The 144,179-nt window shown below is 42.7% G+C and overlaps 1 protein-coding gene across 1 annotated transcript; it reads left to right on the top strand.

The window, feature by feature from the left end:
• Nucleotides 1-37,163: 37,163 nt before the first annotated feature.
• On the top strand, nucleotides 37,164-107,108 carry LOC146785450 (uncharacterized). The gene is made up of 3 exons (XM_085633049.1): nucleotides 37,164-37,273; nucleotides 42,120-44,071; nucleotides 106,990-107,108. The coding sequence occupies exons 2-3, from the start codon at nucleotides 42,163-42,165 to the stop codon at nucleotides 107,106-107,108; spliced, it is 2,028 nt and encodes a 675-aa protein (XP_085489175.1). The 5' UTR covers nucleotides 37,164-37,273; nucleotides 42,120-42,162.
• The last annotated feature ends 37,071 nt before the right edge of the window (nucleotides 107,109-144,179 follow it).

The raw sequence follows: 144,179 nt of genomic DNA, 5'->3' as shown, positions 1-144,179 counted from the left end.
TCCAATGGGCTCTGGATTTGTGTCTGTCCAACTCGGTGTCTCCTGACCCGGATTATGATCGGCTAATGAGGCCCTTAGTGGCTCATGAGTTGGACTGTTCTGGTGTCGGGATTATGGCCTGTGCTGCAGCGCATGGAGTTCTTGGAAATTGGCACATCGGAACGGCCGCGATTGACTTCTTAGCAAGAAGTTATCTTGAAGAACCCGCCAGTTGTCCTCGTCTGGTGCTGGACGCTCCGGTAGTTGAGGAGCATGTATGTTCCTTCCCTGTGCTGAACTGGATGGCAGATAATTTTGCGGAACGTTCCAATGATTTCCTCTTGGAACTTATTGTGCCTATACATTGATGGATTGACTTTTGTACTTTCACTTCGTCCTACGAACTTCAATGATGTTTTTTTCTCCTCTACATGGTTTTTTTACTCCGTTTTAACTTTTTTCTTTCTTTTTTTTCTTCGAACTTTTTTCACTTCCCTTATATGGACTTATAGTTCATGCCCTTGGTTCCGTTCTATCATACTTGAACACTGCGTTCTTGCAAGTGCGCCCCTACTGGTTAGTGGTCCGATCAAGGAGGGGTGTAGTGAAGATCGTTATCTACATATGTACTATGCTAAGTTAGCATAACCGCGTTAGATGTTAGAAAGCCATCTTGCCGCTTTTGCTGCTTTTGCACATGACACTGTAGTCACATGTTATTAAATTGAGAAATGCTTACTCGACTTTGCTTCACATGAGAACTGTCTGTTGTTAACATCCCAAACAGTGAGCAGCGATCTTGGTCTGTACACCATGTAAAGAAACAGTCTGGGTCGCTAGACGGTACATGTTGTTGAGTTCAGGTTGATCGGCCCACTAGTTTAGCCATAACACGCACGCAGCTGCAAATACCTGAAAGTCGAGTGCTTTTAATATTGCAGTGTTACATGTTTTCATTACATTCGGAAGAAGAGCGTTCCTAGGAGCAGAGCATAGCTGATCCTGCGATATGAACTCTCTGAGCTGATCTTTATTGTATGGGGTTCCCCAATCAAGCCTAGAGACCTTCTATTAGTCTAATAATACTATTAGTGTGTTAGAGAAAGGAAGGTGGCTTAGATCCACTGTCATTTTAGTATGATTACTCCTTTCATTTTCGATGGTATTGTAACTATGCTGATGGTTTTGATTTTAATCGTTTGTCTGCTAATGTTAGCCAAACTGCTGCATCTTAGTACACGAGGTTTATAAAATAAACTCTTTAAACTTATAACCGTGTCTCTGTTTATTCTGTTGTGGACTGGTACGAGAATAATAACGAAAAGGTATTTCTGATTCCCACCATTCCTGAGAATTATACTAAGTCGCTTGTTCTGGGTTGTCTATACATTGGGACCGCCGAGCTAAACCTCGGATAACGAATGGGACACTGATGGTGGCCGGATAAGGGGTTCTGGGTTCTGAGGTGGGTTTTTGGTACACCGCAATTCACTGAGGGCATGGGTTCCTGCGCATAGTTCTGCGCATATGCAGAATCCCTGCAACATCCCCTCACATGTCTGGCGTTTGAACCACTCATCCCTCCTGTGCGTGCAGACCGGTTTGGAAGTGACATGTGAGTGTTAGTGTTATGGGCCCCACCAATGACTGCATGTGTGAATGAGTTTTGTTTGACTTTGGGTCTGTGGCGAAGGGAGGACACCGGTACGGGTTGTTTCACGTTGCTAGGGTTTTTGCGCTGCAACAGTTTTTCTGGTAGCAAGATGATGGTTTTTATTGGTTTGGTTTGGTGATTATTGCTTGTAAATTGCTTATTGATTATGGATTATCGACTGTGGATAAGTATTGGTTTATGTATTAACACTCTATGTTGAGTCGCGTCGAGTTCTATATTGTTTGACGGCTTCTGGGATGTAGTAAGTCGGAAGTTTGTAATGGTTCCGTAGTAGAGCAGAGGTAAGCTCTGCTCTCGGGAGAGACGGAATTGTTTTTGCCCTGTAGGTACACAGGGAAAATGTGTAATGATTGGAGTTGCCGGACACATTGTCAGGGTTTGATTTGGTAACATCATCGTGTGTTGCCATTAGGGACATTTTCTGTATGAGAGCAATGTATGGTAGCGAAGGTCACCTGTGAAATTTTGGTCTTAGGTACCAGGAGTCCAAAAGGCACTCTGATTAAGCTTATCACTGGAAAGGTAATAGGTGTTCCCTAAGCTTGCTAGAAGGATAAAGTAGAGACGTGCTACTTTATTTACATGTGTCATAATTCTGTAGTAGGACAGACTGTTTGCTGTTCTCGGGAAAGACAGAATTCTGTGTGAATGAACTACATTTTCCGTATGAGAGTGTGTGAATGAAATAGCATTCAAGTTAATTGTGAAACTCTGGTTTTATCTCTCAGGAGCATTGCGTCTCCCACTAGGTTTCTTAATTCTGGAGAAACGGTTTGCTGATGCTTGCTAGAAGGGTGAAGTAGAGGGATGTGGTAATTTATCAACAGAAGTAACGATTCCGTAGTAGGGCAGAGGTAAGCGCTGCTCTCGGGAAAGACGGAATTCTTGTAAGAAAGGTCATTAACTATTCTTTTGTTAGCGAAACAGATAATGGTGGCGTTTTCATGTCGTTACTAACATAATTTTTGTAAAAAGTGAATGTAAAGAGCTTACCAAAATCTTTTGTAGAGGAGGAGTCAGCAGAAACAGGAGTAGTGAGAAAAGCTGACGTCAGAAAGACCATGCTGGGATTGGTTAGTCAGTAAGAAACATAGACGTTCCTGATTGGTGCGTTAGTGTATGCAATGCTAGGAGTGGAGAATTACAGGGTGACTTAAATGCTGCTGATTGATGAATTAGTGTGAGTCGCGCTACGATTGGTTGAGACAACAGAATAGTCGTAGGGAAAAACTAGCGATACACGGAAGATAAAATTATGTATTACGATCCACCAGAAACAGAGAAAAAGTCCTGGTTTGGAAAGATCAAGAGTTTAGTTAAAAAGGACAAACCGATTAAGACTAGAGAGGGACAGTTTCTTCCTCCACCGAAATCGCCCGCATCCTTTATGGTTGCGAAATACGGATATCATACTTGTATTTGGTTGCACAATTGGGCAAAGTATTCAAAAGATGATGGAGTTTTGGCATTTCCAGAACATGGTTCATTTAATGTAGCGGTTTTAAGAAATTTGAGAGAGAGAATGATGAATCTAGAACCGAGACCTAGACCAACACAGTTCGAAGCTTTGACTGAATGGGAAGATGAGATGCATGACAGGGAATGACAGAGGAGTGGCAGAAGGTATAGATACATGTTTGGTATATCACACGGACAGGAGAATCATGATGACAGAATGAGGAGATGGCGAAGTACAAATATGACTGATAGTTTGTTTCCTGTGAGACATGCTGAAGAAGTTAGCGGGATAAAATGTAGAGAAAAGAGACATAATATAGAATCGGGAGGGTATGGAGTGCATGAATCGGAGGATGATGTTCTTGATGACATGTTTTATATAAATCCACCCCCGTATCAACCAGATTCTGATATGTTGACACCAAGTGCCCCAATGAGAGAGACTTTGCGAAACATTAAGATTGAACCAGTACCCCAAGATATAGGGAGAAATAATTCTTTTAGAGAGATAGAGAGGAAACAGGATGGTAAAATGAGCTATGAAAATTCAACAGAATTAGCGAAAACCACTTTAGAGTTAACTGAAAAGATTAGGGAATTGACTAAGAACTTAGAAGCTGTGACTGTTCTCATAACTATAGGTCCTGTAATGCCTATTTTCGATAAACAAAAGGATAATGAGCATTGTCTGACAGTCCCTTATAACAGTAATAAACAGACAGGGAGGCCAAGGATAAATTCAGACGAGAACCCATGGAGACAAACAGTAAGTACATCAGAACAGAGTATGCCTAAAAATTTGACAGTAAATCCAAGTTTAGAGGAAAGACTGATAAGGACTACAGATTTCGTATCAGAAACTCCAAGAGGCCCAGAACGAGGTAAGGAGGAGAAACCAGTAGGTCCTACTTCAGACTAATTAAGCGAATGGGTAAGAAGTTTACAGAGAAAAGACAGAGAATCTCAATCTATAGATGTGCCAAGCTAAGGATGATTTTGGAAGCTAAAAAATTATCAGGATGAAGAATTACTATTTCTATGTAAAAGCATAGGATGGAGAGCAAAGAGGCTACATGAAAGACTAGAAGAAGTGGCAAATGAAATGGGGATAGACATGGAAAGAGCAAAAGCCTTACAAAAGCCCTACAGAGTAGAATTTTCTGAAAAAGATATTGAAAATGTGAACACCACAGAAAGAATAACTCAGATTAAAGACATAATCATTTTGCTGAGAAAATGGGGAGATGTAGATAAATGGAAAAGTAGTTGGTTTAGAAAACAAGATGATGCCTCAGATAAAACAGTTGCAGCTTTCCCCGTAAGAGAAAAGGAAAAGGTAGTGACAGAATGTTCCACGAGAGAAACTCCAGGAGGAGGCTATGTACATGTTCCCTGGACTGGGCAAGATATTTTTTCATTTACAAATGATTTCCCTCGACTACGCGAAAAGCCAGTCGAGTGGTATAGGCAAGTGGAAAGATTTGTAAAATTATCAAAAGTTTTGTGGATTGATCTAAATAGTCTATTTGACATAATAGTACCAGCAGATCTATGGACAGAATGTAAGCTGATGATACATTGGCCTACACAGGAATACCCTAGGGATCCAAAAATAGGAGCCCCTGACCCAGAGGTTATGCAGAAATATGAACAAGTAATTGTTTTCCTAAAAAACAAGGTACCCCCTAAAGAGACTGATAGGGTAAAAATAGACCAAACTCATCAGGAAACTAAGAAGTCAGTGCATGCATATTACAAAAGGTTTATCTTTGCCTTTAAACAGTTTAGTGGTGACGAAAATTTGAGTGAAAAAGATCTGAGTCATTTTGTATACAGATTTGTATATGGTCTACGACTACGTCCTGAAATTAGTGAGAGGATAAAACAGCATTCAGTGGATTGGCAAAATAAGAAAATTGATGAAGTACTAAGACATGCAAATTATTTTAGTGATGAAATTGAGGCCAAGCAGCGAAAATTAAAAGAAAAGGCTATGTGGGCACAAGTAAAAGTGGCAGAAAGACAGGAAGCTCAGTTGATTGAACAAGCAAGTAGTGCAGGATCAAAACCTAAATTTAATGCTGGAAAAGGAAAGGGACAATTCAAAATAGAAGAAGCCAAAAAGAAATGGCCATGTCATAATTGCGGAAGAAAAAGGCACTGGAAATCCGAGTGTAAATTTCCCCCTAATACTAATAATGATAATGCATCATTGAATCCGCAGGTGCAGAAAGAGGTGAGTGGTCAACGGCGGCAACAGCAGCAGGTTGCTACCCAACACAATCAGGCGCCAAAACCGCCTTTTCCACAGAGCGTAAATTCACAGAAATACAGTAATGAGACAGGATTCTACAACAAAGAACAGGTAACTAAGCTGACGCGCGCTAGCGCTGTTTCGCAGTATTGGCTACAACGCGATGAGAGTGAATCAGAAGAAGGTTATTGACGGTGCCGAAGGGAGGAAGAAGAGTGCGTACTTGGCACAACTCTAGAAGTAGACCAGACAGGCCCTTTTGTGGATGGAAAGGTAAATGATGAAAATATTACTTTCCTAGTAGATACTGGTGCTACTCGATCAACTGTTAGGTCAGCTGATGTTAAGAATCTTCCTCTCTCGGACGAAACAATCCAAGTGGTTGGAGTATCCAACAGACAGATTAAATCGTATCTCACAGAACCATTAAAAGTCAATATAGGGAAATGTTCTGAAATGCACCGCTTTGTCGTGTGTGATTCAAGTCCGATACATTTGTTAGGTAGAGACTTACTGTGCAAGATGAATTGCACCATATTTGGTACCCCTGATGGTATAGCATTTGAGACCCCTGATGAAGACGTTCTGTATAAAATGACTATGGCTAATATGGAAACTGAGATTACTGAAGCCTTTGCTCTATTCAACCCTGACAAACTACCAATAGAATTGAAACAGACAGTAAAAGCAGAAGTCTGGGATTTCACAGGAGAAGATGTAGGATTAATGAAAAATGTGGATTCCGTCAAAATAACAGTGAAGGAAGGAATAGGCTACCCAAATGTTCCTCAATATAGATTGACACCTGAGAAAATTGAAGGAGTTACTCCCATAATCCAGAAAATGGTAAAGCAAGGTATCCTGAGAGAAATAATGATAGTCCGTGTAATTCACCAATTATGGGACTGAAAAAGCCTAATGGAAAGTTCAGGATAGTGCAAGGTTTGAGAAAGATAAACAAAATTGTCATGTTGTCCTATTGTACCAAATCCATCTGTGATTTTGTATTGGATTCCGCATGATGCAGAATGGTATACAGGGATTTATCTATGCCATGCTTTCTTTTCTATTCCGTTGCACCATGATAGCCAGCAAATTTTTGCGTTCCGTTTTGGTGAACGTATTTTGGCTTGGTGCCGAATCCCACAGGGTTATACAGAGAGCCCCTCGATATTCAATCAGATATTGAAAAAGACCTAGAAATGCCCGAGAATTCAGTATTAGTCCAATATATTGACGACCTACTTGTGGCGTCAAAGACTCGAGAAGCTTGTGTAATGGACACCATAGCATTGCTAAATCATTTGGCAGATGGAGGACTTAAAGTATCCCCAATCGAAATTGCAATTTTGTCAGAAAGAAGTACAATATTTAGGTCACAAAATTGAAAAAGGACTAAGAAAGGTAACTACCGACAGGATCAGGATAATAAAAGGAATGATGAGAGCTCCAATGACACAAAGAGAGGTGAGAATGTTTCTTGGGATGGTTGGTTATTGTCGTCAGTGGATAAGTAACTTTTCCCTGATTGCAAAACCTTTGGTACGCCTGATGAGAAGTGATGTAAAAGACCCCATTGACTTAAATAGGGAAGAACTTGCAGCTTTTAAAAAGTTGAGAGAAAGTTTGTGTGAAGCACCAGCACTAGGAATGCCTGATTATGAGAAAGAGTTCGAGCTGTACTGCAGTGAGAGGAATGGATGTGCACTCTCGGTACTAATACAGAAACATGAAAAATTGAGAAGACCAATTGCATATTTTTCAGCTATGTTAGACCCTGTAGCTGTAGCGTTGCCAGGTTGTTTGAAAGCAGTACTGGAACAGAGTGAAGGAATTGTGATGGGATATCCTGTGCGAGTGTTTGTACCTCATGATGTGGCAATCCATTTAACAAGGAGCCGTACTCAGTTCATGACACAGTCGGCTGACTAAATATGAGAAGGTCATATTAGGTGCAACAAATGTGAGCCTTGTGAGATGTTTGAATGTGAATCCTTCCACGTTACTGCCTGATGCTGAGAATGCAGAAGTCAGAGACGAAGTGGATCATGATTGTTTGGATGTACTCGATTTCTGTACCAAACCGCGTCCTGATATAAAAGATGTACCATTATCAGAAAGTGACTTTGTGATGTTTGTGGACGGGTCATGCTTGAGAACAGACGAAGGAATTCTAAGTGCAGCTTATGCAGTATGTACGGTTGCAGCAGTAATGAAAGCATCTTACCTGAAGGGAGTAAAATCAGCCCAGGTTGCTGAACTTATAGCCTTAACTAGAGCATGCAAGTTGGGAAAGAATGTGAGAGTGACTGTGATAACTGATAGTCAGTATGGCTTTGGTGTTGTGCATGATTTCGGCCAGATATGGCTGCAGAGAAGATTTCTGACTTCAAGTGAAACTCCTATAAAGAATGCTGAAGTGGTTGGGAAGTTGCATGAGGTGATACAGCTGCCTAAGCAATTGGCCGTTGTGAAGTGTGCTGCCCATGTTCAGACAGGAGATTATGTCACAGTTGGTAATAAATATGCCAACCATATGGCTCAATATTGTGCTCATAATCAAAACTCAATCAACAGGGCTAAAGAAAGAGAGATAAATTCTTGCCCCCTACTGTTTACTAACGTTGTGAGTACTTGGGAGGAAGTGAGGCAATTACAGGAAGAAGCAGGAGATGAGGAAATGAAACAGTGGGTAAAAGCAGGATGTGCACCAGGAGAAACAGATCATGTGTGGGTTTATCGAGATGGAAGACCAGTCATACCTGATAGCATGGTGTCTGCCATGGTACGGATGTATCATGGACAGGGACAGATGTGATGATTAGGTCCTTTAAGCAAACTTGGTACAATGCAAAATTCAGACTTGTAGCTGAGAGCCTTTGTCAAAGATGCCTTATATGTCAGCAGTTCAATCCTGGAAGGAAAACAGTGGTAAGTCTAGGAACGATAGGTTGAGAAGGAGGGCCTTTCACCAGAATGCAGATTGATTTCATTGAAATGCCTCCCTGTAACAGGTTGAGGTATGTTCTAGTAATGGTCTGTTTGTTTTCTAGATGGGTAGAAGCATATCCCACAAGAAGGAGTGATGGAATCACAGTAGCAAAACAGCTTTTGAGGGAATTCATCCCTAGATTCGGGTTCCCAGTCACAATTGAATTAGAGAGAGGAAAGCATTTCCATAATGAGATCATGAAATTGATTTGTGAAGCATTGAATGATAACAGAAACTACATTGTGCCTATCGCCCAGAGGCCTCTTGTGTGGTGGAACAAATGAATGGCACCATTAAAAACCGTTTGGGAAAAATGTGTTTAGCCACAGGTTTGAAATGGCCTGATGTCTTGCCTCTGGTACTCATGACTATTAGATCTATTCCAGATAGGAACACAGGTTTGAGCCCTCATGAAATTATCATGGGAAGAGCAATGCGTCATGTATTCATACCAGTCAACAAGCTGTTGCCTATAACTGATGACTTGGTGTTGGATTACTGTAAGGGGCTGGCTGACCCAGTTCATTATGTGTTTCATCAGGTTGGATCGGATGCCACCACCCTTGAAAAGAAGCAAGCTCATGATCTGAGCCCAGGAGACTGGGTGAGAATTAAAGTACACAGAAGAAGGAACTGTCTGGTCTCACGTTGGGGAAAACCACGACAAGTGATTTTGACTACAACAACAGCTGTGAAGTGTGCTGGGATCAAGAACTGGATTCATGCTAGTCACACACTGAGAATCCCAAATCCAGTGGATAACAAAGAAGGAGAATATTTTGAGGAGTCAGAAACTAGTTCTGAATCGGATGCTGAAGAAACAAGAACAGGAGAAAATCCTGAAAGGGGGGAGTCGGAACCAAGTTTGATCGTTGCTCCAGAAAATATTCCCTTGAGAAGAAAATTACAGATTTCAGATACCAGCTCAGACTCCGAGACCGAACAAGCACAGGTACATTGGAGAAAAGAGAAAAGCAGTGAAGAGACAATCAAAGAAACTGTTGATAAGGAAGTTCATGATGGAAAGCTGAGAGAAATTCCACCTGAAATAACAAAAGTAGATGAACGGGTGCAACATACAGAAAGAGAGGGAAAGATCCTTGCGGAAGACCCCCGAGGAGTTGTAGGGAATTAGAACATCCAGTTAGAGGAAGGGACAATTAGTCAGCAGGAAGATTGTGTGCAAGAATCACGAGGAGGGACAGAAGTAGGGAAAATAAAAGAAGTGGTGGAAAGAACAGCTGAAAGCAAAAAGCAAGTTGAACAGAATCAGAGGAAAGTGATGAAGCAATACCAGAAGGTCGAGTCTTGAGAAAAAGAGCATGGAAAGCTGAAAAGAATGATAAAGGAAATAAATCAAAAAGACCAGCAAGAGATGAAATCTGGCCAAACAAGATAAAGAGATTAAGATATCGACTGACACGAGTGAATTCACCAAGAGCAGAGCAGGTGAATGAAGTATCAAGTCAAGAAAAATCGAAAAATTTGAAAACAACTACAGCAGAGGAAAACAAAAGAACGAAAAAGCCTAATCAGAAGTATAAGTTGCCAGAATGGTCATATGTGGCCCTGACTGAAATAAAAGAAGAGGCGGATAGCCAAGGAAATCCACAGGTGACTGTACCGGAAGTGGTTGAGGAAGACAAAGAATCGGAAATCCTGAGAGTTATCTTGTCCGATATTGGAGAAGAAACGGATGCTCAGGAAGTTCTGTATCAAGATTACGAGAGAAAAGTAAAAGACGTTCAAATGCCAAACTGAATAAGACAAAAATGCTGCTAATGGAAAGAAAATAGAATACTGGAAAAGACATAAACGATAGAACCAAGTAGGTGCTTAGAGCCTTGGGTTAGATAAAACTAGTTGTGAAGTAGAAGAGGCTAAGTCAAAAGACACTGATCATTTTGCGAAAATGGAAAACACAGAAAGTAGAAAAGCTAAATGTGTATTTCTAAAGCGATGGTTTAAAATGTGTTGTTGTTGTACAGGATTACTAATGCTTCTGTGGAGTGTATTAGCTTTGATGATATCATTTAAAGTTACGCTAGAAACAATTGAAGGACATAGTGAGAATAAAACTAATATAGAAAAGATTCAGAAAGTATATCCGACTAAAATAGATAGGAATTATCTTCATAAAGACAGGTCTATAAATGATTTCTCTAACAATGTGTTTTCAAAACTATTGTATGAATATGTAAAGACAATGGATGTGAGAGACTGCTACATTTGCAAGCAGCTACCTGCATCTGTATCGGAGGGAGTGACCTACCATCACCTTCCAGTAACCTATGGAATAACATTTAGTGTAATAGCTAGTTTGTTTTATAAAATAGGGAAATTAGAATATTATTTTTCAGATGTAGATAACATATTTTCACAAGTACCTGCAGTTAACAAATTGAACAAAGTAAAGCCTGCAAGGGTGTTAGGTGAATTTTTCTTAGAAACTAAAGAATTAACATTAGAATATATATTTAGAAATAATTTGACTTGCAGTTTAAAGAAAGAGGAAAAGACGTTCTTGGATATGGTTGAAGAAAGGAAACTGAAAATGCAAAAGAAAGAATCTGAGGGCAAAGAAGAAAAGACAGTCTGGGATGTTGAAATGGAAAAACACTTGAAGGGAGAAGCTAGTCCAACTATGGTTTTAGATTGGCCTCAGAAAGGAAAGTTGTGCATTAGAAGGAATCAAACTGCATATTATAATTGCTTTTTAGGTAACAGTGAGTGCCATGATACATACCGAATCATGGGTGGAAGGGAATTTAAAGGAGGAAATGATCCAGTTTTTCCAAAATCCTAAATAAGCAAATCTTAGCTGCCGAACCAAAGCACCATCTAAAATATTGACGACACTTCCGCATCGTTCCCCACTTCCTCACACGTTAACAAAATTTGCAAATTTTGTAGAATACAAGCGTAATAGTAGAATGTAAACTTGAAGACTGCCCACCCCCCACACTTGCAAGGTAGTATCATATATTTCAATGCTCTAGAGGATTTGCCTTGCCCCCACAGAAACCTATCACATATTGATTGTAGTTTTTGCAGCTGCGCTAGTTCAAGTGGTACTGCTCTAAAGAAATATAAACCTTCGGATAGGACCTTTATTTTAAGAACATTACACCTCCCCAACAGTGAGAGCTAAAGACATTCCATACGTTCTAATTCATGCTTGATTCTGGCAAGAAAAGCCCCCCATTTGATCTCAACTAATTCCCACAGACAAATCCTGATTTTAATCCCCAAATATGTGGCTTCGTGAGTTACCATGGGGCGCCCGGACAGGCCTCCTTGGTGTAGATAATCTGTGTTTTAGTTGGATTGAGTTTATACCCTGATACCACACCAAACTTATTGGCGAGTTGTCTATCTCCGGGATGTCTACAGCTGGGTCTGGGGCACACTAAAGTGATGTCATCTGCATAAGCCTGTACCCGGAACTGGTGCCGCCCACATACTACAGAGCTAATCTTTTTACTTCCTTCCAGCATTGTTAAGAAGGGATTAATATACAGGGTGAATAGCAGCGGGGAGAACAGGCAGCCCTGCCTTGTCCCCCTAGTTTTACAAACTGGGTTAGATTCCTTGCCCATTATACTTATTCCTGGCAGTCGGAGATTCATACATAACTTGGATGACTTTAATAAATCCTGAGCCAAACCCCACCCTGCGTAATACTGCCCATAAAAATCTCCACGAAACACAGTTGAGCGCCTTTTCGGCATCTAGAAGTACCAGACCGAGCGTGGTATGTTGTACATTACCCAGGTCTAGCAGAGTCACTACCCTGTTTATATGATTGACTGTACCCCTGCCCGGATTAAAACCATGTTGGTGGATTGAGACCAAAGGGGTAATTACCCGTGCCAGTCGTGTTGCTGAAGTTTGGGCACGGATTTTCTCTTTGTAGTTTATTGAGGGAGATCAGTCTATAGGAACCCGGCAGGGCCGGGGGCTTATCTTTTTTTTTTTTAAACAATAATGTTGGCCTCATCCCTGGAAGGTAGAGCATTCCCACGCTGTGCATCTTGATAAGTAGCCAGCATATCACCCTTAAGCTTCTGAAATAAGGTTCTATAGATCTCAAGCGGAAGTTTATCTGAATCCGCCTGTAAGAAAGTGGCTCCGTATATACTGTTCCCAAATAGGTACAGTGTGCACAGAGTCCACAGTCCCCAGAGGTTTGGCAGAGGCTAAAGTTAGATATACCCTTACTCTCTAAAGTGGTAGCTTGGTGGAGCAGTAAGGCAGTATCAGAGGACAGTGTAAAGCATGTGTTGTACACACTCAGTCAGTAAATGGTCTCTCACACTCAAGAACTGAACTCTAGGCCAATGGTTTTGTATCAAATATATAGTTGTTTTATTTTGAAACCAACAATAGGTATCAAAACATACTTTCTTAGAATGAGATGCTTTAGATAAATACTTTCAATAGGCGATAGACTTTTGAATGCAATAGATACAGTTGTTGCAATAGGCAACACATTTTCAAACACAATTATACATTGAGCTCAAAGGGAATTTCTAGTTAGATGCAATTGATTACTTTTTGGATAACTTTTCTTACCACAGGACTGGCTCCTAGATTCAGTCCTGGGACATCTCCTGTTAACAGTTGAGTAAAAACGTTTTGGTTACAGTTGTGATTTTTAAGGAATATTATTGTATTTTAAAAGTTGACACAGAAACTTTTTCACATAGAATCACCAATGTTATCCTATGGGAAGAAATTCACATAGCAGGTAAGTAGGGTTATTGTTACTTTTTCTAACTCAGTGTTGGATCCTGGATCCAGCAATGGTGCATCTCCTGTAAACAGTTGAAAGAATGCGTTTTTGTTATACAGGCGATTTGTAACGAATACTTGTAAGTTTGCAAAATCGACACTTAGAAGAATTTCTGGCAAAAACCAGGCAATATTATCCTATGGAGGAAAATCAAGTTAGCGGTACCTATGGTTGTAATTTCTTTGCAGGGTCAGTGCTGGGCACCAAGATCCAGCACTGGGATCTCTCCTGATAGCAGGTGAGTAAATTTGTTTTCGTTATTCGGCTGATTTTAGATGAATATTTTAAAGTTTCAAAACTCGACACAGAAGAATTTCCAAGTGAAACCAGTCAATGTTACCCTATGGAAGAAAAGTAAGTTATCGGCTTTTGGGTAAGTACTCGACTGGCATAGTTAAGGTTCTGGGCATTGACTCAGGGGTCTCCCAGGGTCAGGTAGGTACAGTTGTTACACCCTCAGTGGCACAGGGGCAGCCGGGTGCAGAGGGAGTTAGGCCCAATGTTATCCTATGGGAGGCAGGGGGCATTTGGTTGGTGGCTGCTGGCTAGCAGGCCACGCGGCTGTGGGAGCTGGGCTCCTGGTCACTTGCTCAGGGCAAATGGGGAAGTAGATTAGGACAGAGATTGCACTGCCAGGGGAACTCGGGCGGCTGGGTGCAAGGTGCTTTTGAGCTGTTGGGCGCTCAATGGATTTCGAAGGAGAAGCCCAGTGACGAACAAAGGCTGCAAGCTCGGGGACAAAGATTCTTCAGGTGCGACCACCACTTCGAGAGGTAAGTTGGGTAGTTGGAGGATAGGTAGGCACCCAGGAGTTGGGCACAGGGGGCCGCAGGGTGCCGGGTGCAGGGGTGCCTTTTGGTTTCAGGATATCTTACCCTCTGCTGGTCGCGGTTGGAGGGGTCCCTGGTTCGGAGGCTGCAGGCGTCATCAGGAGCGTCAAGGTGGGTCCTTGGGTGCTGGATTCGGGGTCACAGTCGCCGGGGGGACATCCTCGTGGTCTTTGTCCACTCCAGCACAGGCCAGGCTTGGTGGGTGCAGAATGTGCAGGAGTCGCTGTTCCTGGCTGATGCCAGGGGCTTGTTACTTGCTTTGAGCAGTACCACTGCTCGTGGATGTCCCAGTTAGTTAGAGTCAGAAGGCAGTCAGGTCATCCGGGGTTTTTGAGGTTGCTGACCACTGGAGACGCCGGGGTTTAGCAGGATCAGGTTCAAGGATCGACAGGCCTGTAGGGCTGGGGCCAAATCAGTTGGTGTCTTCCTCTTGTTAGCGGCTGCACAGCAGGTCTTCTTGTTTCTTGATCTTCTTGCTTGTTTTCAGAATCTGGATCTGAGGAAGGAAAGTTCAGGGTACCCCTAAATACTAAATTTAGGGGCGTTACAGGTAGGTAAAGGGCAGGGACCAATGGGTCCCTTCCCTGGGGTGGGTACACCTCCTATCCTGGGTGGGGTTGGCAGAGACTGGCACACCCCCTTTCCTCCCTTGGGGTTTCCCCCCAGTTTTCCAACCAGAGTGGGGATCAGAACCAGTGGGGGCCAGTTGCTGAGTACAGCAAGTGGCTTGGAGAAGCTCACAAAGGCGGCCTACCTTTGAAGCTTCCCCTGCCCATCCTGGGGGAGGAGACCTAGCACCTCGCCCATGATGTGCATTGTTGCATGCCCAGGAGAGCAGATGGCTCTCTACCCAGGGGTCCAGCAACATGTCTGCTCTGTGGCAGCCAAGGCAGCCCCTCAGACAAGACGTGGATTGCAGATTAGGTTCAGGGGGCAACTCTAAGTTGCCCTCTGTCGTGCATTGTACATTAAATCCCACACTGGCATCAGTGCGGGTTTAATGTGCTGAGAAGTTTGATACCAAACTTCTCAGTCTTCAGTGTTGCCATCATGGTGCTGTGGAGTTTGTGTTTACGACCTCCCAGCACCATATACTCTTAATGGCAGCACTGCACTTACAGTGCCCAGGAACGGGACTGGGTACTGTAGGGGGACAGGGCTCATGCACCTGTACCCACACCACTGGCATAGGGCACCCAGCTAGAGGGGTGACTGAGGTATGCCAGGGCAGTGTGAGTTATGGGTATGGCACACAGGGATGTGTGCCATGTCGACTCTCTGTTTAGTTCTGCACCAAGACAGTCAGCCTGCAAAGGCAGTGTGTGTTTGTCAGGGTACAGGGCCTCTAAGGGTTGCACAATAAGTGCTGCAGCACTTAGGGGTCTTCTCTGGTCACAATGCCCTGGGTACCTAGTGTACCATTTACCAGGGGCTGACATGTGGCCAGAGATGCCAATTGGGTTTAGGCTTCAACCAAGTTTTAGGGAAGGAACATAGGCCCTGGGTATCTGATTGGCAGGAGCCCAGGGCACACTCAGTCAAAGTACATCAGCAATTCAGCAAAAAGTGGGGGCATACCATGCAAGAAAGATGGCACCTTCTCACACCTCCACCTTACCCGTAGCTTATGAGTGTTTTGCCTCTTCCAACTCATCCAAAGTAATCAGGGTATCCAGCATTATCTGTTCTTCCAGCCCTAGTGATGCTGTATCAAGTTTTTGCGAAAAAAGGCCTCGCCAGAGTGGCCATCACAATTACTCTCAGTATACAACACTTCATAAAATGCATGAAATACGTCTAGAATCCCCTCACTCGTTTCCACTATCCTCCCCCAAGAGTCAGTCATGGTGCCAATTCTTTGGTCCACTTCCTTAGATTGTAGCCTTTGTGCCAGACAACCTCCTGTAGCTTCCCCATATTCATAGATCTCTTCCCTATATAGCTTGTATTTACTAGCAATTCCCTTGCTCATCCCTAAATTAATCTTGGCCTTGCAGCAGGCTATCATAGTTTGAAATGGCTTGATAGCAGCACCAGCAGATATCCCTTGGATAAGCCTCTCCTCCGCAATTCTGAGATCATCCCGGAGACCCTACATAGTAGTTTTGAGTTGTTTCTGTCTTAAAAGTCCATAGCTGAGAACTTCCCCCCTTAGACCAGCCTTAAAGGCATCCCACACTATAGCCCTGGAGGTTGAATCCCTGTTGATATCCAGAAATTACACCAACCAATTGTTATTATGATTAAGAAATGAAGTATCCAATAGGAGATTCATATCAAAAGAAAAGGATCTTGCTGGAATAATTATACGAATGGTGGGGATATCCAACAGCAGCGGGCCTTGGTCCGCCGTAATCCTCGGTCACACCTGCATCTTAGCCCCAGATGTGAGTGCCCTTAACATAAAACATAATCTAGCCGGTCCAGTTTGCAGTGTGCATATGAATAAAAAGTATATCCTAGATCTGGATATTTCAGAGTATGCCACATGTTAACCAATCCATGATCAACCACTAGCTGCTGCAGTGCCCTAAATGTTTAATTGTTGTTATTTAACTCCGATTCCTGGCAACCCAGGTGAATGCTAAAATCCCCACATAAAATCAGGGGAGTAGGCCATAATGCCAGTTTGACATTCAGCCCTTCCAGTACTGTGCTCATCTAGATTCGAGCCATAGACCGTACACACTACAACCTTAGCTGCCCCACCACACATTCTGTGATAACCCATCTACCATGATTATCAGCCAATATCCTCACCGTCCCTTGAATCCCGTCTCGCCAAGATACCCACTTCCCTGTTTGTGGTAGCCTGTAATGACCAAGCAATCAGTGGATAGCTGAGCTCATTCAAAACCCTGCTTTTACCCCATGGAATGTGTGTTTCCTGTAAACATAGAATGTCAGGTTTCATTAACCGTACATCAGCCGCTACCCGCTGCTTTTTCACACTACTGTTCAGGCCAAACACATTGAATGAATATACATGTATCCCTAAAGGTGTCCTCCTACCCCCGTACAATACAATACAATACATTTGTAAAGCGCGCTACTCACCCATGGGGGTCTCAAGGCGCTGAAGGGAGGGGGTGGTGCTGCTACTGCTGATCGAAAAGCCAGGTCTTGAGATGTTTCCTGAAGGTGAGATGGTCCTGGGTCATTCATAGGTGGGTGGGTAGGGATTTCTACGTCTTGGCAGCCAGGTAAGAGAATGATCTTCCTCCGGTGGTGGTTCTGCGGATCCGTGGTACGCTGGTGAGGGTGAGGCTAGCGGAGCGGAGCGGAGCGGAGCTGGCGGGTTGGAGTGTGGAACGTGAGGCGGCTGTTGAGGTATTCGGGGCGTGTGTTCTTGAGCGCTTTGTGTGCGTGGGTGAGGAGCCTGAACGTGATTCTTTTGCTGACGGGAAGCCAGTGCAGGTCTCTCAGGTGGGCAGATATGTGGCTGTGGCGAGGGATGTCGAGGATGAGTCATGCGGATGCGTTCTGTATGCGCTGGAGCCTTTTTTGAAGTTTGGCTGTGGTTCCTGCGTAAAAGGCGTTCCTGTAGTCCAGTCGGCTGGTGACGAGGTCCTGGGTGACCGTCTTTCTGGTTTCGGTAGGGATCCACCGGAAGATCTTTCGGAGCATGCGCAGGGTGTTGAAACAGGAGGATGAGATGGCGTTGGCTTGCTTGGTTATCGTGAGGGAGGGGTCCAGGATGAATCCCAGGTTGCGTGCATGGTCCGTGGGTGTAGGTGCGGTGCCCAACGCTATGGGCACCTTACTGCAGCCTTTAAGGCATATGTCTCTTCTATTAATATTAACAAACCTAAAGCCGTCAAACTTTCTCATGCTATGGATTGATCTTTTCTCCGCAAAAGCACAACACACCCCATCACTATCACCACACTCTCTCACCCTGACCCAACCCGGTGTCCCCCCCCTAACCCTCTCAAACACTTCCCCCTCCGCCCACCTCCTCCCTTCCCCAAAAGCGAGGGAATAGGACCCAGGGTCCTGAGCGATGGGAAGCTCCCCTACTACCCGGTATACACCTCCCCACTTGCCTAATCTATCTACCAGAGAAAAAACAAAAAAAACACATCCATAAAGATCCCATCTCAGAATCTGCTGCATTTATTCGAGAAAAAAAACAAGCCTAATCATTAAATGTCAAACCTATAGGTAGGCATTTTAACACAGAGGTACAGAGTCCCATGTTTAGATACTGCCCTTACATTGAGTATAAATACTGCTTAACTTGCACCTCTGATATTAAAAAAAGTGTGTTTGCTCCTATACACTATTTTTAACGTAGCGGGTTCAATAGAAAGGCCTGCACACCCTTGTCTTGGAATGGTCTGATTAATTGGCAAAGTTGCCACAGTTTTTCCACCGTTTGGTGGCAAAAATCAGGTCTGAGAAAAAACTGGGAACCCTTCCCCGCCCGCTTCCTATACGGCTGTGCTAAATCATATACTGCCTGGTGAGCCGGAAATTATTTTGGCAGATCAGAATAGCCCTGGGGTTAGGAGCCGGTTGTCCCGCTGTGACAGGTGGTTGTTTAAACGGAAACTGATGTGCCCTTTGAATTTCCTGGTCCCAGTTCCACACTGAAAGTTCCGGAAAGGCCTCAATGAACAACTCCCCCTCAAATTTCTGAATGTCCTGCCCCTCAGTTCCTTCTGGAATGCCCAGGATTCTCAAGGTATTGCACCACAGGCAGTTCTCTAAGTCAACCAGTTTCCATTGGGTGTCATCCTTATGTGCACACATGTCCTCTGTCACAGATTTCTGGGCTGCCACTTCATCCTCAAGGGTGGATATGCGTGCCTCCGCTTCATTAATCCTTTCCATGAATTCAGTATAGGATTTAGCGATCCTCCTGACTGTGTTCTGAAGTTTCTGAAAGGCACCCTGAGTTTTCTGACTCTCCATTCGGGTCTCTGCTCTGTGATCCAATATGCTTTGGTATATCGCCGCCAAAGAGATCTCTTCATCTAGTTTTTCTGGTGGGGCTTCTGCTGTGTGACTGGAGGTTGCCCCCACATTGTGTGCCATCCCAGGCGAAAGAGAATAATCCCATAGCAGAGTGCCTGTATCCTCTGGTTGTATCACCTTCTCTGTGGGTGCCTGGTTTTTATGCACGGTCACCTGGGCCATATCGGTGTTCCCACGATCATCTTGCTCCAATGGCATGCTACCGAAGTCGCTGCTGCCCCTGCCGGATGACCCGTTTTATGATCGTATTCTAAGGCCCGCCTCCACTTCATCATCTGATGAGTCGGAGGGATCAAACAAAGAAAATATTTTTTCCCCATAGTCGCTTTCCTTCCCTAAATCTTTTATATTGCCAGAGAATCTCCCCCCTTATCCCCTAGCCTTCAATATTCCATCCACTGTGCATTTGTTATGGGGAAGTCCAGCTTGTGCCACCATGGTTGACTCTGTGGGCACAGTATGCTGTGCAGGATTGACCTTACCATCTCCAAGATGTGAGGATAAAGTCTTTTGATTTTCCACCAAACCCAGCTTACTACCTGCATCCCCCTTCCTTAGAATTCAAGTTGGCTCTGTTCTTATTTTTCTTTAACTGCTCCAGGGGTTCCGGAACCATGGGCAGCTTGTTCACCTCCGCAAGATCGGTGCTTTGCAAAACAGACTCTGAAGTTTTCCAATCAGCCAGCGGTGGATCTTGTGTCAATATGGATTTCCTGCTGTTGGCAGATAAGAATAATGCAGGAACCTTTTATTCCCCCCCCTGCTCACCTCCATGAAAAATATCCAGTTTTCCAGCTGCTCCTTCCTGTGCAACAGCTCCACTACGCTGTGCACCGATACCGGGACCTCCTCTGCCAGTCCAGGCTGTATCCGAGGCCGCCCGGCTCTTCCCTCCTCTGGCTGACTTGGGCGTCATGATGAGAGGAGGTTTGGCGGAAGCGGGAGCAGACACGCCTCCAGCCGGAGCCAGCACCAGCCACAGCCATGAAGGAAGAGTCTTCGAAAATCGAACTGAATTTCCCCACCAGCGACACCAACAGGAATGCGGGACTTCACAGGTATGTGGCAGCAAGAGGCAGCAAGAGTGAAAATCAAGACTTTTTTTCTTTCCAACGCGCTTAGAGCCGTGTTGCTAAGTACAGAGGGGGGGAGGGGGGGGGACCCGGAGCTTGTTGCTTACACGTCCGACCTGACAGACGCCATCTTGCCTCGGCCGAGACTGTGTTTTCCATTTGATCAAATCTATATTTCACATTAATGATGTCTTCCATGAAATGCTTTTAAAAAAAATTGATATGATACCCTCCGCTTGAGACAGGGTTTAACTTCACTACTTTTTGAGCGATTATTTGTGCCTGGAGTCTAATTCCACTTTTTTCGTGTTTTTATTAGGATGCTATGGTCTACCCTGACATATACCATCTATATTTCTGTAATGCATCTACTGCTACATGATGGTCTTTGTCTGGGGGTTTATTAAAGTCCTGTCAAATGTTGGCTACTTAATTTTTTGCTCCTCTCATGAGTTTCAATCCAGATTGGAAATTGTAAAGGAACTTTTGTTGTTCACTATGTTCCCGCAATTGTTTTTTTTCTATTTTATCCAGGGTTTTGCTTTAGCATCGAAGATTTGAAATAGACTTGTGATTAGCTAGTGATTTAGGGTCGAATGCTGATTTCTTTTCTAAAGATAGTACTGTGTCCTCTATTCTGGGACATTATCTCTTCCATCACACCAGATGTCATCTTCCTCACACAAACTTGCCTAAACCCCACCGTGGCTCCAGACATTGCCATCACCATCCCCAACGGCTACAAGATAACACACTGGGACCAAACCAACAAACACAGAGAGGGAATTGCCATCCTCTACAGGGATGCTATCTGCTGCACAGCATCCCCTGACGATCTGACACAGGTAATGGAACACCTGAACTTCAAACTCCACACAGACGGAAAAAGCACCATCATAGGCACCCTCTCCTACAGACCACAAGGACTATGCCCCAGCTTCTGCAATGCCATTCTGAGTCCTATCACCCCACTCACAATCGTCTCCAAGCACTACATCTTCCTAGGGGACCACAACTCCCACCTCAACGACCCCAGTGACACCAACACCACTCACATTCTGGCGAGCATGAGCAACATCAGCCTCAAGCAGCTAGTCACTCACCCCACCCACATCACAGGACACATGCTCGACCCCATCTTCACCTCCAGCAGCAGAGACAGGTACAACTACACCACACATCACCTGGACTGACCACCACAGCATACACTTCATCATCTTAGGTCCCACCTGCTCTGGCTCCACGCCCCTGAGATCCACATGAGGAGACTGGAAAAAGGTATCAGAAGACCAATGGAACAACATTCTATGCTCCTACCTTCCAGACTATACAAACAACCCAGAACAAGCAGCAACACACCTCTCCTGGATCCCAGAATGCGCCAATGCCATCACCCCCACCAAGACAGCCAAGATCAAAGGACCAAGCAAAAGAGCTAGCTGGTTCACTGAGGAACTGCACTCCCCCAAATGCAACAACTTGAAAAGAATTGGCTGGTCAGCAAAAAAATAAAAGACCACACCACTTTCAGGACAGCCCTCAACCAGTACCACCACCTCCTGAACGAAACGAAGAAGAATGCCCTAGCAGCCCGCATCAAAGCCAGCAAATGAACTCTTCGCTATCGTGAAGGTGTTCACCAATCCTGCAGAAACCAAGAATGACATCACACCCTCCCAGAAACTGTGTGACAAACTTACTGAGGGGCATATCAACAACTACCGGCGATAATTATCTCTAAGCGCACTTAGCGCTAGGATAATTATCGCCGGCTAGCGTGAATTTTTATCGCTGAGATAGCGTGCTATTAGCAACGCTTATCTCAATAGCGATAAAAATCCTCACGCTAACAGGCTAACCTGATTTTATCGCTGGAAACCCAGCGATAATCTCACGTTACCTTGTTGATAGCGACAGGCAAATTTAGCCATGATATCCTCCTTCCATAGGATATCATGGCTAAGTCAGAAAAATACCAGACGTAAAAAAGCAGCGGTAACCGCGGTTAGCGCTGCTTTTTTTGTCTCTAACAGGGTTAGCGACATTCTTGATAATAGGAGAAATGTCGCTTAGCAACATTTCTCCTATTATTTTACTCTGAAACGCCCCCTTTGCATCTCATTAGAGATGCAAGGGGAAGCGTAGAGTAAAAGGGTGCTAACATGCAAATTTGCATGTTAGCACCCTGTTGTTGATAGGGCGCTAGTTTTATCTCTCCTTTTTTGGCTTTTAAAGCCAAAAAAGCAGAGATAAAGCCCTTGTTGATATGCCCCTGAGTTCTTTCACAACCAGATCTAAATCATCTATGAGAACTTTGGACACCAACCCTCCGCCGCTGACAGCATCAACCAGCTCCCTCCCATGAACACAAACCCCAAACAACGTTTCACCCACTGGAACCACCTCATCACACAAGATATTATCTCCATCATGATCTCCGTGTACTTGGGACCATCCACCAATCAGTGAACCCATCACATCTACAACCTTGGAAGCAAGACAATCGGTGACGAACTCAAAAAGGTCCTGAACACCTCAATCACTGTGGCCTCCTTCCCTGAGAACTTCAAACAAGCTGAAGTGAGGTCCCCCCTGAAGAAACCCTCCCCCAACCCAGCCGACCTAAAGAACTACTAGCTCATCACTCTGCTCCCCTATCCAGCAAAGGTCCTCGAGAAAGCGATCAACCAGCAAATCACCCAACACCTAGAAGACCACAACCGCCTGGACCCCTCCCAATCCAGATTTTGAGCCAACCACAGGACCGAGACAGTCCTGACTGCTGACCACTGACGACATCAGAACCCTCTTGGACCTCAGGGAAAAGCACGCCTCATCCTCTTGGACCTGTCTGCTGCATGTGACACATTTTCCCACCACATCCTGATCAACAGACTCAATCACATCAGGATCCCCCATAAAAAACTCAAATGGATGGCCGCATACCTCAGTGGCAGATCCCAAAGGATACACGTCCCACCATTCACCTCAGAGCCCAGAGGATCATTTGCTAAGCACCCTCAGCCTGACCCTCTTCGACACCTACATGTCCTCCTTCGCCGATACTGTCAGATCACATGGATGCAACATCATCACCTATGCCGACGACATACAGTTCATCCTCCTAGTCTGAAAACCCCTCACCGCAAAAGTTTACTTTCACAAATGCATGGTGAACATTGCAAACTGGATGAAAGACACCTGTCTCAGGTTCAACATGGACAAGATAGAAGTCCTCATCTTTGGGAACAGCGCCTCGCCATGGAACGACACATGGTGGCCTGCGGAGCTGGACAACCCCCCCCCCTCCCAACAGACCACACCTGCAACCTCAGTATCATCCTGTATAGCAAGCTATCCATGAAGAAACAAGTCAACACAGTCTCATCTGCCAGTATCAACACCCTTCGCATGCTCCATGAGATTTTCAGATGGATACCGGTGAACCCCAGGAGAATCGTCACGCAGGCCCTCATCACCAGCAGACTGGACTATGGTAACATGCTCTACGTAGGAATCACTGCACACCTCTTGAAAAGACTACAAAAGATACCGAACTTGGTGGCAAGACTCATACTCGACCTCCCCAGGAGGACCCATATCGCACCCCATCTCAAGAAACTTTAATGGCTCCCGATTCAGAAGAGATGTCAGTTCAAGATGCCGACTCCTGCTTACAAGGCCTTGCACAACGAAGGACCAGCACACATCAACAAATGCCTGAACTTCTACCAACCAGACACCTTTGATCAGCCTCCCTTTCCCTCTCAGACACCCCAGGGATCTGTCGAGCCAACAGAAGAGGTTGCCCCTTCGTGCATCTGGCAGCCAAAACTTCAAACAACCCCTCCCTGCACCTCAGGACTGCTCCATCACTCCAGCAATTCAGAAGGGAACTAAAGACCTGGATGTTTGATTGATAAGACTTCCATGCAGCAACAAACAGCTCCAGTGACTGGGAGACCCTCACGGGTGATTTGCCATGCTCTATAAATGCATAATTGATTGATTGAGAAGGGTCTCTGCCATTAGCCCACCAGACTCGATGGATCAGGAATTGGATTTCATATTTTCCTACACCAGGTGTGCATCTGCTGCAAGGGCACCTTTCAAGAAAAACATGACTTTAGTTAGGTCCAGCCCCCTTTGTAGTCCAGGCACAGTATTTTAGGTCTTGATGAATTTCCAATCGATCCGTTAGGCACTATGAATGGGCAGGAAACATGCTGACCAGGATCAGATCCAAATGAACACTATCTCCTCAAGATCATACTTGTTTTTAACCTTAACAAATGCCTCTGCGAATGATTTTTTTTAAGAGGGTTCTTTAGTAAATTTTTGAAAACATCTTCACCTATGTCTGTAGCCTGTCTGCGTTATACACAGGATCTACTCATGCGGACTCATTGGTAAAAATGTAAAAGATCTCCGACAAAGAGCCCAATGAGGGGCCCATAGAACATTGCAGCGCCAGCCTTACTAACACCTTATGCTCAACGATGAAGCAAACTGGTGAGTGAGGGCTTTTGCTTCTAAACCTTAAAGCTGTTTCGGACACTAAATTGTTCCTCTTGTCATAAGAGACAGTCGGGTCTCTTCCCCCTCCCTTCGTTTCAGAACTGTAAACCTTATTTATAATTAAGAAATTAGAGCCTTCCTGTCAGAGTGAAAGTATCTTCATTTCAAAAGGTGTCGGTTCCAAAGAGTTGTTTTAACTTATACTTCCAAAGTAGTAAAATAATTGCCGCGCTGAATTAGGAGGACATATTTTGTCAAGGAATGAAAAAAAATTAGCAACTTATTTCATACCTAACCGAAGGGAAACTACGTAAGGGCGTCTGAGATTTGGCGCCTCTGCATCTAATCGAAATAAATCTACCGCAGCAACAGCCTGGATGTGCCTGGACTGTTTAAGGCATGCACATCAGCAGTGAAATGAAGCAAAAGACATGCTATTCATCACATTAGAGCTCTCACAAAACAATCTGTACCTGATAAACGACTGTGGACGAGAGCTGGAGCTACGGTGATATATTATTTAGATTTTCATACCTAAAACTTTACTGATTTTCTTTCAAATGGAGTAATAATGGCGACTGCAGTTAAATCTTACTCTTCATGATGTATTATGCCTAACTGCTCACAGCAACGTGATGTGGTGTAGCCGAGTGTAAGTCTCTAAAGCATATATTTTGTCCACTGCCTTAAATTTGAAAACACAAGGCCTTAAAAGCGATAGTACAGAACGCTCAATGTTAAAATGGGATTTCACTTCACTTATGTTTTTTCTAATTTGAGTTGACTTTATTTCATGTTCTGCAGAAGTTACTAATGAAACAATGTCAAATGTGACTCTCTGGCTCTCCTATCGGCAGTCATCTTCTGTGAGACAGGTACAAAAAGCTTCATACAGAACAACATTCCATCCGGAAACAGATTCATAGTTTTGTTGTGTCTACATCACATGTTTTGGGTTGATTCTAGATATCAGGCCTTGAAATTATTTCTTAGGATCTGCTTGGAGACTGCGATAATGATTTGTGTGGTAATCAGGTTCTACTGCTCCACTTCATTTTGGGAATGCCACCAGAAGATGCAGTTGTAATACTGAATGTTATCTCTATCATCGTCCACGGTGGGCATTGGACTATACACCAAATACACCCGTTCAGTCTAAGCCTCAATCAATCAATCAATCATACATTTGTAGAGTGCGCTACTTACCCGGGAGGGACTCAAGGCACGGGGGGGGGGGGGAGCTGCTACTGTTCGAACAGCCAGGTCTTGAGTAGTCTCCTGAAGGTCAGCAGGTCTTGGGTCTGTCGCAGGTGGATGGGGAGGGTGTTCAATGTCTTGGCGGCGAGGTGAGAGAAGGCTCTGCCACCGGTGGTTGTTCGGTGGATGCGTGGCATGGTGGCGAGGGCGAGGTCAGCGGAGCGAAGCTGGCTGTTGGGAGTGTAGAAGGTGAATCATTTGTTGAGGTATGCTGGTCCGGCGTTGTGGAGTGCTTTGTGAGTGTGGGTGAGGAGCTTGAAGGTGATCCCCTTGTTGACGGGGAGCCAGTGCAGGTCACTCAGGTGGGCAGTGATGTGGCTGTGGCTGTCGTGGATGAGGCTTGCGGAGGCATTCTGAATGCGTTGAAATCTCTTCTGGAGTTTAGCCGTGGTTCCCGCGTAGAGGGCGTTGCCGTAGTCCAGCCTGCTGGTGACGAGGGCCTGGGTGACCTTCCTGGGTTAGAGCCTCAACTCTAAATGTTGGCGCTGTGGGGTAGAAGTGGGGAATATTCACCATATTATCATTGAATGTCCTGACACAACAAGATTCTGGTAGGTGATAGACAGAGAGTTAAGCTTTTAGCCTGAATTCACCTTACATCACAAATTGTGCTACTTCACTGTTTCTCAAGAGTTACAGAAATAATGTCAGCTCGATTTGGATGTTAAGGGTGGCCACAATGAGTCCCCAGAGGCGATATAAATTTAAAGTGTCACCAGAGTAGATGAATGGTGTACGGATCTAGTAACCACGAGGGTAGAAGAAAGACTGATATACGAAATAAAAGATTTGAGGAAATATGGGGACACTTCTTCCCTGAAAAACCCGAACACAAATATAAATCCAAATAACTGGACAGCACCATAGTACTGTTGACGTTGTGCTGCATTGTAATAGTGTTATCCTACCATAACAAGGCCTCAAAGTACTCTCTGAATGATCGAGTGAACAGGTGCTCAGTTTGATGTGCATGGTTGTGTTTTATAGTGTGGTCTTCATTAAAAAAAAATTGACATTGTGCGTGAGGCTTCGAGTTGTGCCCCGCACATGATGGTGAACCTGTGCATGTGTTTATGCGTGACATGAAGCAGAAAGGTTTTGGAGAGATATAGTAACATTTGTCTATACCTAACATATTTGCCCTGTCACACTTGCCATCATTACTTTTTATGCTGTCTTTGAGCAAAGGTAACCTTGCTATTGTGCTTGATGGGTGGGTGTGGAAATGAAAAATAGTGGCTTTCCCCCTGCTAATAACAGACACTATTTCTGCATTGGCCGAAAAGGTCCACCCAGGAGCGGGGATGATATGATCCAGGAAGGAAGTACAATTCATATGTGGATCCATGGCATTTACAATGTGTGGAAATACTATAACCCAGAAAAAAGGAAATTTTGCATGCTGGAGTCCATGGGCTTCACCTTGGAGTGGAGTATTCACGACCCAAGAAAATCAATAAACACCATGTTCACAAGGGCAGCGGGATCTGCCCAGGAGTGGAGCTAGACTTTGTCAGAAGCGGAGATGCCATGATTTATGAAAATTATGGGCACCATTTATACATGGCCCAGTGCGGATCCCACCTCGAGAGAAAGTTCTATGACCCAGGAAAATCATTGACCTCATTTACACATGGGTCCAGGAGCTTCATGAATTAGAAAAATATCTATAGTAATATTATGAATGATCAGGATCAAATGGTCAATGCAGTCACTGCTGTGGATATTTGTTAGAAAGTGATGATTAATATGGGAACCGTGAGTACTTATCAACTTAATTATCACACACTGGTCTCAGTCTCAACACAACTCTAAGTGAAACCCTGCACAACCCCTGGTAGATATGGCATGCCAGCAGCCAATTTCCCAAAGAAATGCCTGTTAAGTTCAAACATCACCAACAGTTTCAAAATCAAGAAAACAACATATCGAAATTCCCAAACCAACGCTGACAAAGAGACAAATATTTAATAAGCAAGAAAGACGCCAAAGTAGTAGAAATCAGATAAAAGGATTCGGAGATTGAAATTTTTAATTTATTGAGTAAAAAAGCAAAGCAGCTCACAGTTGAATGGTACCTATGCACAATTTCAGGCTGACCTCGAGGTAGTGGAGGTCTGATTCGCAAAGCAGGACACTTCAGCCGGATGTATGTTGTTACAACGCATACTTTTGCAACGCATGCACTTACAACGCAACATCCACTACAACGCATTCCATTACATCGCATGACACTACAACGCATTTTTAAAAACTACCTTTACAACGCACTCCATTACAACGCATACTACCTTTACAACGCATACCATTACAACGCATAATATTACATTGCATTTAAGGTAAGTATTGGATAGTATAGGGGTAAAAATTACTATTCTTACTCCAGGGGGTGCAACAATAGGGTAAGTGTTGGATAGTATAGGGGTAAAAACTACTATTCTAACTCCAGGGGGTGCAACAGCAGGGTAAGTGTTGGATAGTATAGGGGTAAAAATTACTATTCTAACTCCAGGGGGTGCAACAGAAGGGTAAGTGTTGGATAGTATAGGGGTAAAAATTACTATTCTAACTCCAGGGGGTGCAACAGTAGGGTAAGTGTTGGATAGTATAGGGGTAAAAATTACTATTCTAACTCCAGGGGGTGCAACAGCAGGGTAAGTGTTGGATAGTATAGGGGTAAAAATTACTATTCTAACTCCAGGGGGTGCAACAGTAGGGTAAGTGTTGGATAGTGTAGTGTAATATTATGCGTTGTAATGGTATGCGTTGTAAAGGTAGTATGCGATGTAATGGAATGCGTTGTAAAGGTAGTTTTTAAAAATGCGTTGTAGTGTCATGCGATGTAATGGAATGCGTTGTAGTGGATGTTGCGTTGTAAAAATTGCGTTGTAAGTGTAGTGCGTTGTAAAAGTTGCGTTGTAAAGGTTGTTCCCCCTTCAGTCACCTTTCCTCTTTTGACTAAGTTTGCTGTTTGGAGGCCGAAGTTTCTCTCCAGGTAAGGTTTAAGGCCGAAGTTAACAACCGTCTCTTGAAGTAGGATATATCGACGCTGAACCCCGCTGAAACCCTTGGCTCCAAAAGCTCTGACCAAGAGAAAGTGGACTTAGTAGCGACCTATGCTGCTTCACCATATAAATATGAAGTCTCTCTGCCGTCCAAGGTTTTACCTTTGAACATAGCCACTTTTCTTGTCCTCAAGATCTACTAGTGGAACAAGGATGGAAACTGTAGATGTGCAGGGACCCACATGGCAGGCTATCTTTACTGCAAGGTCCTTCTGAATTCTCAACATGTTAAGAATCTTAGAACGAAACAAACCTAGGAGCAGATTTACCAAGGACTTGAGTCCTCCATGAGTGACCCGACTCGTTGCAAGGCAACACAAGTCCATATCTGGGATTTACTAAGCAATGCGAAGTCACTTTGCGTGACTTTGCATGGTTTAGCAAATACATAGTAACACAACACTGCACATAGTGCTGCCTTGCGTTACTTTGCATTAGGTAGGTGTTACATGGGTGGGGCATGGGCATCCCAATGCATCCAGTTGTGTCTTTTCATGCAAACCCAGATTTGCACAGACTTGTAAGCCTGGGTTTGCACCAAAACCGTGCGCCTCCCTGACAGAGGCATAACAAGAAGAAATATCTTTGTTTCTCCTTAATAATTCCTCTTTCTACATTTGGTGCATTCTGCAGCACACATAGACAGAGGAATATGCCTTTATGAATATTTTTGTGCAGGAAGGTGTCCCTTCCTGCACAAAAACAACTCAGCCTGTAACATAGGCCCCCTTGCACAATGTTGCAAGGGTGCCTGTGTTGGCCTAGGCAGCACATGGTGTGATAACCCAAGGAGAGAGCAGAAATGCTCCATATCTTTTTAAATATTGAGAATTTCTGCCTTCTCTCTTTCATGCAAAGAAGTGCAGCAAGTGGAGTTGTTGCACCGCATTGCAAAAAAGAATGGTAAATCTGTTCCCTGGTGTAAGAATTTGGGTTGTTGGTTGACTGGGGTGTGAGCCAAGGTCTATCAACAGCCTCAGTCCCTTGCAGGGTAAAGCACAAAAAGTTACTAAATTAACCTGTGCTTAACCCTGGGAAGCTTGGTACAAAAAAAACAATCAGGCTTAATAGAGCACATTTTAATAAATTATTTGCCACCAAAACAAACAAAAATCCAATCAGTAGAACCGGGTTTAAGAATTTTTAAAGTTGTTAGCAAAAACTAGCGCCTAAAAGATCAAAGCGCCAACCACGGACATCTAGTCATGCGAGATCGGGGCAAAAATATGATTGACCACTATGAAGCACAGCTCGAATACAAGAAATGGATTGGGTCTGGTCAGTGCTTACTTTCGGACATTTGAGAAAAATCTTCTGAGAGGGTAAAGTTCAGCGGGACAAAGATGCGGGCAGTGTCCGAGAAAGGAGCGTCATGATTGGAAAGCCTTCGGTCGAAGCCGCGGTGAAGATTTCTACATTCAGACTTATGGCCTATTTCACAAAGACAAATAGTTGGACCAAAAGTCTAACTTGGACCAAAAGTGTAACTTCACTACCTCTCGATATTCACAAAGGTAAATTGCCACTATTATCTTTACTACTAGTTATTTTACTAGTAGTAAGTTTATAACTAGTAACTTTATAACTAGAAAGTTTACTAGTAGTAGCACGCGTTTGTGAATACCGAAAAGTAGCAAAGTTAGACTTTTGCTCTAAGTTTGACTTTTGACATAAATTTGCCTGTGCAAATTGGGCACTAAGTTTAGACCTGAAGTCTAACTTCAGATCTGAAATCTAAAGTTAAACTTAGACTTCAGGTATAAAACTAGACTTCAGGTCTAAAGTTAGACTTTAGGTCTGAGCTTAGGTCTGGCTCTATGGAGCTTATTTACATGCCCCTTGCGCCACCGGGGTGTCCCTTTTAATATTAGAAAAGGTTGTGTACCGAAGGCGCGGGGGGATTGTAAATAAGCCCCTAAGTCTAAAGTTAGTCTTCAGGTCTAAGTTTACCTTTGTGAATCAGGCCCTGAGGCTCTTTCTTTAGAAGTTGAAAATCTCCAGCGGAATTAGGCAGAGAGCTGTAGCCGAAGACATTTCCATGAGCCCAGATACACCTTTGGCAAAGAACCGCTGAACAGGATTTTCTGCAGTGGAGTAGAGTGTAGGGGGTGAAGCTGCAAATTCAATCCAACCAGCGATGCACCTTGGGTGTATAGACAAGCAGGTTTGTCCCAGTCTTCTCCTGATTCTCAGTGCAGTATTTAGCCAAAACATTGTTAAGTCCTCAGTTTTGGGCTTTGGCCATCTAGGCACCTATAGGACAACAACAAAGGTACCAGAACTCAAGGAACACCAGTTTGGGATCAAAGCTCGCTCAAGCTGGTTCCAGGGGCCGGTTCAAAATCGTGGGAGCAGTCTGTGTCCTTGTGGCTTTCAACAGGAGGCCAGGAAAATAGCTCTTGGGGTCACTCTGGTTGTCCTGGTTCAGGTGAAGATTCAGGGCTCAACAGCAGGGCTGGCATTTGAGGGTTCAAGGCAGGCTCCAGGCAGCAAAGCAGTCCTTCCAGGTATGACAAAGAAGCCTTGCAGAGTAAACCGCAGGTCACTGCAGCAGGCAGTGCTCTGAGAGTCCTTCCGCAGGTCCAGGAGTAAACTGAAAAGTGGGTCTGAAGGACCTATTTTTATGCCCTGGGGCTTTTACTCTGGAAGGTGAGTGAAGCTACTATAAAGGTTATTTGAAGTACATGGTATTTATGGGCTCCCTTTCCTGGCTCTAAGCTGGCTGCAATGACAATGTGGAAATGATTGGTCCTTTGTGAGAAGGTAGAACACTCCCTATTTATTTGCAAGTGGGGCTGTGCTCAACTCTGCCCCATCCTGCTAGCAGTTGGCCCATTCGGACACACTTAATCCCTCGTTTGTGGTACTGTCTGAGAGGAATTTACAAAGTCTTTCAGTTACACCCAGTCATGTGACCCAAGACAGGCTGCAGGCACAAAAAGGATAAGGGCAGGAACATGCAAACTTTCTAAAAGTGTCATTTTCAAAAATTGTAATTCAAAATCTGACTTTACCATTAAAGAGGATTTGGCATTACAATTTCATAGATACCAAACATGAACTGGCTTCCACATCCCAATCAAAGCTTAGCACTTATTACATGTAAGGCAACCCAATGTTATCTTATGGGACAGGTAGGCCTCAGCGTAGTGAAAGCAAAGTTTTCTACTACCAGGACATGTAAAACTTATAAAGAACATATCCAATCTCCTAATTACAATGCACCCTGTCCTTTGGGCTACCTAGGGTGTACCTTAGGGGTGACTTATATGCAATAAAAGAGGAGTATACTGGACCTCTAACACCACCAACACAGAACACTTCTGAAACTGATGACATTCTACCAGGAAGAAGGACTGCTGTGCTGCTGGAAGGACTGCCACTCTGCTGAACTGCTTTGATGTGCTGGCCTGCTGTTCTCTTACCTGGGAGTGAGAAGGACTGGACCTGCAACTCTATATTCCAGAACCTAAGTATCGCCAAGGGCTTGTTAGCTTGCCTCAAGTTTTCTGAAGTCTAATGGATATCAAAGATTTCTCTCTTCAACCTGCAAGCAGCATCGGAACTCTGTCTGCTACGAGTTCTGCTCTGCCAAGTGGAGCAAATCTAGTCTTCGTCCTTGGAAGTGGGTTGAAAGTGCTGCAACTGTGAAAATCCATGCATCAACAATGTTGCGACACTCGGAACTGATGTATCTCCTTTGATGCCGACACAGTGCCGCTGCTGCATGGACCGAGGAAAAAGCATCACCGACTGCGTGAAGCATTACCTCTTGGTTCGGGTGCATCTCTGACTTTGAGCAGCTAGGTGCCTATGCACTGATTTGTGCGGCTCGCATTAACTTCAGCTCAGTGGTTTGACGGTGATGCATGTTGCTGGTCTTTTTTGCTCTTGACACATCATCTACATCTGCGACATAAACACCAATCCATTGCCTACCTTGCTCCCAGTATCTCCCGCAACACATCCAAGGTAATGTTCAGTGGACCAAGGCTGGTCAAGCACTACCAGATAGCTCTGGTTGGTGCTATTTGTTTCTAAGCACTAAAAAAGAAGTTATTTAAAAAAAATGTATATCCTGACTTCTTATTTGATTTTTGTTGTGCTGTCTTGTTTCACTGATAAAAATATTAGCTATTTTTTCTAAACTGGTTTGGAATCTTTTTGTGGTGTTTTCACATTGTTACTGTTTGAAGTATTGCACACATACTTTTTACATTGCCTCTTAAGTGAAAACTGACTGCTCTGTGCCAAACTACTAAAGAGTGAGCACAGAGTAGTTTAAAGTTTGTTTGTGACTTACCCTGACTACGTTTGTGGTTCCTGCTAGGACAGGGTGTATACAACTGGCAACCGGAAACCTAATTTCGAATAGTATAGCACTCTACAAGGGACTTATTAGTAAATTAAATATGCCAATCAGGTGTTAGCCAACCAAACCATGTTTACGGAAGTGAGCACAAGCACATTGGCACTGGTTAGCAGTGCTAAAGTGCACAGAGTCCTAAAGTCAACAAAAACAAATTTTGGTACAGGAATGGAGGTAAGTAGGCAAAAGGTTTGGGGGAAGTCCATCCTAACGCTGACAGGTCTAAAACAAGGTGTTATTTCCTACATTTGGTGATGATCCTCCCTGTGGATGACTCAGCACTTTGTCCCAGTCTTTCAGAGGTGAAAACAAATTATCATTTTCCCAGATGCTAGAAATATACTTTCCTGTCACCCCTGAAGCCTCTGGGCAGGCTTTAAGGCACCGGGTCTCTTCTCAACCAGGGCTTCTTTAGGGTCCAGTCCTCTTTGGTCATCTGGGCCCCTTTCGAGTCAGAGGTCTTCTGATTTTGATGTCCTTTCAGCAGACAAACAGGAGGTCAGCCACCTAATCTTTGGAAAGCAGTTCCAGTCCTCACCAGCCAGCAGGACTCAGGAGTCCATAAGCCTTCTTTCTCTCAATAGGGTGTTTTCTTCAGATGTAGTCCTTCCAGGTCCAGAAATGGTCTGAGGATTTTAAAGTGAGATAGTAGTCTTTTCCTTGCACTAAACAGCAGTTGAAGATTTATTTCTAGCCAATCTTGACTACATAATCACTTTTCTCCTAGCGCCTTTTCAGCACTGGCACTTTACAGCACAAATTAATCCTTAAAAGCCCTAAATCAAAAAGGGCAAACTCCTTCCTCTATCAGTAGTGACCCTGGTTCTCCCCAAACTCTTCCCTGTTCATATGAGGTCTCCTTTCTCTGTCACTGCCAAAAACTATTTTTCTCTCTGTTGGGTTTGAGGCCACAAAGTCTAGGAAGGCCCTGGAAAGGTGTACAGCCAAATAGCTTGTTCCCATCCTCATGGAGAGTAAAGTTCTTGTCCTCGGGAGAGCAGTTTTTTTTTATTCCAACCAGGAGTGTTTATTGGGCCTCTGACCAGAACTGAGTCACAATACTAGTTTAACTCAGTTTGGGCTCAGGGAACACAAAGTACATTTATATAAAGATACTTTTCCACTGAAGTTATCCACAATCCTATTTTGCCATTAAATTAGATTTTCAAACAAGGGTAGAACATATTTAATTCATTTTTCTATTAATTTCTCTAGTGAAGATAGAGTTTAAGGTTTTAGTATACCCATGCCAGTTCATGAAGAATATAGCTAACCACGACACTGAAAAGAGTTTTTGGACATTTAGGGTCACATGTAAGACATTTTTAGCAGTTGCAAAAAGCAAATCGGTCTTTTGCAACTGCAACTGTAGTATGTATCAACTCTATTTTGCAGGTTGGTAACCTGGTGATGGCTCACAAAACAGGGTTTGCGAATAGCTATTAGGAAGGGGTTTGACAAGGCTATCCCTTCCTAATAGCAAGCCGCAGGGGATGTATAATTGGTTTTGCGACTGGAATGCAGTTACAAAACAATTGGAGTTCACTTCCTACTTCAAGTAGGTGGTTAGCTAGTCACAAGCAGGAAGGAGTCCCCTTTCCCTTTGTGATTGGCAGCAAAAACATTTTTAAAGAGCAGGCAATGGTCCCACAGACCACTGCCTACTGTTAAAAAATGAAACAGAAACATTTCAATTTTCTTTTTTCAATGCATCTTGTTTTTGCTTTATTGAAAAAGCAGTCTCAGACATGGTGGTCTGCTGACCATAGCAGGCCACCATCCCTGTGAGAGCTGGCTATTCCCAATGGGTCACAAATTGCGACCTGCCTCAAGAATATTAATGAGGCAGGTCCCTTGCGACCCATTTGGGAATAACAAACAATGTCTGAGACATTGTTGTAAATTGAAATTTTTATGTGTATGTACATATATTGATATATTTCAATTTCTATGTAACTGTAAAAAAAAATATATATATATATATATATATATATATATATATATATATATATATATATATATATATATTACCTACTGGCGGTCGCCAGTAGGTAGTTATAGTTAGGACCACGTTTCCATAGGAAAACCTCAACATTCTATTTTGAATAACTTTGGCGCCGGTCGACGAATCCTCGCGAATTTCTCAAAATAGGTGGGGCGCTACGCTCCGCTCCTACCCTGAAAGTCTCGGGGGGATTCGTCAAGCGGGGGCTGAGATAAAAGGGGGGTCCCAAAACGCGTTTTTCCCATGCATTTTTCCATAGGACCTTTAGAACGAGCTACAGCCCGAACGGCTGAACAGAATTACTAGAAATTTGGCAGAGAGGTAGTCCGTAGGTCAAGGAAGTGCCTTTTGTAGGTTTGGTGTAAATCAGTTCAGTTGATTTTGAGAAAATAGCCTTTAAATCAATATATATATCTGAGCCAGCTTACGGTACGCTTACCGTACGCTTACGGTAAGCGTACGGTGGCGTGCGCGAGCGCGATTCTGATTGGCTCTTAGATCTTAGTAAACATTCGAATCGGCCGAAACCAGGAAGCGGCGGCCGCCATTTTGTGTATTTCACTCTGAAAAAAAAGAGTGAAAACAAGGAAAGGGGGCAATGAGGAGAGTTACAGACCCCCTAACAATTGTAAGGGGGTCAAAGAAGGACAGAAAAGTACAAAGAAAACATTTATTGATTTTAAAAAAAATCACGGGGTACGCGTACGGTAAGCTCACGGTAAGCGTACGGTAAAAAAAATAAAAATAAATAAATGAAAATCAGATTTAAGAGTTTAGAAATTAGGGAGCTCTAAAAAGAGCTGTTGTGTTTATGGAGTCATTTTTTTAGTGGTACCTACAAGTAAGTACCGATGCAGAGTCTAAGGTTCAAGAGGAAGACTCTGTTCCCTTCATCATTGAAGTGCACACCATCTCCTCTATAAATGTCTTGCATGTCGTAACGCAAGTTGTTGTGGTAAATGGCACCCATACCATAGTCACGGAGGAAAGCAGAAACAGATTTGTTGACGTGCTTTCTTGCTTTGTCAATCTGTGGACAGAAATGATTGGACCAGTTCCATTTTTGCCTTTGGCATATGTTGGAAAACACAAAGGCAGTTTTAGGGAAAAGTGAAAACAGTTGTGCAAAGGTGTCCTTCATAAGCATTTCCAGACCTACCCCAGTCAAAGTGCCTAGGTCATTGCCACCACAGTGCACTATTATGAGGTCAGGGTGTTGGATTTGCATGAAGGATTTCACCAATGGCATCAATTGGTGCCACTTTAACCCTCTCTGACCAATCCATTTAATGTCTACATTTGGCAAAGCAAGGTCTCTCACCATATCTGTTTTCTCTGCAAACTTTTCACTCCAGAAGACATAGCTGTGCCCTACAATCCACACTGTGAACATCTTCAAAGGAGAACTGGATGCACTCAGGAGGTGTCTTTCAGTAGAATGGCAATATGAAAAGAAAGACAGTTTGGAAATGGAGGCATACATATTTTTTACAAAACAAAAAGAACTGATTGGCTGTTTCATACCATTCTAGAAAAAAAACTAGGCTGTATGTGAAAATTAATAGAAGCATGTTTTGTATTGGTACAAAAAAATGTGTAACCAAAGAACAGTACTATGGATTTGCAGTTAGGTTTGAAAAGTCAAGCACTCTTGCTCTGTGGAATTGAAACATTGTGTGTCGAACTTCTGACCTAACTGCACACAGCAGTGTTCCATGAGCTGTTGCTATGGTAGCAGGCAGAAGTCAAGTTGGGGGAAGGGTACTAGGCAGAAGTCAAGTTGGGGGCAGGGTACTTTTGGAAAAGGGTTGGTTTTCAACCAATAGAAATGTGTCATTACATTTGAAAAAAAGGGGGAAGCACTGAGATTTGAAACTTACATGTATATGTGTGGAAAAATAGAGGGAAAGTTTGCCATTATCTGGTTCTGCTGAGAGGAGAGAGGTGTACAGAACAGAGATCCTGGCTCTGATAATCTGCTGTTTGAGTGACACATTTCTTTCACAACTAACTAATTTTAAAGGTGAGTTTACAGTTTGAGAGGGGATGTATGTGGTAACTTAAGAAATGAATAATAGAAATGGGAATTGTTTTTGTTGTAGTTACACATGGTGGATTCATAATGTGTCAGTCTGTAAAAGAGATTTTCACTTGGCCCGAAAAAAAAAGAGCAGTAAGTGTGCTTTCAAATTGGCAAAGAAATTTCGTTTTGGCACTAATGTGAAAACATGACTCTGTGTGCATAGAAGAATTATAGGCAGAAATGTATTGCGTCTTGCTCTGGTGATTTCACAGTTGCAGTAGATGGAAAAGAGGAGCGAATATTTGGGGGAAGAAGCAGAGGTTTAGCACACACCCATGTGCTTGCCATGTATAGTCATGCACAGTAATTAGAAGCGAGTGGGGTTTTCAGGTTTAAGTCTGTAATGCAAATACATTCAGCATCACTAAGGCTGGTTGCCCCTGCTGGAGTGTAGGCAGTCACAGAGAATACACACGGTGGTGGTCTGAAAAAAAAACAGCTTGGACATGTGCATTTAAATAAATTTAAAAAAAAGGTTTCAGAATGTGTCAGTCTGTAAAAGTGATTTCAAAGTGTAAAAAGAGATTTTCACTTGCCCCCGAAAAAAAAAGAGCAGTAAGTGTGCTTTCAAATTGGCAAAGAAATTTCGTTTTGGGACTAATGTGAAAACATGACTCTGTGTGCATAGAAGAATTATAGGCAGAAATGTATTGCGTCTTGCTCTGGTGATTTCACAGTTGCAGTAGATGGAAAAGAGGAGCGAATTTTTGGGGGAAGAAGCAGAGGTTTAGCACACACCCATGTGCTTGCCATGTATAGTCATGCACAGTAATTAGAAGCGAGTGGGGTTTTCAGGTTTAAGTCTGTAATGCAAATACATTCAGCATCACTAAGGCTGGTTGCCCCTGCTGGAGTGTAGGCAGTCACAGAGAATACACACGGTGGTGGTCTGAAAAAAAAACAGCTTGGACATGTGCATTTAAATAAATTTAAAAAAAAGGTTTCAGAATGTGTCAGTCTGTAAAAGTGATTTCAAAGTGTAAAAAGAGATTTTCACTTGCCCCCGAAAAAAAAAGAGCAGTAAGTGTGCTTTCAAATTGGCAAAGAAATTTCGTTTTGGGACTAATGTGAAAACATGACTCTGTGTGCATAGAAGAATTATAGGCAGAAATGTATTGCGTCTTGCTCTGGTGATTTCACAGTTGCAGTAGATGGAAAAGAGGAGCGAATTTTTGGGGGAAGAAGCAGAGGTTTAGCACACACCCATGTGCTTGCCATGTATAGTCATGCACAGTAATTAGAAGCGAGTGGGGTTTTCAGGTTTAAGTCTGTAATGCAAATACATTCAGCATCACTAAGGCTGGTTGCCCCTGCTGGAGTGTAGGCAGTCACAGAGAATACACACGGTGGTGGTCTGAAAAAAAAACAGCTTGGACATGTGCATTTAAATAAATTTAAAAAAAAGGTTTCAGAATGTGTCAGTCTGTAAAAGTGATTTCAAAGTGTAAAAAGAGATTTTCACTTGGCCCGAAAAAAAAAGAGCAGTAAGTGTGCTTTCAAATTGGCAAAGAAATTTCGTTTTGGCACTAATGTGAAAACATGACTCTGTGTGCATAGAAGAATTATAGGCAGAAATGTATTGCGTCTTGCTCTGGTGATTTCACAGTTGCAGTAGATGGAAAAGAGGAGCGAATTTTTGGGGGAAGAAGCAGAGGTTTAGCACACACCCATGTGCTTGCCATGTATAGTCATGCACAGTAATTAGAAGCGAGTGGGGTTTTCAGGTTTAAGTCTGTAATGCAAATACATTCAGCATCACTAAGGCTGGTTGCCCCTGCTGGAGTGTAGGCAGTCACAGAGAATGCACACGGTGGTGGTCTGAAAAAAAAACTGCTTGGACATGTGCATTTAAATAAATTTAAAAAAAAAGGTTTCAGAATGTGTCAGTCTGTAAAAGTGATTTCAAATTGAAAAAAGAGATATACACTTGCCCCCGAAAAAAAAAGAGCAGTAAGTGTGCTTTCAAATTGGCAAAGAAATTTCGTTTTGGCACTAATGTGAAAACATGACTCTGTGTGCATAGAAGAATTATAGGCAGAAATGTATTGCGTCTTGCTCTGGTGATTTCACAGTTGCAGTAGATGGAAAAGAGGAGCGAATTTTTGGGGGAAGAAGCAGAGGTTTAGCACACACCCATGTGCTTGCCATGTATAGTCATGCACAGTAATTAGAAGCGAGTGGGGTTTTCAGGTTTAAGTCTGTAATGCAAAAACATTCAGCATCACTAAGGCTGGTTGCCCCTGCTGGAGTGTAGGCAGTCACAGAGAATACACACGGTGGTGGTCTGAAAAAAAAACAGCTTGGACATGTGCATTTAAATAAATTTAAAAAAAAAGGTTTCAGAATGTGTCAGTCTGTAAAAGTGATTTCAAAGTGTAAAAAGAGATTTTCACTTGGCCCGAAAAAAAAAGAGCAGTAAGTGTGCTTTCAAATTGGCAAAGAAATTTCGTTTTGGCACTAATGTGAAAACATGACTGTGTGTGCATAGAAGAATTATAGGCAGAAATGTATTGCGTCTTGCTCTGGTGATTTCACAGTTGCAGTAGATGGAAAAGAGGAGCGAATTTTTGGGGGAAGAAGCAGAGGTTTAGCACACACCCATGTGCTTGCCATGTATAGTCATGCACAGTAATTAGAAGCGAGTGGGGTTTTCAGGTTTAAGTCTGTAATGCAAATACATTCAGCATCACTAAGGCTGGTTGCCCCTGCTGGAGTGTAGGCAGTCACAGAGAATACACACGGTGGTGGTCTGAAAAAAAAACAGCTTGGACATGTGCATTTAAATAAATTTAAAAAAAAGGTTTCAGAATGTGTCAGTCTGTAAAAGTGATTTCAAAGTGTAAAAAGAGATTTTCACTTGGCCCGAAAAAAAAAGAGCAGTAAGTGTGCTTTCAAATTGGCAAAGAAATTTCGTTTTGGCACTAATGTGAAAACATGACTCTGTGTGCATAGAAGAATTATAGGCAGAAATGTATTGCGTCTTGCTCTGGTGATTTCACAGTTGCAGTAGATGGAAAAGAGGAGCGAATTTTTGGGGGAAGAAGCAGAGGTTTAGCACACACCCATGTGCTTGCCATGTATAGTCATGCACAGTAATTAGAAGCGAGTGGGGTTTTCAGGTTTAAGTCTGTAATGCAAATACATTCAGCATCACTAAGGCTGGTTGCCCCTGCTGGAGTGTAGGCAGTCACAGAGAATACACACGGTGGTGGTCTGAAAAAAAAACAGCTTGGACATGTGCATTTAAATAAATTTAAAAAAAAAGGTTTCAGAATGTGTCAGTCTGTAAAAGTGATTTCAAAGTGTAAAAAGAGATTTTCACTTGGCCCGAAAAAAAAAGAGCAGTAAGTGTGCTTTCAAATTGGCAAAGAAATTTCGTTTTGGCACTAATGTGAAAACATGACTCTGTGTGCATAGAAGAATTATAGGCAGAAATGTATTGCGTCTTGCTCTGGTGATTTCACAGTTGCAGTAGATGGAAAAGAGGAGCGAATTTTTGGGGGAAGAAGCAGAGGTTTAGCACACACCCATGTGCTTGCCATGTATAGTCATGCACAGTAATTAGAAGCGAGTGGGGTTTTCAGGTTTAAGTCTGTAATGCAAATACATTCAGCATCACTAAGGCTGGTTGCCCCTGCTGGAGTGTAGGCAGTCACAGAGAATGCACACGGTGGTGGTCTGAAAAAAAAACTGCTTGGACATGTGCATTTAAATAAATTTAAAAAAAAAGGTTTCAGAATGTGTCAGTCTGTAAAAGTGATTTCAAATTGAAAAAAGAGATATACACTTGCCCCCGAAAAAAAAAGAGCAGTAAGTGTGCTTTCAAATTGGCAAAGAAATTTCGTTTTGGCACTAATGTGAAAACATGACTCTGTGTGCATAGAAGAATTATAGGCAGAAATGTATTGCGTCTTGCTCTGGTGATTTCACAGTTGCAGTAGATGGAAAAGAGGAGCGAATTTTTGGGGGAAGAAGCAGAGGTTTAGCACACACCCATGTGCTTGCCATGTATAGTCATGCACAGTAATTAGAAGCGAGTGGGGTTTTCAGGTTTAAGTCTGTAATGCAAATACATTCAGCATCACTAAGGCTGGTTGCCCCTGCTGGAGTGTAGGCAGTCACAGAGAATACACACGGTGGTGGTCTGAAAAAAAAACAGCTTGGACATGTGCATTTAAATAAATTTAAAAAAAAAGGTTTCAGAATGTGTCAGTCTGTAAAAGTGATTTCAAAGTGTAAAAAGAGATTTTCACTTGGCCCGAAAAAAAAAAGAGCAGTAAGTGTGCTTTCAAATTGGCAAAGAAATTTCGTTTTGGCACTAATGTGAAAACATGACTCTGTGTGCATAGAAGAATTATAGGCAGAAATGTATTGCGTCTTGCTCTGGTGATTTCACAGTTGCAGTAGATGGAAAAGAGGAGCGAATTTTTGGGGGAAGAAGCAGAGGTTTAGCACACACCCATGTGCTTGCCATGTATAGTCATGCACAGTAATTAGAAGCGAGTGGGGTTTTCAGGTTTAAGTCTGTAATGCAAATACATTCAGCATCACTAAGGCTGGTTGCCCCTGCTGGAGTGTAGGCAGTCACAGAGAATACACACGGTGGTGGTCTGAAAAAAAAACAGCTTGGTTTCATAATGTGACAGTTTGTTATACAGATTTTCACTTGCCCAAAAAAAAAGAGGAGTTTGTGTGCATTCAAATTGGCAAAGAAATTTCGTTTTGTGACTATTGTGAAAAGAAATGTAGTAATATATTTAAATACAATAAAGAATTTTTTTTTTAGTTTTTTTGCAGGTATTGCTGAAGAACAGTGAACAAAATTTAAGATGCCTACAAAATCTCGAGTTCAAAAAACGCTAAAAAAAAAACTATATTTGAGGACAACTGGAGGACCAAAGTTAGTAGAAGATGCTGATGTTGGGAAAAAGAAAAAATCTTCTGGTAAGCAAAAAAGACAATTCCTAAACAAAATATTGAAAACAAACAAAAATGTACAAAATGTCTGTTCTCGGAAAAATGTAACAAAACCTACAGAACAGCAAAAAATTGAGGATTTAGTTAATGCAAATATACCTTCTGCAATTGAAAAGTTTAACATAAACAGAAAAACAGCATTTAAAGAGATACGTAGAAAAATGTTTCAGAGAAGAGTTATGTCCAATTTGATAAAGGATATAAAGAAATATAAGCAAAAGGCTAAATATTATAAGAGAAAAAAAGAAATTGAAGCCATTGCAGCAAAGGCATTAGAATTAAAAAGGAAACTATTCATATTAATTTTGAATAGGATGCGTACATTAGATAAAATGGTTAATGTACTGAAATCACAAAGCAAAAGCAAAAGAGTAGTGAACAGAACAAATTTTTGTAAAGTGTTTTTAGGAAAGTGGATGCATAGCTCAAGTAGTGAACCTTTTTTTAATGAAGAGAGCTATTTTCAAAGTAATAGTTTGCTGCATGCAGTTGACACCAGAGGTCGTTCATACGAAGTAAAAAATGGTTGCATAATGGAGAAGGAGATAATGGTTCCAAGAGATGAGGTACAAGTGATGGCAGATGAGGCAATGGGGAGACGTCCTAAAGCCCCAGTGTACACTTGGAATTGTAGTAGTATTTGCACTGTGCGTCAGGAATCTATTGACAGATTTCGAGAGTTTCTAAGAGAATATAGTAAAAAAAGTGTAAAACAAAAGATTAAGGTGCTTCAAAGTCTGGATCCATGCAGAGTGAGAGAGAATACTGGTTTGCAGGGTCATTCTCTTGCTTGTCTATCTAGAAAAGTGTGCAATAGTGTTTTCCATCATTTTAGGATGCTGGCTGTTCATCATACTGAAATGAGAAAGTTTGTGAGACGGTTGTATTTTGCCAAAAGTCCAGCAATAAAGTTAAATGAATTGAATAGGGCTCTGTTCCGAGGAACGGTATCAGATGTAGAGAAGGTTGTTGATGAAATTCAGTTTTGTTACTTTGGTCCTGAACAAAACAGTGCAGAGAAGGACACAGTAAATGAGGCAGAAGTGGAAGAGAATGTAGAACCTTGTGTAAGTAAGACATTTAATGATCACATAACAAAATTTGCAATAGTCTCTAATGAAAGACCAAATGTTACTTGTATTTGTTGCCGCAGAACTCATTATAGAAAACAAACTAGGAATGTTGATCTCTACAGAAAGAGTGAAAATGAAGATAATTATAAGTGGATGGATTTTGCAACATATATATTTCTTGAAAATTGTTTTGAATTGGGTGAAGATCAGCGTATTTGTAAATACTGCTACAACAAGTTAGAGGAAAATAGAATGCCGACCAGAGCTGTACATAATAATTTAGAATTGGATGCTATTCCTGCTGAACTTTCTGAATTAAATACATATGAGTCTATACTCATTCAATGTGTTCATCCGTTCCAGACCATAGTACGTATGGAGCCCAAAACTGGTAAATTACCTCCTTCAGATTTAGTGAGAGGTTTAAAAGGTAGAGTGGTGTATTTGCCCTTGGATTTGAAAAAAAATATGGAAACTATTGATGCGGATACTTTGGAAACTGAACCATTAATTATTCTGGTTAATGGTGTACCTACAAAGAATAAGAAGATTTGGCAGGAGCTGGTAGATGTGCGGAAAGTACAAAGAGCAAATTTGTATTTGAAAAAAAATAACAAATGGTATGAATCAATTTATATAGTAGAAGAAGAAGAAGAAGAAGATTTACAAGGAGATACAGAAACACCAAGTGGACAAATTGAAAAAGTGGACAAGTCAAAGGAAGAAGAAATTTATGAACATTTTAGCATACATCCTCTCCATTCGAAAGAAGTTATGGGAGACAATATTGATCTCTTTCAGATGAAGAAAGCAAAAGGAAATCCCGTGAGTGTATGGGAGGAGAGCTTGGAAGCTCGATGTTTTCCCCAGCTGTTTCCTAAAGGAAAAGGAGGACGATACGATGAACGTCCGGAACAGATTCCAGCTTCTGAGTATCGGACTACAAGACTATATGCTGAAGATCCCAGATTTCGACAAAGTATCCCTTATTTGTTCCATCTTTTATTTGAAAGCGACTTGTCTGCACTGTCTTATGCAGTAAATCACATTTTAAAAAGTGGAGTACATTTACAAAATGTGTCTGCTAAGGATTTTATGGAGAAAGTGCAGCACCGAGATGATCATTTGGAAACACAACTGATCAATCTGATGGCTTGTCAGCGTGGGACAAATGAATATTGGTACCGACGCCATGGTGAACTAAAATGCATGTTACGCAATTTAGGAACACCAACATGGTTCCTTACCCTAAGCTGCGCCGAGTACGCTTGGGATGATTTACTGGATTTTCTACGAGAGGCCAATTCAAACATTGAAAACATCGAATACAAGACAGCAGGAGAACTGTGCTCATTGGATCCGGTTAATGTTTGCAGATATTTCAATCATAGATTTGAGGCTATGATGTCCTTCATCTGCAATAAAAAAAATCCACCCCTTGGAGAAGTAGTGGATTTCTTTTGGAGAAAAGAGTACCAGGCAAGAGGTGCTCCTCATATTCATATGCTGCTGTGGATCAAGGATGCCCCAAAGTTTGGATCAGATACTGATGAAGCAGTGTTATCTTACATTGAAGAATATGCAACATGTGCTATACCTAAAAGCACAGAAGAGTACAAGTTAAAGGAGCAAGTTCTACGTTTCCAAAGTCATCGGTGTGGAAAATACTGTCGACGGAAATACAAGAGCAAAGAAAAATACTACACTAAATGTCGATTTGGATTTCCTAGACCTGTTCTTACAAATGGAAGAGTCAACAGTTTTATGTCAGCTGTGAGACATACTATCACAAGAAAATCACCTAAGAATACCTACAACCTTAAAAGAAAAGAAGAATCAAAAAATATAAATGACTACAACCCAGTCATTTTATCCATGTGGAACGCTAACATGGATATACAGTATGTTGCTGACAATTCCATTGCTGTTGCTCGATATGTAACGTCTTACATTACGAAATCAGAAAAAACAGAATTGAAGGAAATGTGGGAAGAGATTTCTCACGAGAAGACTGTCAGTAAGAAGCTGTACAGTTTCAGTTTGAAGATGTTATCGCATCGAGAAATTGGATCCTACGAATGTTCAGATAGATTATCTTCTGCAAGTCTCTACTCGAAGTCAAGAAGAATAATTTGGGCAAGTTTAGGCCTTGCAGCAATGAGAAATCGGGTACTGAAATCTGTTGGAGAAATTGAATATTTGGCACAGTTCGAACCTGAAAGTACAGATATATTGAAAACAAACATGTTGGACACATATTATCCCAAGAGAAGTCATCATCTGGAGAACATGTGTCTCTATGAAGTGCTGCAGAACTACATTTATTCACGGAAAGCTGCAGAAGACATCAATAATGGAAAATATAAAGTCGTTGGTGAAGAAGGATGTTTGGTGAAGCAAACCAAAGGAAGTTTGATAAATCACCGGAAGCTGAGTTGCGACACTACCGACAAGAAAGAATTTTACTACTTGGCTCTTTTACAGTTGTTTAAACCATGGCGTTCAGAGGATGAACTACTGGGAGAATTCCAGAGCTATGAAGATTCTTTTAATGCTTGCAAAGACAGCATACAATGCAGTACATTCTCAACTTATCTGCAAATGTTAAATGAAGAAATTGAACAGGAAACTACAATTGCAGCAGAAATTGCTAGAGACAGTTCTCAGGACAGCCAAAGTTCAGGAACATACAGTCAAGATCCCCTAGGACAACCAATCGTTGAAAATGAAGCATCAATAGCCATGAATGAAGTGGAAACGGCTATGAATCAAGCTCAAGAAGCATTTATAGACTTAGAAAATTTGGAAAGACAACTGAATCAAGAGCAGCAACAAATTTATGAAGAGATCAAAAACAAAATTGATCACGGATTTCTACATGAAAAAAAAGAGTGCTCATGCACATCATTTCATCCAATCAGGATGTATGTAAGCGGACAAGCTGGCACTGGAAAAAGTTTCCTAATTAAAGTCATCAGAAGCTACCTAAAGCAAAAAACAGATTCTACTTTGTCTTGTGTGGTTACTGCTCCAACTGGGTTAGCAGCATATAACATAAAAGGAATCACCTTACATCGTTTGCTAATGTTACCAGTGGAGCATGAGAACAAAATACAATTCAACAAGCTAACTGGAGAAGCATGCTTGGAAGTTTCAAGAGTATTGAAGAAGATGCAAGTTCTCATTATTGATGAGGTGAGCATGGTATCAAACTTAATGCTTGCCTTTGTGCATTTAAGAATGCAGCAAATTTTGAAGACAGACTATGACGTGTTATTTGGTGGAAAACACGTCATCGTTTTTGGGGATCTTTTGCAACTTACTCCGGTTAAAGGACAACCAGTGTTTAATACTGTGACACATGAAGACACGAAGAAGTCATTGGGAAGCATCGGTAATACAAATATTTGGTCCTTCTTTGAGTACAAGGAACTTACAACTAATATGAGGCAAGCAAACGATGAAGAATATGGAAGTATTCTGAAAGATATCAGGATTGGACTACTCACAGAAGCTGGCAAAAAAGCATTACAGACTCGGCTGCTACATAATTTATTTCCAAAGGAAGAAATAGTTGCAGAGAAGATATACAAGAACATTGCAGAAAACAAAAGTGTCATCTGCTTAATGCCAACTCTACGTGAATGCTCAATATTCAATGAGGAGCTTTTGAAATTGGAAAAGGAAGAGATCATGAAATTGGAAGCAGTGGACAAAATTGAGGATGGAAGAATTACTGTCACAGTAACAGGCAAACTGAAAAATAAATTGGACTCACTAGAGAAGAACATCTCCAAAACAGCAGGATTAGAAAAAAATCTATATGTTTGCATGAACTGTAGAGTGTTTTTAAGGAGAAATTTGGATGTTGAAAAAGGCTTAGTAAATGGAGCGATGGGAAGAGTTGTGGGTTTTATTAATTATCAGAAAAAAGATGGAATTGAATGGTTAAAAATAAAATTTGATCAGATAGAGGAAGTTAAAGACATTTGTCGTTGTTCAGTTCGTTTCATGCTTGTGAAAGACTTATATGTACGTAGGAAGCAGTTTCCGTTTTCTCTAGCATATGCTGTAACTATTCACAAGTCTCAAGGATTGACTGTAGATTGTGCATTTGTGAACATTGGATCTAGTGTGTTCAAAGAAGGTATGGCATATGTTGCTTTGTCACGAGTCAAAACATTATCAGGTTTATTCATGATAGACTTCGATGACTCAAAAGTTAGTGCTGATACAAACTGTGTAAAGGAGTATAATAGATTAAGAAGAAGCTATGCTCCTCATTTAGGTCAGTATCCTGTGTTGGAGAAACGTGTAGTTTCTCGTAAAAGGAGAAATGAGAATATCTGTAATGAAGATGTAGAGAAGAGGAAAAAAAAGAGGAGTGATGTAATTGCAAGCAAAAAGAATAAGGAAAATGAAGAACAGGTTGTAGGATGTCATTTTGAAAATAGCTCTGGTGTCAACTGCTACGCAAATGTAGTGCTGAATGTTGCTTTTTATCTGGAAAGTTTGCAAGAGCAGATAATAATAAATCAGGGAAAAAGATTCTGTTCAGAGCTCAGTCTCCTTTTTCAAAAGCTGAGTAAAGATAAAACTCAAATAGAAAGTGCTACTGATATTAGAAAACTTTTAGATGTATGTTCAGGACGAACACAGTTTTCTCAAAATGAACAGCAAGATGCTCACGAATTTTTGATGTATTTTCTTCAGGTAGTGGAAGAAGAAGGAGTTCCCATTGACATTTTTTTTGGTCTCTCTTATAAATGGGAACATAGTTGTGATAATTGTTATAATATAAGTGGTTCTATTGTTGATAATGAAAGGTTTATTTATTTGACATTGCCAGAGAGTAAAACAGTCACTTTTGCAAACTTAGTTAAAGATGCTAATCATAGCATGAAATGTGGTGAGTGTAATTCTGACATGTTATCAACATTAATTTTAAGGGAATACGGACAGTATGTAATTTTAATGATGCAACGATGTAGAGCTGATGGATCAAAATTGGATACTTTAATAAAGAAGTTTACAGGACAGCAATTATCAATTTCAGGAAAAACTTTTGTAACTGTTGCAATAATTTTCCATGATGGACCTACTGTTACTTCTGGACATTACACAGTTTATCTAAAATGTGAAAAAGGATGGACACTGTGTAATGATTCCCAATTGATTTTCAAACAACGTTTGCCTTTTGATTTAGCAAATTCCTATCTAATCTTCCTGAAACCTAAATTTTAGAGAGACTTGGCAAGATCTGGACAAAATAATTTTACCATTTTACAGGATTACCATTGCAATTTTGTAGAAAAAAGATTTTTAAAATTATCATTTGGCCTAAAGGAAAGATAACCAATTGTAATGTGGACTTTTTAAATTTTTAATGCAATTTTGAAAAACCAATAATTTAGAGATTATCGGTAACTTCTGCACATTTTAAATTTTGGAATGTTATTGGACTGCCACTGGAAATTTTTTCAAAAATAATTTCAAAAATTACTATTTGGCCATGTGGAAAAGTAAGCAATTCTATTGTGGACTAAATAAATTATTCGAAAAATTTTCGTGAACCAAAATGTTACAGAGAATCGGTGAGATCTGGACAGATTAAACTTTAGAATTTTAATGGTTTTCCCTTGGAAATTTATTCCAGGGAAAGAATAAAAAATACTATTTGGCCTAAAGGAAATAAAATCAGATGTATTTTGGAGTTATTTGAGATATATTATTGTGAATGTACTTCTGAAACAAAAATATCAGACGGTATTTTAAAGAAAAAAGTATTGTTTTTAGATGACATTTTTTAAGAATAATATGCATTTCTGTAATGATAAGTTTAAGTGAGAAGAGATTCTGGGCTTTTTTAATACAATCTTTGAGATTGTTATTTTTTTTTGCCCGCTGTAAAATGATGAATGCAATTGCTTTCACAATTTATAGTGAAATGCAATATATTCTGAAAACAGCAAAAATAAGGCAAAAATATTTTTTGGGAAAAAATGTAAATATGTGTACTGTATTATAAAATGTTTTAAAAATATTAATACTTTTTTCTTTTTTTTCAGATCGATATAGAAAATTTTCGTAAACTACAACCATTTTAAAAACTATTTTTTAAAAAAACAAATGAATAAATATTTTTTCCAGTGAGTATGGTAAGTCAATAGTAATAATTGTAGTCTTTCAAGGACCTTGTAATGTGAAAAATGATTTTTAGTGTTTTTTTTAAAAAATAAAAAAAAGGTACGCTTACCGTACGCGTACGGTAAAAAAAAAAAAAAAAGTTTTTTAAAAAAAATGTAAAAAAAAGATGAAAGATAAGGTTGGCTCTTAAAAGAACCGTTGTGTTCATGCAGGGACAGAGGAAAGGAACCATGGGAAAATCATTCAAAGCTACAAATGTGCTGATCTATTTTGTTATTCACTAGGGAAACACTGGTCTCCCTATAACAAATTAGAGCTTTACAAAATGTGCAATGAATATCAACCTTCCGAAATCGAGGGTTCATTTCCAGAGGGCCAGCAAAAGGAGATTCTCCCCCCACAGATGAAGGGCTCACCTGACCTGCAGAAGAAGGAGTAAGCCCTGCAGGTGATGGTCCAGGCTGAGCTGCTGTGGATGTACTGGCTCGTCTTTCTGAAGAGTTACCTCCAAAAAGATGACCATGTGTCCTTCTGTGTACTTCCTGGAGGTGTCTCTTCATGGTGTGATTCCCAAAGGAATACTTCCTGTTAGGATTACCTCTAGAAAGTACACGCTGACACAGCTTGCAAGTAACTAAGGGTGCATTCACCTTTTGCTGGCCTTCTGGAAAAGTAAAATAATCCCAAACATAAGAAGGTTTTACTTTCCTCGCTCTCTGCCTCAAGACAGTGCTGCTGGTGCTAGCCTCACTCTCAGAAGAGCTCTGCTGTTCTGCCATCGTATCCCAAAGACAAACCAGCTCCTTCTCCCAAGGGATCACAAGCAGAAATGAGGGGAATGGGTGTGGTGTAGGAGAGTTCTAGAACTGAAAGTAGTTTCAACCAATCAAAAGTTGTGTTTCAAGATCACATGACCTACCGTACGCTTACGGTACGCTTACGGTGCGCTTACGGCAAAAAGTACGCGTGCGCGTAAAAAAGACACGCGCTTGCGCACATGCGCACAACAGTCATTTCCCGGCACTTCCGCGTAACGTGCGCGTGTTGCGTAAGCGCGCACGCGTCCCGCGCGCAGTACGCGCGGCTACGCAAAGTGCGTAACTATACGCAAGCAGCGTAGATAGATTACGGACGTTGCGTAAACCGTACGCTTACCGTGAGCTTACGGTACGCGTACTATAAAAAAAAAAAAAGAAAAATCAGGAAATAAATTTTACATGTTTATTTAAAAAAAATATATATAAAAAAAATATTTAAGGATTTTAAAAATTAAAGCATAGTCTTTATAAAAGATAAGAAAATTAAAATAAAAATATGTTTGAAAAAAATGAAGAATATAAAAAAAAAATAGCATTTAAAAAACCTTGCAAATTCACTGAAAAAACCATGGGTTTCACACACGTTATAGTTAGGAATTAGCATTTAAAAAACCTTGCAAATTCACTGAAAAAACCATGGGTTTCACACACGTTATAGTTAGGAATTAGCATTTAAAAAACCTTAGAAATTCACTGAAAAAACCATAGGTTTCACACACGTTATAGTTAGGAATTAGCATTTAAAAAACCTTAGAAATTCAGTGAAAAAACCATAGGTTTCACACATGTTATAGTTAGCTGGACATTTTACTCGTAAAAAACCAATGAAATTGCCCCGTTATAGTTAGTTCAGCTAACTATAACTCGCGCGCCCGCAATGCACTGCTGATGACGTCACATATTACATCACTCATGACATGGTCAGTGACATCACTCATGACATCACTGATGACATCTCAAATGACATCACTGATGACATCACTGATGACATCATCTAGTGAATGTGTGTTATTCTGAAAATTAAATATGTTTTATATATGTATATCTCATGGTCGATGGAAGAATAAATGGGTATATAAGTGTCTAAATGGATGATTTGTTTTTGAAAAAATGATTGTGTAACTGACTGATTAAGTGTATCATAGTGAATACATGGCTTAGTGAATAATGTTTAAATATGTAAATATCTGTATCAGTCTCTCACTTTGTGTATAAGTGGCTGCATGGGTTGGTGAGTAGCTACATGGGTGCCTATTTAGGTTATTAGTTGTTTTTTTGAGTATCAGTCTGAGTGTCTGCATGGTTCGGTGGGGGGTATTACGTAGTGCATCGGTGCATGAATGAGTGACTCACTGTTTGTATGTGTTGAACACAGCATGTGTGCAGGACTGTATGGGTGGATGAGTGTGTGTATGGGTGTGTTAGTGAGTGAATGACTGTCTCAATAGTGTCTTCAGGAGTAACTACATACGTTTTAAACTAGTATATGTGACTATTGGTGTATATATGTGAGTATATGTGAAAGTGAGAGATTGAAAGAGTTCCTGTATGAATAAGTATGTGTTTCTATAAGTGATTGTTTAAAAGACTAAGTATGTGTAAGTTTCCGTAGAAGTAAGTGTGGTGGTGTGTGTATAACTGTATATGCAAGTAAATGTATGTTTGATTCTTTATTAGCATGAGTGACTATGTGTGTGAGTAACTCTATGGATGAGTGGCATTGTGTAACAGGATGTATAGATGTATGAGTACATATGATGAGTGAGTACATGTATGAGTGACTGTATAGGACTGTTGGTGAATGAGTGGATGTGTATGTGGATCTTAGAATTACTGAAGAGGTTGTTGTAACTGGTATTGGTATGTCCATTGTTTTGAAATTTTTAGTCTCTATTTTTGAATGTGTGTATCAAAGCTTATATTAAGGTGAGAGGAGGTCTGCCACTCTATCACAAGGATGATGTCATCAGTGATGTCATCAGTGATGTCATTTGAGATGTCATCAGTGATGTCATGAGTGATGTCACTGACCATGTCATGAGTGATGTAATATGTGACGTCATCAGCAGTGCATTGCGGGCGCGCGAGTTATAGTTAGCTGAACTAACTATAACGGGGCAATTTCATTGGTTTTTTACGAGTAAAATGTCCAGCTAACTATAACATGTGTGAAACCTATGGTTTTTTCACTGAATTTCTAAGGTTTTTTAAATGCTAATTCCTAACTATAACGTGTGTGAAACCTATGGTTTTTTCAGTGAATATATATATATATATATATATATATATATATATATATATATATAATCTACTGGCGGCCGCCAGTAGATAGTTATAGTTACAACCTAGTTTCCATAGGAAATCTCAAAATTCTATTTTGAATAACTTTGGCGCCGGTTGACGAATCCTCGCAAAATTTTCAAAACTAATTGGGCGCTCCGTTCAGCTCCTACCCTGAAAGTCTCGGGGTGATTTGTCAAGCGGGGGCCGAGAAAAAGGGGGGGTCCCAAAACGCGTTTTCCCCATGCATTTTTCAATAGGACCTTTAGTCGCAGCTACAGCCCGAAAGGCTGAACAGAATTACGTGAAATTTGGCAGAGAGGTAGCCATAAGGTCAAGGAAGTGCCTTTTGCAGGTCTGGTGTAAATCTGTTCAGTATTTCCTGAGAAAATAGCATTTAAAAGCATATCAATATCTATACGCGCGCACCGTGCGCACACGGTGGGCGCACCCTGCCGTGCGCGAGCGTAATTCTGATTGGTTGTTAGATGTCGGTAAACATTCGAATCGGTCGAAACCAGGAAGTGTCGGCCGCCATTTTGTCTCTCGCAGTCTGAGGGGGTGAAAAAAAAGGTGGAGAACGTGAAAAGGGGGCAGAGTGGGCTGTTCCTGACCCCCTAGCCTTGGTCAGGGGGTCACAGAAGGACCCCCAAGGGCGAAAAAACCAATTTTTTTTTTTTTTTTTAAATCGCGAGGTGCGCGCACGGTGAAAAACCTGAAAAAAAATAAATTTATAAATACATAACTTAGCATTTAAAAAACCGTGCAAATTCACTGAAAAAAACCATAGGTTTCACACACGTTATAGTTACGAATTAGCATTTAAAAAACCTTGCAAATTCACTTAAAAAACCATAGGTTTCACACATGTTATAGTTAGCTGGACATTTCACTCGTAAAAAAACAATGAAATTCCCCCGTTATAGTTAGTGCAGGCAACTATAACTCACGCGACCACAATCCTCTGCTGATGACGTCAGATATTACCTGCTCAGGGGGTCCCACAAGGGCCCCCAAGGTCCCTATTTTTTATTTTATTTTGTAAATGGGAGCATGCGCGCTGGATGCGCGGATCCTCCCGATAAGGGGGCCAAATCCCGGGGGCAGAGTAAAAAAAAGTGTGGGGTCCCAATCCCACCCCACACTGCCCCAGGGACCGCCACCCCCTGGGGCTCGAACATTGTATATGCAGGGGCTCACGGCCCCCCGGGGCATTGTGAATATGGGTGGGGGGGACTCTCAGCCCCCCCAGCCCCGGGGACCACCACCCCCTGGGGCACGCACATGAAATAGGTGGGGGGGCTCACGGCCCCCCCGCAGCCTCGGGGACCACCATCCCCCAGGACACGTGCATAAAATAGGCGAGGGGCTCATGGCCCCCCGCAGCCCCCGGGGCTTCTTAACAATGGGTGGGGGGGCTCTCAGGCCCCCCCATCCCCAGGGACTGCCACCCTCGGGGCAATTTTAAAATAGGTGGGGGGCTCTCAGGCCCCCCCAGCCCTGGGGACAGCCACCCCTGGGGCAACTTTAACATGTGTGAGTGGGGCCGTGCAGCCCCCCTCCTGGAGCCTGGTACAGGCCCTGGGGACCGCCACCCCCCAGGGACGGCTCCTGCAGAGTCCCGGGGTGCCCACCCCCGAAACACTGCTGTTTGCAATGGCAGGGCGGGAGCCTCGCAGCTCCCACCCTGCCATTGCAAACTGCTTTGCTTCATTGAAGCGAGACCAGGGAAACCTGCTCTTGCTTCAATGAAGCAAAGCAGATTGCTTTTCCACATGGGGAGCAGCATGTTAGCTGCTCCCCATGTGGAAAAGCAATGCCGGCTCCCGCAGGAAGCGTGGAGCCGGCTGGGACCGTGGGGGGATTGGGACCCCCCACGGTCCCCAACAAGGTGGCCAGGCCCCGGGGGATGGGGTCCCCGGGGCCATAAGTGGCCCGGTAGGGGAGCCACGCGGCCCCCTCCCCATTTATTAAAAAAACATTTTTTTTTTTAAATCAATAGCCGGCCCCGGGGCCTTAAAGTGGCCAGAGGAGGCCCCCCCCCTTCCATAAAAAGCTAAGAAAAAGTTGGCCATGCCCTGGGGGAAGGGGTCCTGGGGCAAAATATGGCCACGGGAGTGGGGCCACATGACGCGGCCCCCTTCCGGATATAAAAAAACAAAAAAACAAAATTGGGGGCAGGCCCTGGGGGATGGGCTCCCCAGGGCCAATAAATTAGAAAAAGAAGGGGGGCTACATAGCCCCCTTAAAAAAAAAAAGAAATAGCTTCTTTAAAGTGTCGAGCAACCGGATAAGTCGAATCACTGTTAATGATTGCTCGTAGGTGTTGAAGTATTCTCACGTGCACCCGTAGATTAGTACTTCCCACGTATCTAAGCCCACAAATACACATGAGAACATATACTGCATGATCGGTCTGGCATATATTTATATATATTACCTACTGGCGGTCGCTAGTAGGTATATATAGTTAGGACCTACTTTCCATAGGAAATCCGCAACATTCTATTTGGAATAACGTTGGCGCCGATAGACGAAACTTCGCGAAATTTTCCAAACTTTTGGCCAGCTACGGTCCGCTCCTATCCTGAAAATTTCACAGTGATTCGTCAAGCGGGGGCCGAGAAAAAAGGGGGGTCCCAAAACACGTTTTCCCCATGCATTTTCCCATAGGACCTGTTGACGCAGCTACAGCCCGAACTGCTGAATGGAATTACACCAAATTTGGCAAAGAGGTAGTCCTCAGTACAGACTCGTGCCTTTTGCTTAAATGGTGTAAATCCGTTCAGTAGTTCCTGAGAAAATTAAAGTTAAAAAGATAGATATATCTATGGCCTCGGAGGATCCGCACACCATCCCCGCACCCAGCACGCACCCTGCCGTGCACGAGCTGTATTCTAATTGGCTGTCAACATTCCAGATCAGGAAGTGTTGGCAGCCATCTTGTGCCTCGGTAGAACCGAGGCACAAGAAACCTATAAAACAAACGCGAAAAATGCGACAAGGGGGCAGGGTAGAAACACCCTGACCCCCTAGGCCTGCTCAGGGGGTCCCACAAGGACCCCCAGAGCCCAAAAAAAATTGGCAAGATTCACGCACCCAGCGCGAATTTCGGCCGAAATTTAAAAAAAAGAAGTGCGGGGCTCCCGCGCTTCTTTGATAATTAGCCTCTGGGGGGACCAAATCCCGGGGGCAGTAATAAAAAAGTATTGGGGGGGTCCCAATGCCCCCACACTGCTCCGGGGACCGCCACCCCCCGGGGCTTAAAATTATTTGGGATGGGGGCTCTCAGGCCCCCCCAGCCCCAGGGACTGCCACCCCCGGGGCAACTTGTCCTTGTGGGAGGGGAACCACGCAGCCCCCCTCCTGGAGCCTTGAATAGGCCCTGGGGAACACCACCCCCCAGGGCCGGCTCTTGCAGTGTCCCGGGGTGCCCATCCCCGGGACACTGTAGTTTGCAATGACAGGGCGGGAGCCTCGCGGCTGATTGCTTTTCCACATGGGGAGCAGCATGTTAGCTGCTCCCCATGTGGAAAAGCAATGCCGGCTCCCGCAGGACGCAGGGAGCCGGCTGGGACCATGGGGGGGGATTGGGGCCAGGCTCCGGGGGATGGGGTCCACGGGGCCATAAGTGGCCTGGGAGGGGGGCTACGTAGCCCCCCTCCAATTATTTTTTTTTTTAAAAGGGCCATGCCCCGGGTGATGGGGTCTTTGGGGCAAATTATGACCTCGGGAGGGGGGGGCCACGTGCCCCCTTTCCCGATTTTTTTTGTTTATTTTTATTATCAAAAATTTTGGGCATGGGGTCCCAGGGTCAAAAAAATGGAAAAGGAAGGGTGGCTACACAGCCCCCCTTCTAAAAAAAAAGAAAAAAAAAAAAAAAAAGAAAAGACCGGTATCGGGTCAGAGGCCATGCCCCCTCCTTACACCACTCTGCAAACGCGCCCCCTGGCGCCTTTGCAGAGGGGGAACTAATTCCCCTTGAATACTAGGGGTCCCTGGGGGCCAACTAGCCCACCAGGAACCTCCAGTATGCGCCAGGGGGCTGCGTTGCAGAGACGTGTAATGAGGCCACACCCCTTTTTACACTTTTCTGCAATGCAGCTCTGTGGCGCTTACTGGAGGTACCTGGTGGCCTAGTTGGCTTCTAGGAGACCTCAGGATTCAAGGGGACTTAATCTCTCAACTTAAAACATGCCACGGGGCACGTTTGCACAGTGGTGAAGGTAGGGGGCGGGGCCTGAGGTGATACTGTGCAAACACACCCTGTGGCGCGTTTTAAGTTGGGGAATTCATTCCTCTTCAATCAAGAGGTCTCCTAGGGGACAACTAGCCCACCAGGTACATCCAGAAAGCGCCACAGAGCTGTGTTGCAGAGTGTTGTAAAAAGGGGCGTGGCCTCTGAACACCTCTCTGCAACGCAGCACCCTGGCGCATACTGGAGGCACCTGGTGGGCTAGTTGGCCCCAGGGGACCACAGGATTGAAGAGGAATTAATTCCCTAACTTAAAACACGCCACAGGGCGTGTTTGCACACGTCACCTCAGGCCCCACCCCCTTCCTTTACCATTGTACAAATATTCCTCCAAAATCAGCCGAACTACGAATTTCGATTTACTCACCTGTTATCAGGAGAGAACCCAGGGCTGCATCTTTTAGACCAGCACTGACCCTGAAAAGTAATTCTAAGCGTACTTACCAGTAACTTGTATTTCCTTCCATAGGAATCCATTGTGTGGTTTTCAGCAGAAAAGTTTCTAAGTGTCCATTTTTGAAACGTACAAATATTCCTCAAAAATCAGCCGAAGTACGAATTCCGATTTATTCACCTGTTATCAGGAGAGAACCCAGTGCTGCATCTTTTAGCCCAGCACTGACCCTGAAAAGTAATTCTAAGCATACTTACCAGTAACTTGTATTTCCTTCCATAGGAATCCATTGTGTGATTTTTACCAGAAAAGTTTCGAAGTGTCCGTTTTTGAAACGTACAAATATTCCTCAAAAATCAGCCGAACTACGAATTACTATTTACTCACCTGTTATCAGGAGAGAAGCCAGTGATGCATCTTTTAGCCCAGCACTGACACTGAAAAGTAATTGTAAGAGTACATACCAGTAACTTGTATTTCCTTCCATAGGAATCCATTGTGTGGTTTTCAGCAGAAAAGTTTGTAAGTGTCCAATTTTTTAAATGTAAAAATATTCCTCTAAAATCATCCGAAGTACGAATTCCGATTTATTCACTTGTTATCAGGAGAGAACCCAGTGCTGCATCTTTTAGCCCAGCACTGACCCTGAAAAGTAATTCTACGCATACTTACCAGTAACTTGTATTTCCTTCCATAGGAATCCATTGTGTGGCTTTTACCAGAAAAGTTTCTAAGTGTCCATTTTTGAAACGTACAAAAATTCCTCAAAAATCAGCCGAACTACGAATTTCCGATTTACTCACCTGTTATCAGGTGAGAACCCAGAGCTGCATCTTTTAGCCCAGCACTGACCCTGGAAAGTAATTCTAAGCGTACTGAGCAGTAACTTGTATCTCCTTCCATAGGAATCCATTGTGTGATTTTCAGCAGAAAAGTTTCTAAGTGTCCATTTTTGAAACGTACAAATATTCCTAAAAAATCAGCCGAACTACGAATTCCGATTTACTCACCTGTTATCAGGAGAGAACCCAGTGCTGCATCTTTTACCCCAGCACTGACCCTGGAAAGTAATTCTAAGCACACTTACCAGTAACTTGTATTTCCTTCCTTAGGAATCCATTGTGTGGTTTTCACCAGAAAAGTTTCGAAGTGTCCATTTTTGAAACGTACAAATATTCCTCTAAAATCAGCCGAACTACGAATTCCGATTTACTCACCTGTTATCAGGAGAGATCCCAGTGCCGCATCTTTTAGCCCAGCACTGACCCTGTAAAGTAATTCTAAGTGTACTTACCAGTAACTTTTATTTTCTTCCATAGGAATCCATTGTGTGGTTTTCACCAGAAAAGTTTCTAAGTGTCTATTTTCACAAACTAAAAATATTCCTAAAAAATCGCCTGTATGACTTAATCACAATCTTGCAACTATTTACAGGAGATTCACCAGTGCTGGATCCAGGATCCAACACTGAGTAAGAAAAAGTAACAATAACACTACTTACCTGCTAAGTGAATTTTCTGCCATAGAATAACATTGGTGATTCTAAGTGAAAACATTTCCAAGTGTCACCTTTTAAAATACAATAATATTCCTTAAAAATCACTACTGTAACCAAAATGCTTTTACTCAACTGTTTACAGGAGATGTCCAAGGACTGAATCTAGGATCCAGTCCTGTGGTTAGAAAAGTAATCCATAAAGTAACTAATTGCATTTGACTAGAAATTCACATTGAGCTCAATGTTGCATTGTGTTTGAAATTGTGTTGCCCATTGCAACAACTGTAACTACTGTACTTAAAAGTCTATTGCCTATTTGCAAAGTATTTAAACTAAAGTAATTCATTCTGATAAAGTATATTTTGTAATGTAATGTATAATGTAATTATAATGTAATTCAAAAAGAATATCTAAAAATAAACAGTTTAAAAAATATAGTAAATCAGTATAAAGAAAAATCAGTATAACAATTAAAATTGGTCATTTACAAAACCTTTGAAATTCACTGAAAAAACCATAGGTTTCAGGCCTGATATAGTTAGGAATTAGCATTTAAAAAACTTTGAAATTGACTGAAAAAAACATAGGTTTCAGGCCTGATATAGTTAGGAATTAGCATTTAAAAAACCTTTGAAATTCACAGAAAAACCATAGGTTTCAGGCCTGATATAGTTAGGAATCAGCATTTAAAAAACCTTAGAAATTCACTGAAAAAACAATAGGTTTTAAGGGTGTTATAGTTCGCTGGACATTTCACTCGAACAAAACCATTGAAATTCATCTGATATAGTTAGTTGTACTAACTACATCTCGCGCGCCCCCAATCCACTGCTGATGATGTCACATATTACATCATTCATGACATGGCCAGTGACATCACTGATGACATCTCAAATGACGGTGAAAATCTAAGGTTTTTTAAATGCTGATTCCGAACTATAACGTGCCTGAAACCTATGTTTTTTTCCGTGAATTTCAAAGGTTTTTTAAATGCTAATTTTTAACTATGCCTACAGAGATAGGACATGTGAAGAAAGAAGAAAAAACGCACAGAAAGAAAAAAATAAAATGCAGAAATAAACAACAGAAGTCCTCAAAGACGAAGAAAAGTGCAGGAAGAAGGATAACGCGCAGAAAGAACAAACAGGCGGATACTGGTGGTAACTGAGTCTGACTAACCAGTCCTAGAGCCAGTGCTATGTTAAAAGACACTCAGAATACAGTGAAAACACCTACATACACGAGGGAACACTATGCTTTGGGGTCCCCCTGTGATTAGCATGACCTCCTCTGTAATCCCCTATTATATAATAGGGCAGGGGATTAAAACTACCTCTTAAAATGCGCCACAGGGCGTGTTTGCACACGTCACCTCAGGCCCCGTCCCCTCCCTTCCCCACTGTAAACATGCCCTGTGGCCATTTTAAGTTGGGAGATTAAGTCCCCTTGAATCCTGAGGGTCCCTAGGGTCCAACTAGACCACTAGGTACCCCCAGTAAGCGCCACAGAGCTGCGTTGCAGAGAGATGTAAAAAGGGGCACGGCCTAGACCACCTCTCTGCAACGCAGCGCAGTGGAGCTTACTGGAAGCACCTGGTGGGCTAGATGGCCCCCAGGGTCCCTCAGGATTGAAGGAGAATTATTTCCCAAACTTAAAACGCGCCACAGGACGTGTTTGCACACGTTAACTCAGGCCCCGTCCCCTCCTTTCACCACTGTGTAAACACGCCCTGTGACCATTTTTAGTTGGGAGAATAAGTTCATTTGACTCCTGAGGGTCCCTAGGGTCCAACTAGCCCACTAGGTACCTCCAGTAAGCACCACAGAGCTGCGTTGCAGAGAGGTGTAAAAAGTGGCACGATCTGGACCACCTCTCCGCAACGCAGCTCAGTGGCGCTTACTGGAAGCACCTGGTGGGCTAGTTAGCTGCCATGGGCCCTCAGGATGAAGGGGAATTATTTCCCCAACTTAATACGCTCCATAGGGTGTGTTTGCACACGTCACCCCAGGCCCCGTCCCTTCCCTTCCCCACTGTGTAAACACACCCTGTGGCCGTTTTATGTTGGCAGATTAAGTCCCCTTGAATCCTGAGGGTCCCTAGGGGCAAAATAGCCCACTAGGTACGTCCAGTAGGCGCCATTGCAGAGAGGTGTAAAAAGGGGCACAGCCTGCACCACCTCTCTGCAACGCAGAGCAGTGGCGCTTACTGGAAGCACCTGGTGGGCTAATGGGCCCCGAGGGTCCCTCAGGATTGAAAAGGAATTATTTCCCCAACTTAAAATGCGCCACAGGGCGTGTTTGCACACGTCCCCTCAGGGGCCGTCCCCTCCCTTCACCACTGTGTAAACGCGCCCTGTGGCCGTTCTAAGTTGAGAGAGTCCCCTTGAATCCTAAGGGTCCCTAGGGTCAAAATAGCCCACTAGGTACCTCCAGTAAGTGCCACAGAGCTGCGTTGCATAGAGGTGCAAAAAGGGGCGTTGCCTCAGAACACCTGTCTGCAACGCAGCTCCCTGGCGCATACTGGAGATACCTGTTGGGCTAGTTGGCCCTCAGGGACCCTCAGTATTGAAGGGGAATAAATTCCCCAACTTACAACTGGCCAGGGGGTGCGTTTGCAGAGTGCTGCAAGGAGGGGGCGTGGCCTCCGGCACGATGCCGGCCTTTTATTTATTTTATTTTTTTAAGAAGGAGGGATGTGTGGCCTCCCTTCTTTTTCTAATGTATTGGCCCTTGGGACCCCATCCCCCAGGGCCTGCACCCTAATTTTTTTTGTTAAAAAAAATTTATTTGGAAGGGGGCCGCGTGGACCCCAACCCCCGGGTCATGGCCTTTTTTTTTAGCTCTTTAGGAGGGGGGCTGCATTGCCCACCTCCTCAGGCCACTTATGGCCCGAGGACCCCATCCCCCGGGGCTGGCCTTTGTTTTTTATTATTTTTTAAAAATATATATTTATAGAAACACCTAGGACATGCTGGACAAACCGTATGTACCTATCACCATGACGATTTGTGTGATATTCATTAAAAGGCAACTATGCATACAATGAATCCACGTGGAATGTATTTACACCGCTAGTGAATCTCTGACGTGTCTGACGCCCTATCGTGCGTAATCCCGGCACCCCCGCCGGTGGGTACTCTCCAAGTAGACACCCTTGTCGTTTATTAATACAAACATGGGTAGCTATTGATGGGCACATTTAATAAACACGCACACCAAGCCATTCAAAGATGATTCAACAAAAATTCGACCTAACTATGCAAGAAACCCCCCTCATGGTTAATAAAACACACATCCACCGCTGGATGTTTAATGCTTTTTATTTTACTCTCTGGAAAGGAGACAAACCTCGCTTGAGAGTCACAGCTTGCTTCTGGCTGAGCCCAATGCTGTGTTACACCCACCAGTGCCCACCGAGTGCCACATACCTCTGTGTTGTATTCCACCAGCTAGTGCGTATGATATGAGACTCTCTAGCCCATGTGCACTGTAACATCAACCCGTGAATATGTCATGCCACACTAGCCTTCGCAAAGGTTATATTGCCGCATCTAACGTGCCTTCCTCGATGCCTATGTTATAACGCACAGCGCTATGCCATACATATTACAATCTGGGATCCATATCTTTGTCACAGTGCATATGCAACATTACACTCCCCAGCACATATTTTATATTACAACTTTAGAGACTAGTTAGGTTACACAACACTGCCCTGTGCATATTACACTCCAAGGCGCATATCGCATAGCACGCGCTAGTGCCTGTGCTATCTCGTGCTCTCCAATGAATCTGTCAATGCGCACAATGTATTGCATATTATATTTCATGCCCCGGTTCATTTTATATGACACTTTTTGGTGCATAGTTTATACCATATACTATATCTAGTTTTCATTTTTAATCATGCTCTCAGGACTATGTTCTATATAACACTGTGTCCACCTACCCTTTTCACAGGCATTACATTTTGCGGTGGAGGGTCAAGGGGTGTTTCTGCCAAGTGAGCCCGGAGTCACAGTCACAAACTTCCTCTTCTTCCTGAATTAAAGTGAGATTATGCTGCATACTAGTTCATATTTTAAGTAGTTTGCACAGACACACATTTTAAAAATAATAAAGTTTCTAATATCCACCTTCTCTGAACAGTTAGTTTGCTGCCCCATCCACCGCCTCCCTATCCTCTGTTGTCTGAATCCATGGACTAGCTTCCTCCCTCATGCCATGCATGGTCTGATGTGCTGCCACTGCCCTCCATTTAGCATGATGTACCAGTCCACTCCTCCTGCCCTCCATTGCCCAATTCTATGGCCCATCATTGACCTCCTGCTTAGCCTCTGTGCTTAGCTTGCTGCCCCTATTCTCCTTCGCCCTGCCCTCCGATGTCTTTGTGCATGTTCTGTTGAGCTGCCACTCCCCTCCCACCTGCCTAGCATTGTCAGATGACTGTAACCTGTCCCTGCCACCTCCACCCTGCCTGTCCACATGCCATGCCCCTATCACCGTCCTCCTGTCCCCCATGGTTCATTTTACTGCCACACCCTTCTGCCCTCCCTGGTCTGTTGTGCTGCAACTGCTCCTCCTGCCTGCCCCACGTGGTCTGTTGTGAGGCCCCTTCCCCTGAACTCTCTTGTCTGTGCCCAGGTCCTGACCTTCCCTTCTATCCTCCATGGTCCTTTGTGCATGCCCCTGCACCCTCCTTCTTGCCCATCATAGCCATTATGCTGCAACTAACCCTCCCGCTTGCCATGCATGGTCTTCTGTGCTGCCATGGCCCCTCCCACCTTCCCTGTGTGGTCAGCTAGCTGCCCCGGACCCCCTCCCACCTTCCCTCCATGGTGTGTGTGTATGTTATCATAGTCTCACTGTTGCTCTCCATGGTGTGTCTTGTTTCTAGTGCCCATCCTGCCTGACCTCCATGGTCATCTTGCTGCTCCTGCCCTGCCCCCTTGCACCCAGCCCTCTGTTTCCATGTGCAGACCCCTATTCCCTCCCTCCTATCTTGTCTGTTCCATTGTAATGCCCCTGATCCGTCCCTCCTGCCCTTTATGGTATGTTATGCTGCAGCTTTCTCTCCTGTCTGTCCATTATGGTCAGCTATCTACTATTGCCTCTTTCCCCTGTGTTCTCTGTTGTCCATGTGCATGGTCCTGTCCCCTCCCTATTGCTTTCTATGGATTGTTGTGCTGCACTCCCGTCCCGCATGCCCTGTGTGGTGTATTGTGCTGCTGCAAACCCTGATGCCTGCCCTGTAGGGTCAGTTTGGTGCACCTCTCCATGTCCCTCCTGTCCTCTGTTATCCGAGTCCATGTCCCTACCCCAATTCCTCCTGCCTACCATGATCCAATGTACCATACTTGCGAACATTTTGAACTTGGTAAGAGGGAGATTTTGAAAAAAAACTGGGGTATTGATTTTCCCCTTTGAGTTACATTGAAAAAGAGGAGATTGTAGACAGGAGACAGATCAAATAAAGCCCATTTGAGCTTAAAAACATTGGACGTTTCCTGGCTGAAACGGGTCTGTTGGCATGTATGGTTGTACTACCACTGACTCTTCCTTCTGCCCACAATGGTCTATTATATTGCCACAGCCTCTCTTGCCAGTCCTGTATTGTTGGTTTGTTGCCCCTCCCCCCTTTCCACTGCCCTCCATAGTCTGTTGTGCTGCTACTGCCCTTCCTGCCTGCCCAGTGTGGTCAAATTGTTGCCTCTGCACTCTCCTACCTGCCTTCAATTTTCGGAGTCCGTGCCCCTGGCCTCTGCCTCTCAACAGTATCCCAATGAACAACTAGATTGCTAACATTCTATATTTATTACAAAAGTGTGGAACGCCTGACGTCATCTTGATGTAATCAAAACTGTAATACCTAGAGCATTTCTTTTAGAAATTACATATATGAGAGGGTCTTATTTGCATCAAAATTATGGTTAGTGCTCTAAAAAACTAAAATGAGGACACATTTTCTGAGTTTTCAAATAGCGACAAAGAACTTTTAAATTATTTGTAATCTTTATGTTTTTTTATCCAGTAGACCACTTGATTAAATGTTGCACTGAGGGGAGAGGATGTGGTGTTACTTCCAGAGCTGCAGACTTTGCAACTGGGGAACTAGGTTGGAGTTTCTGCTTCAGCTCAACATTCTGTGATTCTGGTCAAATGTCTGCAACCAAAATGAATTTGATCTTGTGTGATGTAACCAATGCTCTTGTAAAGCACTCCAATACCTGACAAGTCTGCACTATATAAAACTGTAAATACACAAAAAATATGTGTTTTGCACACTTCTGTCATTGGGCTACATGTAGGCTACATCTATGTGACATTTGTGCTGCATTTGGGCTCTTTTGTCTCTGGTGGCCATCTTGGGAGATTTATTTGTTATGAAGTTTCCTAATTTCCTCATTTACTGCAGTCTCCTCAGTAGGAAATGCTTTCAGTTTTTTACTCTGATTCCATCAAGAAGGCATTCAGATGTGTCACACATTTTCCATAAATTCTGAATTTTAGCACTCTAGTTGCTCATTAGATCACTGTAGTAAAGCTACTGCTCACCACGGAAGTCTGCTACTGGTATTAAAAGTGCATGTTTCAGTCTGCATATCTGAATTTGAGAAGTCACTCAAAATGTGCCCTCATTTTTCTTTCTTCAGCACTAATCATAATTTCTATGGCAAAATGAACCCCCTCACTGTGTTCCTTTTTAAATTAAATGTTTTAAGTGTTAACACTTTATTCCAATAAAGATGGCTTCAAGTGTGCCATACTTTTGTCATAAGTAAGATTGTTAGCGCTCTAGTTGTTCGTTAGAACACTGTGGGACATTCTGTCATTGGGCTATACTTGGGCTATATCTGGTTGATATTTGTGCTACATTTGGGCTCTTTTGTCTCTGGTGGCCATTCTGGGAGACTTATTTGTTAAAAAGTTTACTAATTACCTCATTTACTACAGTCTCCTCAGTAGGAAATACTTTCAGTTTTTTACTTTGATTCCATCAAGAAGGCATTCAGATATGTCACACATTTGCCATAAATTCAGAATGTTAGCACTCTAGTTGCTTATTGGATCACTGTAGTAAAGCTACTGCTCACCAGGGAAGTCTGCTGCTGGTATTGAAAGTGCATGTTTCAGTCTGCATGTCAGAATTTTTTAATGAAATAGAAGAGGATTTGAGAAGTCACTCAAAATGTGCAATAATTTTTCTTTCTGCAGCACTAATCATACTTTCTATGGCAAAATGAACCCCCTCATGTTGTTCCTTTTTAAATTAAATGTTTTAAGAGTTACCACTTTATTCCAATCAAGATGGCTTCAGATGTGCATTACGTTTGTCATATGTAGGACTGTTAGCGCTCTAGTTGTTCTTTGGAACACTCTGGGAAGCTGCAGTAGAACACAAAGGAATCAACTGACAGTCTCTGCCCTTGTTGGATGTACATGTTTTACTGAGAATGTCAGATTTCATTCTCACATGACTGAGAAAGATAATGTGAATTTACAGAAAATATGCTCTCAGTTTAGCTTATAACTCACCTTCCAAACCTCTGTGGGAAAAGCATGAGAACATAGTTTTCTCTCAAACATGATTCTTGATATCACAGCAGAAGGCTTTTTCACATGGTAAAATCACCTTAGAACACACTACAATTCCTAAAATGAGTATGGTACCATCAACAAATGATTTATATTGTAACTAAAGTCTTACAACCTTCTATTAACTGCAATGCTTTTTAATGAGGTGCTATCATGTATATTGGTCCCAAGATGGCTGCCAACACTTCTTGGATGAAGTACTGACAGCCAATCAGATGAGATGTGTGGTTAGGCTCCACCCAGATATATCTATCTTTTTAACTCTAATTTTCTCAGGAACTACTGAACGGATTTACACCACTTAAGCAAAAGGCACGAGTCTGAACTGGGGACTACCTCTTTGCCAAATTTGGTGTAATTCCGTTCAGCAGTTCAGGCTGTAGCTAAGTCAACAGGTCCTATGGAAAAATGCATGGGGAAAATGTGTTTTGGGTCCCCCCTTTTTTCTCGGCCCCCGCTTGATGAATCACCGTGAAATTTTCAGGATAGGAGCGGACCGGAGCTGGCCAAAAGTTTGGAAAAGTTCGCGAAGATTCATCAATCGGCGCCAACGTTATTCCAAAGAGAATGTTGCAGATTTCCTATGGAAAATAGGTCCTAACTATGACTACCTACTGGTGACTGCCAGTAGGTAATAGATATGCAGATTATATATATGTTTATATATGTATGTATTACCTACTAGTTAGGACCTATTTTCCATAGGAAATCCGCAACATTCTATTCTCAATAAGTCTGGCACCGGTCGACAAATCCTCGCGAAATTTTCCAAACTTTTGGCCAGCTCCGCTCCGCTCCTACCCTGAAAGTTTCGTGGTGATTCGTCAAGCGGGGGCTGAGAAAAAAGAGAGGTCCCAAAACGCGTTTTCCCCATGCAATTTCCCATAGGATCTGTTGTCGCAGCTACAGCCCGAACCGCTGAACGGAATGACACCAAATTTGGCAAAGAGGTAGTCCTCAGTTCAGACTCGTGCCTTTTGCATAAATGGTGTGAATCCGTTCAGTAGTTCCTGAGAAAATTAGAGTTAAAAGTACATAAATATCTATGGCCGGGGAGGATAAGATGACCCTACCCGCACCGTACGAGCACGATCCGAGCGCGCACCCTCCCGATCGCGTGCTGAATGCTAATTGGCTGTCGAGTGTCTGTCTACATTCGAAACCAGGAACTGTTGGTGGCCATTTTCTGCCTCGGTAGAAGCGAGGCTGAAGAAGTAAGGGGAGTAAGTGTGTAAAACATATAAAGGGGGCAGAGTGGAAATACTCTGACCCTCTAGAGGTGCTTAGGGGGTCCCAGAAGGACCCCCTGGGCCCCCCTTTTAAAAAAAAAGAAAAAACGGGGAAATGCGCACACGGTGCGCGCATCCAATCGCGTTGGATGCACGGATTCTCTCGCGGTGGGTTCGCGGATACAAGGGAAAAAAGAATTAAATTGTTGGGAGATAAATATTAAGGTTAAGTGTTTTGTTCTTGAGTGGCTCTAATAAGAGCCGTTGTGTTCATTCAGAGTTTTTGGTACTTATAAGTAAGTACCTATACAGAGTCTAAAGTTGTTGAGGAATACTCTGTTTCCTTTATCAGTAAAGTGTACTCCATCTCTCCTATACATCTCTTGCATATTAAAGCGCAGATTGTTATTGTAAATGGACCCCATTCTGTAGTCTCAGAGAAAAGCAGAAACAGATTTATTCACATGTTTCCTAGCTTTCTCAATCTGTGGACAAAAATGATCGGACCAGTTCCATTTCTGCCTTTGGCATATGTTAGAATACACAAAGGCAGTTTTAGGGAAAAGTGAAATCAGTTCTGCAAAGGTGTCCTTCATAAGCATTTCCAGACCTACCCCAGTCAAAGTGCCTAGGTCATTGCCACCACAGTGCACTATTCTGAGATCAGGGTGTTGGATTTGCATGAAGGATTTCACCAATGGCATCAATTGGTGCCACTTTAACCCTCTCTGTCCAATCCATTTATTGTCTACATTTGGCAAACCTAAGTCTTTGTGAATGCCCTTGTTTTCTGCATACCTTTGGCTCCAGAAAATGTAGCTGTGTCCCACAATCCACACTCTAAGCATCTTGTAAGGAGGTCTGGATGCACTTGCTGTCTTGATTAGCAACATTGTGTGTGCTGAACGTGTGACCTGTGTGCTCGGTACAGTGTTCCATGACCTGTTTCTATGGTAATGGGCAGAAGGCAGATTGGGGGAATGGTTGAAGTTTATGTCATTTGGAAAGGGTTGAAATGTTTAACCAATAGAAATGTGTGTTTGCTTTTGAATTTATGTGGGAAGGAATGTGATTTGATGTTTACATGTATATGTGGGGAAAATGAGAGGGAAACTTTGCCATTCTTTGGTTTTGCTGACAGGTGCACAGTGCAGAGATTCTGTATGAGAAAATATGTTGTGTGACTGATATCATCGTGTATGTGCTGACAGATAATGTTGTCAAGTTTTAGTAGCATTAGAAGCCAGCCTTTGCTTATGCGTTGATTAAATGAGTCAGGCATTGATACTAAAGTGTAGTCGTGAAATATGTAGATTGTGTGCAGTTCCCTTACCACTTCCACTGTAGTGAATATGTTTTGGTAAACTCCTAGGGATAGTGGTGCTTGTCTAGAATCACACTGTGAGTCTATGTGCATTTGGGAACCACTGTGAGAGAAGTGTTTGGTAACATTGTGTATTTGCTGACAGATAACTGTTTGAAAACATGTCATGTTGTCAAGTTTTAGTAGCATTAGAAGACAGTTATGGCTTATGCTTTGATTAAATGAGTCAGGCATTTACACTAAAGTGTAGTCGTGAAATATATAGATTGTGTGCAGTTCCCTTACCACTTCCATTGTAGTAAATGAGTTTTGGTAAACTCCTAGGGATAGTGGTGCTTGTCTAGAATCACACTGAGTGTGTGTGCATTTGGGAATCACTGTGAGAGAAGCATTTGGTAACATCGTGTATTTGGTGGCAGATAACTGTTTTAAAACCGGTCATGTTGTCAAGTTTTAGTAGCATTAGAAGGCAGTCTTTGCTTATGCTTTGATTACATGAGTCAGGCTTTGACACAAAAGTGCAGTCCTGAAATATGTAGATTGTGTGCAGTTCCCTTACCACTTCCACTGTAGTGAATGAGTTTTGGTAAACTCCTAGGTATAGTGGTGCTTGTCTAGAATCACTCTGTGAGTGTGTGTGCATTTGGGAACCACTCTGAGAGAAGGATTGGGTAACATCGTGTATTTTCTGACAGATAACTCTTTTAAAACCGGTAATGTTGTCAAGTTTTAGTAGCATTAGAAGCTAGTCTTTGCTTATGCATTGATAAAATGAGTCAGAGTTTGACACTAAGGTGCAGTACCATGTACTATTCTCTTCACTGTGGCAGAACTGAAAATTTAAAAGTTTTACCCAGGCACTGTCCTTGAAGTAGTCTGATGATTTAGTCAGTTTCTAAGTACTTATGTTGTGAACCATTCATTACCAAATAGACTGCTTCAAATGTCTATGCAGTATGCATGTAGTGTTCTAACATACTATACACTTGTCTTTTACACCTTCAATTCCCTAGTCAGTATCCACACACTTCCAGGAAACACCCTGTCACTCCCTTTGCAGTCCTCTAGTGACCCATTCAGCACCATGTACTAATCCATTCACTGTGCCAAAACCCAAACACTTATAAATTCACCAAGACACTCTCTTTCCAGTACTCTAATGATTCAGTCACTGCCTAAGTATTCATGCACTGAGCCAGGCCTTAGCACATGGACTTCTTCAAACCCCTATCCACTATGCATGCAGTCTTCTAACCACCTAGACACTTGTATTTCATACTTTCAATTCCCTAGTCAGTATCCATACGGTCCAGCAAACATCCTGTCACTCCCTTTGCACTCTTCTAGTGACCCATTCAGTACCAAGTACTAATCCATTCCCTGCGCCAAAAGCCTACCACTTATAAATTCACCCAGGCAGTCTTTTTGCTGTACTCTAATCATTCAGTCAGTACTCAAGTACTCATGCAGTGAGCCAGGCCTTATCACATAGACTCCTTCAAACGCCTATTCACTATGCATGTAGTCCTCTAACCACCTACACAGTTGTTTTTCACACCGTCAATTCCCTAGTCAGAATCCATACACTTCCAGGAAACACCCTGTCACTCCCTTTGCAGTCCTCTAGTGACCCATTCAGTACCATGTAGTAATCCATTCACTGTGCCAAAACCCAAACACTTAAAAATTCACCAAGACACTCTCTTTGCAGTACTCTAATCTTTCAGTCAGTGCCCAAGTATTCATGCACTGAGCCAGGCCTTGGCACATGGACTGTTTCAAACCCCTATCCACTATGCATGCACTCTTCTAACCACCAAGACACTTGTCTTTCAGACTTTCAATTCCCTAGTCAGTATCCATACTGTCCAGCAAACATCCTGTGACTCCCTTTGCACTCCTCTAGTGACCCATTCAGTACAAAGTACTAATCCATTCCCTGCGCCAAAAGCCTACCACTTATAAATTCACCCAGGCTCTCTCCTTGCTGTAGTCTAATCATTCAGTCAGTACCCAAGTACTCATGCAGTGAGCCAGGCCTTAGCACATGGACTGCTTTAAATGCCTATCCAGTATGCATTCAGTCCTCTAATCAGCTACACAGTTGTCTTTCACACCTTCAATTCCCCAGTTAGTATTCATACACTTCTAGCAAACACCCTGTTACTCACCCAGTGTGTCTCCTTATAGTACTGTAATCATTCAGTCAGTTAGCGTGTAGTCTTGTAGTGAGGTAGGCTTTAGGGCATGAACTGCTTCGAAGTAGTATGCACTATGCATGTAGTATTTTAACCATCGTCACACTTGTGGTTCAGGGTTATAGTTTCTTAGTCAGTTTTTATATAAAATGTGTTTATACAGTAATGGAATAGTGTAAATTTGAAAGTTATTAATATACATTTATTTGTGATTCTTTTTACAGATACTGTTTTTCAACGTTAAAATAGAGAAATTATGCCAGAAAAAAAAAGAAAAAGAAAATAACAGAGACAGGAGGATTATTTGAAGAAACATCAACCACAAGTATTGAATGAACAAGATAATGTGGCTAAAAGGAAAAAATCTTCTGGTAAGATCCCGAAGCAATTAATTAAAAATGTAGATAATGCTGGAACTTCTGAGAATTTTTCAAGTTAGAAAAAAATTCAAAATAAGAGGAAAAGTAAAAAAGCAAATGTTCAGTCAAAGGAGATAAAGTAAGGTAAAAGAAGGCAAAATCAGTATAAGGAATTACGCCCAAAAATATTTTACAAGAGAGTAGTGCATAATTTGCTGAAAGATGTGAAGAAATATAAAAAGAGAGCTTTATTTTATAAAAAGAAGAAGCATATTGAAAGCGTTGTGGAAAAGGCATTTGAAGTAAAAAGGGAACTGTTTATTTTAGTGTTAAACAGAATTCGATCACTAGATAAACCAATATATGTAATGAAGGCCAAAACTAGGAGGAAGAGAGTTATTAATGATAAAAAAAATTGTTATTTTTTTGGGGAGAATGGAAACACAGTTCTAGTTCAGAGCCTTTTTTTAATGAAGAGAGTTATTCACTGAGCGAAAAATGATTGTATGCAGTTGACACCAGTGGTAGAGGTTATGAGGTTAGTGACGGTTGTCCAATGGAGAAAGAGAACATGGTTGAAAGAAATGCAGAAGAAGTGATAGCTGGTGAAGTTTTAGGGAGACGTGCTAAAAACCCTGTGTACACTTGGGATTGCAGTAGTGTTTGCAGTGTACGACAGGAATCTATTGAAAAATAATGTAGTTTTTTACGAGCCTATACTAAAAATAGTGTAAAACAAAAGATTAAGCTGTTGCCACGACTAGACCCTTGCAGAGTGAGAAAGCATAGTGGTTTGTTTGCAAGGTCATTCTCTGGCTTGTCTTTCTAGGAAAGTTTGTCAAAGTGTTTTTCACCATTTCAGAATGCTGGCAGTACATCATACTCAAATGCGGAAGTTAGTGAGAAGGTTGTATTATGCAAAAAGTCCAGCACTAAAGTTAAGTGAGTTGAACAGTGCTCTTTTGCGTGGGTCAGTATCAGATGTGAAGCAGGTCTGTGAGGATATTGAGTTTTGTTACTTTGGGCCTCAGCAAGAGAGTGAAGAAACTGACACATTAGTAGAACAAAATGTTGAAGACAATGTAGAACCCGTAATTACAGAAAAATTTGAGGATGAAATCACAAAGTTTAAGGTAATTTCAGGTGAAAGACCAAATGTTTCTTGTATTTGTTGTCGGCGAAGTCACTATAAAAATCAGACTAGGGGTGTCAATCTGTATTTTAAAGGTGAAATAGAAGATAATGATAAGTGGATGGAATTTACAACTTATTTGTTGGTAGAGGACTGTTTTGATTTGGGATGTGAGCAGCGTATTTGCAAATATTGTTATAGCAGATTAGATGAGAATAAAATGCCTGCTAGAGCTGTTCATAATAATCTAGAGTTGGTTGCTATTCCTCCAGAGCTGATAGATTTAAATACGTATGAGTCTATTCTCATACAATGTGTTCACCCGTTTCAGGCTATTGCTCGTATGGAGCCCAAAACAAGTAAATTAGCTCCATCAGAGTTGCAAAGAGGATTGAAAGGAAGAGTTGTGTATTTACCATTAGATTTAAGGAAAAATATTGAAACTATTGGTGTAGATCATGCAGAAAATGAGCAACTAGTCATTCTAGTTAATGGTGTTCCTACTAAGAATAAGAAAATCTGGCAAGAGTTAGTGGATTTTAGAAAAGTGCAAAAGGCATCATTGTATCTGTTAAAAAATAATGAGTACTATAGAAATGTGTTTGTTGGAGAAGAAGAAATAGATTTAGCAGAGGATACTGAAACATTAAGTGGACACATTGAAAAAGTGGACATGTCCAGATGTGAAGAGATCTATGAACATTACAGTGTACATCCACTTCATTCCAAAGAGGTGATGGGGAATACGATTGAGTTGTTTCAAATGAAAAAAGCAACAGGAAGTCCCATGCGTGTATGGGAAGAGAGCTTGGAAGCTCGTTCTTTCCCGCAGTTGTTTCCAACAGGAAAAGGTGGACAATATGATGAACGTCCTATGCAGATTCCTGCATCTGAATATCGGACAACAAGATTATATACAGAAGATCCAAGATTTCGTCAATGTATCCCTTATATGTTTCAATTTCTATTTGAAAGTGACTTGTCTGGACTTTCATATGCAGTAAATCACGTTTTACTGGAATGCATCTTCAAAATGTAACTGCAAATGATTTTATGGATAAAGTGCATCAGAGAGATGATCATTTAGAATCTCAGTTGATTAATCTGATGGCATGTCAGCATGGGACTAATGAATATTGGTACCGTCGACATGGAGAACTGAAATGTATGCTACGGAACTTGGGAACTCCTACATGGTTCGTTGCACTAAGCTGTGCTGAGTATGCTTGGGATGATTTACTTGAATTTCTTCGAGAGGCAAATTTCAATATAAAAAATATTGAATACAAGAAACCTGTAGAATTGTGCTCTTTGGATCCTGTCAATGTATGCAGATATTTCAATCATAGATTTGAAGCTATGCTGTCTTTCATCTGCAATAAAAAGAATCCTCCTCTTGGAGAAGTTGTGGATTTCTTTTGGAGAAAGGAGTATCAAGCAAGAGGTGCTCCTCACATACATATGTTGTTATGGGTCAAGGACGCCCCCAAATTTGGAACAGATTCAGATGAAACTGTTTTGTCTTTCATTGAAGATTATGCTACATGTGCTCTTCCCAATAGCAGAGAAGACAAAAACTTAAAACAACAAGTCTTACGATTTCAAAGCCACAGGTGTGGAAAATACTGTGGACGAAAGTACAAGTCAAAGGATAAGTTCTATACCAAATGTCATTTTGGATTTCCACGTCCTGTATTATCCAAAGGAAGAGTGAACAGTTTTATGTCATCTGTACGACATACCATCACAAGAAAGTCTCTGAAAAACACCTACAACTTAAGAAGAAGCGAAGAATCAAAATACATAAATGACTACAATCCAGTTATTTTATCCATGTGGAACGCTAACATGGATATTCAGTATGTTGCAGACAATTCCATTGCTGTTGCTCGATATGTAACGTCTTACATTACTTAATCAGAAAAGACTGAATTGAAAAAAATGTGGGAAGAGATTTCTCAAGAGAAAAGACTCTAAGTAAGCAATTATACAGTTTCAGTTTGAAGATGTTATCGCATCGTGAAATTGGAGCATATGAATGTTCAGATAGGTTATCATCTGCAAGTCTATATTCCAAAAGTAGAAGAATCATTTGGGTGAGTCTAGGTCTTGCAGGAATGCGAAATCGGGTACTGAGATCTGTTCAAGAAATTGAATATTTAGCAGATAATGACCCTGAAAGTACAGATATTTTGAAAACCAATATGTTGGACACATACTATCCAAATAGAAGTCATCATCTTGAGAACATGTGTCTCTATGAAGTGCTGCAAAACTACACTTTTAAACGGAATACAACAGAGAACATCAACGATGGAAAATATGCAGTGATTGGTTCCGAAGGATGTCTGGTGAAACAAAGGAAAGGAAATTTAATTAATCACAGAAAACTGAGTTGCGATACTGCTGACAAAAGTGAATTTCACTATTTAGCCCTTTTGCAAATGTTCAAACCATGGCGTTCAAAACTGGAATTACTTGGGGATTTTCCCAGCTATGAAGATTCATTTAATGCTTCTAAAGATAACATACAATGTAGTGCCTTCGCAAATTATGTCAAAATGTTGAATGATGAAATTGATCAAGAAGCTATAATTGCAGCTGAGATAGCTAGAGACAGTTCTCAAGACAGTCAAAGTTCTGCTGCACTGAGTCAAGATCCACTGGGACAATCAATTGTTGAAAATGAAGCAGCGATTGCAATGAATGAGATGGAAACAGCAATGTATCAAGCACAAGAAGATACAATACAGTTAGGAAACTTGGAAGAGCAACTCAATGTTGAACAGAAACAAATATATCAGCAAGTAAAAGAGCAGATTGACCATGGATTACTTCATGAAAAGAGAGGGTGCTCATGTACATCATTTCAACCTATCCAAATGTATGTGAGTGGTCAAGCTGGAACAGGAAAAAGTTTCTTAATTAAAGTAATTACAAGTTATCTGCAAAAAACAACTGAGTCGCATTTGTCTTGTGTTGTCACTGCTCCAACTGGGTTGGCAGCACATAACATTAAAGGAATTACTTTACATTGTTTATTAATGCTACCAGTAGAGCATGAGAACAAATTGGAATACCACAAGCTATCTGGAAAAGCTTGTTGGGAAGTTTCAAGAGTCCTGAAGAAAATGAAACTTCTCATTATTGATGAGGTGAGCATGGTTTCAAACTTGATGCTTGCCTTTGTGCATTTAAGAATGCAGCAAATTCTTAAAACAGAGTATGACGTGTTATTTGGAGGAAAACACTTCATACTTTTTGGAGATCTACTGCAACTGACTCCGGTAAAAGGACAACCGGTATTTAAAACACTTGCTCATGAAGATACCAGAAAGTCTCTTGGCAGTGTTGGTAATGTGAACATTTGGAGTAATTTTGAATACAAAGAACTGACAACAAATATGCGACAGGCAAATGATGCTGAATATTGAAGTATTCTTCAAGATATAAGAATTGGACATCTTTCAAAACAAGGGAAAGAAGCTTTGGAGAGTCGATTACTTTGCAATGTGTTTCCAAATGAAAATGCAGTTCCTGCAAAAGTGTAAGTGGAAATTGCTAAAAATAAGTCAGTGATTTGCTTAATGCCAACACTATATGAGTGTTCAATATGCAACAAAGAATTATTAAAACTGGAAAATGAAGAAATTGTAAAAATGGAAGCCATTGATAAAATACTGCATGAAGGAATCACTATTATTTTGATGGGTAAGTTCAGATCAAAACTGGATTGTTTAGAAAAAAAATATCTAAAACTGCTGGTTTAGAAAAGACACTATATGCGTGTGTAAACTGTCGGGTAATTTTAAGGCGAAATTTGGATGTAGAGAAAGGTTTAGTTAATTGTGCAATGGGCAAAGTGGTGGATTTTGTGAATTTTCAGAAAAAAGAAGGAATTGAATTTTTAAATATTTAATTTGATCAGATTGAAGAAGTTAAAGAAATTGGTCGTTGTTCAGTTCGTTTTTTGCTTGTTAAAGATTTATATGTCCGTAGGAAACAATTTTCATTTTCTCTGGCATATGCAGTGACTATTCATAAATCTCAAGGATTAAGTGTAGACAGTGCATTGGTGAACATTGGATCTACCGTATTTAAAGAGGGTATGGCATATGTTGCTTTGTCGCAAGTCAGAACATTATCTGGTTTGTTTTTAATTGATTTTGATGAGACGAAGGTTACTGCAGATGCAAACTATGTAGAAGAGTATAATAGGTTAAGAAGGGTGTATGCTCCAAATTTAGGTCAATATCCTGTATTTGAAAAGCGTGTGGTTGGTCGAAAAAGGAGGTTAGAGAATATCTGTTCTGAAGGTGTCAAGAAAAGAAAAGAACAAGATAATGTTGTGATTGCAGGTGAAAAGAAATTGGACAATGTTGGAGAGATTGTTGGTTATCAGTTTGAAAATAGTTCTGGTGTCAACTGCTATGCTAATGTAGTGGTCAATGTTGTTTTTTATCTTGAAGGTTTGCAAGAACAACTTATGGAGAATCGGCAAAAAATATATTGTTCTCTGTTGCATTCTGTTTATGAAATACTTGACAACAGATAGAAGTAAAATACAATCTGTTTCAGATGTTCGTAGTCTTTTGGATGTGTTTTCTGGTTCTACACAATTTACACAAAATATCCAACAAGATGCTCAGGAATTTTTAATGTATATGCTTACCATTTTTGAAAATGAAGGTGTAGAAATAGAAAATATTTTTGGCCTTTCTTACAAATGGGAACATTATTGTGAAAATTGCATGTATACATGTAACACCAATGTAGACACAGAGATATTTCTGTATTTAACATTACCAGACTGTAAATCAGTGTCTTTCAATAAATTAGTGAAAGGTGCAATTCAAAACATGGAGTGTAGCCAATGTAAATCAGAAATGTTATCCACATTATTCTTAACAAAATATGGAAAATACATAATTTTAATGATGCAACGTTGTACAGCTGACGGAAGTAAATTGGATACTTTAATAAAACAATTTGTAGCAGCACAACTATCAATATCAGGAAGGACTTTTGTAGCATTTGCAATAATTTTCCATGATGGTCCTTCCACCACATCTGGACATTACACTGCCTATCTAAAATGTGACAAAGGCTGGACACTTTGTAATGATGCCCAGTTGGTTTTCAAACAACGTTTGCCTAGTGGATTACCAAATTCCTACCTAATATTTTTAAAGCCAAAGTTTTAAGAAGATAATTCACTCTCTGAGGAATTTATTATTATAATTTAATAGGACTACCATTGGACAATTTACAGAAAGAAGAAGTGTAAAAATACCATTTGGCCTCAAGGAAAGGTATATTTTTGAATTATGGACTTTTTGGTGGTCATTTATCCGGTGATTATTTTAATGCGGCAACATTTACAGTTTTTATAATTTAAAGTTATAAAATTTTGTAATCTGTAAGCATTTCATATATGTGTGATTTGTATTTTCTGGTATTTTACTGAGAATAGTATGTTGTTTTTTTTTAACAATCTTTCTGATTGTTTTTTTTTTTGCCCGCTGTTAAGTGATGAGTACGATTGAAATCACCATTTCTAGTGAAATTCAATATATTCTGAGAACAGCGAAAAAGGCAAACCAATTACTTTGCGGAAATTATGATGTGTTGTAAAAAATGTATTATTACATGTTCTAATTTTTTTTTTCTTTTCTTTCACAGATCCAAATTTTAAAACAAGCAATTTATATGAATTTAGATTGCAATGAATATATGAAAAAAATGTATACCATTTTTTATTCCTATTATTGTGAAGGTAAGTTTAACTAAGTCTCAATATGCAGAATGAGGAGGTCTGCAAGAAGCTACAAAGTTGAAACATGTTTCTAAAAACACTCTGTTTATACGTATGTCGTTTTCAAATCTGACCATAATCAGATATCATGTGACCTGCAAAAAAAGAGATTTGAGGGGTTCATAATATTTCCCATTGTACCTATTGAAGGACCGCAATCATTTCAATCATTCTTCTTTGAACATCTTTGGAGACAAAACTCTGTGCTTACCTTCTATCATTCGCAAGGAATTTTGAAACCGGAAATATGTCACTTTTTGTAACATAGTTATTGCGCAAGACACTCTTTCATATTTACAAAGAGAGGAAAAGGCACTCTGTGCACTTTTTATACTCGATGTAAATACAACCTCATCATACACACCACTTTGCGTTGAAAGGGTGTTCTATAAGTTTTGTTGTGTATGATTGCACTGAATACTCATAGAACAAGACACATGTCTAGATTTATCAGAAATCATGAATCTCGATATGTGTGTGAATGGTGCACCATTCTAAAATTGGTGTAGGAAAGCACAACAAAGAGAATTGTTTTAATTTCTCCACATTTTTATATCTTCAATGCATGCTAAAATGTTCAGCATACATTGAAGGAGGAAAATGCGTTTTCTGATTGTTTTTGTGCAGGAAGGTGTGTCTTCCTGCACAAAAACAAACAGCACATGACACAGATATCCTTGCACTATGGTGCAAGGGTGCCTGTGTCACCACATAGCTGCAGTTTAAGCAGCCGTGCAAAGAGAAGCATAGATTTGCAACATATTTATGTACATATGTTGCATCCCTGTCCTTCAGAAGTACTACAGCACACTGCAGTTAAAGAGGTTACTGTGTGATGCTGCAGCACTTCCTCATAGTTCTGCACTTATACATTCACCATACGCTACTAATGCATTTATTCAGTCAATTACGTACTACACATACATTCATCTAACCTTTCACACACTAACAAAGAAATTTAGCTCTTTTTTTAAACCAGGAAAGTTCTGCAAAAAAAACCAAAAAACAAAACAGGAGAAACCAAACAATGAACTTCAGGGAACAATAAAAAAAAACAACAAAAAAAAACTAGCAAATGTGACTTTCTTGATGGTGACAGATCAGATCGATCGACTGCTCACCATAGCACAAAGTCGCATTGCACTTAGTGCAGAGCACTTTTAAAAATTGAAATTGAGGACGGATGTCCAAGGTTTGGGCTGATGGATGCACTCTTGATGTTCTCGGCTGCGATGAGGTGGATGGCGCAGGAGCAGGAGTGTTTCTCATCTGTCGGCACTCTTCTCGTGCAAGATTGTTGAGATGAATGGTCCTCATGTGCTTCATCATAGTTGACGTGCCGCACGAGTATTTCTTATTAGGATCCCCTCGCGACAGGACTCTTTTGCAAATCTTGCACGTGACCAAGGTGGCATTGGTCTTATTCTGCCCCTCGGGAAAAGTAAAAAATGTCCAAACCACTGAAGAAAAACATTCTTTGGGTGGTGCCTCCTCCAAAAATTCATCCTCAGAAGTATGAGGAGATGCAGGTGATGTCTGATGCCCTGAAGCCATTTTTGGTTGAAAAAAATTAGAGCTAAGTGTAAACTTAGTCTAAAAAATCTTATTCTCTCCAAAGAGATGGTGCTCTAAAGAAGGTCAAAGAAGATTGATTGAAATGGGTGGGGTCTTTCAATAGTTAGAAGAGGAAGTGTAATGAACCAATCAAATCTCTTTTTTTGCAGGTCACATGGGATCGGCGCACCCTGCGCGTACGCAGCATACACCCAGCGCGCATCCGCGAAATTGAATAAAAAAAGATTATAGGATTAGATGTAAAAATATATTAGTTTTAAGACTAGTTTAGAGTTTGTCTTCAATTAATATTCACATGAAATACATATATATATATATGTTTTTTTAAATGTTAAATATTTCGCGGGATCCGCGCACCTACTGCATCATAGAGGCAGATGACGCATCGCCGAAGCGTGTAAACGTTGCGTTACGTACATCGAACGTGTCGCGTATAAGCTCGGAGTCGCGTACCGGTCGCATTGCAATCGCGCACTAAACACGTACCCAACGCGTACCATGTGCGGATGCTATCGCGTAGGGATCAAGAACGGTGCACGTAGGGTGCGCGGATCCAAAAACATTGAAAAAATATATATAAAATAAAGTTTTGAAAATATAGTTAAAAAATATGTTTGAAAAACCCATTAAGTTCAAATAATATTTTTTATTTTTAAAAGAATTAATTGAAAAAATAAGTTTAAAAAATGGTGATAAAAAAGTATTTTTTTTAAAACGTAATTAATGAAATTGACACACTGAATTTGAAAAATATACAAATCCAATCGAAATCATTAAACATGATATCTTCAGAGATAAGTTATAGATTGGAATTGGCATTTAAAAAACCTTTGAAATTCACTGAAAAAACCATAGGTTCCAGGGGTGTTATAGTTAGCTGGACATTTCCCTCGTACAAAACCCTAGAAATTCCCCTGTTATATTTAGTTCAGCTAACTATAACTCGCGCCAACGCAATGCACTGCTGATGACGTCACATATTACATCACTCATGACATGGTCAGTGACATCACTGGTGACATCACTGATGACATCTCAAATGACATCACTGATGACATCATCCATGTGATAAATTACTGTATCTTCTCACACCCTAATTTAACCGTTGATACACCAATTCAAAATTTCAGACGTCCATTCTGAAAACTATAGATACTCCAATACCAATAACTACATACCCACTCATTAACTCTTAGGTCTACATACACCTCCACTCACTCACCTGTACAGTCACTCATACTTACAGTCACTCCGTACAAGACTATCATGTGCATTTATACACCTACATAGACACTCACACACCACCAATCATCCATAGAGGTACTCTCACACCTAGTCAGTCATGCAAATTATTAATCACACTCCCATTTACTCACCTATGCAGTTATACACACTCAAGTTCACTTACTCATAAAAATAGTACCACATTCTTACGCTCTTATACAATCATTGATACAAGCACGCACTCATCCATACAGCCACTCTCACAATCACACACTCTCACATATACCCACTTATGTACTCTTACACGTATATATACTGCCTTTTACATATGTAGTTACTGACACATGTTCAACTGAGATATACATTCAATCCCTAACACACACATACATACACTCACTCAACCATACAGTTCACCACAGATGCACTCTTAAAACCATGCACCCATAGAATCACCCAGTCACACATCTATGCACAGAGTCACACACACCCTACCCACACAAACACTCAGGCACCCATACAGATACTCAGACAACTAATCAATGACCCATATAGACACTCATATAGCTATTCACAAAACCATGAAGCCACTTATACACCAACAGACAGACACATACAGACCTTTACACAGTTTAGTCACTAGTCTGCAGTAAGATACATTTAATGACTCACTTATACAGTCAGTTACGCACCTAGAAAATCATCCATTCACACACTTGTACACCCACTCATTCTTCCACAGGCCTTTCACTATAAATATATAAAACATATTTAAACTTTTCAGAAAAACACACATTCACTGGATGACGTCATCAGTGATGTCATCAGTGATGTCATTTGAGATGTCATCAGTGATGTCATCAGTGATGTCACTGACCATGTCATGAGTGATGTAATATGTGAAGTCATCAGCAGTGCATTGCGGGGGCGCGAGTTTTAGTTAGCTGAACTAACTATAACAGGGGATTTTCCAGGGTTTTATACGAGGGAAATGTCCAGCTAACTATAACACCCCTGAAACCTATGTTTTTTTCAGTGAATATATATATATATATATACACACACACACACATACATATATATAAATTCATATCTATATATATGCATATATATGTGTATATGTGTGCGTGTAGAGAGAGGCGAGAGAGAGGTAGAGAGGTAGAGGTGTAGAGGTAGAGGTGTAGAGGTAGAGGTGTAGAGGTAGAGGTAGAGAGGTAGAGGTAGAGAGGTAGAGAGGTAGAGAGTAGTAGAGAGAGAGGTAGAGAGAGGTAGAGAGGTTGCGAGTGAGCAGTAGAGAGTAGAGCGTGCCTAGTAGAGAGTAGTGGAGAGAGTAGCAGAGAGTGAGTAGTAGAGAGTAGTAGAGTGAGTAGCAGAGAGTGAGTAGTAGAGAGTGAGTAGAGAGAGGGAGTAGTAGAGAGTAGTAGAGAGTGTGTATTAGAGAGTGAGTTGTAGAGAATGAGTAGTAGAGAGTGAGTAGTAGAGTGAGTAGTAGAGAGTAGTAGAGAGTAGTAGAGAGTAATAGAAAGTGAGTAGTAGAGAGTAAGTAGTAGAGAGTAGTAGAGAGTGAGTAGCAGAGAGAGAGTATTAGAGAGTAGTAGAGAGTGAGTATTAGAGTGAGTAGTAGATAGTAGTGGAGAGTGAGTAGCAGAGAGAGTGTAGCAGAGAGCAAGCAGTAGAGTATGTAATAGAGAGTGAGTAGTAGAGAGTAGTAGAGGGTGAGTAGTAGATAGAGTAGTAGAGAGCGAGAAGTAGAGAGAGTAAGAGAGAGTAGTAGAGTAGTAAAAAGTGAGTAGTAGAGAGCAGTTGAGAGCAAGTAGTAACGAGTAAGTAGTGGAGAGTGAGCGGTAGAGAGTAGTAGAGAGTGAGTAGTAGAGAGAGAGTAGTAGAGAGAGAGTAGTAGAGAGTGAGTAGTAGAGAGTGAGTAGTAGAGAGTGAGTAGTAGAGAGAGTAGTAGAGAGTAGTAGAGTGAGAAGTAGAGAGTAGTAGAGTGAGTAGTAGAGAATAGTAGAGAGCGAGTAGTAGAGAGTGAGTAGTAGAGAGTGAGTAGTAGAGAGTGAGTAGTAAAGAAAGAGTAGTAGAGAGTAGTAGAGAGTATGTAGTAGAGTAGTAGAGAGTGAGTTTTAGAAAGTAGTAGAAAGTAGTAGAGTGAGTAGTAGAGAGTAGTAGAATGAGTAGTATAGAGTGAATAGTAGAGAGTAGTAGGAGAGAGTAGTAGAGAGAGTAGTAGAGAGAGTAGTAGAGAGCGAGTAGTAGAGAGTGAGCAGTAGAGAGTAGTAGCGAGTGAGTAGAAGAGAGTGAGTAGTAGAGAGTGAGTAGTAGAGAGTGAGTAGTAGAGACTAGTAGAGTAGTAGAGAGTGAGTAGTAGAGAGAGAGTAGTAGAGAGTGAGTAGTAGAGAGTGAATATAAGAGAGTAGTAGAGAGTGAGTAGTAGAGAGAGAGTAGTGGAGAGTGAGTAGAGAGTGAGTAGTAGAGAGTAGTAGAGAGTGAGTAGTAGAGGATGAGTAGTAGAGAGAGAGTGGTAGAGAGTAGTAGAGAGTGAGTAGTAGAGTAGTAGAGAGTAGTCAGTCAGTGTCAGTCAGTCAGTGTCAGTTAGTCAGTGTCAGTCAGTGTCAGTCAGTGTCAGTCAGTCAGTGTCAGTCAATCCGTTTCAGTCAATCAGTGTCAGTCAGTGTCAATGTCAGTCAGTGTCAGCGTCAGTGAATCAGTGTCAGTCAGTCGGCTAGAGCAGCTCTGCTGACCTGGTTCTCTGGCTCTAAAGCAGCTCTGTTGACCTAGTTCTCTCCATCTAAAGCAGCTCTGCTGACCTGGTTTATGTGGCTCTACAGCAGGTCTGCTGACCTGGTTATCTGGCTCTAGAGCAGCTCTGCTGATCTGGTTCTCTGGCTCTACAACAGCTCTGCTGACCTGGTTCTCTGGCTCTAAAGCAGCTCTGCTGACCCATTCTATGGCTCTAAAGCAGTTCTGCTGACATGGTTCTCCTGCTCTAGAGGAGCTGTGCTGACCTGGTTCTCTCCCGCTAGAGCAGCTCTGCTGACCTGGTTCTCTCCCTCTAAAGCAGATCTACTGACCTGGTTTCTCTGACACTACAGCAGCTCTGCTGACCTGGTTCTTTGGCTCTAGAGCAGCTCTGCTGACCTGGTTCTTAGGCTCTAGAGCAGCTCTGCTGGCCTGGTTCTCTGGCTCTAAAGCAGCTCTGCTGATCTGGTTCTCTTCCTCTAAAGCTGCTCTGCTGACCTGGTTTCTCTGGCTTTACAGCAGCTCTGCTGACCTGGTTCACTGGCTCTAGAGCAGCTCTGCTGACCTAGTTCTTATAGAGGAGCTCTGATGACCTGGTTCTCTGGCTCTACAACAGCTCTGCTGACCTGGTTCTCTGGCTCTAGAGCAGCTCTGCTGACCTGGATCGCTGGCTCTAAAGCAGCTCTGCTGACCTGGTTCACTCCCTCTAAATCAGCTCTACAGACCTAGTTCTCTGCCTCTAGAGCAGCTCTGCTGACCTGGTTTTATGGCTCTAAAGCAGCTCTGCTGACCTGGTTCTCTGGCTCTAAAGCAGCCCTGCTGACCCGTTCTATGGCTCTAAAACAGTTCTGCTGACATGGTTCTCTGGCTCTAGAGCAACTATGCTGACCTGATTCTCTCCCTCTAGAGCAGCTCTGCTGACCTGGTTCTCTCCCTCTAAAGCAGATCTACTGACCTGGTTTCTCTGACACTACAGCAGCTCTGCTGACCTGGTTCTCTGGCTCTAGAGCAGCTCTGCTGACCTGGATCTTAGGCTCTAGAGCAGCTCTGCTGACCTGGTTCTCTGGCTCTAAAGCAGCTCTGCTGGCCTGGTTCTCTGGCTCTAAAGTAGCTCTGCTGACGTGGTTCTCTCCCTCTAAAGCAGCTCTGCTGACCTGGTTTCTCTGGCTCTACAGCAGCTCTGCTGACCTGGTTCTCTGGCTCTAGAGCAGCTCTGCTGACCTAGTTCTTATAGAGGAGCTCTGCTGACCTGGTTCTCTGGCTCTACAACAGCTCTGCTGACCTGGTTCTCTGGCTCTAAAGCAGCTCTGCTGACCTGGTCACTTGGCTCTAAAGCAGCTCTACTGACCTGGTTATCTCCCTCTAAAGCAGCTCTACTGAACTGGTTCTCTCGCTCTTAAGCAGATCTCCTGACCTGGTTTCTCTGGCTCTACAGCAGCTCTGCTGACCTGGTTCTCTGGCTCTAGAGCAGCTCTGCTGACCTGATTCTTAGGCTCTGGAGCAGCTCTGCTGACCTGGTTCTCTGGCTCTAGAGCAGCTCTGCTGACCTGGTTCTCTGGCTCTAGAGCAGCTCTGCTGACCTGGTTCTCTGGCTCTAAAGCAGCTCTGCTGACCTGGTTCTCTCCCTCTAAATCAGCTCTACTGACCTAGTTCTCTGCCTCTAGAGCAGCTCTGCTGACCTGGTTCTATGGCTCTAAAGAAGCTCTGCTGACCTGGTTCTCTGGCTCTAAAGCAGCTCTGCTGACCCGTTCTATGGCTCTAAAACCGCTCTGCTGACATGGTTCTCTGGCTCTAGAGCAGCTCTGCTGACCTGGTTCTCTCCCTCTAGAGCAGCTCTGCTGACCTGGTTGTCTCCCTCTAAAGCAGCTCTGCTGACATGGTTCTCTGCCTCTAGAGCAGCTCTGCTGACCTGGTTCTCTGACTCTAAAGCAGTTCTGCTGACCTGGTTCTCTGCCTCTAGATCAACTCTGCTGACCTGGTTCCATGATTTTAAAGCAGCCCTGCTGACCTGGTTCTCTGGCTCTAGAGCAGCTCTGCTGACCTGGTTCTCTGGCTCTAAAGCAGTTCTGCTGACTTTGTTCTCTCCCTCTAAAGCAGCTCTGCTGACCTGGTTTCTCTGGCTCTACAGCAGCTCTACTGACCTGGTTCTCGGCCTCTAGAGCAGCTCTGCTGACCTGGGTCTCTGGTTCTAGAGCAGCTGATGACCTGCTTCTTAGACTCTAGAGTAGCTCTGCTGACCTGGTTCTCTGGCTCTACAGCAGCTCTGCTGACCTGGTCCTCTACGCTCACGATCCATGCTCCCGACTAGGCAACAATATATTTAAAAATAATATCAGTCAGTCAGTCAGTCAGTCAAAAACTTTTTAATATCGATAAAAAACCATAAAAAGACAAATACAAATTTGCAATAAAAAAAAGAGCACAATTAGAGCTAAAACACTTTCTGCTGGGAAGTGTTATTGAGACACCACGTCAGATCACCCTGCCTTCATTTCCCCCTCTCACCTCGGACGGGTTTGATAAACTTGCTTTGCAAGTTAAATCTGGATCTCCATCTGATCCAGTAAGGCCTGCTCTCTTTCGTGACCAGACCTTCATGGGACGCCCCATTGTGTGTTCCCTTGTCAACCTCTCCCTGGAATCTGGGGTGGTTCCTACTAAATGGAAGCAGGCGGGAGTGTCTCCGATCATTAAAAAACCTTCCCTAGATCCATCTAAGCCTGAAAGCTTTCGCCCCATCTCGCTGCTACCTTGGCCGGCAAAGTTGACAGAGGCCCATGTCAATCTGACCCTGTCAGAACATCTAGTCCGGACCAATGCTCTTGATCCTACACAGAATGGGTTCCGTGCTGGGCACAGCACGGAGACCGCTCTCCTCGCAATGGTGGAATATCTGTGTGCAAGGTTGGATGCGGGTCAGACGGCGGCGCTGATATTGTTAGATCTCAGCGCCGCCTTCGATACTGTATCTCACGGCATCCTCCTGCATCGGCTTGAGGAGATCGGTGTCAGTGGCCTGGCGCTGCAGTGGTTCCGCTCCTTCCTGGATAACCGTTCCTTCTGTGTGGCTATTCCTCCCTTTTCGTCCAGTTTCCAGCCTCTGGCCATGGGGGTTCCGCAAGGGTCTTCGCCAAGTCCCACGTTGTTCAATCTTTACGTGAGACCGCTGGCTGATGTTGCAAGGCAGTGGGGCCTCACTTTGGTCTCGTATGCCGATGACACTCAGCTGGCGGTTACTCTTAGCGGAGATGTTCAACAAGATGCCCCCAGGTTTCAGTCCGGACTGAAGGCAGTGGCTAGCTGGTTGACAGATAACTGTCTTCAGCTTAATGCCACAAAAACGGAGGTAATGGTTGTCGGGAAGGGAGTGGAGCTCTGGGGCGATCAGTGGTGGCCTGCTGAGTTGGGCCCTACTCCGACCCCAGTGTCGGAGGTGAAAAATCTGGGGGTCTGGTTGGACGCTGGCCTTACCTTTATAGGACATACCAAAAAAACGGCAGCCTGCTGTTTCGGTCTGTTAAGAGGACTTAGACCTGTTCTTAAATATTTTGATGCCCCAACCAGACAGCTCGTAGTCCAGGCTATTATCATCTCTCGCCTGGACTACGCTAGTTCTCTTCTGGCTGGGGCTAATCAGGCTGAATTAACCCGCTTGCAGCGGGTCCAAAATGCTGCGGCTCGAGCCATTGTTGGCCTACCTAGATTCTGCCCGGTGGCGAATGTCCTTCGTTCCTTGCATTGGCTCCCTGTCAGGAAGCGTATTCTTTTCAAGGTCCTTTGCTTGGCTTTTAAAATATTAAGAGGTATAGGCCCTGAAATTCTGTCCAACTTCATTTCTTTCTATGTCCCCACCCGTAGCCTCCGTTCTCAGGGCCAGGCCCTTGCTGTGGGCCCTAGATTTAGACTTAGTCGGATGGGGGGTCGCTCCTTCAGTGTGAAAGCTGCACTGATTTGGAACACCCTCCCAGTTGAAGTCCGTCAGTTAGACGATCTGTTGTCTTTCCGGAGAGCCATCAAGACCTTTTTGTTTTAGCTCTCTATTTTAGGTTTCTCTTCTCCGGCTGTGTTATGTTTCTCCTTGTTTCTGCGCCGGGACGCTCCTTTGCTGGAGTAGCTGTGCGCATAATAAATCAATATAACATAACATAACATATATATTTAAAAGAATCATACTTTGTAGTCCTAGCACATGAGAGATTCATATCAAAGATGGAGGAGGATCATAGGATTTCTTTAAATACATTAAATAAGCACTGCACTCCTAAAGGGCAACCCCAAACTATGAAATATATAAACAACATGAGTTACAGTGTTTGAGCTACTGCAGAAACAGTAGTTTGAGGACTTTCAGATTTCTATTTTTTGCACCTCGAGCACCACATAGACAAAAGAAATCTAGCAGTCACAAACACTATTAGGGGGGTGGTATCAGATTTGAGTATCCTAAATGCCTCCCTATAGTCCTTAAGGCCCCTGGACTTGCAAAGTCGAATGATCCATTTGGCTCTTGCCTTACCATAGAAGGGGCAAAAGAGCAGGACATGCAAACCTGTCTCTCTACTACACGCACAACCTGGGCAGGAACTCGTGGAATGTAATGCATTTGACCACTTATATGTTACGTCCCTAAGAGGCAATGAACCATATCTAAACTGTATATATAATTTCTTGGCCAAGGGAGGCTGGATATCATCCAAGAATTTTTCCAAAAAAGGATGGGCTTTGATATTCAAAAAGGTATCAGTCAGCCTACCCGTGGAAGAATTTGTTATTATATATTCCATGCGGTAGCGCTTAAGGGCCGTGCTCAGAGATTTTTTGGAGTACAGGGCACAGGTCTCCTCAGGGGACGACCACATATGCCCCCTACCTAAAACATGACTAAGTTGCTTAATGTGATTTAGCCATTGAATTTTCCCCTTGCTCCCCCCGGACATAAGATCCCCTAAATCCTCCCTGTAGCTGGAGAGCTCAGGGATCGATCATAAGCGTCTCCAATACAGGAGGGGGTGATTTGCAACCGACTCCTGAATAGGAGCCAAGCCCAAATCCAACCGAAGGTGTGTCAGGGGCGTAATCATAGGGAGTCTCAGTAGACGCCTGATAAAACTATTCTCAGTGCGAGATAAAGGGGCAACACTGACGTGACCCCATAACTCTGCACCGTAGAGTGCTCCCCCTCTCGCCTGGATTTTATAGATTTCCATGGGCGGACTCAACAGCTTAGAAGAGGTATCATTAAATACCTTTAGGATACCACCAGTTGATTGTGCCAACTTCAAGTTAGCCTTAACCATATGGGATCCCCAATCCATTCGATCATTTAATGTAATCCGCAGGTAATCAAAGGTGGTTGCTCGGTCCAGAGCAGTTCCATCCAGGTGAGGGAGTGGACAATTGGCTAAATTGGTGTTATAGGCCATGAACTTAGTTTTAGAGAGATTAATCTCCAAGTTCCTCAGTCTACAAAAGGAGCAAAAAGCGTCTAATGTGCGCTGAATACCTGTGGACGATTTTGACAATAGAAGGGTATCATCAGCGAACATTAGGGCGGGTATCTTCCACCCCGCTAAACTTGGAGAATCCAGATCTCTTGCTCCATATAGATAGTCCATTAACCCATTTAGGAAGAGCAAGAAGAGCGGGGGGCCCAGAACGCACCCCTGCCTTACTCCCTTTTCCACCAGGAACGGAGCTGACAGTTCCCCACACTTCCCGAATCTCACCCTTGCGTATGTACCTTGGTGCATACGTTTAAATAGATGGCACAGGTAGGCCGGAACACCCATCTCCAATAGGATTGCCCAGAGTTCATCCCTTTAGACCAGGTCAAATGCGGACCGAAGGTCCACAAAAATCAAATACAAACTACCTGCCCCAATAGTGACTGTCTTCCAGTAGACCAACTGTAATCTGAAAAGTTGGTCTATGGTGGATACTTTTGCACGGAAGCCTGCTTGAAGGGAGGTTAGGATGTGATGTTCGTCCATCCAGGTCTGCAACCTAGACAAAAGAAAGCGGGCAAATAATTTCTGGAGGACGTCAATCAAACTAATGGGGCGGTAGTTGGCCGGGTCGAGAGGGGAAGCTTTTTTGTGGATTGGGATAATTTCAGGTCCCAGCCAAGTAGTAGGGATCTCCAAGCCCTGACGAATGGCGTTAAAATAAACCCAAATGTAGGGAGCCCAGACCTTTTGTTCACTAAGATATAGGTCGCCCGGGATCCTATCGAGGCCTGGTGCTTTCCCTAAAGACAAACTTTTAAGGGCCGCCTGGACTTCAAGTAAGTTTATTATAAGTACAAATATATTATTTTTATGAATATCTTAGATAATCTCTTGCCCTAATATGTATATTAAAGACACATACACATCATTTTGGAACATCCATTTTTTTTGCGGGAGTCGCACACCCAGCACGCCCCACCACGTATATGACGTCATGTGGGACCCGAAACCGCGAAAGCATCTCGTACCATAATGCGCATGTGTCACGAATGCGCGGGAGCAGGAGTAGCGGACTGGTCGCATACCGATCGCGCACATCACGCAATATTGAATGTATATGATGTAACTGAAAAACACGCAGCCGTCGCACACCATACGCGGATCCTTCACGACTTTTCTAAAATGGCGGCTAGAATGCGCGCTTCAACTGTGATGTGTACGCTTTGCGTACGTGACTCTGAAAAAAAATTGGATTTTTTTTTTAAAGAAAATAATATGTATATATTAAAGTAAAAAATGAAAACAAGAAAATGAATCAATATTTGTTTGAATTAAAAAAAAATATATTTTTTGCAATTTTCAGAAAACTGTATAATGTTATTTAATGAATAAAGTATTTATAAATAAACAGTTAAAAAACTGTAGAAAATCAGTAAAAAAAATAGGTATAAGTACTATCACACTTAAAAATTAGCATTTAAAACATTTGATATTCACTGAAAAAAACCATAGGTTTATGAGACGTTATAGTTGGAAATTAGCATTTAAAAAAGCTTTGAAATTCACTGAAAAATCCATTGGTTTCAGAGATATTATAGTTAGAAATTAGCATTTAAAAAACCTCAGAAATTCACAGAAAAAAACCATAGGTATCAGGGGTGTTATAGTTAGCTGGCCATTTCACTCATACAAAACCATAGAAATTCCCCTGTTATTGTTAGTTCAGCTAACTATAACTTGCACGCCCGCAATGCACTGCTGATGATGTCACATATTACATCACTCATGACATGGTCAGTGACATCGCTGATGACATCACTGATGACATCTCAAATGACATCACTGATGACATCCCTGATAACATCATCCAGTGAATGTGTGTTTTTCTGAAAATTAAATATGTTTTATATATGTATATCTCAAGGTCGATGGAAGAATAAATGGGTATATAAAGTCTAAATGGATGATTTGTTTTTGAAAAATTGATTGTATAACTGACTAAGTGTATCTTAGTGAATACATGGCTTAGTGAGTAATGTTTAAATATGTAAATATCTGAATCAGTCTCTCACTTTGTGTATAAGTGGCTGCATGGGTTGGTGAGTAGCTACATGAGTGTCTATATAGGTTATTAGTTGGTTTTTTGAGTATCAGTATGAGTCTCTGAGTGTCTGTATGGTTCGGTGGGAGGTATTACGTAGTGCATAGGTGCATGAATGAGTGACTCACTGTTTGTATGTGTTGAAGACAGCATGTGTGCAGGACTGTATGGGTGGATGAGTGTGTGCATAGGTGTGTTAGTGAGTGAATGACTGTCTCAATAGTGTCTTTATGAGTAACTACATATGTTTTAAACTAGTATATGTGACTATTGGTGTATATAAGTGAGTATATGTGAGAGTGAGAGATTGGAAGAGTTCCTGTATGAATAAGTATGTGTTTCTATAAGTGATTGTTTAAAAGACTAAGTATGTGTAAGTTTCTGTAGAAGTAAGTGTGGTGGTGTGTGCATAACTGTATATGCAAGTAAATGGATGTTTGATTCTTTATTAGCATGAGTGACTATGTATGTGAGTAACTATGGATGAGTGGTGTTGTGTAACAGGATGTATAGGTGTATGAGTACTTATGATGAGTGAGTACATGTATGAATGACTGTATAGGACTGTTGGTGAATGAGTGGATGTATATGTGGATCTTAGAATTACTGAATAGGTTGTTGTAACTGGTATTGGTATGTCCATTGTTTTGAAAATGTTAGTTTTGTATTTTTGAATGTGTGTATCAAAGGTTATATTAGGGTGAGAGGAGGTCTGCCACCCTATCACAAGGATGATGTCATCAGTGATGTCATGAGTGATGTCATTTGAGATGTCATCAGTGATGTCATGAGTGATGTCACTGTCCATGTCATGAGTGATGTAATATGTGATGGCATCAGCAGTGGATTGCGGGCGCGCGAGTTATAGTTAGCTGAACTAACTATAACAGGGGAATTTCAATGATTTTTTATGAGTGAAAAGTCCAGCTAACTATAACGCCCCTGAAACCTATGTTTTTTTCAGTGAATTTCAAAGGTTTTTTAAATGCTAATTTTTAACTATGCCTACAGAGGTAGGATGTGAAGAAAGAAGAAAAAACGCACAGAAAGAAAAAAAAGAAATGCAGAAAGAAGCAACAGAAGTCCTCAAAGACGAAGAAAAGCGCAAGAAGAAGGATAACGTGCAGAAAGAACAAACAGAAGAGCAGAAAGAAGCCTTGTTGCAAAATCATCCTGTACCCTCAACTTTTTCAGACGGATACTGCTGGTAACTGAGTCTGACTAAACAGTCCTAGAGCCAGTGCTATGTTAAAAGACACTCAGAATACAGTGAAAACACCTACATACACTAGGGAACACTATGCGTTGGGGTACCCCTGTGATTAGCATGACCTCCTTTGTAAGCCCCTAGTATATACTAGGGGGATTAAAACGACCTCTTAAAACACGCCACAGGGAGTTGGGAGATTAAGTCCCCTTGAATCCTGAGGGTCCCTAGGGTCCACCTAGACCACTAGGTACCTCCAGTAAGCGCCACAGAGCTGCGTTGCAGAGAGGTGTATAAAGTGGCACGGCCTGGACCACCTCTCTGCAACGCAGCTCAGTGGCGCTTACTGGAAGCACCTGGTGGGCTAGTTAGCCCCCAGGGGCCCTCAGGATTGAAGGGGAATTATTTCCCCAACTTAAAATGTGCCATAGAGCGTGTTTGCACACATCACCTCAGGCCTCGTCCCCTCCCTTCCCCACTGTGGAAACGCACCCTGTGGCCATTTTAAGTTGGAAGATAAAGTCCCCTTGAATCCTGAGGGTCCCTAGGGGCAAAATAGCCCACTAGGTATGTCCAGTAAGCACCATTGCAGAGAGGTGTAAAAAGGGGCACGGCCTGCACCACCTCTCTGCAACCCAGCGCAGTGGCGCTTACTGGAAGCACCTGGTTGGCTAGTTGGCCCCCAGGATCCCTCAGGATTGAAAGGGAATTATTTCCCCAACTTAAAACGTGCCACAGGGCGTGTTTGCACACATCACCTCAGGCCCCGTCCCCTCCCTTCACCACTGTGTATACGCGCCCTGTGGCCGTTCTAAGGTGGGAGATTAAGTCCCCTTGAATCCTAAGGGTCCCTAGGTTCAAACTAGAACACTAGGTACCTCCAGTAAGCGCCACAGAGCTGCGTTGCAGAGAGGTGTAAAAAGGGGCGTGGCCTTAGAACACCTGTCTGCAACGCAGCTCCCTGGCGCATACTGGAGATACCTGTTGGGCTAGTTGGCCCTCAGTATTGAAGGGGAATTAATTCCCCAACTTACAACTCGCCAGGGGGTGCGTTTGCAGAGTGCTGCAAGGAGAGGGCATGGCCTCCGGCGCGATGCTGTTTTAAATTTTCTTTTTTTTTTTTTAAGAAGGGGGTCTGTGTGGCTCCCCTTCCGTTTCTAATTTATTGGCCCTGGGGACCCCATCTCCCAGGGCCGGCCCCCTAAGTTTCTTTTTTAATTTGGAAAAGGGCCGCAGGGCCCCCTCCAAAGGCCTTAATCGGCCAACCCCTGGTGCATGGCCTTTTTTTTCTTTAAATTCTTTAGGAGTAGGGCTGCGTTGCCCCCCCTCCTCAGGCCACTTATGGCCCGGGGACCCCATCCCCCCGGGGCCGGCCTTTGTTTTTACTATTTAAAAAAAATATATATTTATAGAAACACCTAGGACATGCTGGACAAACGGTATGTACCTATCCCCATGACGATTTGCGTGATATTCATTAAAAGGCGACTATGCATGCAATGAATCCACGTGGAATATATTTACACCGCTAGTGAAGCTCTGATGTGTCTAATGCCCTACCGTGCCTAATCCCGGCGCCTCCGCCTGTGGGTACTCTCTAAGTAGACACCCTTGTCGTTTATTTATACAACCATGGGTGGCTATTGACTGGCACATTTAATACACACGCACACCAAGCCATTCAAAGGGCATTCGATAAAAATACGACCAAAACTATGCAAGAAAGCCTCTCCCGGTTTATAAAACACACATCCACGCCGGATGTGTAATACTTTTTATTTTACTCTCTGGAAAGGAGACAAACCTCACTTGAGAGTCACAGCGCGCTCATGGCTGAGCCCAATACTGTGTTACACCCACCAGTGCCCGCCAAGTGCCACACACCTCTGTGTTGTATTGCACCAGCTAGTGCGTATGCTATGACACTCTCTAGTCCATGTGCACTGTAACACCACCCCGTGAATATGTCATGCCACACTTGCCTTCGCACAGGTTATATTGCCCCATCTAAAGTGCCTTCCTCGATGCCTATGTTATTACGCACAGCACTATGCCATACATATTACACTCTGGGATCCATATCTTTGTCACAGAGCATATGCAACGTTACACTCCCCAGCACATATTTTATATTACAACTTTAGAGACTAGTTAGGTTACACAACACTGCCCTGTGCATATTACACTCCAAGGCGCATTTTGCATAGCACGCGCTAGTGCCTGTGCTATCTCGCACTCTCCAATGAATCTGTCATTGCACACAATATATTGCATATTATATTTCACACCCTGGTTCTTCTTATATCACACTTTTTGGTGCATAGTTTATACCATACACTATATCTAGTTTTCATTTTCAATCGTGCTCTTAGGACTATGTTCTAAATACCACTGCATTCACCTGCCCTTTTCACTGGCATTACATTTTGCGATGGGTGGAGGGTCAGGGGGTGTTTCTGCCAAGTGAGCCCGGAGTCACAGTAACAAACGTCCTCTTCTTCCTGAATAAAAGTGAGATTATGCTGCATACTTGTTCATATTTTAAATAGTTTGCACAGACACACATTTTAAAAACAATAACGTTCCTAATACCCACCTTCTCTGAACAGTTAGCTTGCTGCCCCATCGACCTCCTCCCTATCCTCTGTTGTCTGAATCCATGGACTAGCCTCCTCCCTCCTGCCATGGATGGTCTGATGTACTGCCACTGTCCTCTATTTAGCACGATGTACCAGTCCACTCCTCCTGCCCTCCATTGCCCAATTCTATGCCCCATCATTGACCGCCTGCTTATCCTCTGTGCTTAGCTTGCTGCCCCTATTCTCCTTCCCCCTGCCCTCCGATGTCTTTGTGCATGCCCCTGCTCCATCCTTTTTGCCCACCATGTTCCATGGAACTGCCACTCCTATCTACTCTGAGTGTTCTTTTGAGCTGCCACTCCCCTCCTACCTGCATAGCATTGTCAGATGGCTGTAACCTGTCCCTGCCACCTCCACCCTGCCTGTCCACATGCCATGCCCCTGTCCCCTTCCCCCTGTCCTCCATGTTCCCTTTTATTGCCACACCCTTCTGCCCTCCCTGGTCTGTTGTGCTGCAACTGCTCCTCCTGCCTGCACCGCACAGTCTGTTGTGAGGCCCCTTCCCCTGAACTCTCTTGTCTGTGCTCAGGTCCTGACCCTGCCTTCTATCCTCCATGGTCCTTTGTGCATGCCCCTGCACCCTCCTTCTTGCCCATCATAGCCATTGTGCTGCCACTAACCCTCCCGCTTGCCATGCATGGTCTTCTGTGCTGCCACGGCCCCTCCCACCTTTCCTGTGTGGTCAGCTAGCTGCCCCTGACCCCCCCCACCTTCCCTCCATGGTCTGTGTGTATGCCATCATAGTCTCACTGTTGCTCTCCATGGTGTGTATTGTTTCTAGTGGCCATCTTGCCTGACCTCCTTGGTCATCTTCCTACTCCTGCCCTGCCCACTTGCCCCCAGCCCTCTGTTTCGATGTGCAGACCCTTATTCCCTCCCTCCTGGCTTGTCTGTTCCATTGTAATGCCCCTGATCCGTCCCTCCTGCCCTTTATGGTCTGTTATGCTGCAGCTTTCTCTCCTGTCTGTCCATTATGGTCAGCTAGCTACCATTGCCTCTTTCCCCTCTTTTCTCTGTTGTCCATGTGCATGGTCCTGTCCCCTCCCTATTGCTTTCTATGGATTGTTGTGCTGCACTCCCGTCCCGCATGCCCTGTGTGGTGTATTGTGCTGCTGCAAATCCTGATGCCTGCCCTGTAGGGTCAGTTTGGTGCACCTTTCCATGTCCCTCCTGTCCTCTGTTATCCAAGTCCATGTCCCAACCCCAATTCCTCCTGCCTTCCATGATCCAATGTACCATACTTGCGAACATTTTGAACTTGGTAAGAGGGAGATTGTGAAAAAAAACTGGGGTATTTATTTTCCCCTTTGAGTTACATTGAAAAAGAGGAGATTGTATACAGGAGACAGATCAAATAAAGCCCATTTGAGCTTAAAAACATTGGACGTTTCCTGGCTGAATCGGGTCTGTTGGCATGTATGGTTGTACTGCCACTGCCTCTTCCTTCAGCCCACAGTGGTCTGATTATATTGCCACAGCCTCTCTTGCCAGTCCTGTATTGTTGGTTTGTTGCCCCTGCCCCCCTTTCCACTGCCCTCCATAGTCTGTTGTGCTGCCACTGCCCTTCCTGCCTGCCCAGTGTGGTCATATTGTTGCCTCTGCACCCTCCTACCTGCCTTCAATTTTCCGAGTCTGTGTCCCTGGCCTCTGCCTCTCAACAGTATCCTAATGAACAACTAGATTGCTAACATTCTATATTTATTACAAAAGTGTGGAATGACTGACGTCATCTTGATGTAACCAAAACTGTAATGCCTAGAGCATTTCCTTTAGAAATACAGGTATGAGAGGGTCTTATTTGCATCAAAATGATGGTTAGTGCTCTAAAAAACTAAAATGAGGACATATTTTCAGACTTTTTAAATAAAGACAAACCACTTTTAAATTATTTGTTATCTTTATGTTTTTTTATCCAGTTGACCACTTGATTAAATGTTGCACTTAGGGGAGAGGATGTGGTGTTACTTCCAGAGCTGCAGACTGCAACTAGGGAACCAGGTTGGAGTTTCTGCTTCAGCTCAACATTCGATGATTCTGGTCAAATCACTTAATCTCCCCATGTCTACAACCAAAATGAATTTGATCTTGTGTGATGTAACCAATGCTCATGTAAAGCACTCCAATACCTGACAAGTCTGCACTATATAAAACTGCAAAAACACAAAAAATAAGTGGTTTGCACACTTCTGTCATTGGGCTACATGTGGGCTACATCTGGGAGATATTTGTGCTGCATTTGGGCTCTTTTGCCTCTGGTGGCCATCTTGGGAGATTTATTTGTTTGTTTCCTATTTCCTCATTTACTGCAGTTTCCTCAGTAGGAAATGCTTTCAGTTTTTTACTTTGTTTCCATCAAGAAGGTATTCAGATATGTCACACATTTTCCATAAATTCTGAATGTTAGCACTCTAGTTGCTCATTAGATCACTGTAGTAAAGCTACTGCTCAGCAGGGAAGTCTGCTGCTCTTATTCAAAGTGCATGTTTCAGTCTGCACGTCAGAATTTGTTTATTGAATAGAAGAGGATTTGAGAAGGCAAAATGTGCCCTGATTTTTCTTTCTGCTGTACTAATCATAATTTATATGGAAAATTAACACCTCCTTTTGTTCCTTTGCAAATTAAATGTTTTAAGTGTTACCACTTTATTCCAATCAAGATGGTTTCAGGTGTGGCATACTTTTGTCATAAGTAAGACTGTTAGCACTCTAGTTGTTCGTTAGAACACTCTGGGACATTCTGTCATTGGGCTATACTTGGGCAACATCTGGGTGATATTTGTGCTTCATTTGGGCTCTTTTGTCTCAGGTGGCCATCTTGGGAGACTTATTTGTTATGAAGTTTCCTAATTTCCTCATTTACTACAGTCTCCTCAGTAGTATATTCTTTCAGTTTTTTGCTTTGATTCCATAAAGATGGCATTCATATGTGTCACACATTTGCCATAAATTCAGAATGTTAGCACTCTAGTTGCTCATTAGATCACGGTAGTAAAGCTACTGCTCACCAGGGAAGTCTGCTGCTGGTATTGAAAGTGCATGTTTCAGTCTGCATGTCAGAATTTGTTAATGAAATAGGAGAGGATTTGAGAAGTCACTCAAAATGTGCCCTAATTTTTCTTTCTGCAGCACTAATCATACTTTCTAAGGCAAAATGAACCACCTCATTGTGTTCCTTTTTAAATTAAATGTTTTAAGAGTTACCACTTTATTCCAATCAAGATGGCTTCAGGTGTGCAATACGTTTGTCATAAGTTGGACTGTTAGCGCTCTAGTTGTTCTTTACAACACTCTGGGAATCTGCAGTAGAACACAAAGGAATCAACTGACATTCCCTGCCCTTGTTGGATGTACATGTTTTACTGAGAATGTCAGACTTCATTCTCACATGACTGAGAAAGATAATGTGAATTTACAATAAATATGCTCTCAGTTTAGCTTATATATCACCTTCCAAACCTCTGTGGGAAAAGCATGAGAAAATAGTTTTCTCTCAAACATGATTCATGATATCACAGCAGAAGGCTTTTTCACATGGTAAAATCACCATAGAACGCACCACAATTCCTAGAATGAATATGGTACCATCAACAAATGATTTATAATGTAACTAAAGTCTTACAACCTTCTATTAACTGCAATGCTTTTTAATGAGGTGCTATCATGTATATTGGTCCCAAGATGGCTGCCAATACTTCTTGGATGAAGTGCTGACAGCCAATCAGATCTCACGATGAGATTTGCGGTTAGGCTCCGCCCAGATATATATGTGATTTTGATTTTGATTTTCTCAGGAACTACTGAACGGATTTACACCGTTTAAGCAAACAGCACGGCTCTGAACCAAGGTCTACCTTTCTGCCAAATATGGTGTAATTCCGTTCAGCAGTTCAGGCTGTAGCTGCGGCTAAGAGGTCCTATTTGAAATTGCATGGGGAAAAGATGTTTTGGGACCCTCCTTTTTTCTCAGCCCCCGCTACACGAATCATACCGAGACTTTCAGGATAGGAGCGGACCAGAGCTGGGCAAAAGTTTTGAAAATTGCACAACGATTCATCAACCGGCGCCAAAGTTATTCCAAATAGAATGTTGCAGATTTCCTATGGAATATAGGTCCTAACTATAACTACCTACTGGCGACCGCCAGTAGGTAATATATATATATATATTATATATATATATATATATATATATATATATATATATACACATATATATATATATACATACATACACATAATATTATTATGTACAACAAATAAACTGCAAAACAATGTATAATATTTCCATTTTATTTATAAATAAAATATGTTTTACTAAAAATATCTTAAGAATTACATGCATTTATATATGGAAGGGAGAGGTGTGGCACAGCAGCTGAAGCAGCTGCCTATGGAGCCGTAGCTCATGGTTCAATCCCTGGTGCCAGCAGCAGCTTAGCTCAGCACCATGTGACTCTGGGCAGTAGCTCACTTAAGCTTCCCGACGGCCACCAGCGCCTTGAGACACTTAGCAGGTGATTAGCTTGCGCTTTAAAAATACCGGATTTATATTAAATGTATACAACATAATTCAAAATACACAAACACATAATAATGATATATATATAAACAATATTAATACAAATAATTAGACTATATAAATAATAAATATATACCATTCCCAAGCTAACTTAAACAGTAGAGAAAGTGTTTAACTCAGGAGGGGTTACATTTACTATTCCCACTCCAGTCAGTGCAACACTACGGAAAGCATTAAACTCAGGAGGGGTAAAATGTACTTTCCCAATCCATTCGGTGCAACAAAGGGGAAAGCGTTGGACACAGAAGGGGTCAAATTTACTATTCCCACTCCAGTCTGAACAACACTAGAAAAAGCATTGGACTCATGAGGAGTTAAATTTACTATTCCCAATCCAGTCAGTGCAACACTAGAGAGAGTAGTTACTTAAATCACATTACATATTTTAAGAACTCTATTAAATAACAAAAATATAAATATTTAAACTGTAAAATAATATATCTAAATTTCAACAAAAAACGTAAGCAAATTACATAATGATTACATTTTATAATGATTAGTATCAATAAAAACAAATCATTTTAATTTCATTGTAATACTACATTATAGTCTCACAATCATAACAGCGAACAATTGAAAAGCAATTGAAAAAACGCATTAATGCAATTAATATATATAAAAATAAAAAACAAAGTTTTTAATAATTAAATACATTTACATTTATGAATACTTAAATAACTTCTCACCCTATACCTCTACAACTAAACACACACCTAAAACATAACTTTAAAAATATAATTACACAATTTACATAATCATCAAATAATGAACAGAAAATTAATAATTAATTATTAACAATTATTTTTAGTTCACTTACCACCCTCTATCCCTAAAATCCCCAAAACCCACACCTAAAACATTTCGTACAAATTATGATTATGCAGTTTACATAATTAATTATCTATTAAACAAGTAATAATCATTAATTTAATTATGTTAATTAACTTCCAACCCTTTACCCCTCCAAACACAGCAATCCGCACCTGAAATTTAACTTGAAAAAAATCTTAATTATGCAATCTACATAATGAATTGTCAATTACATGATTACTATTTATTAGCAATAATTAATCAATTACAAATTAAATAACCAATAATTAACCCCTTCGCCGTGGGTGTAATTCCCCCGTGGCGCTGGGGGCAGCGGCGGCGGTGCTGTGCTCGTGACGAGCCCAGCTCATCATGAGGCACAGTGGAGCTGTGCTCATGACGAGCTGAGCTCGCCACGACTCTGCCCACTAATTGATTCTCCTGCACAGGCGGGGAATCAATCACATGTGGGTGGAGCGCGACCGTTATGACGTGCCCAGCTCGTCATGAGCACAGCTCCACTGTGCCTCATGATGAGCTGGACTCGTCATAAGCACATAACGGTTTAAAACTAAATTACTAATTCATTTTGATTAATTTATTTCCCACCCTATTCCCCTACAAACCACACCTAAAACCTAACTTAAAAAATAAATTCATTACACAACTTACATAATTATCAATTAAATAAATATTAATAAATAGCTATAAAAACAACTCAACATTTGCAAACTATAATCAAAAAACATTAACAATAATTTTACGACTAACGTTATAACATATACAATTAAAACATATATTAAAATGCATAAATATATTTTTAAAACAATATTATTAACATCAATATTTTTGTAAACAATATTAACAGCATAGATATGTTCGACATAGATATTAACAACATAGATATTTCAGCAAACAATATTAATAACATAGATATTCTTGACATCAATATTACGTTAGAAAATCAATATTTTTGTCAACAATATTCCTGCATCACGATATCCGTGGATCACAATATTAAAAATTCAATATTTCTGCATGTTAATATATTTTACTCAAAATTTTGTCTGAATAACTTGAGGTGACTAGTAATATTTAGGCCTAAATATTTAAAGGATTTCGAGGCCTACCTGAACGGAACCACTGATGAAGTTTGGGAGGTCCAGATGTGGAATGGTGCAGTTAAGAACATATGATTTTCTTTTTTTCGATTTTAAAACTCGAGCATGATTCAAAATCATCCATGTTTTTACCTAATGATGGAAGGCACTCTGTAGGATATAGTAGAGTTCAGAGGAGGTTGTTTGCAAATAGGTTAACCTTATGGGTCAAACCACTAAATGGAATCCGCAATATCTTACATGGTTATCTAATGTGTATGGCCAGGGGTTCTACCACAAGGGTAAGCAATAAGAGGGAGAGGAGACACCCCTCAGTGTCCTGGGGACCACCGTACTTGTAATAAGGCCCTTCGTGTGTTAACCATTGATTCTTATAACTGCACATGGGGAAGAGTATGCTGACATGATCAGTTTGGGAATGCTTTTCGAATGACTCGGGTTTGGGGAGTCCAACAACCGACTGATTACGGTGTGTCCAAACACAGTTTGGTCGGACTCCCATTGAGAAGAGGGGTGGTTGGGGAAAACCTTGCACCCTGTGGCAGGCACCCCATGGTGCCTACCACACTGTGCATGCAGGGAAAGGGGGGACCCATGGGTACCCCCTAGGGCCTGATTCAGAGGACCCCAGATGGAGGAGGGCCTGTTATGGGCCCCAGAGGGAGGGTGGCCTGCTACCGGTCCCTAAAGTCAGATTCCAGCAGCCGATCCTTGTTGGAACAACTGACTCTGAAAGGCTGTCCGAATCAAACATCCTATGCTCTCATAATGAATCGTGGCCCATAGACCTGTACAAGTCAGCTCTGAACGACACTGTTACTCTGAATGCCGTTCGGAACCAAGTCGGACAGTTCGGACATTTTCAGGACATCATGATTAGTCGTCCAGAAATGTGTCCGAGCCGTTCTGAAACAAGGCTTCCGAATTGGATTCAACTGAATCGGATGCAATTTGGAGCATTTCCAGACGGCATCGTAATCGACCCCCTAGATGCATCTTGTCAAGTATCAATCTGAGGAAAGCCCAACTGACCTGGTTAAACACTTTCTCTGTTTTTAATGATAACAGGAGGGCCTGGATGTCATGTGTATGCACTTTATGAACCAGATGAGTGAAGTGCCCAATATTGTTTGCCCCCTGTCTCAGGCGTATAAATACACCTGGTCTGGTTCTATGAGGCCAGGAAGGAGCCGTTCAAGGTATTGTTCCAAGATTTTGTTGAAGAACTTTGCAACCCTTTTTAAAACTGCTATAGGGTAGGCTGTACATTTGGTTGGGTCTTTTCTGGGTTTAGGAATGATTGTGATTTTAGCCTTACAAATTGTGGGCGTGAGTCCGCTGTCATGCTTAAAGATGTTGAAAAGTGTCATCAACTGGTCTTATAGAAGCGGAAGAAGGATTCTGTAAAAATCTGATAAGAGGCATCCTGCCCAGGCGCCTTGCCTAGAGACATGGCACAGAGGGCTCTCTTTATTTCAGCATGATCAATAGGCGTCTCTAACAAATCCTTACAATTGAGCATGGTGGAGTTCTGCTCACACATTCAGAGGTAGGCACGGACATCAGCAGAGCTTTTAGAGCCTGTTTGCACAAAGTCTGGTAAAAGGCTGACTGTTACTCCTTTTGCTTATTGCCCATGTGTCATGAATACTCTTTGCTTGGGCTATGTGTGACTTGACTATAACAAGCATAATTTTGTGTGTAAATATTGTGCCCCTTTATCATAACATCATTGCCTAAAAAAAAACAGTGAGCGTTCTGCTCGATTTGCCCTGTGGGTTTGTAACTGCCCTCTCAAGACAGAAAATTTTCTTTTTTTTTGCTTCGAAAGCATTGGTTTATCTGCTCACTCGAGGTTTCAAATTCCATCAGTTTGATAGTAGAGTTCAGAGGAGGTTGTTTGCAAATAGGTTAACCTTATGGGTCAAACCACTAAATGGAATCCGCAATATCTTACATGGTTATCTAATATGTATGGCCAGGGGTTCTACCACAAGGGTAAGCAATAAGAGGGAGAGGAGACACCCCTGTCTACTGGCTCTGGTCAGCATAAAAGGCTTACGGCCTTATCACGAGTTTGGCGGTCCTCCTGTTGGCCTTTCACCGACGCGCCGACAGAAGGACCACGAAGCTCATAGTGTGCTCGCCCTTCAGATTGTGAGTGTGATCCAGGGTGGGTGGGCGGTGCTGCAGCGGTGTCACAACAGTGGCTGTGTGAGTCTCATAGGAGAGCCTTAACAGCAGCCCGCCACCGTGACAGCACCTGTAGCATGTTCCTGCACGGTGTGGCATGCATGCCACACCATGCAGGAACAGTGGTGCAATTCCAGGGGGGCACAACATGTGCCCCCCTGCATGCACTCCCAGCCCCAGATCTTGCTGGAGGCCCTGTTAGTGCTCCCTTTGCTGCATGTCCACCACCCTTTCCATGGCAGGCTCACCATCAAGAAAAGGGCAGTGGATATGTAAGTCGTAAGATTCTCGGTGGTGCTGCCAGCATATTGAGGCTGGTTGCAGACCACTGGCACAGCGGGATACTTGATCCTGCCGGAGCCAGCAGTCTTGTGGGTGTCCGACTGCTACATTCAGAATACTGCTGACAAACCCGCAGTGGTCAGACAACCACCGCGAATATGGCAGTCCTGGGGACCACCGTACTTGTAATAAGGCCCTTCGTGTGTTAACCATTGATTCTTATAACTGCACATGGGGAAGAGTATGCTGACATGATCTTGCTAATAATTATTAGACTTAGGGCCCGATAACGATATCATCCGGAAAGCATTCCAACTGAATCAGTTTGGGAATGCTTTTCGAATGACTCGGGTTTGGGGAGTCCAACAACCGACTGATTACGGTGTGTCCAAACACAGTTTGGTCGGACTCCCATTGAGAAGAGGGGTGGTTGGGGAAAACCTTGCACCCTGTGGCAGGCACCCCATGGTGCCTACCACACTGTGCATGCAGGGAAAGGGGGGACCCATGGGTACCCCCTAGGGCCTGATTCAGAGGACCCCAGATGGAGGGGGGCCTGTTATGGGCCCCAGAGGGAGGGTGGCCTGCTACCGGTCCCTAAAGTCAGATTCCAGCAGCCGATCCTTGTTGGAACAACTGACTCTGAAAGGCTGTCCGAATCAAACATCCTATGCTCTCATAATGAATCGTGGCCCATAGACCTGTACAAGTCAGCTCCGAACGACACTGTTACTCTGAATGCCGTTCGGAACCAAGTCGGACAGTTCGGACATTTTCAGGACATCATGATTAGTCGTCCAGAAATGTGTCCGAGCCGTTCTTAAACAAGGCTTCCGAATTGGATTCAACTGAATCGGATGCAATTTGGAGCATTTCCAGACGGCATCGTAATCGACCCCCTAGATGCATCTTGTCAAGTATCAATCTGAGGAAAGCCCAACTGACCTGGTTAAACACTTTCTCTGTTTTTAATGATAACAGGAGGGCCTGGATGTCATGTTTATGCACTTTATGAACCAGATGAGTGAAGTGCCCAATATTGTTTGCCCCCTGTCTCTGGCGTATAAATACACCTGGTCTGGTTCTATGAGGCCAGGAAGGAGCAGTTCAAGGTATTGTTCCAAGATTTTGTTGAAGAACTTTGCAACCCTTTTTAAAACTGCTATAGGGTAGGCTGTACATTTGGTTGGGTCTTTTCTGGGTTTAGGAATGATTGTGATTTTAGCCTTACAAATTGTGGGCGTGAGTCCGCTGTCATGCTTAAAGATGTTGAAAAGTGTCATCAACTGGTCTTATAGAAGCGGAAGAAGGATTCTGTAAAAATCTGATAAGAAGCATCCTGCCCAGGCGCCTTGCCTAGAGACATGGCACAGAGGGCTCTCTTTATTTCAGCATGATCAATAGGCGTCTCTAACAAATCCTTACAATTGAGCATGGTGGAGTTCTGCTCACACATTCAGAGGTAGGCACGGACATCAGCAGAGCTTTTAGAGCCTGTTTGCACAAAGTCTGGTAAAAGGCTGACTGTTACTCCTTTTGCTTATTGCCCATGTGTCATGAATCCTCTTTGCTTGGGCTATGTGTGACTTGACTATAACAAGCATAATTTTGTGTGTAAATATTGTGCCCCTTTATCATAACATCATTGCCTAAAAAAAAAACAGTGAGCGTTCTGCTCGATTTGCCCTGTGGGTTTGTAACTGCCCTCTCAAGACAGAAAATTTTCTTTTTTTTTGCTTCGAAAGCATTGGTTTATCTGCTCACTCGAGGTTTCAAATTCCATCAGTTTGGTTCTGTTGTAGCAAGCCTGCTTCTCTGGCCCTTTCTATTTCTATTGTGATAATGGTAACCCTTATAGATGTCTCAAACGAATCTCATAGGGTGCAAACAGAAAGTAATTAACAAATCAGCCAACCAGGCCAAACCGAGCAGGAGATACAGAGAAGTTGGGATCAAAGAAAACCACTAGGGTGGCAATTTTTCTTTCAAAGTCAGCCACTCCCCACTGCGCATCGTGATAACTTCATTGAAGGTCTACAATATCTGTAATGGGTTATTAGCCAGTTATCAGTTCATCTTCCATCAGAGTGGTGTCTTGTTTGTGTTGCTTTTTTCATGTTTTAGAGAGGTTTGACCTTCAGACTTTGCTTGTTTGAAAGATTTGTCCAGTCCTCTACAATCCCATTCATGTCGGTGGGTTTGTCTGCTACTCTTGGCATATTCCTTTCCGACCTATAAGTGCTCTAGATTCTTACAGAGAAGTAATTATGCGCTGCCTGGCATTTCAGCCGACGATTAATCCAAAGAGTTGTCTCTAATGACATATGATTTTATTCTTTCAGAGGTAATGACTCACATGGCAGAAGTCTCCATGTTTCTTCAAAGCGATGGACAATAGATCTGGAAGCAGCTGAACAGTGGTGCTTCTGAAGAAAAGATCTGCTTTTTATCTGCCCACTTTCATCATAGGTTCCTTAACTATGAAGAAGTATACTCGAGTTAAGAGGGTTTTCTGCACGATTAGAGAAAGAGGTGGTTTTGTGAGTGTGGGCCAACTGGAGAAGGAGTTCCTTTGTGAATGTTGCAATATCATCTTCTTCTGCACCTTTGTGGGCACTGTGTATTTTGAATATTATTGCTCCTGTTTTCTAGATCTTATTGTATTTGGAGTTCGATATGTTGATCCTCCAATGCTTGAACTCTGCACTGTAGCATTTCCTGATATTCCGTTTGGGACATCTGCAGATCTCTGCAGGTCATCATCTCTGTGACCAGTTTCTGTGATGTCTTTAAGAATTCCTTGGATACATGATTTAAAGTCAATTTTTATAGAATATATTTCGGTGCATATGACACCAAGGAAGTGTTCCATATAGTCCTGCGTTATTGCAATTAATGTATGCCCCTCAGATCCCTGGGTATATTTCACCTTATTTTTGGCACATTCACCTGCTGCAGAATAACTCCACATTGCTGCCACAGAGCTTTCCTTTTAGTAGTTACCTTGTGCCATGATGGAAAAGCTACTCTTCAGAACTGCCTCTGGGTGGAGATGGGAAACGCAACGGAGTAATGATATTTTGTCAAAAGTCACTTCCAATCTCACTCTTGTCGCAAGAATCTGATGGTGATGGCTGATGGCTGAATGTTAAATTATTGTTGAAGGATGTTCCAGTTTCTCTTCTTAACGTTTATGCCCCCACATGTGGTGAGCCCTCCTTTTGGTGCACATTGGCCAAGCAAATTACACACTCTATGGAAGATAATTTTGTTTTAGCTGGTGATTGTAATCAGGTTTTTGACCCATTTGTTGACAGAAATTCCAGGTTTCCCTTTGTTTATACCAAACCGCATAAATCCTTTGTTCACACTATTAGTCAACACAAACTTCTGGATTCTTGGCGCTTATGCAATCCAACTACCAGAGAATATACCTTTTATTTCCCCACTCACCACACCCAATCCAGAATTGATTACATTTTTGTCTCTCATATTATCTCACAAGCGCTTACACATGCAGAAATTGGCCCCATTTTACTCTCAGACCATGCTCCTGTTTCGATTGGCATCAATATATTACCTAAATCTTCAATCCCTAGAAGATGGCGTTTTAATAATGCTCTTCTTTTAAATCCAGAATTTACAGCTTCTTTCTCTACTTTTTTTAATGAATATTTCGAATTCAATTACACTGAACAAATGATGATTTCAACCATATGGGATGCTTATAAAGCTTCGGCAAGAGATTTCATTATTGGTTTTGTTACCAAGCAACGTAGAACTGCTCGTTGACATACTAAAAATCTTCTTCAAGACATTAAGAAGTTAGAGCATTCCTATTACATGTCACATTCAAAAGATTGCTTAACAGCTCTTATAAACGCTAAATTGCAGTTTAACAAAAAGTCGACTGATGACGCCTCATTATACTTGTTAAAATCCAGTGGAAAGTTTTATAGTGGTAAAAAAAACTGCTGGGAAAATATTGGCTAATTACTTAAAAGTCAGGCAGAACAAATTAAACATAGAATCGGTATACAACACCAATTCAAATTTAAGATTTAAGGATGCTGAAATTCTAAATGAATTCTCCCTTTTTAAAAATCTCTATATTCATCCGAAACAGAACCCACACAACACTCCCTTTCACATTTCTTTTCTAACATACCACGTATCCAACCACCGATCCAGCCCCCCCACCACCACCCTCTGCACCTGGACCTTGGTCCGCACCGAAGACACCACCCGCACGATGAACACCATCCACTCCGGCTCCCCAACCGACCCCTGCCCACACCACATCTTCAACAAGCCGACTCCATCATCGCACCCCAACCCCGGGACATCATTAACAGCTCCTTCGCTTCCGCCACCTTCCCGGAGATTTGGAAACACGCCGAGCTCAGCGCCCTCCTGAAGAAACCCACCGCAGACCCCACGGACCTCAAGAACTTCCACCCCATCTCGCTCCTCCCTTTTCCGGCCAAAGTCATCGAGAAGACCATCAACAAACAACTCTCCACCTTCTTCGAGACAAACGGATCCCTCGACCATTCGCAGTCTGGTTTCCGAGCAAACCACAGCACTGAGACCGCCCTCATCGCAGCTACCGATGACATCAGGTCCCTGCTGGACAATGGGGAAAACAGCTGCCCTCATCCTCCTGGACCTCTCAGCAGCCTTCGACACCGTATGCCCCCGCACCCTGATACAGCGCCTCGGCAACATCGGAATCCAAGGAAAGGCCTTGGAGTGGATCATCTCATTCCTCGCCGGTAGAACCCAGAGAGTCTGCCTCCCCCGTTCCGGTCCGCGGCCACCGAGATCATCTGCCGCGTCCCGCAAGGATCCTTGCTCAGCCCCACCCTCTTCAATGTCTACATGAGCCCCCTCACAGCCATCGCACGCCAACACAACCTTAACATCATCTCCTACGCAGACGACACTCAGCTGATCTTTTCCCTCACCAACGACCCCGCCACCGCCAGAGCCAGCCTCCAGGAAGGAATGAAAGACGTCGCGGAATGGATGAAGCTTAGCCGGCTGAAACTGAACTCAGACAAGATGGAAGTCCCCATCCTGGGAACATCCCCCTCCGCCTGGGACGACTCCTGGTGGCCCCCTGCCCTGGGCACCACCCCCAAGCCAACGGACCATGCACGCAACCTGGGCTTCATCCTGGACTCCTCCCTCACGATAACCAAGCAAGTCAACGCCGTCTCGTCATCCTGTTTCAACACCCTGCGCATGCACCAAAGGTTCTTCCGGTGGATCCCCGCCGACACCAGGAAGACGGTCACCCAGGCCCTCGTCACCAGCCGACTGGACTATGGAAACACCCTCTATGCTGGAACCACAGCCAAACTACAGAAAAGACTCCAGCGCATACAGAATGCCTCTGCACGACTCATACTGGACATCCCCCGCCACAGCCATATCTCGCCCAGGGCTGAGAGACCTGCACTGGCTCCCCGTCAGCAAGAGGATCACATTCAGACTCCTCACCCATGCACACAAGGCTCTCCATGACATGGGACCCAAATACCTCAACAACCGCCTCACATTCTACACACCCACCCGCCAGCTCCGCTCCGCCAGCCTCGCCCTCGCCACCGTCCCACGCATTCGTAGAACCACCGCCGGAGGAAGATCCTTCTCCTACCTGGCAGCCAAGACATGGAACTCCCTCCGCACCCACCTACGACTGACCCAGGACCATCTCCCCTTCAGGAAACAGCTCAAGACCTGGCTCTTCAAGCAGTAGCGGTTCTCCCCCCCCCTCAGCGCCTTGAGACCCTAACGGGTGAGTAGCATGCTTTACAAATACCCTGATTGATTGATTGATTGATTGATTGAAAACCCCACCTCTCTTCTATGGATTTGTCCCCTTTGGAGTTAGATATTACACAACAAACTATTATCTGCACTTCAACATCTTTAAAAAAAAAACAAAACACCGGGTCCGGGTGGCTTTACTGTTGAATTTTATCTCCATTTTCCAAAATCCTTTTGCCTAAGTTGTTTTCTTTAACTCATTTTTTTAGCTCTTTAAATAAATCCTCTGGATCCTTTTCAGAGGCACCTATTTGCCTCATCCCCAAGGAAGGCAAAGATTTTAGATTTTGTAAGAACTATAGGCCCATCTCCCTGGTTAACATTGATTATAAAATCTTTTCAAAAGCATTAGCTAATAGATTAGATTCTTATCTACCAAACTTGTTGGGAAAGGAACAATCTGGCTTTGTTAAGGGACGTTTTATTACAGACAACACTCGACTTCTTTTTAACATTTTGTCCAAATCATCTCGCCTAAAACATTCTCTGGCAGCAATTGCATTAGATGTGGAAAAAGCGTTTGACAGGATTGAGTGAACTTATCTGTTTTACACTCTTAAATGGTTTGGCTTTGGTCCTAAATTTATATCTTTGGTTTCTCTTCTTTATTCCAACCCTCGTGCTGCAGTTTGTGCTAATGGTTTGATTTCCTCATTTTTTTGATTTAGGTAGAGGAGTTAGCCAAGGAGGCCCCTTATCTCCCTTTTTATGTAATCTAGCTCTGGAACCTTTTCTCTCCAAATTATGCCAAAACCCAAATTTACATGGTTTCCAAATGACTAATTACCATATTAAACTTGCAGCTTATGCTGACGATATCTTGCTTTTTATTTCTAATCCAAGTGAATCAATTCCTGCTTTTGTAGCTGAAGTCCAAGCATACTCCGTTATTTCTGGATATAAGCTAAATAATGATAAATGCGAAATTTTGGCCTTAACCAAGTAAACTTTCAAGCCAGATTTTAGTGCTTCTAACTTTGCATGGAACCCTAATCATATTAAGTATCTAGGGCTATATATTACACCTAATATTTCAGACACAGTAGCATTGTGCATGAATAAATGTATTCAAAAGCTTTCAGACCTGACCACTAAATGGCATCCCCTTTAGTTATCTTGGTGGGGGCGCTTAGATACTATTAAGATGATGTTGACGCCCATAGTCTTATACACTATATCCAATATACCAGTTCCAATTCCTGTCAAATCATTTAACAAGATCAACTCCATTCTCTCTTCCTTTTTATGGAACAACAAAAAATCCAGAATGTCTCTGAAAAGGTTAACTTGTTCCAAAGACGAAGGTGGAGCTAATTTTCCCGATTTTCGGACGTATCAGAAAGCATTTCTTCTACGTCAACCATCGTTTTGGCTACTTGAGCCCATAGATGACTGCCCTTTGTGGACCTCAATTGAACGTCTTTTTCTATCTCCCTTTTCTTTTCAGGGAAATCTTTCCTTCTCACGCAAACCACAGATTCTCTCTACCCCCATAATCAAATTGACCTCTAAACTCCTCCAGTCATCATCTTTCCCTACACAGTACACTATAGATTCCTTCCACAATTTAACCATTTGGCATAATAAAAGTTTACTTATTCATAATAAAACCTTTTATTGCAAAACTTGGAGACAGAAGGGATTACTTTGGGTTCACCAGTTATTCTCCCAATCAGTCTTTTTATCTTTCCCTTCGCTTAGTCACCTGTTTAACCTGCCTACCACATTCATTACTAAATACAATCTCTTAAAGGAAGCTGTGATGACTACTTATACCCAAATATCCAGTACACCTATTATACTCCGACTTCCTCTCACAATTGCACACTATGTTAAAAAGCACACCTAAAGCCTCCACTATATACAGTTTTATTCAAGGTACTGATACGAATAGGCAGAAATCTAAAATAGAGGAGGCGTGGCAGCATGATTTTCAGACATCTTGGCCCATCCTTTTATGGAAGAACTTATGGATTAAGTTACTTAAATCCTCCAGCGCAGCAAACAACACAAACACTGTTTTTTGTATACAATAGCCTTTTATTATCACCGTATGTTTTAAGTAAAAGTTTTTCAACTTTGTCAGATGCTTGCTGGACATGTTTATCTCCAAACGCCGATTTATTCCACATGTTATTCTCTTGTTTATCTGTATGTAACATCTGGAAACAAGCATGGGTTCAAATCAACCTAATTTTTGGCACTAAGTTTACTTTTTCCTTTACCAATATCTTCTTAGGAAGCCTCTCACCTGATTGGGAAAACATGACGTTTAATGTTAAAATTATTGATCTGTTATTAGCTGTTGCTTATCAACAAATTACTATAAATTGGAAAGACTTTACAAAAATGTCTTATAGAGCCTGTTGGTAAGCTGTTTGCCACAACCATAGGTTAGATACTGCTTTGGTTTACCCTCTAAATTTGGCAACGAAGCGTTTGGATTTGTGGTCACCTGTTACAATATTTCTCGATGCAAGTACTAAAAGGTTCTCTCAGTTACAACCATCACAACAAGAAGTTCTTAAACCCCCCTGATCCTCTAATTGTTCCTAATTTCTTCTATAATTTATTGATACTCAGATTTGATATGTATCACCATGGCAGGTACATGCTTCGGCATAATAAAAGGGCTCAGGACATTTTTCGACCTAATCCCTCTTGCAGCGAGGAAGATGGTGGCTGTAGCCCTCATTACCTCCCGCATCGACTACTGCAACAGCATATACGCAGGAACAAATAGGACAGTCTGCCATAAACTACAAATGGTGCAGCATGCAGCGGCCAGACTAGTGTTGGGATGGAATAGAAGGACCTCAGCCTCAACAGCTATGAGCACCCTGCACTGGCTGCCAATTTGTAAAAGGGTGCTGTTTAAAATCCTGCTGATCACCTTTAGGGCATTTAATAGAACAGAACCAAATACATCGAAAATATGTTCCCACGCTATGTCCCCTCCCGATGTCTGAGGTCCCAAAGTGAGAATCTCCTTACCATCCCCAAGTTTAGACTCAAAAACAGAGGAGGCAAAGCCCTGGCAGTTTTGGGGTCCAAAGCCTGGAATTCACTGCCGCTCCCACTCCGACATATCCCTACAGAAACCATTTTTAGAAGGACCCTTAAAACCTGGATCTACACCTTATCCGAGATACAATGCAAAAACATGATATAACACTCCAACCATGATCCACCACAAGAACAAAGTCACCTGGTTCTTTTACACTCAGAAGCGCTAAGATGCTCCGTGGAGTGTAACCCGCGCTATACAAACACCACCATATCATATATTGTCATTTATAAGTCTGATTCGTATATTCGCAAATATGCTTATTCTGGATATTTTGATAGGAGGTTACTGCTATGTATTTTTTATAGACACCTTTATACAAGTCAACAACATTTTCTTGAACTTAAAAAAAAAACTGCCTCTGGGGAAGAACTGATAGGTCAGTCTCTGAGTTGGTAAGACCAGGGAGGGATTGTGCTGTACCCCTCTGCTGATGTATATTGGTTTTGGACCCTACAAGTGTTGCAGGTTGTGTCCTGCAGCAGTAAGTTCAGAGGAGCTAATGGGGAAGGCTCCACACCTTCCCACCATTTGCACACCCAGTAGTCAATACAATGAGGGAAGGGTTTGAATGTCTGTAGGTGGACTGTTAAGGCAGTTGCTCAGTCCAGAAGAGTTGAAGGTACAATATGAAATGTGAAATGGGGAAGAACATTCGAGAGTGGGTCACAATATGAGTATGTGAGCCCCACATAGAATGAAAGCCTATACCTGATAAGTCTTTATATAACAGATAGATCCACAGTTCTCTAATTCTGTAGCTTTAGCTGTTTGGAGGAGAGTGGTACTACCTCCCCTGTTGTAGGGGCAACGACCACTGTAAAGTCTGTTTGCAAAGAGTTCATGCAGAAGAGTTAGTGCTCTGTGGTGAAAGCAGGTAGAGGCCCAATCACAGGCTCCGTTTGGTTGTAAGCCTCGCCCAAGTGACCCTGCAGTAGGGGGCTATGTTTCTATTCTCATGGCCTCTTCAAGGTGGAGAATGTTCAGTAAGGGGTCTATGTTCCTTAACTTACTCATAATCAAAAAAGCCCAGGGCCACCCTGTTAAACAGTTAGGCAATAAAGGGTGGGTGCCAACAACCATCAGGTCAACAGGGAAAGCAGTATGGCCATAAATTGCGCCCCCAGACCACCTCCGAGTTGGCTCCTCATCTGAAATGCAGAATGGATGGAGGCCATTACACAAAGGAGTGATTGTTCAGGTATCTGGAAGCAGTTGGGCATCATAGTTGGCTGCTGTGCTGTATGAAGGGGTGCAGATGTGCTAGACGGAGTTGCAGAGAACATCAGTGCCTAGAAGCATCAAGAACAGGTCACTCTTTAGGGGGCCCACGATGAGCAGTCAGTGCAATCAATCAATCAAGAATATTTGTAGAGCTCGCTACTCACCCGAGCGGGTCTCAAGGCGCTGGGGGGGGGGGGGGGCTGCTACTGCTCGAAAAGCCAGCATTTGAGATGGTGGGCACTATAACTAGTATCAGAACCCTGGACTGGGCATTTAGCGAAGGAGTCCTGTAGATGCTGTTTAGCGGGTATGGCGGAGTAACAAGGTCTCTCCTCGCACCTGTGTCACCGCAAAGCAGCAGACGGTCCTGTTGGCGACTGGGTCCCATGGTCAGAGCACCTCCAGGGTGGTGAAGATGTGGCCTCCAGACCTGCACATTTAGGAGCAAGTGCCGATGTTTGGCTCCTCAGCGGTTGCTGGGTGCACCAGACTTTTTTTTTGCCCAGTAGTTCCCCAAGTTCTCGGAATGCCTATGTCATGGCATCAATTTAAGGGCGGCAGTATCCCAATATGGAAAGCTATGAAAGATGTATGCGCCGCCATGGAGAGGAGCCGATGAAGTGAGCGACTTACTCTATTCCCAGCTAAGCAACACCCCAATAATTACATTTTTAAATGGGTTCCTGTTACTCGCATCCTCTTTTACTATTGGCTGCAATTTGATTTGTTTAACTTTGACGTTAGGTTACAAGAATTAGAAGTCTGACCGCTAACATTATCTATGCATGATTTTAAAAAAATTGCTTTTGAATAGCGAGTTGAAGTCCACAAAACAGCTTATATCATCTCTTTTCCACAAAAGAGTGTTCCATAACATGTCTCAATACATTATAACCAAACCCTAAAAATAACGTCAATATTGATTGTATTAGTAGTCTATTTAGGTGTCATGTATTTTGGTTGGCAACATGTCGAACACATCTTTTTTAGTAATCAAAATGTCACTCCAGGGGATGCACTAAGAAGACTTGTGGCGTCACTCGACCTCTGTTTATCAAATGTACTCTACTGCCAACAATAATTAGGTCTTGCTACGGTGCATGAAGTATTTCAACCATTAAGTTATTCTTGTACAATTTGTGCAAATTCGTTATGGAAATTTCCCTCTTATGTCCCTCGGGTCGGCTTAATCTACTGATAGGGAGCATGCCCTTGGAAAGGGTGTTTGACAGCTGTTTTAATGGTTATGGTAATGAACAATATATGGCGTATATATGCGTTCTAACCTAGATTTTGCATGCATTGCAAAATATGATTGTGTTCTGTAATTAGATTAGTAATGCTTTCAAGTTACTTTAGTACCATGACACTTTGAAGTTGGGTCATCTACGTGAGAAGAAAGCAGTTATATATCACTTTAATAAGGGTTTGACTTAAAGGAGACGGTTTCAGGGTCATTTGGACTCATAACCTAATGTGTTTTACATTAATGGCTGGTAGGAGAGGAGTTAAAATGACTCTCGATCGACCGGTTCCTAATTATTAGGCGCATTCTGTGCACACTCTACAGTCCTAGCTGTAATACTACAAGAGAAACAAGCTCAATTGCCAATAGGCCTAGACTGTCACAAAATTCAAACAACGCAGCACAATTGCTGCTCTGCTTGCATGAATGGTAGAGCAGGACAGCGCTAACATATTGTGCTCTGTTCCTCTCTCTCTGCACTGCTGCACTTTAGGCTGCCATACGCCAATGCGCACACCTTTGTACCATGGTGCAAGGGGGTGTGTGTTCTGTAAGGAATGTTTTTTTTTACTGGAAGGGAAAATTAGAATGAATTCATTTCTCCTCGTTATGCCTGCCTCAAGGAGGCATAAGATTTAATCGCAAACCTCTGTGTTCGAAAGGCTTGTAGTTAGGGATTTGTGTCAGAACCCATGGGGAATACCCATGTATCACACAGGAAATGTTCCCTTGACACAAAGTACCATATAGTTAGCGCATTGTTGCGTTACTTTGGGAAATTATCCAATGCAATTAGATTTGCGCTTGATGCAAAAGCCCCAGAATAATACTTTGGGGGGAGATTTACGAAGAAGTCATACAATTCAGCGCAGCCCCCCCTTGAGGATGCGCTGCGTTGCGCGACAGGGAGGGAGCACAAGAGTGCCATATCTTCAAAGATATGGTTATGTCCTCCCCTTTCCTTTACGCCGGTGCTGATTACAGCTGCCGTGTGCCATGCACACACCTTAGTGCCGCAGCGCTAGGGTGTGTGCATGAGCCCAGCATAGGTTTTGTACAGGAAGGTTACCCTTCCTGTACAAAATACTATGCTTGTCACAAGTAAAAGCTTTTCCCAGGCAAAGTCAGAAAAGGAAGGGGAAATGAAAGCATTTCTCCTTCCTTGTGCCTAGTTGAAAAGGGCGCAGTTTTCTCATGTTGAACCCTATCTACTGTTATTAGCAAATTGGGTTTAGCCCGAGAAGCCTTGGGTGGTTGCATGGGAATACCCATGCACCACCCTTGGCACGCCCCCATGGCAGTGCTTCGCATTACTTTTACGTTATTTCCAGCGGTTTAGCGCTGGTAAGTAAATTACAAAAAAAAGATGTTGCTTCGTTTTGCAAAAGCTTAGTAAATCTCCCCCTTTGTGTCAAGTTTGCATTATAAAAGTAAAACGCTCCCAGAGCAACGCTTTAGTCAATCTGGGTCTTTGTTACTAGCTTCTAGCTCTAGTCAATATACTGGCGCAGAAACATTGTGGGCAAGATGTACAATACCCAAAATAGCGCCTCGCAAATTACGAGTTTTTTGCGACTCGCAATTTGCTAGGCGCTATTTTGGATGTACAACAGTGTGTAACACACTGTTAGCAAATCCCAATGGGGTCGCAAATTGAGTGGCTCATGAATATTGATGAGCCTCTTGCACTTTGCGACCCCATTGGGAATGGCAGGCCCTCCCAGGTATGGTGGCCTGCTGGGCTCAGCAGACCATCATGTCTGGGACAGCTTTTAAATCGAGTAGTTTTTTAAAGAAAAATGCAGCCCCATTTTCCTTGCATTTAAAAAAAACAAAATGAAACTTTTTTGTTTAATATTTTAAGGGCAGGTCATCCCTGGCACCACTGCCTGCCCTTAAAAAACAAAATTCCCATGCATTTGCAAAGGGGAAGTGGACCCCTTCCCTTTTGCGAGTGCAAGAGGGTGGTATTTTGCGAGTGTTTTACCCCTGCAATTGCGGACGCAAAACATTCATACATGGGCTTGCACACGCTATTAGGAAGGGAATGCCCCTTCCTAATAGCGAGTCACAAAACCTATTTAGCGAATCGCATATAAATTGCGACTCGCTAAATAGGCTTTGTCTGTGGCCCATGCTGTTTTTGCATGCACAAACGGGTTCGCAAACCCGTTTGTGCATGCAAAAACGGTCGTACCTCTGACCCTGTGAGCACACGATTCATGTGGACGATGTTGTTTTCACACTGGTATTTAATATTTACCACAAATCTAAATGTTCCCTCGTACCTTATGTTGCATATGAAAAACGCACCTTTAGCGGGAATACAAACCAATTCATGTGTGTTCATTATAAAGTGAAGTAAATAAAGGCAGCTACGCTACGTAAATCAGAAATTGCAAAGTGTAAAATGTATGCTGAACTGAAGGAAAGGAATCCCCGAAAACCGCGTTGATTTCTTTATATGGACTTTTTTCCGGGATCCTGTCTCACTTTATGCAGTTAAAATATGTTTTCTTTTATCCACTTTAAGCAGATGGGATTTCATTTGAGCAAATTGGCAATAAAGGCATGAAACCCCTCAGTTCTCTAAACGGCCCTTGGGAGACATTGAGCCTTTTTTTAGAGTTTAGCAGGTGGGTAAGCAGGTGGGATAAGCAGTCACAAATCAGGCGGACGTCTCGGCTGCCGCATAACAAGTGCATTTTACAGCATTATAGCTTATAGTGGCACTTGCAAGACGACGGCGGAACATTATGCCGAACTGTGAAAAAGGCCCTAATGACTAATCTATAGACCCATCTCAAAATGATGGCTTCAAAATGAATAATGATAACATATGCTGCGTGTACAGTGCTGCCTACATCTTTCTAGTGCCTTCCTTTTTAGAGGCTCATAGTGCAGTATGACTTTAAAATAAAGATTACAAAACACAACACACAGTATACAACACACAGACAGGAGCTTTGGATCAGCCCACTTTAGTCATTGGCTTGTTTGGGGGAGCCACCGAGCCTAATATTAGAAAATTGTTGACTTCAGTAATTTGTCATTCAATACCTGAAATCACAAATTGTCATAATGTACACAGTTACTTCAGGGAACAGGGACTCTTCTGTTCCCCCATGGGTAGTGATCTTGGTAATCACCAAATGAAACCTCTTTTTCTGTCTGTCCTGTCTAGCTTAGGCTGCCCCGCCGGACTGGGAACCAAAACCGGCTCTGGCAAAGTGCTCGGCTACCCCCCACCCCACACCGCGGGGGCTTGGGTGTGCCGCCGAGCTCTTTGCCAGGGCCGGTTTTCGGCCGATTTTGTTACAGGGCCGATTTTGCAGCCATGTAACAAAAACGGCCCCCAGGGGCCCAAAACCGGCCCCCACCCGTGCGGCGCACCGGGGGATTGCCCGGTGCCCGCTATGGCCAGTCCGGCCCTGTTCCTAGGCATCCATGCCGCATGGGAAACAGCGTTGACAGCGCAGACAGAACTACACAGTAACATTACAATGCTGGCACTACAATGAACGCAAGTCATTTCAACAACTTGCTTTAGGGAACTCATTGTTGGATTTTAAATCCAATATTTTCCCAACTGTTGCACAGACTGGAGTTGAAATAGTAAAACATACTATTCCAAAGTCCAGTGCCCCCCTTAGGCAAGTCGTTGTAACAACTTACGTTGTAAAGAGTTTGTTGTATAGCCCGCGTTGTAAAGGCATGCGTTGTAAAAGCATGCATGAATACGGCATACATCCATACCGCACATTGAGTCATTGCCGTTATTATTTGAAGCAAGGTGTGGGGCCACAGCAGTCAAACATTATTGTATCAGTAATAATATAATCCATGTATAGCTAGATTGTCACTCTACAGATTAGCAGGAGGCTTGTTATAATCTCACTTTAAAAACATCCAGGCCCATATTTACTAACATTTTGCATTACAGTTGCATCACCTTTTTGACACAGCCACGAAACAAACTGCTAGTCAAAATTTACAAAGCCATGCAAGGGCAGATTTGCATTGACATGAGTGGCATTGGGGAAAAACACTTAGGCATAAACGAATTATTTTATGCTGTGTTGTATTACACTGCATAGGGTGTGCGTTACATGGGTGGAACATGGGCGTTTCCATGTATTCATCAGTCTATTTTGATGCAAACCCATATTTACCAAACAGCGTATGCACATGTGGCTCTGTCGCAAATATTGTTTTTAAAAAGTTCATATTTACGAGGAGAGCATAAATCTTATTTTTTTTAAATAATTCTGACAGAACCACATGTGTTTATGCTGATTCTTTTCCCAGTTTCTGAGGAACACAGGGTCTCCCCATCAGCTTTTAAACTCCCAAATTTACTAAAGACAGTAAACTTAGGTTCTCACCAAAATAATGTGTTTACCCAAGAGAGGCATAACCAGGAGAAATATCTCCATTTCTCCTTGATATGTCCTCCTGCAGCAGACATAGAAAGATGAATATGCCTTTGAGGGTTGTTTTTGTGCAGGAAGGCATGCCGTTCTGCAGGGAAACAATCCTGACCACAACGCAGACACCCTAGCAATATGACGCAAGAATGCCAGCTCATTATTTTTATAAGTGATGTGGTGTGGTGATACAGACATAAGACTGGCCAGACAAAACTCCTTACAGTTGTTAAAAAACCCATAATTATGTTGAAATATTCTGTTGCTGGAACATACTGTTATGAAATGTGATGAGTCTGATTATTTAATTGTAATCCCACTCAAGGTAAATCCATGACTGGACTAGCCACTCTTTAATAGAAGGTGTTATTTTAGGATCGAACATACAAGTGAGTAGCCTTGTGTGGCTTCAGTACTTCTTAGCTTTGACTGCTTTGGGCAGTTGATTTGTTGATCAATCGTGTTTACAGTTGTATTGGTTTTCATTAACACCAAAGCAGTGCTGGTAGCCTCAACATATCAACATCCTCAACAACAACACAAGACAAGAACACATTTCCAACAATAAATAGAAGTGTGCTTCCAAAAACAATTTATTGTTTTAGCTAGTTTCTGCCGTTTTTCTTAAGTTGAAATGTGCCACATGTTAATTCATGTTAATTGTCATTTCAGAAAGGCAATTAAAAGTGAGTTCAACATTTAGGGCTCTATTACGAGTCTGTCGGTCCATGGGCCGCCAGACTCGTGGGGGTGCAATGGTGGTGGTGGTGTTCTTACAATTAGGGCGGTCAGACAGCCATTACCCAACTGAAGCCATCAGGGAACCGCAGTCCCCTGGCAGTAGTGTAGTGGTTGCCATATGCCTTATGCTTGGTGGGACTGCCGCAGTCCCGTCAAGCATATTACAAGTTTCCTTTACTCCACGGTTTTCATGGCAGTTCCACCGTCATGAAAACCATAGCAGAGAGGAAACAAAGGGGGCCCTACAGGCCCTTCGATGTCTCACGCCTTGTGAATGTACAATCCATGTCGTGCAGGAACTGTTTTTGGAGTTCCCATTGCGGTGCCCATTTTCAGGGCACTGCTGTGGGAACGTGAAAATAAAAACCCTCCAGACACGAGAAATACTTGTAATCTGGTGGGCAGCCTGACCACAGATTTGGTGATGCAGCGGCGGGGCTGACCTGGCACTGCATTGCCAAACTCATAATCAGGCCCTTAGAGTTTGGTGCAGTGGAAACCCTGCCATAAATCAGTGGTGGTCTTGCCCCGCTAAACTCAATATTTCCCCACTAAAGAAGCAAAAGACATGCCAGGTTTACACAGGCAGAACATCCATTGTCTTTCACATTGTAAAAGTCACACATGGTGGCCCACCCATCAATGGCCTACTAGGCCACCGTGAGGACCATCCTGCACGATTGTGGTTGGGGTGATTGCCACAAATCATCCCTGTCTGCATCCACCATGTGCACCATGGCAAATACAGCAGGGAAAATGGAGAATGTCCCACATGTAAAGGAAGAAAACACTTGCATCTAAGAGTGTTTATTTTTTGTATGGAGAAAACAAACTCTGCTTTGGGAGTTAGTCTTCTCTAACTAAAAAAGTTTCCATATGGCCACCCTAACTATGGAGCACATTTGACAACCGTGCTGTGGAGGGTGCCACTGTGACAGCAGCTCCCTTCACAGCCTGGAGATCCCCGCCAGGCACGTGGAGATCTCCAAATAGTAGACTGGTAGATCTGCTAGAGTCTAAATAAGGACCATCGTTATATCAGCCACACTCTCAGTGAAGCTCCTTTGTTTTAATTAGCACATTTATTAATCTTTATGGCATTTTGAGAAATGTGCTTGCTCTTGTAAATTAGACTATTTTCAAACTCTCCTCAGCACCTTATCTTTAAGCACTGCAGTGCTGCTGCACTATGGTTAGAGTGCATCTTCAAACCTTATGCAACTCAACCAACATCTTCCACACACCAACACCATTTTCAACTATGCTTGGCAACCCAGTCAGTAGTAAGGAGCACTTTATAAATTCTACAATGCAATTCAATACAACATATATCTATTTATCTTTTGTTAATACAAATTGGAAATGTACAGCACTGGGATATTTGTCTGCAATTTTCTGTTTCTAGGGCATAAATAAAATGTGGATCCAGGCCCCTCTATTCATTTTTTTGTTTTCTAGCAATAACATTGATGTTTTGTAAGGCATATTCCACAAGTTGAATTGTCTGATAGCAATAAGATACCTGTTGTTGTGTTTACTTTTTGGCAGTGATGTTTATTGAAATGTAATTAGTCCAACCCAATATACAATCTTAACATGAAGAAGCTTACAAATATGGGCCTGATTATGATGTCGGGTAGACACCAACGCAAAATCAGGACCGTCCAACTAGGAGTCGGAGGTCCCACTAGCCACATTAGGATGCGCCTCCTTCACGGCGGTCGTAATGTGTAAATTTTGTATTGCGGCATGTGCTGCAGCACATGCCACAATACAAAAAAAACCATTTCAAACGTCCCTACACTATGTGGCAGGCACCGTGCGGTACCTGCCAAATGTTGTAGGGATGTTGTGCCTTTGATATCGACCGGAGGCATACACCCCGAGGGATACCGTCAGTGTTACACAGATCCTGTTCTGGGACTGTTTTTAAACGCGACTTTGCGGGCTTGAATTGGACCGCCTGTTCGGTGATACTCTAACATTTAAGATTGAATTCCGTCCACTATCTTGGAGGATCGTATTTTAACACAGTGATGGCCCAACTGGTAGCAGGGAGTTGTGTAACATACCTGCTTAAGATACAGATTGCTTTGTGTGCATTATCCTGGAGGATCGTATGTAAGTACACTGACGGCCTAACCTGTAGCGGTGTAGTGTGTATCATACCTACTCAAGGCACAGTTTTTCTTGAGAACCAGATAGCAGCTCCGGTCCGGTGACAATTTTATGCACTGGAGAAACAGATTGTTAATATTGGGATTGGGACTTTATGTAATTTTCCTGAAGAAGGTGATGGCCATGTATTAGTGCCCACCGAAACTCGTCGGTGCTCTATTCAAAGGGGTTCTCTTTGTGACTAGGATGTTGTGCCCCCAGGGTTCATGGCGGAGGGCCAGGGGGGAAGGGTTGCCCGCTAGGGTCCCCCAAAGTCACTTTCTACCTGCCTTTCCATGGCGGGTTAACCGCCATGAAACAGCCGGCAGAAAGGCACATTGTAATACCTGCGACGGTGCCTGAGCTGGCACTGCCACCATTATAGGGATTACAGTCCATCCGACGATCTGATAAGCTCCTTGAGCCTGTCAGATGCATGGTGGGTAGTCTTTCACCAGCCTACTATCTGCCTTCCTTCCTAAAGTGGCAAGCAGTCCTGCATGGACCGATGGCGGTGGGACTGCCACCGATGGCCTGACGGTCCCACCCGCCATCGTAATCGGGCCCTATGTTTGGACCACCCCAGTATATAGTATTCACTCTAAGATGTCAAGCAAATTGACAGCAAGCTATGATGAAATATATTCAGTCCACTTTGCCTACAGTACCCGAGAAGTGCTGTGCAAAATCTGCCCAGTTCACCATTGTTTTTTCAGTGATTTATCAACTTTGCAGTAACCTGTTTTTTTAAGTTCCTGTTTGATCTCAGACCTTAATCTGCAATGTTTCTAAAGCAATGATCAATGGTGCTCTTCTTTTACTCAGGACCATAATGTTTTATTTTACACTTTATATCTGACTGCAAACGAAAGCTGAGTTAAAATCTAATTTACTATCTTGTTCAGTGGTGCTAACTTTTCACTCTCTGGAGAATAAAATGTTTACTTTGTGGGACTCTGAACTTAGGACCTGCAGGTTACATACAGATTTCCACAGCTAGGTATAACTCACTGAGCTATCTTATTTGCATCAGACCTGCCATCACCACTTCCCCTTCTGTGACTGTATATTACATCTACCTCTGCGGGTTGATGGCCCTTACATCTTTCCCTCCTCTGTTTCTGGTATTCCTTTTACTTCTTTCTCTAACATCAGTTATACTGACAGGAAGCATTTAAGGAGGTACGGCTTACCGCTTAGGCTTGATGGGGTTGCAGTATTCCAACACTCGTTCACTGAGTCCATTTCAGAGAAGGAAAAGTTGACAATATTCACAGAGAGTCAGTGCTGTCTCAGGTGAGGCTCCATCATGTGTGTGAGATGCAGTGGTGGGCGTCATGGTTCGCGGGTGGCAGGTGGGAGCACAGTGGGCAATTAAATATATATATATATATATATATATATATATATAATTTTTAAAAAACGCTTACTTTGCCGTGCCGGGTTCAGTGTCTTCTCTCCTCATCAGACAGGGACAGGAAGTACAGCCAGGCTCCTCTGACCAATCACAATGATTGCTTTTGAGTGTCCTGGTTCGACACTCAACCAGGGAGTGGGGGCCTGGGGTTGTTCTCCATATAGGCTGTAATGCAGCCTGCACAGAGAACGGGGAAAGTGCCCATTACTGGTTTGGGTGGCCTGAGAGGGCCAACCGAACAGTCATTGTGCACTTTGGAGTGGGCAAACCACTCCTCCCCTGCCCTGCGCCGTGAGCAGAGCAGCCCCACCACCCACCTGCCCGCGAAGAGGCAGGAAAACATAAAATGATTGCTAATAGCTCTAAGTAATTATCATTTTATGTTTCTTCTTCCTCACACTGCTTAAAAGCAGTGGGGTGACGCTCCTACGCCACAGCGGAGTAGCTGCTCCGGGTGTGATGTGAGTACTCAGTGCATCATAGCATCCTAATGATAAAGTACACTTGCTATCAATAGCTGAGAATGATGCGGTCGATACTGTTGGACCACTCTGTAGCATTCAATACCATTTCACATGACATTCTTCTCCAGTGAATTCAAGATGTAGGGGTCTCTCATAAAGTCCTATCCTAGCTTAGATAATTCCTAACCAATAGGAAACAAACTGCTGTTTTAGGAGATTTTTCCTCCAAAGAAAAACTGAATACTAGGTGCGTATCACATGGATCATCCCTTAGCCCTACTCTTCTTACTATCTAAATTGCCCCTTTTATTTCTCTAGTTAACTCTCACAGAATCGCAACCACATCCTATGCAGATGACACCCAGTTGATATTTTCTCTAAATAAGGGGTCAAATTGTCCAGAATTGCATTTTCAAAAATGCCTCTCAAATGTGATTTAATGGATGCAAAACAATCATCTTAAGTGCAATGCTTAATAAACGGAAATTCTCCTTTATGGAAATTTTGATCTCTTTCCTCCTGTACGCTGATGGCCAAAATAAGTCCCCTCTCCACCAGATACGGTGAGAGTATCCAAGAATTTTGGGGTCAAATTTGACACTGAACTATCTTCTCAATCTCAAGCAGAATCAGTAGCCAGGATGTGTTTTAACCTGATTAAATCAACTTAAGAAATGTCTTCACTTTCTTCCCCTTAATGCCAGGAAGACATTAGGCCGAGATTAAACTACTGCAACAGGTTGTATGTGGGATGTGCAAAACAGCATATATACAAACTTCAGTTGGTCCAACATGCTACAGCTCCCTAAACAGAGCTCTCTATCAGCCGCATTACAAAGCCTGCACTGGCTACCTATACATAAAAGAATTTTGTTTAAGACGCTGCTGCTAGTCTTTAGGGCCTTTAAGGGCAGTGGACTGAAATATCTCACTGCCAGATTCAGCCACTAGAAGACACGGAGAACACTGAGATCCTTGAATGCAAATCTGCTTAAACCCCTTTTTTCAGATTAAAACTCAAGATGGAAAATCCCTTGTGGCGATAGGCACCTAGGCATGGAACCAATTGCCAATGCATCTCCAATTTATAAATACAGAAGATGCTTTTAAAAAGACGCTGATGATCTGGCTTTTTCAAACCTCTGATGCCCTTTGTTATTCCCTCATTTAAATCACCGCATTTAGGCTCTGAAAATGGTCTACACTGCTGTTTAGTATTAGCACTAGGATGCTCAATTTGTTGAGGGAGAGTGCACTTTATAACTTCCCCATTCGTTCATTCATTCACTCAATCCCTGAATTCTCATTTTCTCTGGCGATGGTTGCAGTCACCTTAGATTATCAGTTACAATTGCCCTCATGTGTCAAAGTGTTCTTGCTAGGCAATTGTGTTACAATGTTGTCAAAGCAAGGGACTTGGAATATGGAATTATGATTTCCTTTTGCAAAGAACAATTGCTTCCATGAGAGTTTGTTGAAGAATATTTGTGAATGCAGTAAAGTATTATCAAATTCAATTGATTCTGAGAAAATAAACTGTGAGCTATTTTGAACACTTGACTTTGAGCATTGCTAAGGACAAGAATTGCTGCATTTAAACTTTTGTTTTGAAGTTGATCTTGTGGTGGACAGCAGGAAGAATTCTCATGCCAAGATAATTTTTCATAAATATATATAGCACATTTAGCTACTCACCAACCCATGCAGTAGCTTACACAACAACAAACAGATTGATACAGACATTCACACAGTTTAGTCACTAACCCATGCATTCAGTAAGACACATTTAATCACTCACTTATACAGTCAGTCACGCACCTACTAAATCCTCCATCCTGACACTTATACACCCACTAATTCTTCAATACACCTTGGCAGATATATAAAACATATTTAAACTTTATAGAAACACACAGTCACTGGATGATGTCATCAGTGATGTCATCAGTGATGCCACTGACCATGTCATAAATGATGTTATATGTGATGTCATCAGCAGTGCATTGTGGGGGTGTGAGTTATAGTTAGCTGAACTAATTATAATGGCGGAATTTCTCTGGTTTTGTACAAATTATATTTCCAATTAACTATAATGTCCCTGAAACCCATATTTTTTAGTAAATTTCTAAGGTTTTTTAAATGCTAATTTCTAACTATAACGTCCCTTAAATTTATGGTTTGTTCAGTGAATTTCAAAGGTTTTTTAAATGCTAATTTCTAATTATAACATAGTAGTCGCCTTTTCAGAGTGGTGGAGAAAGGTGAGCGTGGCCTCCAACCACCTTTTAGCAATCCCACTGTTTGGGATTTACTGGAGGTAACAGGAGGGGTAGTTACCTACCCCTTTTATTACCTCCAGTAAGTCCCATACAGCAGGATTGCTAACTTGTTATGTCAGGCCCGCCCCCTTCCTGCATCACTGTGAAAACGCGCCCCCTGGCACGTTCAAAGTTGGGGGATTAAGTCCCCTTGAATCCTGAGGGTCCCTGGTGGCCAACTAGCCCACCAGGTACCTCCAGTAAGCTCTACAGAGGTGCGTTACAGAGAGGTGTTCCGAGGCCACACCCCATTTTACACCACACTGCAAATGCAACTTTTTTTCAGTAAAAAAAAAAGAAAAGGGGAAGGGTGCCATGTGGGACCATTTCCCTGGGCCACTATTGGCCCCATGGACCCCATCGCCCGGGGCCTGGCCTTCCATGCAGCTCCCCTTGTTCACAATTAATCATCTGCTTTGCTTTGTTGAAGTGAGAGCAGGATTCCCTGCTGTTGCTTCAATGAAGCAAAGCAAGGATTTCTATGATAGGGCGGGAGGCAAACAGCAATGTCCCGGGGGTGGGCACCCCGGGACATTGCAGGAGCCGACCCTGTGGGGACGGTTGTCCCCAAGGCCATCAAGGGCTCCAGGAGGGGGGCCCCACTCCCAATGTTTTTAAAGCCCCAGTGAGGTGGTGGTTCCCGGGTCCCAGGAGTCTGTAACGAACCCCCGAATTTTAATATTAAGTGCCCCGGGGAGGGGGTGGTCCCATGGCAGTGTGGGGGGGCTTGATCACCCCCATAAGAATGATTATTTATAGCCACGGGGAGATGGGCGGTCCCCAGGGCAGAGTGGAGGGCTTGGGACGCAACCACACATTTATTAAAGAAACCCCGGGGAAGTGGCGGTCCCTGGGGATGCAGGGGCCCCCACAGGCCCCTGCAACATAAATGGTGAGTTCCCCCTGGGGCATGGCCCACCCTGGGACTTTCAAAAATGAAGCATGGGAGCCCGCGCTTCATTTTCTTTTTATTTTCTCAGCCAGATTCGTGACCCCAACGCGAATTTGGCCGATTTTTTCAAACAAATATGCTTTTTTTGTCCCCCCAGCACGCCTACGGGGTCAGGGTGTTTCTACGCTGCCCCCTTTTCTTGTTTTTCAACCTCTTTTTCACTGTTTTCTTGTGACTCGGTTCTACCGAGTCACAAGATGGCTGCTAACGCTTTCTGGTTTGGAGTGTTGGCAGCCAATCAGAGTGAAGCTTGTGCCCGGGAGTCACGACTCCTCCTCGGTGCTCAGATAGCGATATTTTTCTTTTTCTAATTTCTCAGGAACTACTGAACGGATTTACACCATTAAAAAAAAGGCTCTTTCTGAACCAAGACCTACATTTCTGCCAAATTTGGTGTAATTCTATTCAGCAGTTTGGGCTCGGGCTGTAGCTTTTTCTAAAGTTTGTAATGTATGATAACGAGGACTCCGCTGGCTGAATATCTTCTAATCCAAACAATCATGGACACGGACCCAAATCAGTGCTCAGAGGTATTTTATTCACCCGTCGCCATTATGCGTTTCGGCTCCGTAGAGCCTTGATCACATGACATGGATACTTGAGTAAGTGCAAAATTTAAAGTGAACTGTGCCCACATTCAGGATACCACGTGATTATGGACATAAAAAACATCTCCGTTTGCGTTACTTAATCACATGAACTTGCATAAAAGACATTTTACATATTTCTGTTAATTCCTTGAATTGTCTTGGCCATTTTGAACATTTAAAAAAATAGCAGTAAATTGAAGACTTTCATTTCAATACTGGTAATGTACCTGATATATATATATTACCACAACGTCCCGCTCCTTCCAAGATAAAAAGCAGGCACTGGCAACCAAGAAACAGTGATGTATTTATTATTGGGCAGAGATGAACGCTGGACGACGCGTTTTGGTGGACACATGCATGATACTCAATATTGTTACCAAGTGATATTTAAATTGTCAGTGTTAGGAACCAATAATTTTCATGTCTGTTGTGTTGACTACTTCTCCAGTGGCACAAATACTCAAGTTGAAGCTAAGCATATTTTCAACAGAGAGGTAATAGATATGAAGACTGAGGGCCAAATTTATGAAGTACTGGTATCAAAATACGTGTCGTAATTTTGACCAGTATTTTTGAGACCATTGTGGTATTTTGTGGTATTTTGTGAACTGACTTAGGTTAGTTTACAAGATACCGATTCCTAGTGTGTTGCAATCCAGCCTGCCTCATGAATATTAGTAAGGTAGGTTTTAAATTGTGAACCACTATGAATCACAGCTTTCACATAGATGGTGGCCAGCTGAGGTCAATAGATCACCATGTTTGTGATTGCTATTAAATAAAACATTTTTTAATAAAAAATCCCAAAATAATATACCAGAGCACTCCAACAACCATTGATCTGAGGATCAAAACCAAAAAAGTCAGTCCATAAGTCCAAGGTCATGTGATGCTTTTTCGTTGTCTTTATTGTGTTTACACGCTTCCAACCAAGTACATGATCATCAGCCAACACTTGTTTCATCCCCAATGGAACTTTTTCAAGGCTTTGTGTAGTAAACAAATAGGAAAACAGCAGTAGTGAGACCAACCTGGCATGCAAAATCTGTTCATTTCAAACATGTCATTGCTGGTCTTCAGGGCAGTGAAGATTTCACACATAGACATAAGGTCGTAAGTGATTTTAGAAACAATCGCAATGGACCGCACTCCGCTAGCCCCTCCTCCGGGTCACCCCAAGGGAAGCTGGTACATGAAGTTCTTGGGTGGTTCACCCCAGTGGGTGCAAGTAAGTACTTGTTGAACTGATGATCTCTGATGGAGTTCTTGAGTGGTTCACCCCAGTGGGTGCAAGTAAGTACTTGTTGAACTGATGATCTCTAGACCCGATACATGTTCCGGGTGTTAAAATATCGCCCGAGACATGGCTCGGGTTTCTGGATAACTTCCCTCATCAGTAGAGAAAATAGTTAGGGGTGGAAGAGAGGGCCGCCAAGCAACCGTCAAAGGCCTCAGTGCCCGCACAGGCACGCAGGTGCGTCATCCAGGAGCTCGTAAGTGATTTTAGTTGTAGAAGCTTAGACTCATTAATGCCTTTCTGTTCAGTCATAATTGGTTCTAGTGTAACTGACGTCATTGTTGGGTCTTCGATACGTGGACTTCTTTTTTGTTAACTAATGCTTCTGAGAAAAGCAATTGTATAGACATTTTCTTTCCCAAAATCTGTTAGAAAGAAAACACAGCGCAAATTCCCTAGGTGTTGAGGTGGTTCAGATATGAGGAGGGTTGTTGGTTGTAAGGCAATTATGTCTAATACAGTCATCTAATGTGTTGCCTATTTCTTAGTTTATTGTGCTGTAATTGACTTTGCAGCCATCAAGTCTAGAAGCTGCACATTTAGCATTCAGAGCACTCAGGAGAGACTCAAAAGGTTTTTCAGCCTAGTTACCAAGGTTTTGTTCCATTCTGTACCAGAATGAAATTATTAAACACAAGGGAGTATTTTGGTACTATAATCACCTACTTTTTTGTGTGTTTGTTCCACTTTCACTGCAATTTTGATGTGTTGTACTATCTTTGTTTTCTCTGCAAGTTCATATCTGTAAGGGGGCAAGTATTGTCATTCGACAGTATGTGGCAATTCTTCTGATGTGTACTCAATTGGCTGATGATTTTGCAGGAGCGGTGAGAGGCACAAGATGGTGTTGTGTATATGGGTGGTGCTACATCATTAGAAGGCATCCTTCCTAACTTGTAATGTGGGTTCCCAGTAAGCATTAGTTGCTGCTATAATTAAAGTTCTGCATGCCTTTTCACTTGTTACCGATAACGTATGTAGCCCAGAGCAGTTCCAAATGGCACTTACTGTCCTACATCGAGTTGCTTACATGAGGCACCTTAGTGGGTTTCCAGTAAACCTCTGTAGCACAAGCACCTCATATGGGGAAAATTGTGGCTCTTCTCCTCTCTCAGATTTTCTGTCAGTCTGCATGAAATGTATATGATTGTTGGGTGAGGGTGCATATCAGGGCCAAAGTACAGCAGGGCTCCATCAGGTGCCTTTGCGCCTTCCCCAACTGCTGTAGGCTTCATGTTTTTAACTCAGTTATATTTAAAGTTCTGCATGACTTGTCACTAATAAAGCATGTAGTTCAGGTTTGCTTCTTTTGCCACTCACTGTGCTGCATCGAGTTGTTAAAGGAGGGGGCTTAATGGGAAGCTTAGGTGTTTTCTAACAAGAGGCCAGACAAATTTTAACCATGGCTTAGCAGCTTAATCACTCCTCCTTGCCATATTATCTGCAAAGCCACATGAATTTCTGGTGTTTACATACTGATATTTATGCATGCATGTGGACTCCCTCCTCTAAAGATGAGTGGGTTCTGCTGTGAAAGTTATTTCAAGGATTCTGATGTCTTGGCGGATTTAATTTGCCTACTCCTCACCAATTAATTTTCTACCTCAAGGCACATAATAGTTTGTGTCATATGGGTAAGTAGAATTTCCATCACACATGTGTTGCCTATTGGTTGTACAAGAACCTCCATTCCAGGTTGTTTCTGTTTCTGGTCTCTCTGCCATGATACAAGTGTTCATAAATGTGAGTCTAGAATATGGTATATAATTTTCATATTGAGTGTCTCTTGTTTGGGATACCACTGTTAGGAAAAGCTACATTATTATTTGCATTCTCTTTAAAGGGATTTCGATAATTCACATCAGACATCACTGGTAGAGGACTGACCTTAGGTTTCAGGGCTTTATTACGAGTCTGGCAGCTCAGGGGGGTGCAGTGGTGGTGCTCTCCAGACCAAACAATTACAACCAGGGTGGTCGGGCCTCCCTGGGACCACTGGACACACGTGGTGGTAGTGAGGCCGCAATATGCTTGGCAAGGTCCACTGCGGCCTGCCAAGCCTATTACAAGTTTTCTCATCACCACACTTTTCATGGTGGTGCAACCTCCATGAAAAGTGTGGTGGTGATGAAACAAGGGGGCCCTAGAGGACCCCCTGATGCTTCACGTCATGTGGATGCAAACGTCCACCCCTCTGTGCATGCACACCAGTACCTGCGCGGCATGGACTGCAGCAGACGATGATGTGCAGGGGCTGCCTTTGATATTCCCATTGTGGGGCCTATTTAATAGGCACCGCCCTAGGAACGCCAAAGAACCACCCGACAGACAGGACAAAACTCCAAATCTGGCAGACAGTTTGTACATGGGTTTGGCGGTGCGGGAGCAGGGTGGTTCCGTTCCCACACTACCAAACTTATAATGAGGCCCTTAGATTATATCATAGTTTATGAGTATCACAAAACCGGCAGCCACTTAATTTTGCATCAAGCTAACTGTAATACCATCATTCTGTAGAAATCAGCCTATTCTATGTGGTCACACTAGATTTTTCACTCCTTATACACTCTATTTTAGCTAGAATTATGACACTGTGCAAAGTGAGGTGTCATTCATTGCCACAGTGTAGGCTCCGTCTCTAAAACTGTTATGTATAATGGGTTTCACCCTATTGATCAATTTATTATTACTGTAAGTTGGTGTAGAAATTACACTAGCAACATGAAAATTAAATGGCACATCTATATTGGTGGAATTGATTTACCCACTTCCATATGTATGACAAAAATATATTGCTTCAGAAAGCACCGTTGCATATCTGGCCGTGCTGCAAATTATAAGTGCTACGATATTACATAACAACCTATTTTCATATTAGTTAAATCATCCCTAAAGTCTGCCTAGTACAGCTACAGGACTATGTGCTTGACATATAAAATTGTCTCATATTAGAAAGTTTAAAAGTATGCCCTCTTGGTGACAATTGCTTTAGCTGTGTAGATAAGGCTACTTTTCCTAGCAAAAAAAGGCATAGTTATGTATAAAATATTTTTTTCATATCTGGCTATCAGAAAATCCTAGTGCAGCCACTAAAACTATTTTAATTTAGCTTTTATATTCTAATTCATTTGGTGAAGTTAGATTTTTGATACACTATTTCATGCAACAAGGGCCAGGACTCTAAGGCCCAGTATCACCCGAGGTGGGAGGAGGCTGAAGAGCAACTGTTTGGACTTTAAAATCCACTGCCACTTCCCGCATCATCGGATATGTGCAGGATGTCCCCAGGTAAAGACTGGGCCAAGAGCAGGTCTGTCTGAACCCGGCCATGACCGGTCAAGGCTTTTGGGACATCACAAGTATTTGTAACCTGGAATCTGCATGTCTGAGATAGGACTGATTTGAAATGTCTACTGGTTGAGAAACCCCTCTTCACTTGTTCTATCAGGCTCATATACTAATGGGGAAAAGAGACCTACCCAGCAAAAAATGGAGAGAGCAAGGGCAACCGTTTTGCTCCCTTAATAACTTCTTATTTGTTGTTTATGGGCACATCAGCACTGAGTTAGAGTTGGTGGAGGACCAGGCCGCACCTGTCCTGTTGTTCAAACACTCATAAAAGAGCCCATAAATCAATCAAAAGCCTTGACCTTACCTTGATCTTACCAAGGGTCTGATTACAACTTTGGTGGTATGGTGCCAGGTCCACCAGCCACTGCACCGCCAAAGACGTGGTCGGGCCACCTGCCAGAATAAGTGTTTCCTCCTATCTGGCGGGCGTTTTTTGTCATTCCCACAGTGGTGCCTCCAGAAATGGGCACCACAATGGGAATGCCAAAAACAGTTCCTGCTGGGCATGGAGTAAAAAGTCCATTCTGTGCCATGAACTGGGGTGCATGCATACAGGGGGTCACATGATGTGCCCTCCTGCATGCACCCCAGGGTGCAGAGTCACAAGGGGGCCCTATAGGGCCCCCATTGTTTTCCCTCCACCCGCAAGGGTCTTCATGGAGGAGGAACAACCATGAAAACCATGGCAGAGAGGAAACTTCTCATATGGTTGGCTGGACTGTGGCGGTCCCACCAAGCATATTGATGCCTCCTGACTGCCGCAACACCACCAGGGAATGGTGGCTTCCCGGCAGCTGTGGCGAGGCAATGACGTTCTGACAGCCCTAATCGTAATAGGGTAGTCGGGAAACCACCACCGTTGAGCCCCATTGAGTGTGGTGGTCCGTGGACTGCCGGACTTGTAATTGAACCCCAAGTCACCATCTGGGGAGCCTGATATTCACTCAAGGAACCTGATGTCAACTCACAATAAGACTCCTCTTAACCTCATGGCTTACCTTAACAGTCCTTATAACTTGCATGATCCAACTATTGATATTATCGCAGTAAGTCCTGACAACTCTCAGAGCAGTGAGCTTAAACCTCCTCCCTAAAAACAGAAGCAGGAGATGGTAAAACCCAAGTTCTTATAGTGACCAAACTAAGTGCCAAGGACCTCACTAACATCTTTGAGGGACACAGAAGGCCTAAACTTCACCCCAAGCCTGGCAGTTTGGGCTGGACTGTTCCCATGAGGCACAGGGTCTCTTGACTGGGGGTGAATGTTTTGATTTGTTTTGTATTCCGTCCATCCATTGTGTCCTTTGCTTTCTCGCCCTAAGTGCGCCAGGTATGCCCAGATGTGGTTCCTGGGCTCACGGTGCCACTGGAATCAAGCTATACTGGCTGAAGAGGGGTGAAACCCCGAAACCCATCCTAGGATGCTTGTTTCCGGTCCAGGGAGGACCTCGCTTGGCAGTTCGGGCTGGACTGTCCACATGAGGTACAGGGTCAAGACTGATTTGCATATGGCCAAGTCTAAACTGGGGTGGCATGGTGAGCAAAAGAATGATGGATTTAACCCGATCTCTTGACTGGGGGGTGAATGTTTTGATTTGTTCTGCATTCCGTCCATCAATTGTGTGTCTTGTGCTGTAATTAAAGATATATACATGAGCAAATTCATTAGTCACTGTACTTTTTAATTTTACATATATAAAAGTCGGAGATCCGTTAAATCACCCCTATGGAAAAATATGAGAATTTAAAGTACTGGAGGCCTAAATTACTATGTGTGGTAATATTGCAAGTGAATTACACCCACGCATGGTGAAAAGATCAGAAACCTTAGAAAATGTTACAAACAAGCTTTACAGGCCAGGAAAATAGAGATAAGAGAGATGGCTTGGGAAAACCTGGTCCAGGCAACCGAAACTAAAAATTCTACTCTCTTCTGGAAAACCATAGATCAACCCCTTTTTAAAGATGATTATTCGGTAGGGATTGATACTGTGGTGTCTCCAGAGGACTGGTTGATGTACTTTGAGGGAATTTTTAACCCCACAAAATGTTTCAATAATAAGGATAAGGAAGGTAACGTAATCTTGCTAACTTTTGGCAAGATTGATATAATTACTAAAGACGAGATTAGAACCGCCCTATACGATAGTGCAAGTGAGAAGGCGGCAGGCCCTGACGGGGTCCCGATAGACATTTTTAAATATATCATTGATTTCTGGTACCCCATTTTATTAAATTTTTTTAATGCTGTTACTAATGGGGTGCTGCCCGCAACATGGGCTGAAAGTGTGATCATCCCAATCTTTAAAAAGGGCAATAGAGCTACTGCTAAATGTTATCGACCGATTTCCCTCCTTGACTCCACATTCAAACTTATGGGCAGAATTTTACTAGCTAGGTTGGAGTGTTCGGTGAAGGAGGAGAACATATTAACTAAAACACAATATGGTTTTAGAAAGGGAATCGGAACGGTTGAACAATGTATAAATTTGGAGCTACTCATAGGAAAATACACACGTGCAAAGGAGGGTTCTCTACACCTTTGCTTCGTTGATCTTTCCAGCGCGTTCGAATTAGTAAACCATACTATGTTATGGCAAACGCTGGAAGGGATGGGTGCTCCAACTAATATCATTAGTCTCTTGTCTCAAATTTATGTCCATCTAACATCAAAGATACGATACGGACCAATAGAGGAATGCACGACGCACTTTAAAGTTACCCGAGGGATTAGACAAGGTTGCGTTCTTGCACCACTTATTTTCATTATATATTAATGGAGTTGACTTTTTGCTGCAGGGTCTTAATGCTGATGCCCCTATTGTAGATAAACGCATAACGCCTATTTTATTATATGCAGATGATGCAGTCCTGATTTCCAGGACTGCAAATGGTCTTCAGCTTTTGATTGATAATTTTGCCGAGTTTATGACTGATAGAGACCTAGCAATTAATCTTTCGAAAACCCTTGTCATGACCTGCGGGAAATGTAAAACTAAAAGTAGTACCCACTTCATAAAAGGTGTACCCATTGAGAGGACTTCAACCTTTTCTTATTTAGGATTACTTTTTAATTCTAAAGGTACTTGGAATGCACATATTAATCTAAGCAAGTTGAAATTTTTAAGGACAAGTGAGGCTATTTTTAGATTCTCACAAAAAAAAGGTAATAAGCCGGTGAGAGAGATTTTCAAACTTTATGGGAGTAAATGTGTATCTGGGGTATGCTATGGTGGTGCCCTCTGGGGAATGGCAGATACCTCTATATTGCAAATAATGGAAAATACATTTTTGCGTAGGGTGTTATCAGTCCCTAATTCCACTGCTACTTATATTGTCCATAGAGAAACAGATGTTCCCTTTTTAAGTGATTTGATTAGTGTATCCACCATTAATTTGTGGCATCGTATTTGGACGAAGGAAGAAACCCATTTTACCAAGTAAATAATATATGATTGTCTTAGTCTAGATTACTCGAAGAACATACCATGGTTAAAATACGTCCATGATCTTCTGATTGAGTGTAACGTGAATCCTGTTTTTAAAGACCCATTGATTATTGAAAATTTTAGTAATGGGGAGCTTAAAAAGAGACTCCTCTGGTCTAGGAAGATAAAAAGGGAAGCAGGGTTATGTACTAAATCTATTGTCAGATTATACTGTGAAGGTCCCTTTTCATTTGGCACCCAACCCTATCTTATATTTATTAGGAATACCCAACACAGATTTTATCTGACTAGACTAAGGCTACGAACATTGCATTTTCAGATAGCATTTCCTAAGATGGGCAACTGGAGTGCAAACCTTCCAATATGCCCTTGTGATGGTAAATCTGCCCAAAGCACATTGCACTTTATACTGTTTTGTAACTTTTACAGGGATCTTAGGAAATCAATTCTGCGCCCACTTTTTATTTTCAATAAATTGTACTCCTATAAAACCGCTTTTTATTTTATATGTAAATTAGATCATGTTACGATGTGTAATGCGGTAATTTCCTTTATTCAATTAGCAATTAAGCAAAGGAAAATGCTCTCATATTTGGAAACACTTGTCTATGAGACTGATTAGTTGATCAAATGTTTGGGTTTTATTTCAAGTACCTTTTTAAGATCATTGTAATTCCATGTACCCCATGAAATGTTACTGACTAATATGGTGTTTATACATCAAAAATGAAATATGTATCCTTTTTAAAAAAATCTTATGAGGGGGGAGAAAGGGGAACGTAAAATGAAGAAATGTTTTATTATGTAGAATGCTTTTATTACACCATATTTGAGATGTCATCAGTGATGTCATCAGTGATGTCACTGACCATGTCATGAGTGATGTAATATGTGACGTCATCAGCAGTGCATTGCGGGGGCGCGAGTTATAGTTAGCTGAACTAACTATAACAGGGGAATTTCTAGGGTTTTGTACGAGGGAAATGTCCAGCTAACTATAACACCCCTGAAACCTATGGTTTTTTCAGTGAATTTCTAAGGTTTTTTAAATGCCAATTCCTAACTATAACGCCCCTGAAACCTTTGGTTTTTTCAGTGAATTTCAAAGGTTTTTTAAATGCCAATTCCTAACTATAACGTGCATGAAACCTATGGTTTTTCAGTGAATTTCAAAGATTTTTTAAATGCTAATTCCTATCTATAACTTATCTCTGAAGATATCATGAAAAGCATTCTTTTTGAAAAGTAGGGTGCACATTAGTTTTGTGGAAAAGCATCTTTGTGATTGGTTAAGAAAAAGCAGTTTCAACGTGGAGTACATATCATAGGATAAAATTTGCTCAGCTCAACCACACCTGCTACTTGCATTTGGAAGGCACTGTTCGAACTTAAAACAATTGTCACATGTCATTAAATGTTCAAGAAAATGTTACAAAAAAATATCGTAAAGTTTAAAAAAATTGATGAACCTTTAACCTGCACGTATTGTAGAGTGTTCTAGAAAGTGTGTTGATAGAATACGTTGCACAACAGCACTAGGAAGAGGAAGAAGCAGGGAGTGAGGGGAGGGAGGGGGAAGATGGGCAGAATAGCACACCTGCACAATTAAGTACAACACACATATAGACTAACAATGGCCAAAATGAAACACACCAACAAGGAGCACATGTCACACAACCTGCCAACATTACACCACTGAACGAGCATAGAAGTGAAAACCACGCTGCATTCATACAGGATGTGTACAAAGGCCAGTCGTTGGTGTTGTGGGATGTCTGCGACCGTGGTCATCATGGATGCGATGCCCAGCATTTGGCACATGGTCGAGTTCACTGTGTGTTATGTTGCCAAACGGCTGCTCCTCCCTCCCACGAGCCCCCACACTTTTGTACGGTGAGCTGTTGTATCTCGTGCACTCGTATGGCACGCCATTGTAATGCCTATTTGCGCATGTCCTGCTACATTCCAACTACAACATCACAGTGCCGTTTGGAGGTGGTGCATGCCACTTTACAACATCGACCGCTGCGGCTCTTGTAACAGGCCACACCAGCACACAGAGACACACTTACTGCACTTCCTGTACACGGACATGTCAGAGACACCCCGTTGCCTTTGCCAGATAGGCACACCCCTGCAATGACCTGTGAACGACAGACCAGCACACGCCAGTTGTGCATGCAGGAGGATGCGTACGTAGCTACACATCCAGGCTCACTGCCAACGCTGAGGTGACAGCACACTGTGATGTTGCAGGGCTCGTGCCTATCATGCTAAGACAATGACCACAGGGAAACACTTACTAAGATGTGGGTTTGGGGGGCATTGGCGGTCCTGGAGTTGTTGAGATGAGTCTTTTGGCCCTCATGGGTATCCCTGTATATGCTCAATGACTCTATGGCACCTGTGGGTGTTCTGGTGTGGCTCTTGGCTGTGTTCCCTTTCATGGAGCAGGTAGTTGTCCTGCTTAACACCAGCAGAAAGCAGGTGTAAAATCCCTGGTGCTAACGTGTCTTATCGCCGGAATTTGTTTCGCATTGCAATTGGTGTGAAAGTTGTGATGTGATTTTTTTCGTGTGCACAACAATATACGAACTGAGCAGTGTATCTCATCAAGATCCAGCACCTGACGCACTATTCCCAATCAATATAAATACAATGAGATTTGTTAATAGCTTTTGTGTGTACACTGTAAGTGCAGCCAATACCTCAGTGCAATACAATACAGTGTTGTAAATTAAAGCAGAATGTGATTAAGCATTTACTGAAAACATTAATGCTTCCCCTATTATCGTGTTTCCTTCACTACGTTGGCCGAAGTCCGGACTCCATTTTGTATCATCACGCTGCCACGTGTTCACCACGAGGAGAGTCCGACCTCTGTGTTAGTTGCTCTTGTAATCTGCCTAGCAACAGTTTATAAATAGCCCTCTTGTCCATCTGGCGCATGCCCAGACTTGACCACATCTGTCATAATTAGCTTTGCTTGACCTTGTGTTTTCGCGGGCTCAAGGAGTGTGTTAGCTCCGCCCATGTATTGATTCAGTATCGAGAATGACCCTAAATGGTAATGTTCTTCGACTTTATGTGGTATCCACCCACTCATGAGCCCCTCTGTTGTGTATAAAAGGGGACTGTGTACGCAAGTTCTTTGTGCTACTCCTTGCAATACTGAAGAGTGTTGTGTGGATTGTAGGACCACCCTTAAGGGTTAATAAACGTTGTTTTTGTACTTTGCAGTTTCCGTGCCAACTTCCTTATAGATTTCGTTACAGAAGAGCGAACCCTTGTCTCTTGCGGGCCTAGCTGGGGCTTGTATTCATCAATTGGCGCCCGTCACGTGGGGCTCATCGGCGACTCGGATGCTCGAAGGACTGGTCGCGACGAAGGTGAGGAGTTTGGCCGGGGACGTGATCACTGCCAGCGGTGTCTTAGCCCTGGCATCCCGAGGTTTTTCTTCCTTCCCTTCCGAGCTGACCGTCTGGGTGGCGCCGGTCATCGACTGAGACCTCTTCTGTCGGTCCTGCCGTGAGAGCCGTTTGGGCGATTGTGGAGCTTGGCAGTTGGAACCTGGACTCTTGATTGGTAAGAACCGTTGTACGGTACTTGCTCCGAGTTTTGAAGCCTGGTCTGGCTATTTGAGTTTGATTGATGGTGACTAGTCATATTTTGAATTTGTCTTTGTGAAAATATATGCGTTGCAACACATATAGGCAGGTAATGTGGAGAAATTTCTCCGGAGCTGTGTAAACTTGGAACGGCGCAACGATTAAGTGCCATTTTTCTTGATAATACTGCATATTTTGCATTATTCCTAGCATGCCTGCTTTTAGCGCACTCCGTAAGTGGTGCTGCTGTTTGGGTAACCGGTTGAACCTCGAGGAATCTGCTCCAGCTCCCCCAGAGGGGACTCCTAATAGGGATATGTACGTGAAGCATGGTCTTTCTTCCATAATGTACAGCACGTTATGGAGGAAATACACGAAGAAGGATCCTGAGTTGCGATGGCCTTTGTATGGATCGTTTGATATACGTAAGATTGAGTATGTGGAACAGTGTATGTGTAAGCGACGTGCTCGTCAGGATATGTTTGAGTGTGTGCGATTATGGGTGAAGGAAGTGCGTGAGCGAGAGAAGCGTGAGAAAGCGCTGTTTGATAAAGAGCAACGAAAGAATGATCATGTGCGAGCACAAGAAGCGAAGCGTCGGGAGGACAAAGAGCAGACGGATAGACAAGAGAAAGAGCGTAGGCTACAAGTTTCGGGTCAATATGTTGTTCGCCAGCCGCTTTATCCTGTCCTTAATAATCCTGATGATGATTTTTATTTGTTAGATCGCTCTCCGCCCCCTTATGTTGGCGCATCCGCTCCGCGGCCGCAAGATTCTGACCCGGCTTCGGGTAAGGTAGACACACGGTCCATGCTGCCGGCCGAGCAAATGGCTGAGCTTCGGCAAATTTCCTTCCGTGCGCTTAAAGGCAAGGTATCCATGGAGGAATTATTTCAAATTTGGGGGCCATGGCAGGAGAGAGATAAAGTGTATTTTCTGGGTCATTTCGCGGATGAAGTGATTAATGCTTTCCGAAAATATTCTCATGTTTTTGAGCCTGACGAAGTGTCTTCGGATGCCAGAGCAATACGTAACGGTGCTTTTTCTCCCTCTAAGGCTCCTGAGGCGGCTCGGCGGCTGTTCGCCTTGCGGGACGAGGTGCTGGCCCTTCGAGAGAAAGCACGCCAAGGAGCGGAGGAGGAGAAGCGGTCGGATTCAGTTGCGGCAGGGGGCCACCCATCCACCTCCCAGTCAGATAAGGATAATGTAGTGCATGCTAAACCGATGCGAGCGGCGGCACCTTTGTATGTCCCTCCGAAAGGAGCAGGGACTAGCTCGGACATTAACTCAGCCGATGCTAGGGGATATTTTGTGTATAATTGGGTTTATACTCCTTGGCATAGGGCCGATGTTATGGCGTTAAAGAATGCATTGCCTGACCCCCGCAAGAATCCAGCGGCCTTCTATGAAGAAGTCGAGGGGGCCTTGAATTCTTGCATTATGACCTTAGCGGATATAGATCTGTTCTTTGGCCTTATTCTACCACCGGACACGTGGCGGTCTGTCCGAAAGGTGGATGATGCAGTTGCTTTTAAGGCCCGGTGGTCTGAGCTTGAGGATGAGGATAGGGAACGGAAGCCCGCACAGAAACCACCCCAGAATATTCTAGATCACCCTGCTGCTATTGTGGCTAAATTGAAAACAATAATCCCCCCTAAAAAGATTGACTGGAATATGTTAGCGGCATGTAAGCAGAAAGTTGATGAGTCAGTTGCAGATTTCTTCACGCGCTTCGAAGAAACGTTCCATGACTTTAGTGGCCAGTCGCTTACCGACGACACAGGCCGTCACCTTTTCGCGGACAAATATGTGGCCAATCTGCTGCCGGCAGTTGCGGCCCGGTTAAAAGCGAGTGCGAGTTCTTGGTCCTCCGCGACACCGACGGCCCTTCTGACCATCGCTCAGTATTATGAGCGTCAGGAGCATGAGGCGAAGGGCCAGGAGGAGAAGAAATCGAAAGATCTCAAAACCAAAGTGATGTTAGCACAAGTATATGGCCCGCCCCGCCGGGGTAATAATAATAGGGGAAGGGGCGGATCTTATGGTCCCCCTTCGGGCCGATCTGATTTGAATAAGAACCAATGTGCGTACTGTAAGCAGTTGGGCCATTGGGCCAGGGAGTGCCCAGCATTGCGTGCTTCGCGGCAGGGGCACACTCCGGGTGGCCAGAGAGGTAGAGGGGGCTTCTCGAACTTTAGAGGGAATTCTAACGATAATGTCCGTTTCGACACTGCTGGACGGCACCGAGATAGCTCAAACGTTTTCGATCGCCAGCATCAGTATCATGTATCGGACATCGATCACTCGGGATATCATGATTCTCAGCATGCATAGGAATGCGTTGGATGGGGGTCTGAATCAGTTGAGGTGCCGGTCGATCAGACGGGTCCTTATGTATCGGCTGAGGTTTTAGGTTCTACTGATCAGTTCCTAGTGGATACAGGAGCGACACGTAGTGCATTGTCTAGGTACTTAGTTCCGGGGGCTCCCCCATCCGGCTCAATGGTTACATCGGTAGGGTTTGACGGTACACTCTCCCGAAGCCCTCTTTCACAGCCCCTTGCATTTAAGGTTGATTGTTTTTCTGCGCCCTGTCCGTTCCTGCTTGCCCCGTATACACCGGATAACATTTTGGGCCTTGACATGTTAAAACACTTTAGGGCTACAATTCGCTGTTCCCCTGAGGGTGTGAGGGTGATTCTAAATGACAACTACCCCCGATCTGGGCGGATGTGTACGATCTCAGAGGATGCGTTGTTGGCTACCCTCCCCCGCGCTTTATGGGCGACTTCGGACACAGATGTGGGACAAATGGTGATTCCTCCGGTCCACATTAGTGTCCAGGAGGGGGCGGTGCTACCACGCCTCCCACAGTATCGTATTTCCCAGGAGGGCGAGGAAGCTCTCATACAGATTGTGCAGGATTTGATTGCAGTAGGAGTAGTGGAAGAAGTTCCCTATAATATCTGTAACAGTCCGATTCTCCCTATTCTGAAAAAAGACACGGATGCAAAGGTCTATCGGTTCATAATTGATTTGAGGGAGGTAAACAAGATCGTGATACCTCAGTACCCGGTGGTTTCCGATATCACGACGTTGCTTACCTTGGTCCCGCCTACGGCGACCGTGTTCTCAGTGATTGATTTGAAAAATGCCTTCTTTTCTATTCCCATTCACCCTGATAGCCGATTTCTTTTTGGGTTCACACTAAACAACAGATCTTATCGTTTTTGTAGAATTCCCCAGGGCTACACAGAAAGCCCTAGTATTTACAGTCAGGCTTTGAAACGACAGTTGGACTCCTTTGTTTTACTCGAGGGGGTCGCCCTCATTCAATATGTCGATGACATCTTGTTGGCGGCTGACACCCTGGAGTTGTGCGAGAAAAGCACGCTATCCCTACTTTCCTTTTTAGCCTCCCACAATCACAAGGTCTCTAGGAAGAAATTGCAATTCTGTAGACCAAAGGTCACTTATTTGGGTCACCTTTTGTCTAAGGAGGGGCGTGCACTCACACCAGATCGTATCCAAGTAATCTTGGACACACCGAGGCCATCCACGCAGAAGGATGTGCGTGCATTTTTGGGCCTCGTTTCTTTTTGTAGACAGTGGATACTGGGGTTTTCACACACGGCTAAGCCATTACTAGCCCTCTTGACAAAAGATACGCCTATCCCAATCCCTTGGTCAGATGA

The sequence above is a fragment of the Triturus cristatus genome, chromosome 11, assembly GCF_964204655.1.
Source record: "Triturus cristatus chromosome 11, aTriCri1.1, whole genome shotgun sequence".
Lineage (NCBI taxonomy): Eukaryota > Metazoa > Chordata > Amphibia > Caudata > Salamandridae > Triturus > Triturus cristatus.
This window is presented reverse-complemented; position numbering and strand designations above follow the sequence as displayed.

Bases quoted from the DNA above. Each gene is read 5' to 3' on its own strand.
- LOC146785450 (XM_085633049.1), top strand. From the start codon at position 42,163: ATGCCTACAAAATCTCGAGTTCAAAAAACGCTAAAAAAAAAACTATAT. The intron at 44,072-106,989 runs GTGGACAAATTG...CCTGTTTTCTAG, and splicing joins AGGAGATACAGAAACACCAA to ATCTTATTGTATTTGGAGTT.